At 35.2% G+C, this 144179-nt stretch overlaps 1 long non-coding RNA gene across 1 annotated transcript, besides 1 other annotated feature; it reads left to right on the top strand.

Annotated features, from left to right (window-relative positions):
- Positions 4888-5069: a silencer, noted in NCBI's record as "fragment chr6:69073362-69073543 (GRCh37/hg19 assembly coordinates)". NCBI's record gives its function as "represses an EF-1alpha promoter that drives an FKBP-Casp9 reporter gene in an ReSE screen in K562 erythroleukemia cells {active_cell/tissue: K562}" and the evidence as "EXISTENCE:reporter gene assay evidence [ECO:0000049][PMID:32094911]".
- LINC02549 (long intergenic non-protein coding RNA 2549) lies at positions 38640-141569 on the top strand. Its single transcript, NR_125854.1, has 4 exons — positions 38640-38748; positions 41467-41594; positions 101924-102039; positions 141247-141569. It is a non-coding gene; the product is annotated as a long intergenic non-protein coding RNA 2549 (long non-coding RNA).
- Positions 141570-144179: the final 2610 nt, after the last annotated feature.

Genomic DNA, 144179 nt, shown 5'->3' with positions numbered 1-144179 from the left:
ATAGCCAAGCAGACCTGGCCTCCTTAATATTTATACAAACCAGCTGTAAGCTGGCCCTGACCACTGTTCAGCATGCCTGATATTTCTCCCTCATTGACTCCTTGGCTTATTGCTCTCAAAAATATTCCAAATCTCTTCAGCCTATAAACTTCCAATTTTTCCTCCTTAATCTCAGTTACAGCAGATCACTTATTTTATTGTGTATACTGGAACAATCCAGGACTCCTTTTGTTATTTCAGCAGCCCTCATATTTTTCTTCTATCCTTTCATACAGTCTTAGGAGTAGATTCTATTCTCCTCTTGTCCAAAACCCAGAGCTGTATTTTTAAGATTTTCTGGCATCCCAAGGAAACCTGGATATATATTAATGCCTTTGAGTTTAAGCATCTTAAATGTCACTCTACTTTTTTTATCTGCATATTTATTCAAATAACAAATGCTTACTAGGGTCTACTACAATAGACACTGGTCTATAAAGAAGAAAAATTATGCCTCCTGGCATTAAAGAGTTCATAAACAGATATTTAGGTAATCATATTATAATGTGGTGAGTGAAATACAAATATCAACAAATATTTTATTGAACTCTGACTATACTAAGGCATTATATTAAACTCATTATTTAATACAAACATAACAAAATAAAAATTTGTACAGGAAGCTCTATGCTTACATTATTTTTACCAACTATGAAACCGAGGTTTTGAGAGGTTAAATAACTGTTGAAAGTATATTTAACTAAAGAGTGTCAGAGCTGATATTTAAACTCATGAGTTTCTCTGATTTCAGGGCTCATATACTTAAATCATAAAATTATGTATACAATGATAGGGCCCTGCATAAAGTTCCATGGGAGAACAGAAACTTATAATCCAGATGGGAATATTGCAGAAGTTTCCATGGAACAGTTACACCTATGTTGTCTTGTTAAATTTTTGTTGGATTTAGGTGTAAAGGTATATAGGTCTTCCCTTGAAAGATCTTCCCCAGCAGTGCATGTGGAAGACACTGTATAAAGCAAGGTGACAATCAGTAGCATTAATAGAGCAAAGGTGCTCTCCTATTAGAAGAACATAAAATAGAAAGATAGAAGTGGTGGAAAATTTATGTGGAGAAGGAGACGGGGCCCTTGTCCTTGAGGGCCTTATGTGGCACAATGAGGAGTTTATATTTTATGTAAAAAGCAGTTGGAAGCCAGTACAATTTTAGTAAAAGAACTTACAAGGTCGTATTTGTAGTATTTATTAATCATTCTATCTAGAATTGGAGGGATAAAGAAGAAAATCAGAGAAGCAGAAACAGAAGTTAGAAAATTGTTCCAGTAACCCAGGTGAGAGGTGATTAATGAGGGCTATACAGAGCAATGGCACTGGCATCAAGAAGACCTGGGCTGTCATTCTGGCTCTGCCACCTACAAACTGTGTGGCTTGGGGCTAGTTTTAAACATTTACAATTTCCAAGTTTCTGAAATGGTAAATGAGGTTAGTATCTCCCTCACATATTTATTGAAAGGAACATACGTGAAAATCCATGTAAACTGCTTAACATATTGTTTGGCACATTTTACACATTCAATAATTTAGTGATCTTATTTCTAGTGTTATATTTACTTATACAATCAATACAATAGCTCTTCTGAGGAGGAGGGCATGGAGTATGAGCTGAAGTTTTCATCTTAGAAGCCAAAGTAGTGGCTCATACCTGTAATCTCAGCACTTTGGGAGGCTGAGGTGGGTGGATCATGAGGTCAAGAGTTCAAGATCAGCTTGGCCAAGATGGTGAAACCCCATCTCTACTAAAAATACAAAAATTAGCCGGGTGTGGTGGCGCACACCTGTGATCCCATCTACTCAGGAGGGTGAGGGAGAGAATTGCTTGAAGCTGGGAGGCGGAGGTTGCAGTGAGCCAAGATCATGCCACGGCACTCCAGCCTGGGCGACAGAGTGAGACTATGTCTCAAAAAATAAAGAAAAATTAAAATAAATTAAAAAAAAGTTAAAGTGAACAAGTCAGTTGATGGAGCATGTCTAGTACACTGGGCTGCAGAGATTTCCAGACACAAAGTATATGTAACAGGTGGTATTCTTAGTGCACAAACCTAAAATATATTTTATACTGAAATTACATCAAAGCCTTTCCCAATGTAAGAATTTCAACTTCGGGTACCATTAGGGCTCCCTCTCTCTGCAGGGTTCCATATGTCACAAAAAATTCTAAAAGAAGAACCATACTCTTAATCTATAGGTAAGCCATCATTTCCTTGAATTCTTCTGCTACCAAATACACAACAAGAGATGATCTTCATAAAGTTTCCAAGAACATACACCGGGGAAAGGACACTCTCTTACATGGTGCTGGGAAAACTGGATACCCACATGGAAAAGAACGAAACTGGACCCCATCTCTCACCATATACAAAATCAACTCAGCATGAATTAAAGACTTAAATGTAAGACCTGTAAAACTGTAAAACTACTAGAAGAAAATATGGAGGAAACACTTCAGGACATTGGTCTAGGCAAAGATTTCACAGATTAGACCTCAAAAGCACAGGGAAGAAAAACAAAAATAGACAAATTGGACATATTAAACTGAAAAGCTGCTGCTCAGCAAAGGAAACAATCAACAGAATGAGGAGACAACCTGCTCAATGAGAGAAAATATTTGCAAACTATTCACTTGACAGGGGACTAATATCCAGAATATACGAGGAAATCAAACAGCAAAAAAACAAATAATCCCATTTAAAAATGAACAAATGATCTGTATAGTCACATCTCAAAAGACATACAAATGGCCAACAGGTATGGGAAAAATAATGCTCAAAATCACTAATCAGAGAAATACAAATTGAAACCATAATGAAATATTTTAGTAATAGTCCAGTTAGAATGGCTATTTTTGAAAATCAAAAAATTTAGCAAATACTGGCAAGGATTTAGAGAACTCATAAGGTATCAGTGGGTTTGTAAATTAATACAGCCGGTATGGAAAACAGTATGGCGATTTCTCAAAAAAAATAAAAATAGAACTACCACATGATCCAGCAACTCCACTACTGGTATTAATCCAAAGGAAAATAAATTAGTATATCAAAAAGATACCTGCACTCACATGTTTATTGCAACATTATTCACAATAGCTAAGCTATGGAATCAACCTAGTGTCCATTAATGGACAATTGGACTTAAAAATGTGGTCTATTAATTTATACAAAGGACTACTATTTGGCCATAAACAAGGATAAAATCATGTAATTTGTAGCAACATGGATGGAAGTGGAGGTCATTATGTTAAGTGAAAATAAGCCAGACACAGAAAGACAAATATCACATGTTCTCACTCAAAAGATAACGAAGTTCATCTCATGAAGACAGAAAGTAAAATAATAGATACCAAATTCTGAGAAGTGTATGCGGGTGGGGGTAGGGGGGGTGAAGAGAGGTTGGTTAATGGGTATAAACATACAGTTAGAATGAATAAGTTCTAATATTTGATAACAGAGTATGGCGACTATAGTTAACAACAATGTATTGTGTATTTCAAAATAGCTAGAAGTGAGGAATTAAAATGTTTCCGACACAAAGAAATAATAAATACTTGAGGTGATGGATATCCCAAATACCCTTACCTGACAATCACATATTCTATGCACATAACAGAATATCATATATCCCCCATAAGTATGTATAAAATTATGTATCAATTTTTAAAAAGAGCTCGTCTTCAAATGCTGTTGAGGGCACTACCCAAGGATTTTTATTAGTCAGATTATGCTGTGGTAGCAACAAACCCCAGAAACTCTTTTTTTTTTCCTCATTCTACATGTTCATTTCAGGCCAATTGGAGGGCTTTGATCTGCATGGTGAACACTGTAGGACCCAGGCTGCTGGAATGTTTCCAGGCACCACAGCAGAGGGAAACAAAAAGCATATTGAGTCTCTCACCAAATCTGAAAGCTTCCATGAGAAAGTGACATGCACTTCCTTTCATATTATACGTTGCCCAAACCAAGTCATGCGGGCACAAGAAAGGGAGCAAAATAAAATCCTACCCTGTACTCAGGAAGAAAACCAACTGCATTTGGCATATAGCACTAATGATTACCAAAGAAGCCAATCATACTCTACTACCCACAAACTTTCCCACAGTAACCTTTTAATCTGTTTTTTAGTTTGAAAAGTGTAGTGTACAGTCTGTACCACAGCATGCTTCAATATGCAGCATTATTTGCTGATGAGGGCTTTGTCTCCACCATGCACAGAGAACATCCCAAGACCAATACCCTGAGGAATCTCAACGTTCTTGGATTGATCTGCTTTTTCTTCTCTCAGCTAAAGATTTCTTCATACCACCACAGACTAGGTAAGGATAATTTCTAGTTGTTTGAAAATTCTACTTTCAGCCCATTAGAGTTTTTTTTTTTTTTTTTTTTTTTTTAGCTCAAGAAGTCTTTAACTATCATCTATTTCTACCCTACCCAATTCCCTAGATAAAGAGCTCTGACATGAGAACTAAGACAAATCCCATGAGATGGCAGAAGATCAAATGTATACACACACACACACACACACACACACACACACACACACAGCTTTTGATTTTCTCTTTCAATCTTGCTATCCAGAGATCTTATGGGTAAAGCAAATAAATTAATCATGCATATGAAATAATGAGTTGATTTTTTTCCCAGTTTTACTAAAGTAGTTAGTAGTCTCAGATCCTCACGTTTCCCTAGAGCGGTACATACTGATGTTTGAGAAGATGCACTAAGCATCGGTCCCACTAAATGCTGGACATTTATGAGGCCTTAAAAATGCTTTATCACATTTTTCAACTGACCGTGTGTATAAGCCCAGTTATTTTGAGGATAAACAAATTAGTAAAATAAAAAATTATTATTTTTGTACATGGCTAGTCTGAAAATGAAAAGTGAAACTTAGCTAATAATTTTATTTTATTTTGTTGTTGTTGTTGAGATGGAATCTTGTTCTGTCACCCAGGCTGGAGTGCAGTGGCATGATCTCGACTCACTGCAAGCTCCGCCTCCCGGGTTCACGCCATTCTCCTGCCTCAGCCTCCAGAGTAGCTGGGACTACAGGCGCCCGCCACCACGCCCGGCTAATTTTTTTGTATTTTTAGTAGAGACGGGGTTTCACCATGTTAGCCAGGATGGTCTCCATCTCCTGACCTCGTGATCCGCCCGTCTCGGCCTCCCAAAGTGCTGGGACGACAGGCGTTAGCCACAACACCCGGCCTTCTCTAATAATTTTTATTGAGAAAAGTTAATAGCAATAAGCAGCCCATGAGTGAATGGCTACTAATAGTTTAGCTCACTTTGTGTAAGCTTTCCATATTAAAACATAAGTAATTAATATAAAAGAGAATTTCCTGCCTTTTGACACTGACGGAATTTTTTTTAAGTTCCTTTACTTATGTGCTACTTGGCTCCATAGGCCCATTGTTTGAGCTGAAATAACCTGGCTGAATTATGGGGGAAATAATTTTGGTAAAAGACTAGTAGAAATATAAGACTACTGTGTCTTATATCAGACCCTCTTCCACACCAAAATGCATTAAGCTTTCAATATAGGTAAAACAGCAGGCACACCAAAACCGCTGGTTAAATAAGTAATCTATTCATGGAGAACTGGTCTTGGTTTATTTAGCTCTGGGCTTAAATCCTTAATTATGAACCTTAATTATGAACAGTGAGACCTATATGATCTCACTGACTGCAACAGAATTATCACTTCCTAAATGGCACAATAGGTAACTATAATGGGTATTTCCTTGACAAAAATATTTAAGTGTTAGCAGCCATAAAAAGGAATGAGATCGTGTCCTTTGCAGGGACATGGATGAAGCTGGAAACCATCATCCTCAGCAAACTAACACAGGAGCAGAAAACCAACCACTGCATCTTCTCACTCATAAGGGGGAGTTGAACACTGAGAACGCATGGACACAGAGAGGAACAACACACAACAGGACCTGTTGGGTGTTGGGGGGGTGAGAGGAGGGAACTTAGAGGATGGGTCAATAGGTGCAGCAAACCACCATGGCACACGTATACCTACGTAGCAAACCTGCACATTCTGCACATGCATCCCATGAATATTTATTTCAGTGCTAGCAAATAGCCTATCCGGTCATTGGCCCATCTAGATAAGCTATAGTCGGTCAACCCAAACTTTGTTATTGCCTCTTTCCGTGCAATACAGATAAGAAATAATACCTGCCCCCATCCCCTGACACACATACACGCACACTTATGCATATGCTTATGCAGTAAACCTTTTGGTATTGCATAAATATTTTTATTTATAATTACAAAGCTGTGATACACTACCATATTCAGTGGGATTTTAGAATTTCCCTGCAAACAACACAAGTTGTCAAGTACTTAACATACATTACTAACACATGCAAACTTAAGTGACTTAAACGGGCATTTAAGAAAGTTTCACCTCATCTGCGTATGGCAACGCTGATGAATTACTTCAGAACAGATGTTAACGTTTAGCACATTTACTTCCTTAATGTTCATTTGAAAAGAAATATCTTATGCTGTAAATTATAAGACTGACAGACTGGAGAGTGGAAAAATATCTATATTTTTCCTATCAATTAAACACCTTTGATTTTGGAGTCAATGTCTTTAGTAAAATGTTTGAGAGCCATTAAACATTGTTCATGTCTCTTTAATTACTCTAAACTAAGCATTTACAACTCCACAGGGAGAAATCATGTTTCCAGTGTCAGTGGTTACACAGTTCCCAATGTTAATTCACTAACTCTTTAAAAATATTTCTTTCAGTAAATATCTGTTCTAAAAGAAAGCATAGGTAGTGTATCAGTCTGTTCTCACATTGCCATAAAGATACTACCTGAGACTGGGTAATTTATAAAAGAAAGAGGTTTAATTGACTCACAGTTCCACATAGCTGGGAGGCCTCAGAACTTACAATCACGAGAGAAGGTGAAGGGCGAAGCAAGGCCTTTTCTTTGCATGGTGGCAGGAAAGAGAAGCGTAAACAAAGGAGGAACTTGCCAGACACTTATAAAACCATCAGATCTCGTGAGAACTCACTCACTATCACGAGAACAGCATGGGGGAAACCTCCCCCATGATCCAATAATCTCTCACCAGGTTCCTCCCTCAATGCCTGGGGATTACAATTCAAGATGAGATTCAGGTGGGGACAGAAAGCCTAACCATATTAAATAGGGACTACTCAAGTCACACATGAAATAGAGCAATGCCTCTCAAATTTCAGCATGCATTAGATTCACCTGATGGACAGGTTCAAACACAGACTCTGGGCCCACCCTCAGAGTTTCTGATTCAGTACTGTGGGGTGAGGCCCAAGAATCTGCATTTCTGACAAGTCCCCAGATGTTGATGTTGAAGTAGCTGCTCTGGGAGCTGAACTTTAGGAATTAATGGTATTGAGTATGTAAACACACCCAATTGTTTTTCTAGGTTAAAAAGTGTTCAATATTTGAAAAAGTTTGGGGAAATCCTGCAGAGTAAATTGTAATCTTGGAGATTTACAACAAAGGTTCTAAGAAGTACTAAAGTTAAAAAAATCGTTTGATTTTTCTTTAACTCAGTATTTCTCCAAATCATTTGATCAAAAATCCTATTTATCATAAATAATTAATTAACGTATACTTGGACATTTGTAGAAACAGAGTTAGGAAAATTTCTCTCTTAAGATTCTTATGTAAACCTTGTAACATGGGACTGCTGGTTTCTGGTTCCACATGTAAGAAGCTTGGAAGTTGCCACTGTGTCCTAACAACAGGTAAAAAGATAAACAGACTGAAAAATCAACAACTTTTCCTAGATCTGAAAGAGAATGGAGGACACGGACAAACTGCTACACCCAAAATTGGAAAGACAGACGGGAAATACTGGGAGTTATTGTTTACCAGAGCAAAGACTCGTGGCCTGAAACTACCACAGATAGGTAAACTTGAACTGTAATGATAAATTCCTGAAGGTTCAGTGTAGACAACTGTGAGAAGTAAAAACTCAAGAGTCCCAAGAATAGCAGGTGGCCCCCAATATTTTGAGATTTAGCTCCACAGCTCAACTATATTCTCACACTAAAGACTGGAGAAAAGTCTCCTCATCCTTCTAGCAGGAGACCAAGAAAAGAAAATATTTTGAAATATGCTACAGTAGTCTGTTCTTTTTAACAAGGTATGCCCCCAGTAGAAACGAGTTAACCAGATCCTAACCTTCTGCGGTGTTTCTTATCAGAGCCCAACTGACCTGGGAGATAGAAATATCCAACTCGGCTGGGCGCCGTGGCTCACGCCTATAATCCCATCACTTTGAGAGGCAGAGGCGCGCGGATCACGAGGTCAGGAGATGGAGACCATCCTGGCTAACACGGTGAAACCCTGTCCCTACTAAAAATACAAAAACAAAATTAGCCAGGCGTGGTGGCGGGTGCCTGTAGTCCTAGCTGCTCAGAAGGCTGAGGCAGGAGAATGGCATGAACCTGGGAGGCGGAGCTTGCAGTGAGTCGAAATCATGCCACTGCACTCCAGCCTGGGCGCGACAGAGTGAGACTCCGTCTCAAAAAAAAAAAAAAAAAAAAAAAAATTCCAACTCTAGTGAGCTCTAGCTTTCTAAGTAAGAGAAGGGAAATACCCAATTTCAGCTCATTATAGCTATCCCGTTCCACCTAAGGCAGGAAAAAACTGAGAAACACTTGTGAAATTCACAGTCCAGGACATGGGCTTACTAAAAGACTGAGATCAAATCATAGGACTATAGAACACTTATAGGACTATAGAAACCCTCACTCCACACATTACTAAAGGTCTATTTACAGCACTTTTATTTACCTGATATATTCTGTCCAGCTATAAAAACAACTTTTTTTTTTCAAGATGGCACAGACTTTTAGCATAGCTCAGCTACTTGGAAATGGCAAGATAGTGCATAAACTCTGAGTTTTTTTGAAGAAGAAAAATGGGAATCCACTGAAATCGTGAAGGATATCTCGGAGTATCTTAGGGAGTAGAGCATGGGCAAACAGCCCTCGTGATGTAGTCCAGCTGATAAAAGTGAGTGAAACCCCAGTATGTGAGAGAGGCAGAGAACTTCCCTCTGTGACTCATCTTTTCATTGGGCATCTGAACAACCCAGGCTGAGGGAGAGCACTTTGTTTCTCTCAAGCCCTAGAGCTAACTTGAGGAGAGACTTAGAGATGCTGTGAAGAAAGATAATGGAAAAAGCTGCAGTCATTTTCCCAGACCCAGAACCGAGAGTTGCACACGATTTTAAATCTGGAAGAACATAACGTAAGCCATTCCTTGGTGAGCTGGCAGTGTGCCTACACAGGCATTTTAGTTTTCAGGCCAGAAATTGGAGTGCCTGCTCTAGAGCTGGATATGGACCCCCACAGCCAGAACTCTGGAAAGTGCCCCAGCAGTAGGAAGTGGAATTGTGTTCTGTCTCATCACAGGCCTGGAGCAGGAGGAGAGCTGCTACAGCTGCAGTTTCTCCTGAATTATGAGACTTGCAGCCCAGGACAAACTTGGCAATGTGGAACTGGTCTGTATGTGTCATTGCTGGATGCCCCAGCCTGTTCCCCTGAGATTGTGGTGCAGTGGGGCCCTCTCCACTCCATCCACAGGCATAGATCCAGGCATTTAGGGTACTCACTTACCTGGACCAACAGCCTGGGCTGCCCTACCCTTGCTGGACATTGAGCATGGTGCAGGAGGGCCCTTTGCTTCATGCCTAGGCAGATCTCAAAGCACCTAGTAGCCCAGATTTGTAACCTTGGCTACCATTCCTGTGCATAGATATGGGTGAAGGGGGGCCCTCCCTGCTTCATGCCCAGGCAGATGTCCAGCCATTCAGAGCACCTGTTTGCCTAGATCAACAGCCAGAGTCCATGCCCAGGCATATCTCCAGGCATTAGGGGCACCCACTTGCTTGGAACAGCAGCCTGAACCTTCCCACCATTGCTGTGGAGAGACCCTGGCACGGGGAGCCCTCCTCAACTCCATGCTAAGCCAAGGCAGATATCCAGGCATCTGGAGCACCCACTCTCCTGGATTAGGAGCTTAGGCTGCCCTCCATCCCTGCGCAGAGAACTTGGCAGTGAGGAGCTTTCCCCACTCCATTCCTAGGCAAACCTCTGGGTACTTGGAAGCCATCCTCTGGATTTTCTCTTTGTGCTGGTACTTGTGCCTGCCATTAGAGACCTTGTAGCTAAACCTGCCTGGTCCAGCCCTGCCCATCTTGCCCCTGACCCCCCAGGACTAAGAACACAGCTCAGACTACTTACTGTGCACTCCATGAATCAGACTATTGCCTGAGGAAACAGAGAGGTTATCCCAGTAAATAAGAATTAAGTATATATTCAGCCACATTGGCCACAACTGCCTCTTAACCATAAGTCACATCTACTGGCTTGTAGGTTGAATTGCACAGCCCAGTATAAAACCTGGTGACAAAGGTGAATAAGGATATAGAAGCAAAACCAAAAGACCTTACTGAGCATTCTCTACAGTCAGACCCCTTAGAGGGGAGAAGGAAAAGGGAAAGAAGAAAAAAAAATAAAGATAAGAAAGAAAAAGAAAAAATCCCACCTGCCCAAAAATAATTTTACAAAATGAGAAATGCCAACATTTCTGGATGAGAAGGAACCAACATAAGTATTCAGGCACCATGAAAATAATATGAATGTCATGACACCACAAAGGATCCCATTATTTCTACAGCAGTGATCCCTATCCAAAATGGACTGAGACATGACAGATAAACAGTTCAAAGCATGAATTGCAGAGAAGCTCGATGAGATCCAAGACAAGGTTGAAAATAAAAAAAAGAGACATCTAAAGCAATCCAGGAAATAAAGAAAGATAAATATCTTAAAAGGATGTTAGAGCACAGCTTCTGGAATTTAAAATAACAAACTCACTTAAGGAATTTCAAAATATGATTGAAAGTTTTATCAATAGATTGGACCAAGCAGAAGAAAGAATCTCAAGCTTGAACATCAGTTTTCAAACTAACCGAGACAGACAAAATTAAGAAAAGAGAATATAGGGCTGGGCGCGGTGGGTCATGCCTGTAATCCCAGCACTTTGGGAGGCTGAGGCCAGTGGATCACAAGGTCAGGAGATCAAGACCATCCTGGCTAACATGGTAAAACCTCGTCTCTACTAAAAATACGAAAAATTATCCAGGCGTGGTGGCGGGTGCCTGTAGTCCCAGCTACTCTGGAGACTGAGGCAGGAGAATGGCGTGAACCCTGGAGGCGGAGCTTGCAGTGAGCCGAGATTGTGCCACTGCACTCCAGCCTGGGTGACAAAGCGAGACTCTGTCTCAGGAAAAAAAAAAGAGTATATAAAATGAACAAAGTCTTCAAGAAATATGGAATTATAAATTATTGCCATTCCTGAGAGAGACAGAGAAAAAGAAATGACCTGGAAAAAAAACTGAGGGAATAATTCAAGAAAATGTTCTTAATTTTGCTAAAGAGGTAGACATCAAGATACAAGTAATCCAGAGAACACCTGTGAGATACTATACAAAATGCACATCACTAAGGCATACAGTCACCAGACCACACAAGGTCAATGCTAAAGCAAAAATCTTAAAAGCAGCTAGAGAAAAATATAAGATCATATACAAAGGGAACTTCATCAGGCTAACAGCAGATTTCTGAGCAGAGACCTTAGAAGCCAGGAGAGATTTGGGGACTATTTTCAGCATTCTTAAACAAAAAATGAGATTCCAACCAAGAATTTTATATCCTGCCAAACTAAGCTTTATAAGTGAAAGAGAAATAAAAGCTTTTCCAGACACTAATGAAATTCCTTACTACTAAACCAGTCTTACAAAAGATTCTTAAGGGAGTTCTAAACATGGAAATGAAAGAATGATACCTACTATCACAAAAACACACTCTACTTAGAAGGCATAGGGTGGCAAGATAGATTGAAAAAAAGATCCATTCATCTGCATCTGCTGTCTTCAAGAGACCAATCTCACACATAATAACAGCCATAGTCTCAAAGTAAAGAGTTGAAAAAAGATTTATCATGTAAATGGGAAATAAAAAAGGAGCAGGGATCACTATGCTTATATCAGATAAAACAGAATTTAAACAAACAAAAGTAAAAAAAGGACATAGAAGGACATTAAATAATAATACACATTTCAATTCAAGAAGAAGACATAATTATCTTCAATATATATGCACCAAGCAATGGAGCATCTAGATTCACAAAACAAGTACTTCTAGACCTATAAAAAGACTTAGGCAGCCACACAATCATAGTAAGGGACTTCAATATCCATTGACAGCTTTAGACAGATCTTTGAGAGAGAAAACTAAAAAAAAATTTTGGACTTAAGTTAAACACGTGACCAATTGGACCCAATAGACATCTACAGAATACTCCACTCGTCAATCACAGAATATATGCTCATCTGCACCTGGGACATACTCCAAGACTGATCACATGCTCAGGCATAATGCAAATCTCAATAAATTCAAAAAAATCAAAATTATACCAACCATACTATTGGATCACAGTGGAATAAAAATATAAATAGATAGCAGAAGATCTCTCAAAACCACACAATTACATTTACATGGAAATTAAACAACTTTCTCCTAAATGACTTTTAGGTAAAAAGAGAAAATAAGGCTGAAATAAAAAAATTTCTTTGAAATAAATAAAAACAGATAAAAATTTCTAAATCTCTGGAATTCAGCAAAAGTAAAGAGGAAACTTTATAGCATGAAATTTCTAAGTAAAAAAAGATAGATCTCAAATTAACAATCTAATATCACACCTGGAGGAACTAGAAAAACAAAAACAAACCCAGGTATGTAAGGCTGGTTTGCTTGGTTAGCTGAAATATGGATAAAAAATGGCCCACTGTGAGCAAGCTGGAAACACCTGATCTCCCTTGGTTTAATTTGAGAAAGGTATTCAAAGGCTTAGGGAGATTGGATGGTGGAGTTGATAAGTCACTTTAGACCTATTCATCTAAGCTGGGAGGGTCCAGAAGATATACCCTTGAACAAAGCCTTGCAAAATAGATTTGTGAGGGCAGCGCCTGCATCTTTGAAGAGCCCTGTAATTGCTCTTCTCTGTGTGTCAAAGCTAACAGTGGGAACTGCAGTCACTCAACTACTAAATTTAAGTACAGTGAGAATAATCGGATCCTGAGGTGGCAGGGGCCAAGTGGCAGCACTCAACAGTCAAAGGCAAGGCTGGTGTAGCTACTGTAATGGACAGCAGAGAGAAAGTGGCAATCAGAATAGTCTGATTTGTGTAGAGCTCTGACATTAGCTAATTAATCACGGTGTTCCTAGAAGTGAAATTGATAGGATGCCTACTGCATTCCTACTTGATTTATATAAGCAGAAATCTTCTAGTTCGAATGAACAAAATAATAATTTGAATCACAGAAACAAAGAATCATGACCCCTCAATCAATTCCCAGACCGTTTACAGACCCAGAACCCCTTGAATGAAGGGAAGACTGGGTCCTTTTGAGGAAGGACCCCACTACATTACCAACAAGTTATGCTGTAAATCTTTCTGCCATCCTTCCCCAAGGAGACTTCTGGCCTTTTACCAAGGTAACTGTGCATTGAGGAAAGGGAAATGATTAGACCTTTTGGGGACTACTGGACACTAACTCTGACCTGATGTTGATTCCAGGGGACCCAAAACGTCACTGTGGTCCTCCAGTTAAAGTAGGGCTTATGGAGGTCAAGTATTCAATGGAGTTTTGCTTCAGGTCTCACTTACAATGGGCCCCCGGACTCATCCTGTGGTCATTTCCCCAGTGCCAGAATGCATACTTGGCATAGACATACTTAGCAGCTGGCAGAACCCCAACATTTGCTCCCTGACTGGTACAGTGAGGGCTATTATGGTGGGTAAGGCCAAATGGAAGCCATTAGAGCTGCCTCTACCTAGAAAAATTGTAAATTAAAAACAGTATTGCATCTCCCGTAGTGATGGTGAATGGTGCCACCATTACCATCACTAGCAAAATTTTTACATCCTGTTCTCATGACATTACATTCTGCTGGCCTAGAGGTCCTAGTTCCAGAGGGAGGAACTAAGCACACACAACAATGACTCCATTAAACTGGAAGTTAAGATTGTCATCTGGACACTTTGGCATCCTCCTGCCTTTAAGTCAACAGGCCAAGAATGGTGTTACAGTGTTGGCTGGGATGATTGACACAGACTATCAAGATGAAATCAGTCTACTACTCCAAAATGGTGGTAAGAAAGAGTATGCATAGAATACAGGAGATCCATTAGGGTGTCTTTTAGTATTACCATGGCCTGTGATTAAGGTCAATGCAAAACTACAACAGCCTAATTCAGGCAGGACCACAAATAACCCAGACCCTTCAGGAATGAAGGTTTGTGTCACTCAACAAGGAAAAGAACCATGACCTGCTGAGATGCTTGCTGAAGGCAAAGGGAATACAGAATGTGTAGTAGAAGAAGGTAGTCATCTATACCAGCTACAGCCACGTGACCAGCTGCAGAAACAAGGACTATAATTGTCATGAGTATTTCTTCCTTCTTTTGTTAAAAACATGTTTGTGCATGTATATGCTTGTACTAAAGAAATATCTTCATTTTATTTCCTTTCTCCTTTATCACGTTACATAAGATTTATTGATTTCACATCAGCATTTAAGTATTGTTAACTTTATGTAATAGTATTTGGGTTGGGGATTGGTGCATTTCTGGTTGTACGAAGCATAGTTGTATTATGTTAGGTGTAATTATGACCTCATTATTGTCTTTATTTGAAGATTATGTATGATCTCAGGAGATATGTGTGGGTTCAAGTTGACAAGGGGTGGACTTGTGATAGTTAATACTGAGTGTCAACTTGATTGGATTGAAGGATTTGACCCTAGGTGTGTCTGTGAAGGTGTTGCCAAAGGAGATTAACATTTGAGTCAGTAGTGGGGAAAGACAGACCCACCCTTAACCTGGGTGGACACAATCTAATCAGCTGCCAGCATGGCTAGAATATAAGCAGGCAGAAAAATGTGAAAAGAGAGACTGGCCTAGCTACCCAGCCTACATCTTTCTCCTGTGCCGGATCTTCCTGCCCTCAAATATCAGACTCCAGGTTCTTCAGTTTTGGAACTCAGACTGGCTCTCCTTGCTCCTCAGCCTGCAGATGGACTATTTTGGGATCTTGTGATCATGTGAGTTAATACTTAATAAACTCCCCTTTATATATATATACCTATTCCATTAGTTCTATCTCTCTAGAGAACCCTGACTAGTACATATGTCGTCAGGGAAATGCAGATCGAAACAACCATGAGATACCACTACACACCTACTAGAATGGCCAAAATCTAAAACACTGACAACACCAAGTACTGACAAGAATATGGAATAGCAAGAACTCTCATTAATTGCCGGTAGGAATGCAAAATTGTAGAGTGGATTTTGAAGACAATTTCATGGTTTATTATAATACTAAACATACCGTACCATAAAACCTAGCAATACAAATTATGTCCACAGAAAATCCTGTACATGGATATTTGTAGCAACTTTATTTATATTTTCTCAAACTTGAAAGCAACCAAGATGTCCTTCAATAGGTGATTGGGTTAATAAACTGTAGCATAGCTAGACAAGGGAATGTTATTCAGTTCTAAAAGGAAATGAGCTTTTAAGCCATGAAACATGGAGAAACATTAAATAAGTATTACCAAGTGAAAGAAGATAAACTGAAAAAAGCTACATGCTGTATGACTTCAACAACATTACATTCTTAAAGAGGCAAAACTATGGTGACAGCAAAAAGATGTCATGTTTAGGGGTCTTGGGTGGCCCCTGTTAACCAACTCTCCCAGGGATGATATGTTCCCTTTGGTCCAATTCACACTAAAGATGAATCTGATGTTTATTCTGGGAGTACTCTTACAAGATGGACAGTGAGAGCTGGATCATAGGCTGGGCCATATCCACTCAGGTGTTAGAAGAGTGCCTGACTGGGAGGGTCTCCATCTGGAGACGATTCTCAGAGGTTAGGGAATTGTTCCCCCTTTCTTATACTTACATACACTCCAGGTCTGTTAACAGGTGTTTGCTTCATAAAGGGAGTTTAAGCTATTCTTATAAGAGTAAGATTTGTTTTAAGGTTTACGAAAGTTGCATCTGTGCTGAGGTGTCCTTGTCTCTAGGACAACCAGTGTTTTTAAGTGCTGTCATTATAAATACTTAGTAATCCCTCGGCCAGGATTAAAAGTCTCCAGCCCATGTTATATCATATTGCTAAGTGTCACATAGCATAGGTTCTGCGAGATGTTTGAGTGGGCCTTATGGCCATCATTAGCCTTATAGTCACAAATATCACTTATAGCATACTGCAAAAGATTAGTGGTTTCCAAGCATTAAGAGAGAGAGGGGATGAATAGGTGAAGCACAGAAGATTTTTAGGGAATGAAAATTCTCTGTATGGTACTATATAAATACATGTCATTACACATGTTTCTAGACATATAGAATGTACAACACCAAGAGCAAACCCTAATGTAAATTACACTTTGGGTGATTATGATGTGTCAATGTAAGATCATCAATTATAATGAATGTACTACTATGGTGGAGAATGTTGATGATGGAGGAGGATTCACATGTATAGGGGTAAGGTGCATATGTGAAATCTCTTTAACTTCCTCTTAATTTTGCCATGAACCCAAAACTGCTGTAAAAAGATAAAGTATTCAATAATGAAAAATAATTTACAGTATCTGAACTAATTTACATTCTCACCCTTCACACAATATACTCATGTAACAAAGCTCCACAGGTACTGCCTGAATCTAATACAAAAGTTGAAATTATTTTAGAAAAGAAAATATTAAAAAATAAACAAAAATCTTATAGCAAGCTGCCTTGAGTAACTCATTGCCCACAGTTTCCTCCTTTCGTCCTTCCCTTTACCAGAAAGATAGTTTGCTATATTATATATTGAAAATTCAAAGGAGTATTAGCCTTTCTTATAGAGAAGGTAGAACATGAACTTTTTTTTAAATAGGATAGTAGTTAGAAATTACAGTGAAGTCATGTAGCCCAGTTTGAACTAGAAAACTAGGCTCAGAGGACATAAAACACATGGAAACAAATTTGGCTGAAGTGTGAAGTTATGCGGAATAAACAGAGTGACAAAATTTAAGACCAAATCAGACACTTGCACACAGTGATAGCACTTATCAAAAGCTGCTCTAGTACTTTCAGAGAGCTTCAAAGTTTGCTCAGAAGTTTTATTATCTCCAGCTCTAACCTACCATGTTTTATTTTTCCCTCCAGGCCAAATTTTACTTACGAGAAAGTCTTTTTTTTCATCCTAGGAATATTTGTATAAAAGCATTTTTATAAACATTGTAAGAGCCATATTACACTAGAGGAAAGAAAAAAAAGAACTTTCATAGTTTTTCTGATTGAAGAATATGTATATATTGATGGCTTGAGTAAGTATGAATGAGTGTGATGAAGTTGGGCTTAATTCAATTGATATTGTTTTCATTAAAGAAGATAACAATACTATAAAATTTAAAATGCTCTCAGTGCGTATATTTTACACTCACTGATTTATTTTTATAAAAGCTATTCGCCAATGTCCCAAGGCAGAACTTGACCCTATTTTAGTCAGCTTGGGATGTTATAACAAGATACCATAGACTGTCTTGCTTAAACAATAGAAATTTATTGCTAGCAATTCTGGACGTTGTAAGGTACAAGATCAAGAGGCTGGCCTGCCTGATTTCTCACGAGAGTCCTCTTCCTAGTTTACAGATGGACAACTTTGTGCTGTATCCTCACATGGCAGACAGAGGGAGGGAAGGGCGGGTGACAGATATCTATATGTATGTCTACATCTATAACTATCTATCTGTCTGTCTATCTATCTATCTAGTAATCTATCTAATTGAGAGAATCTCTCCTCTGTTCTCTCTTCATATAAAAACACTAATCCCATAATGAAGCCTTCACCCTCATGGCCTCATTACCTCCTAAAGTCCCTACTTTCTAATACCCTTTTATTAGGGTAAGGTTTTAACATATTATTTCTGTGGAGGGGGGACTGAAATATGCATTTTATAAGAGACCCATTAGAAAAAATACGTCAAACTACTGACTTTCAGCACAAAGGAAGAAGGCAGTGACATCAAATGTGCTCCTTGGAAGTGTAAATATTCTTTGGAAAGCTGAAATGTAACAGACAAGACATATTCATTATACCATAGATTATTTTTATCGGATATTTCCAGTCAATAAAAAATATTTCCTGATCATCTACCCTATGTCCAATTCTCTACTTTTTCATGTGTATAACCAAATAAGATAAATCCCCTTTAAAGAATGGGAATATTGCCCAGCAACCAAAATGATGTTGGCAATTGTATTAGTTTTCTATTGCTGCATAATACATCATCTCATTTATTTAGCAACTTTAAACAACACACATTTACTACTTCACAGTTTTTGTGGGTCAGGAGTCTGAATGCAACCTAATGGGGTCCTCTGCTTAGGGTGTAAGAGGCTTCAGTTTAGGTATTGGTCAGGCTGCATCTTCATCTGAAAGATTTGCTAGAGAAAGATCATCTTCTAAGATCTCCGGTTGTTGGCAGAATTCATTTCTCTGTAGTTGTAGGACTGAGGTACAGATTTCTTGTTGGTTGTCAATAAGAGGACACCCTTAGCTTCTAGTAGCTGCTTGCACTCTTTGCAGCTCCTTGCCACATTCCCCTCTCCATAGGGCTTCTCACAACAGAGGCGCTTACTTTTTTTAAGCCAGTGATGAAGAGAGAGTCTTTCTCATTAGGGAGTGCTCAGTCCCACTTTTAAGGGATTTTAACTAATTAAGTCATGTTTCTATGGTTTGAATGTACCCCCCCCCAAAAGTTTATGTGTTGGAAACTAATCCCAAATGCAGCAGTTTTTGGAGGTGGGGCCTAACAAGAGGTAATTGTGTCATGGAGGCAGAACCCTCATGAATGAATGAATGAACATTGTTCTCCAGCGAGAGGTTATCTTGACAGTAGGTTGTTACAAAGAAAGTCTGGCCTCTGGTGCCTTGGTCTGTCTTGCTCGTCAACCTTCTCTTATGTGGTGATGCAGTAAGAAGAACCTCAACAGATGCCAGTACCATGTTCTTGGACTTCTTAGCCTCCAGAACTGTAAGAAATAAACTTTTATTTTATGTAAATTACCTAGTGGGTAGCACTGTTATAGCATCAGAAAATAGACTAAGACACATGCTCACCCAAGATAATCTTATTTTGATTGAATCAAAATTAACTGATTTGGAACCTGTATTACATCTGTGAAATTACTTCACATTTGACACTTTTTATTGGCTAGAAGCAAATCCTACCCACATTACAGGAAATTAGATTATATAAGGGCAGAACCCCACAGGGTAGAGAGTATAAGGGCAAGTTTAGTATTTGCCTATTACAGTAAGTTTAGGCCATATGTTATTTTTATGTAAGTAAGTTTTAAAGAGTGGGAGAATATTTTACAGTGATTGTTAACTAAAGATAGAAACAAATGGAGATCGTGTCACTGCTCTCCAGCCTGGGCAACAGAGTAAGACCCCGTCTCAAAAAACAAACAAACAAACAAAAAGCAAAGAGACTGTTTTAGAAAATGCCCGTGATTGGGCCTTACACCAGAGATTATGATTTTATTGTTGTGGAGTAGGACTAATGCACCAGTATTTTTTTCTCTTTTGTTAAGATACATGTGACATAAAAATTTTATAGATTTAAGGTGTATGCTCCCAGGTGGTCTTTGTTAAATCAGGTGAACACAACTGCTTTCAATACTCAGAAAACAGAATGAAAAAGCTAAAGAGGGGAAGAGCTTGTCCAAATGAGCACCTGTTTGTAATCTCATTAGACGAATTTAATAAGATTGCCTAATTAAGCAGTTATGGAAGAAAGATTATTGCAATTTTGGAATCACTTTAACTCATATTTTGGTAGATACCTGGAACATCTTTAATTCCACAGTTAGAAAAAATGTTTAATTTAAAAAATAGTTTGTATGTTTCTTTGCTTTCTTCTTTTCTGAATAATTCACCTGGGGGTAAGAGCAAGTTAGTCTTGTGTTGGTGAAATAGAGTTGCTACCCTGACTAGAGGAAGAGGATGTTCAAACAGGGGGTTGTGGTAGTGGCCAAGCATGGAGTGGTAGAGTCTAAGAAAGGGGCAGAGGGTGTTCACACTAGATATTTTCAGCAACAGATTTTTACATACATAAGAGCTGAGTCTATTTACATTGACAAATATTGAGCAGACATATTTCTCACTGTTAGAAAGGAAAGCTATAAATATAAAAAGAAAAAACCTATGATATTGATTGGAATTAGAGTTATCAGTGTGAACTCATGGTTTTACATACACGCACGTACACATGCACACACAAACACACACATATTTTCTGTCCCCTAAACTGGAAGGGTCTGGGAGAAGTGACACCCCAATAGCAATGAGCTCATTTAGTACCTGGATCTTGGCTTCTAAATATTAATATAATTGTCATTAACAAGAAGCAAGTTTTCTTGAGGAAATCACTAACTTTAGGAGTAGGACAGTAAAAGATGAGCCTCGAACATCATGATGTAAAGGAAAACATCAAAGAATGTTGAAGACATGACAAAAGAACATGGATGCCAGCTTGAAGAGACTCCAATTTTTAAAATCTGGTATGATTTAAACGTTAACATAAATAAATATATAAATTATATAAATGAATGAATAAGTAAATGGAGATAAGATAAATCTTCCCTTATGGAAGAAAATTATGTATGTAGAAGGAATGAAGGAATTAAAAATGCACCATCTGGTAAACATCATAGAACTTGATTCAGGCAAGAATCATCTATGGATGCTAAAAATGGTGCTTAAAATTTTGACAAGAATCAGCGTATTAGTCTGTTTTGTGTTGCTATAAAGGATACCTAAGCCTGCGTAATTTATAAAGAAAAAAGGTTTATTTGGCCCACAATTCTGATGGCTAGAAAAGTTCAAGATTGGGCACCTGATCAGGGCCTCAGGCCATTTCCATTTGTGGCAGAAGGTAAATGAGACCTGACATGTGCAAATACCACACAGCAAGAGAGTAATCAAGCAAGAGAGGAGCGAGATGCTAGGCACTTTTAAACAACCAGGCCTCTTGCAAGAACTCTCTTACCCCTGAGAGAGGACATTAGTCTATTCATAAGGAATCCACTCCTATGTCCCAAACACCTTCCACTAAGCCTCATCTTTCAACACCTCTGCACTGGGAATTAAATTTCAACATAAAGATTGGAGGGTACAACATCCAAAGTATAGCAACCAGGATACATACATAGTCTCAAACTATTTCCCCATGAAAAATAACACACCAACAACAAACTTAAATAATTATAAAAGGAAAAGGACTACCTTTAAATTACATAATCACAGCAAACAAAAGCCTAATCAAATGATCAACTTCATATCACAAGCACTGGGTCAAAGTACAACACAGGATTCAGAGACTAAATTAGTATGTATTGCCTGAATCTAATCATGAGAAATTATAAGAGAAATTAAATGTATTTCTATAAAATAGCTCTGCAAGTCTATTCTTCAAGTGTTACAATCATGAAAGTCAATGGAAGAACGAGCCACTGTTCCAGATTTATTGAGAATAAAGAACCATGACTAAATACAGTTGACAATTGTTTGGATATTTCACTATACATTTTATTATTGGACAACTTAAAATACTTGAATGGGGTTTGTATATTCATTGGTATATTAGCTTGCTAGGACTTCCATAACAAAATAACAGACTGGATAGCTTAAACAATTAAAAAACTACTTTTTTTCATAGCACTAGAAGCTGGATTTCCAAGATCAAGGTGCTAGCAATGTTGGTATCTTCTGAGGCTTTTCTTTTTGGCTTGCAGATTTCTTCTTCTTGTTGCTTGTTTACGTAATCATTTCTCTGTGCATCTGCACCCCTAGTGTCTCTTTTCGTGTCTGAATTTTCTCTTCTCATAAGGACACTCATCAGATTGGATTAGACAGGCCTCATCTTAATTTCCTCTTTAGAAGCCTTATCTCCAAATAGAATCACATCCTGAGGTACTGAGGGTTGGTACTTCAATGTATGAATGTTGAGGAGAGGAATACAATTCATCTTATAACAGACGATATTTGTTTTCCAGTGTTAACTTCCTGATTTTGATGGTCATATTGTGGTTATGTTAGAAAATGTCCTTGTTTTCAGGAATTGCACACAAGAGTTTGGGATTGATGGAATATCAAATTTTTAAACTACTCACAACTGGTTCAGAAAAAAAAACCCAAAAATTTATTTGTATTCTTCATTCAAAAAAAGTAAAAGAAGAAAGGTAAGACCAATAAGAAACAGAAGCTTATGAGAGGCATTATCGAAGAGGCATTAATGTCACTCTAGGGAAAAGAAGTGTGACAGCGGTGATATTTGCTAAGTGACCACCACATGTTTTCCTAGGTTATAGCTCATGTTTTAAACCACAGTAAAAGTGAATATAGATGGAATTACATTTTTCACTGACCCTACAGAAAGAAGGGATAAAGTTCTAGCTCAGTATAGTCTGGAAAGATGAAAGACTTTTGACGCCTGAAGCATTAAACATTACATCAACTTCTGACATTGTAAGTGGAGAGCTCTGACAGATAGAAACCATTGTAGTTGGCTATGTACAAAAACTGGACTCATCAGAGTGGAGAGTAAGTTAAAATAATTTCTGGAAAGCACAGAAGCTAAATTCAATATTAATTAATAATTGATAGCATTTGACAGCATATAAAGTATATAAAGAGAAAATATCTAATTTTCCTATATAGTGATCCTTTCTCCTTTCAACAATGATATTGTATAATATTTAATCAAATTCAAGGCAATTAATTGATCAGTGTCCTAGGCTGTTTGTATATGACATTCTGAAGAATATAACAACTTCTTTCAAGTAAAAAACTTACCATCTCGTGGTGAAGATTTTTTTTTAAAGATGCTACAGTATTTTTACGCAAAGGCAAAAAAAGCCTGTTTTATTATGTGGTGGGTTAGGAGGGTGAGAAAGTATGCCCACTACCCTGTGTGCCATGCTCTTTCTCCTTCAGGCTTTTCTTATGCCACAAATATTCTTCCTTCCCATTCCTGGGCCCCTATTCATTTGACTAACTCCTGTGCAGCTATAAGTGCTTAGCAGCATAGGTTCTATTTTGTATAATATAAGGAGTCATTACAAGTTTTTGAGCAGCAAATTGGCATAATCAGAATTCTAACTTGGAGCTCATTAATTATTTCAACCAATGATTTGCTAAGTCCTAGGCACCTTGGCTTCATGTCTTCAAGGTAGTCTTTCCTGACACCCTGAACCTGGGATGTATGACTGTCTTTTAGTTGCCTAGAACCCTATGTTATAACTACAAATACATATGTATCATAGTGATTTGCTTGCTTGTCTGAAAACTCCACTAGGCTTTATGTCTAATTATGTTTCATTGACTGTTGTATCTTCACACATAGCCCAATGCTTCATACATTAGAGTTTGCAAAAACTATTTGATGAAGAATGAAAACCTGCTAAAAATACTTTAACCAAAGGGTTTTTAAACTCAAATAAATTTCTTTCACTTGGAGAATTACTCATGGATTACATAAAATTTGAGCTGGTTTTTAGGACTTGAAAGGTTGGAGGAATAGGAAGAGGGATTCCAGGCTGAGGTAACCACATTGTGCAAAGTCATCCAATGTAAGGTGTGCGGTGAGACAGTCCATTTTAATTGGATTGAGAATTTAGTCTAACTAGAATGAACACTTTTTCAGATATTATACCAAATACCTTTGGGGTAAAAATTTGGGGCCAGATTATAGAACATATTAATATTATGTTTACAAGTACAAACTCTTATAGGTTAGGAAGATTTGAAATTCACTTTGTATAGTGAATTTCAACTTTTCCTGACCTAACAATGGTCAACTAAATTAAGCACATTTTAACAACAGGTACCTAAACGGTAGAAGCTGTTTTTTGTCTGAAAATTCTACTACCTTATGTATCCAATCATGTTTCCTTGACTGACTCTTGGATCTTCACACCTAGCCCAATGCCTCATACATCAGACTTTGCAATAACTATATGATGAAGAAAGAAAACCTGCTGAAAATACTTACAATCAAAGGGTTTTAAAACTCAAAGAAATTTGAGTTTATTGGGTTCATGAGCCAAAAGAAAAGAATTTATGTGTCATGAAATGTACAGCTCTTTCCATTTCATTCTTCCGTCACTGGTTCTAGAGGAGGAGTTTGTTCTGGCTTCCTTTGTCTCAGGAAGACTGCACCCTCTGGTGGAAGTGGTGTTAATGGCTCCTTTTGAAGGATGCTTTACCTATGCAGGCCCCTATCTCTAAAGCCAGGGAGAGCTGGAGGCTTAGGTTTGGATTTTAGTTCAGCCTATGATAGGGATGGTCTAATCCTAGTAGTCCTGATTTGTGAACAGGGCTCAGGCATTTAAAAAGTCTCTCCAGATTCTACTAATTAGATTAGGATCAATTTTCACCATTTATTTTTCCTAAATACATTGGCATAAAAGCAGAGCTTATACCTCATTGGTCTATTTCCTCTTAAGCCTCTGCCAAAGAAATGTACATAAAGTGGGGGAGGGTTAATTAATATTGATTGAATTATTTTAATTGTAGCTACCTTAACTTACTTAGAGTATTGTACCTGATAGATTAGATTAGAACATTTCTCTGGCTTCTTAGTTTTGCTGACCAGTATAAAGAAAGCTTCGATTCATAATATATTTAGGGCTAAATATATTCACAGTCTAATCCTGAACTTCACTTCTATTTTCAAGGAAAGAAAATCATACCAATATTCTGACCATGAAAACGTCCCAGTGCTTTCCTTCTTTATTTCAGCTCCTAACAGTAGCCTATAAAACGCAGGACTTATGAAAATATTGGCCATATTTTTAAACTGGAAAATCTTGCTCGGGATTGGCAAGTACTGGAATTATAGGCATAAGGACTGGAGAAAGATAATGAGCTTCTGAAGTAATCACCTTTTCCATCCTCCCTTATTGAAATGATGATGAATATCCCAGTGAGTGTCAAAGGCAGTCTGGCTTCTTTTTTATTCCGTTGCAGGACCAGGAGTCAGGAACTTCCTTAGTATCACCAAAAATCAACTGAGCCACCTTGGCATGTCTCCTTGATAACTGATGCATGCTTAAAACCCATTTAAAAAAATTTCCTAAGCATTAGCACGACAGTTGCATTTTAATATTATTAATGCCAGTCATTGAAACAGGTTTATTTTTAAATATATATAGAAAAATACAAAGCACAGAATCATTATATTCTAATTGTAAAAGTGAAATATTGGGAATGAAGTTTCAATTGTGTGTGTTTGCAATCAAAATAACGCAAAATCGTAATAATCACTGAAATGCAGGGTTGGAAGGGCTACTACTTAAAAGAGAGGCATACTGAATAATAAGAACTTACACAATGTACAATTTTTTAATACTATATTGGTATGTTATCTTTATTCATAGCATATTAGCAATTTTAAAAAGGTTTTGTTTCTAGAATAAAAAAATTCAAAAGCAAACTGAAGTTTCTATGAAAATGTTAGCGTTAGCAAATTAACTGAAGCTTAATAATAAATCATTGTGTGGACTTGCTGAGCACTTGCTAAGCACCATAGACTGATGAACTTATTTAATCTTTACAACAATTATATGAGCTATGGACTATTATGATCCTAATTTTACAGATTAAAAAAATCTGAGATATGAAAATATGTATCTTACCCAAAGTCATACCCACATAGTAAGTGTCAGAGTAGGAATTTGAATCCCAGAAATCTGGCAATAGAATTTGTGCTCTTAACCACCATGCTATATGCATTTGCTCCTCCGAGCCTAGAAACAGTGGGGACCATATTTGCCAGTGCAAGCTGCCAGAAGCCAGTAGCCAAGTGGCAGAGAGTGTACAGGAGCATCAGCTGTTGAGAGGCTCAGAAGTATTCAAGCTGCTACTACCTTATAGTACAAGGGAGTAGAAATGAGAGACAGGAAGCTGAATGCCAATCTAAGAGGCCTCTACCTCACTAGAGTTACACTGCCAGAAAAATAAATGTGCAGAATTTAATGAAGTTGCCAAATAAATTCATTTCTACTGAGATCAAAATAGGTTTTCTAATACTGAGTGATCAAAACAAACCTTTCCCCTGAAATAGCTATACTGTTTGCTGTTAGAGGGCATTCTCAGTCCTCTATCTAAAGCATTTTTCAAAAAGAGTAGTAAGCAGAAATGTACAGTGAGAAGAAATGGCTGGTACAAATCTAAGAGAGGGACCCAGAAACTAGAATACCTGAAGTATCATCTATTTCTGCTGCTCACTACCTTTGAGAACATGCATGTGTTGCCTAACCTCTCAGTGCATCACTGTCCTTGTTTGTAATGTAGAAACAATAGCACATTCACAGTCATATTTTAAAAAGTTAGATGACCATCTTGGTGGCTCCAAGTGCAGAATATGTAATGTGCAATTTTGTGAGTCACAAAATATTTTTAAAGGACTAATAAGCTAGAGAATTTAATATATTTTCTTTCCAGATCTTATTAAAATTTAAACTTCTAACTATTCTCAGAGTGAGCTAATAGCAATTTCTCCTTATTTTTTCCTTCATCTAGTTTATCTTAATTGACCTTTGTTAATCCTGCAAAAATTCCCTACACTCAGAGGTGGCATTTAGCAGGAATATACCTACGTACCTGAAAGATATTCTCATTGTCAGTGCCCATGCCATTCCTACTGTTAATATTGTGCTAATACTGTGATATATTGAATATCACTCCTGCTTTTATTAATATTATTATTCTTGTCTTACTCATTATTGTCCTTTTATTTCTTTTCAAGGATTCTCACCATCCAGAAGTCATACCAGGTAACGAGGATGAACATCAGCTCCTTTCTCATTTCCTAACCAATGCTGAACTGCAAATCTCACCCTCCCTCTGAATATCCTTTAGAAACAATGTGAAAAATAAATATCATCCTGGAACAGTCATGTTCAAAGGCCAAGGACTGGTTTTGGTGTGAAACTTTGCCCTGATCCTGAAGACTCAAGAGAAGCACGAATCTTTAGTGATATTAGGGATCTGGGAAGTCATCTAGATCAGTCCCTTCCTTTTATTGGAAAGAAAACCAAGGCCCGGGCATTAAATGTGTCATTCAAAGTCACAGAGGCTCTTCAGAGAAGAAGCAAGAATGGCAATCTCAGATCAATGGATGTGAACACTTTGGGTCACATCTGAAGAGCAAATTCTCTTGCTAACCTTTCTCCCTAGTCTGTCACCCTTTTTTCTAGCTTACACTCCTACCGTGTGCCAAGATAAATTTAAATACATTAATATTTAATTTACACAACCATTTTACAAGGTAGAGACAGTGGGAGAACAGCCTTGAAGAACAAAAAAAAGAGGTAAATTTGTATTTTGCTTCTATATTACAAATAAGGAAAGTGATTAATGGAAAGGATAAGCAACTTATGCATGTTTTCACTGCTATTGAGCAGCAGAAATGAGATGATAATGGACATGGTATTTCAAGTCCTCAGAATACCAGGGGAATGAGTATTGATAGCGAACAAAAGAGGATCAAGACTCAACCCCAGACACACCAGTATGAAGGATTGGAGAGAAGAGAATAAATTAGCAGAAGTACCTAATAAGGAGGAATTGTTGAGTTATAAGTGACCTCAAATATATATAGGGTCCTGGAAAATAAAGAGCTAGAGAGTATTTTGATAAGGAGGGGGTGATAAACTGTTTGGAAATCTGATGTTAGATCAGGGAAGATGAAGAAAGAACACTGACCTTTGCATTTAGCAACATGAAGGGCACTCCTGATGTTTACATAGCAGTTTCATGGAGAGGTTAAAGTTGGATGAGGGTGGATTAAGTAGAGAAAGGAAAAATGATTGAAGACAACAAGTATAGCAGCTCCAGAGGAATTTAACTGAAAAGGAGAGTAAGGAGATGAAGTTGTAGTTCTTAGGGTTTTGTTTTTAATAACTGGAGGATGTTTTATGATGAAGGGCATCATCCAAGAACTGAACCTTGGATAAATGGTTACATTTTATAAGTGATGGAAGAACTAAAGCCAGATAATAAGAAAATGAACAATTAGAAGAGATTTATAGAAGTTAAGAATGAGAATGACAAAACAATCCTGTTCTCTCCATACATTATATTTTTATATGGGTTTTGGAATAAATAGGTTACAATTTGAATAAAACTGATTTATGAAGACTGTTGAGCAAAGTCATGTTTCTGTAGGGGTGGTCTGTTTGAGGATACTGAATGCCAGGGACTGAGAGAAATCACTTGAGAATTGCCAGCTGTCCAGTCAAAGATATCCCAACAGGGTGGCACTATTTTGGTGATTTCATTACAGCCTAACAGTCAGAATTGGACTTGTGCTAATGAAGCTCACAGAGAACACAAATTTAATTATTTAAATTAGGCACATTCTCCAGTGACTAATGCTCAGAACATTATCATATTTTAACTTTCAGTCCCATTCTTTCATTTATTTTTAGTCTATCTCCCTTCTCTTCATATATTCTTCAAGCTCTATGAACACAGTTAAATGTAATTATTTTAATATGTGTTTCCTTAGTTACAGTCAAGTCCAGTCATGCCTCCCTAAAAGCATTCTTAAGTCACCTTGATCAAATTACAGGTGCATGAAGAATGTCTCTTAAATCAAATGATTTAAGTAAATGTGCCAATGATTACACTTATTCTAAATGTTGAAGCTCCCTAATTAATTGATCACAGGGTATCTTTTACTCAGTACAGGAAGAATGTTGTACATGCTTCTGTAATGCTTATGAATAGTGATTAGGTTCTCCTTTATGGTCATGTTGGATGTCAGTCATCCAGAGGATAGACAGGACCTTCAGAAAAGCCAGAAAATAACAATATTTCTCTAGGTTCCCTTTTTACATGTCAAGGAAAGATATTTAGGCATGTATTCATGGGAAAAAAGTACTAAATAACACCAGTTAGATGACAGTCTTCTGAGAAAGAGCATTGTCTATCAATTTGGTATTGCATTTTGTTACTAGCAACAGACATGAAAAAAAAAAAACTCAGTGAAATAAACTAAAATGTGAAAAAGTAAATAATGTAGGGTAGGTGTGATGACTCCATAATGCCACAACACTCAGGCTATCTCTTCTCTGCTCAACATACTTTGCAAGTGACTTTCATCCTCAAGACCATCTCATTGCCATTGGTAATCACTGTAGCTCCAGCTGTCATGTCTTCATGAGAGGCAGAAGGACTATAAAATACTGTCAGGTAACTTCAGCCCATAATAAAAAGTTTTCCAAAAGCATTCTCTAAAACTTCCACCTACATCTTATTGGTCATGACTTGGTTTGCTAAAATCATTGGTAATATAAAGTTTTGTAGCTGGACACAATGCCACTCCCCAAAAATCAGGGTTTTGCTACAATTGAAAAAGAAAAGAATGGATTTGGGGTGGGCAATAAACTTTCACCAAGGTTAAACTGGGTTATGGGCTCTCTTGGGGATTATTTTTTTAGATATCTGATGATCTAACTCTTTACTGAGGCCTTAATTTCATTTCAGTTTGTTACATCTAAGGTTTTAATTTTATTTAAATGTTTCTGATTGATTTCTGATATTGCTATATTCCACCAGATTTTTAAGAGTGGTGCTCCAAGGATAGGTGATTTGCAAACTCACTGTTTACATTTACAGTCGATTTTCTCTTTATTGTTTTGAAAAATATTTTTCAGACCTATTTTGTTAATAGCTACCCCCTAAACTTATATAGTGCTTTTGGCAAAATAAATCATTTATTTCATACATAGTCTTCCATACAGTAATTTTTATCTCATTATGTTAAATACTATTGCCACAACAAGTTTGCTGAATTTTTGTGTAATTTATCTTTCCAAAGCTTAAATGATTTATAGTACTTCAACAACTATGATTATTAACTTGGCCGTCCAGGTTTGTTTACGATGCAGTCTTTTTCCAAATACAAGGACATAAAATTTTTACTCATACAATTCTCAAAATTTTAATAATGTTATCTTTTTAATGTACCCGTTTACAATAGTTGTTGGTTCATGATGATGGCACTTATATGTGGATGCGAGTTTTTTGCCTTTCTGTTATAATACAAAATAATAAATATTTGTAAAATGTCCATATCTACTAGGAAGTTAAGATCCAATTTTAGACTAAACTTTTTTGCTAATTAATAATATATACTTACTGAATACCTATCCTGTATCAGAATAGTAATACTTTTCAGAAATACAAACATCAGTAATAGTCCTGATTTAATGACAAAACATGTAAACTAACACAATGCAGCATGACGAGTGCTGCAATAGGAGCATCAGCTAGAATAGTGGCCCAATGTTGGCATGATTTCTTTTTATGAGAATCAGAGCAATGGCTCTCAGCACTTACACTTTCTCAGAACCAACGTTAGGAATTAAAACCAATACTGGGGCCTCACTTGTAAAGATCTAGAGATTTCTCAAATGATTTTAAGTAACAGGTTGGGGAGGGTAGATATTGGATTAAAGAAAGCAATACTTGTGCTGATTCTTGAGAGTGGGGCAAGAGTTTTCCCAGGAAAGGACATATTAGGCAAATATAAAAGCAAATTTAGGCCGGGCATGGTGGCTCACACCTGTAATTTCAGCACTGTGGGAAACTGAGGCAGAAGAATCACATGAGCCCAGGAGTTCAATACCAGCCTGGTCAACATAGGGAAACCTCGTCTCTACACACAAACACACATACACACACACAAAAAATAGGTGGGCATGGTGGTTTCACCTGAAGTCCCAGCTACTCAGGAGGCTGAGGTGGGAAGATTGCTTGAGTTCAGGAGGTTGAGACTGCAGTGAGCTGTGATCCTGCTATCGCATTTCAGCATGGGTAGGTGACAGAGCAAGAGCCTGTCCCAGGGGAAAAAAAAAAAAAAAGCAAGTATGATCACCAATGGAGGCACTGTGACTGTTCTAGTGTAGCAAGAATAACAGGGAAGAGCAGAGTTGATTTGAGCCCGGTTTTAGATGTGGACAGAATTAGAGGCACTCCTATTGCCACACCTGGAAGTTTGAAACTGTCCCTAAGCCCAACATTTTTCAAATTGTGTTCATTAAGTATGTGCAGCCTCCTTGTCTATGCCACAGAATTTATGAACATATAGGTTTGGGAAATGCTGCATACTATTCTCTCTTCCTGGATATTCAACAGGCCTACAACTTCAAAATACCCTGAGAGGCCTACAGCAATGAAAAGAATTATGTCTGCAATTTCCTAAGCTCATTTATCTATGGAACTTTGTTTCTCTTCCCCTAATCCCATTTTGAGTTTCCAATTGATCTTCTTTGGGACACAATATAAAATATAATGTTATGAGCAAGACAGAAAGCTTTGAACAGGGCATCAAATCAATGTACTTAGTGTGTCTCAGCAATCCATTTTAGTTGTCATATTAAATTGGGAGCTTGGTAATACTGGAGACTTGAAACCAGTTAACAGGCTATTGTGCCATTCTAAAAAGAGGATTGAAAGTTCTTAAGCGACGAAATATAAGTGGAGGGAAAAATAGAGAAAGGATTTGAGAGATTTTTAAAAGAGAGTATGAGAGGATTTATGGATAATGAAATAAGAAAGAGTCATTCAGGAACAGGTAATAAAGTCCAGATTCCTGCCGAAGAGAATAGAGGATATTTAAATGGGAATACTTACATATCCATATGCGACAATCATAGTCCTGCAAAAGATGCTTTAGTTTGAAGTGGAAAGAGACAGATGGCTATTAGTAGTGATCAAAGTTTCCTGTTATAAAATAGTGAAAAATGCAAAGCAAATGTTTTAGCTCAAAATGATGTTATTTCCCTCATAAGAACATTTGACTGTAATGTAATTCAGCAAAAAGAAGTACGATTTTTTGACATAAATGTGCATTTACAAATGTTTTTGGAACATATGTATTTTGTCAGTGAGGTAGTACTGGTAGTACCAGGATGAGACTGAGAAAATTGCATGAACTCTCAGTTTGAACAAAGAATACACGGCAAAAATGTGATCTGAGAAATAATATGCCAGTGATGGACTAGAAACCAGAAGATGATGGCTTGATATATTTCTGCAGCACATGTGAGCGTAATAGAGAATAGAGAAGCAAGTCTTTATTAGTAAGTTCTATTTTTAGCACCTTAGTGCTAAATTATATATTTGGTCCAATATTGCAGTATTTGAAGGACAGAGGATCCATAAATCCTAAAATTTTGTTATTGGATACCCTCCTATTTATTTTTAATTTTTTTTAGCATAAAATTCTCTCAGTCTGTGTGCCATTACCATAAGTTGTTCATCAGTCTCAATGACAATTAGGTGTTTCTACCACACTAATGAGCTTAGAATTTTGGAGATTAGTGATTGCTGATAAAAATAGTTTTTCATAATTTTTGTAACAGACATAATAAGGTAAAACTAACAATTTAATATGTGTCTAGTATGCCTTTGAGTGGGTCTTACATCTACTACAATATAGACTATAGGAATATTTGTGTGTCACAATTGAAATAATGTCAGGTTAAGTAAACATTTTCACTGTCTTCAAATATTATAAAAATATAAACCTTAGACTATAAACAAAATTTATATTAATATCTACCCTTAATAATTTGAGTGCAAAATACCTAATTTCAATCAAATATTTTTAAAACCAAGCACTCAAACATGATAGTATGAACATATTGAGTAAGAATGAGTGTTTCAATATGAATATATTTGGCTATCTAATGAATACATGGCAATGTGTAGCAATGTCTGTGAAATCTCGGGTGTTTTATTCCATTTTCCTTTCTTGCCTTTCTTTTGATCATAAGGAGAAACAGACAGTTCATGTCTAAAGAAGTATAGGCCCATCTGCTTCTCATTTTGACTTTCTTTGTTTTTTAAAGTTTTAAACTAATTTTTAGACTAATCATAAAGCTGATCTAAAATAATTTTTAAAGTTGGTGCTGAAAAAGACAGCTAAAAATTCTCATCTCAACTTACATATTTTTGTGAAAGTATCTGATATTTCATCATCAATTTATTTCTCTTCCAGAGAAAGTTAATATTGGCTTTATAGATTTCCACTGTTGTAAATAGAGTAAAAATTAACAGATAAGGAAAAATTAATATATTCTGATTAATGTATCAATATACTATTAATATATATCACATTAATAGTATCTATCCACATAGATTTCTTAATGATGTGAACCTAATTTTATCTTCAAATAAACATTACTATCTTCTATAAATAGATTCCATCTATCCCAATCATAAAATCAACTATTTATGTACACACATTTTTTTGCTGGTTTTTTTTCATTTGTTTACTTTTCCTTCATTGACTGATTATTCAGCAGAATGGTGTCTGCTGGTAAAAGAGGGCTAAATTAATTATCTTTATGTCGAGGGATTCAGCTGTCAAAAAAACTAAAATTGTCATTATTAATAAAATAAATATGCTTAAGTTATTTAGTTGTGTCATAATGAACAGTTGTAAATGGCATTAAATAAATAAAAATAGCATTTTGATTTCTGTCATGCACTGTCCTTGTTTATATGATTTAAGCATATTACTTCCATTGAGATTGAGGGATTCTGTGGGAGAGACTTCGGAGAGTAAAAAACTCTAAATAAATTTTTTTATTTTATTTTAAAAAAAGAAAAAGAAAAATGAAACAACCAGCAGAATCCGTTTTCTTACCTACTCCATCAGCTGAAATAAGGGCCAAGTGCTATATATGTAAAGCAAAAAACAAAAAAACACATTCAATGACTCATGGCATCTGGGATTGTGATGACTGAAAATGTTTCAAGGGACGCACTTGTGAGTGCTGGTCAGCATTATCAACAGTTCTCAGGGAAAGGATTCTGCTCAGCACCATGACTTGATTCGCAATGCATATTGGAGAATGGTGAGAGAAACATGTAGCACAGAAGATGCTTTCGTGTAGGTTTTAAAGAGGAAATAAATTAGTTCAGTAGAGCTGCAGGTGAGTGGTAGAAACTAAAACATAAATCACAAGTATAATATTCCTGCATATTTTCCATAATGTGAATGGAGAGGTTTTGTATTCTAAAATCATTCAGAGATTCTTAGAGCTCTGTCTCTGAATATGAAGGAAATGTGTTTCTTGGGTATTAAACTTCCTAGCATAACTAGGTAGTAAGTGTATTTGTCTTATTTTTCAGATATTCCCAGAAGAACAGGGAAGGGGAAAATGTGTGAGTGGGAACATTTAAATACAATGAATTAATTCATAAGTGATATTATGGATTATAATGTTACTTTCACAGTACCTTATTATATTACCCTATAGGGCTTTGTCAAGTATGCAGGTCATTAATGTCTACATGATTGGTCCTATGGTGGATAAAGCAAATTGGACTCTCAAGTTGGGCCTATATTACTTACAGGAACAAATACCAAGCAATTAGGCCATCAGTAATTATTTTATAGAATTATATGTTTTATAGAATATATTTATATTCTAAAAACCATGTATATAAAATAAAATCATAAACCATGACTTAATTATCTGCTTGACATCTTACTTTGGTGTATTTTACAGTGGTGAGAACTTGTCTGGAATTTGTTGAACAGTCTCTACTTACCAAGAAGCCAGAGAAAAGTTTGGCTGACCTCCAAGCAAGCTGCACAAGCTCATGCTCATTAAAGGCTCATAAAGATGCTATTAGGGATTACAAAGGATCTGGCCATGGTCCCCATGGTTCTAGCTGCCACTGGTTTCCCATAGAGCCCTAGGCTGGATACAATCTGTAGTGTCCCTGGAAAAGCACAGGTGGATTCTGTATACTTTGTGGTCTGAATATTCTTCACCTAATGACAACAGATGTGGTAGGTAGAATAACACTCCCTCCTACCAAAAACAACAACAACAACAGCAACAAAAACCCATAGATGTCTACCTTCTAACCTACGGAACCTGGTAATACATTAATTACAGGGTAAAATGGTATTAAGATTGCAGTGGAAATGAAAGTTGCTAGTCATTTTACCTTAACATAGCAAAGTAATCCCAGATTATCTCAGTGGACCCAATGTAATTACTAGGATCCTTAAAAGTGGAAGACAGAATTGAAAGAGAGAACTATGCAGTATCATTAAAACTTCTTGGTCTGATGTTACTGACTTTGAAGATGGAGGAAGGGGGCCATGAGTGAGCTAAGGAAAGAAGGTGGCCCTAAACAAGCTGGAAAAGGCAAGAAAACAGTTCTTGTCCAATGGAGTAAATCCCATGACATAAATCGATGTGTGAAGTTTCCTTGACAATCAGCAGATTGGCATAAACTTGTTACTTCATTCTTCTTAGCAAGCACGAGAATAGTGTTACAAACAGTGTTGGAAATTTCCTAATCCGTATGCTTCATTTTGAGGCTATTATTCACCGCTGATGTTGTTTCCAGTCCTTGACTGCTCTCTGAAGCTTCACATTTGAAAAATTATTATAGCTACAGTAGCACATGGTCAATCTCATGTTTGTTTGATTAAAATATTGTAGAGACCAACATGCAGGAGCTAGCAAAGTAGTAATCATCTATTCTGAGGTCAAGCAGGATAACTACTCTTCCTAAGAATATTTCGTCCCTTGAAAGAAGTTCTGGCAAGGTAGGTGGTTGGCAACAAATAGTGACCCTTACATGGTGATCCTGAAATCTGTCTCTAATTTCTGCTCTCCTTTATTTTATCAGTGAGACAATGATGAAATCTCATATTTCATAAGATTTTAAGGATGTTGCCACTTAAAGGTTTTGTGAAACTAAATGTATTCACAACACAGTTTTAGTTTATGAGTTTGAATTCACACTCTTGAACATAAAATCTAATCCTAATGTACAGTCTTTCTACTCCTAAAATTGGAAGGAGTATAACATGTTCCAAATTACAAATAACATACATTACAAATTACATATATTACAAACACAAATAATTTTTCAATTTAAATATGTCTCAAGAGCATTTTTTATGGTTTCCTTATCTTCTTTCAATATAATGTGCCTTGGTAATAAAATAGAGAAGTATCTACATAACTATAAAGGGAAATCAATCCATATGGCTATGACAAAATAGAGAAGTATCTACATAACTATAAAGGGAAATCAATCCATATGGCTATGATAATATAGATTATTATCATAATATTTTGACTATGACAGGTAATTTCTAAAAATTAAAAAAGGATTTTATTTAAACACAATAATTTTTATAATTCACATGTTAATTTTCAGTAAATTATTGTTTCTCAATGGATAATTTGATCAATATCAATATCTCATAGCAATGGCAGATTGTTGTTATTATAAAAGAGCAGCATTTTTGAAATATTTATCATCTGCTGATATTTAGGCTTAACTACTCCCATAAGGCTGCATACCTATTAAACACTTTATAAAGGAAAAATGAAATTGTAAATGCTTGCAATATGATTTTTTCTTAATTAATATCATTAAATTATACAAAGCCTAGAGAGTGAAGTACATCTTACCAATTCATGAGAGACAGGGTCCTCTGTTTGCTACTTCTAGTATGTATTTAGTTGTCATTTCTACTAGAATTGAAAATACTGAAGTTCTGTTACTAGAAGGGGGTGTTTTGATTAGTAAAGATCATGGTTTCCATGGAACACTCAAATGATGAGGCTGTTTTATGGAGGAGGCAGATTGGATGACCCAGACTTCTCAACAGTCTGAAGAGCCCTGCTGGGCAGTCATTCCCTACATCTGGAGATGACAGAAACTATTTTTTTCTGGTCTTAGATAGTGCCTTCTGGTATCTGTGCACACACATGGAACAGAGATCCTGTCACCCTGAAAAATCCCGTCTCCCTGCACTCCAATCTCTTCAATGCACATTTATTTTCTTGAGTTTTTTTCTTAAATCCTCATGGGCTTGAAAGCATTACTAGGATTGAGTTTCTTAAGGTTCAGGATACAAAAATGGAGTAAAGCAAAAGCAAATTTTATTCTATCCTAACTGTTCATACTCCTTAATTTGTTGACATGTTTTCATTTGTTTTCAACCTTTAAAATCAAACTGCAGCTAGAAGCATACAAATACATTGTAAATATTAAGATATTAGCTAGTTCTTGCTCCTTTACACACTGCAGATTATGAGAAATTTATTTCATAATGGTAAAGGTTAAAATTGAAATGTCTCACATTATTCCACAAGTGACACAATATGGCAAAATTATTATTCTATAATAAATGTTATTATATTAAAAAGAGTTCTTTTAAAAGGTAATCTTCAATTTTTATAAGTTATTTAGAGTTTTTAGGGACACTAGAGGGTGTTAAAATATATTTCCCTAATACCGGAAGAGTACATTGCACTATAACTTTCTTGAGGCGAGAGTACAGTATGGAATGCAAATCAATACAAATTTAGTTTAAAAGGCTTATTTTAAGAATTTCATCAATTTTCTGCTTTCATAGAAAACTGAATGGAACAGTAGAAAAGCCCTATTATATTCATTTTCATAATTATTAAACAATTAAGAGAAGTCATTGGTATTTTCTTTTACAGTTGAGGAAACCATGGTTCAGACAGGTAAAATCTCACAAAATCACATAGCTTGAACTTACTGAATTTTGTATTTCAAAGACTACCAGTTACCTCTCGCTTTAATGAAAACAATGATGAGATGACATGAAAGTCCAGGGACTTTCACTGTATCAGTAAGATGTCATGCTTCCATATTGATTTCCTGTGTAAAATATGCAATTTCAAAAGGCTTTCAATTCTTATTAGTGGAAACTCCTCTTTAAAAATCCTACTAATTAGTCATAAATTCTCTGTCTAGGTCAATATCCAGTAACAAACTTGCACATGTACCCCCTGAATTTATAAGTATATATAGATATTTTTTTTTAAAAAAATCTTACTAATTAATGTGTTGCTTATCTCACTCCTGTCCTGTGACATTTCTCCCAATCCCACATGCCAGGATACATCATTCTAGCATTTCTGTGATCTTCCCTTGCTCTGAAAATATCTTTATTAAAAAATAGAATATTTCCTTTTTAGCAAAAATGTTATTTTTTAGATTCTGCAGTTGTCTTTTTTACTATTTTCTGAGCTCTAAGTTGTCTCTTTTTGTTTCTAGGATGGCACATCTCAGTATCTTTTGAGTTAAGACAATGATGGGTTTAAGGAATAGCCTTCTGTTTTGTAGCCACTCCATGAAATCTTGGGGCCTGACAATCCCTGGATAACAGGAAATCTTTATACATGTAGCTGGTTTAAAGGGACTTCCAATGAATACTTCTTTTTAAGTAGAAGGTTCTGAATTATCAGTAGATAAGACCAGTATAACCGTTAGAATCTTTGGGAGCACACCCGATTACATACTTGGACTTTAGTTTTTGACAGAGCCCTGAGCAACTGCTCACAAGGGAAAGCATATGTAGATTGAAGCTATGCAGAATGAAGTCTCAACAGCTGAAGCTTACTGGGGAACCAATGGTGCCCTAAATTAAGATAATTTATGAAATGTTGTAAGTCTATAACATTCTTCATGGAAGTCAGTTAGGGAATGGAAAGTTTTGAGATAGAGAGATATAATTATATAGCAATATGCAAAATATACAATAAATATATTCCAGTTGATTTTAGGCAGAAAATATGAAAATAGGATTTTCCTATCTTATTTACTGTTTTTTTTTTCTCCTATTCTAAGGCTTATTTTTTTAAATAAACATTTATACAAATGTAGTACCAGTTATGAGAAGAATCAAAAAATATTTGTTCAGATGCACCTATACAACCAATAGGGTTTTATATTTGTTCAGATACATCTATAAAACCAATACAATTTTTTTCCATTAGTAATTTTAAGCTCATATTTATAAATTTATTCATGCATTTGAGACAGTTAGATGTATCCTCAGCATTCAGATTTGTTCACTGATGTCTTGAAATATACTAAAATTTAAAGGCCTTACAAGATTAAGAAATTGGCAAGAAAATATAAGAAAATACAACCTGAATTCTTGAAATGTTAATCACGTTGTAAATTTATCCTCATCTTAAGCTTTTATTTCCACATAATATTTATAAATAACATAAACAATATTTTAGATATAACAAAATTATTAACAAATTAAGAATTAAATATTTTATCATTTACAATTCAATTAGGAAAAATGTGTTTACAGTAATCTCAGATTAAGAAAAAATATCGGTATTCAGATTTTGGCTTCTACCTTTGTGGTAATATAATATACATTTACATTATTCTTTATGCTGATAAGTTAAAACTCTAATTGCTGATACTACACAATCATGAACTGAAAACATGTGTTTGCTTAATGTCAAAATTACATATTTTAAAACAATTACAGTTGTTATTTAATTATCCCATACCTGGTATATGACCATTTATTCACCCTAAACTTGTACACTTCAAATATCTCTTTTTAAATGCTATATTTGTAGAATAATGAATAAATAATATTTTAGATAGATTTGTTAAACATTAATTCTACTTTCCTATATTTGCTCAATATCAAAACATTCTGCAAATATATGATAAAGGATTGGTTTCCAAGACAGTAGGTTGCTTGAAGAAACCATTTTAGATGTTAGGACTGCTATAAACTGAATTGTATTTCCCCACATTCATATGTTGAAGCCCTAACCCCCATTGTGATGGTATTTGGTGATGAGGTCTTTGGGAGGTAATTAGGTTTAGCTAAGGTTATGAGGGTGAGGAATTAATAATGAGATTGACATCCTATAAGAAGAGATCAGAGAGCTTGCTCTCTCTAGTTCCCTCTTTCTCAGCACCCTCACAAAGAAGTCATGTGAACATAGTAAGATGGTGGCCATATGCATGCCAGGAAAAGAGCCTTTACCAGAAAGCAACCATAATGGCACAATAATCTCACGCTCCCAGCCTCTGAAACTCTTAGAAAATAAATTCCTGGTATAAGCCACAAAATCTATGGTATTTTGCAATGGCAGACTAAAACAAAAACTTTTTCATAATTAAGAAGCCTTCTTTTATTAAAGAATCATGTTGCAAATATTCTGTACTCCCAGTGATGAATATGTATTACATTTCCTGTGAATAATGATGTGGGAATTTTGGTAATCGAAAAATTATATAGTGCATATTTTTATATATGAAACTCTAGGAGACTAAATGCATAGAATCTTCGTGTATGTATTTTCTTCTAAATGTATAACAGCTGGAAAATGATTAAATAAATAATAGTTCATTGATACACTAAAAAATATTTCATTAATTGGCATAAAAATATTTGTATGTCTATTAATTACCTAGGAAATTCTTACCATGTAATATTCACTGAGAAAATAAACTACTTGTCATTTGCTATTATTCATGTCAAGAATATAGTATGGACTGCTATTTTGTGTGTATATGGAGATTGTAGATATAGAGATTCTGTTTTATTTAATGGGTGAGTCACATTTCATTTTATCCAGCTACTCCTGTTTTGATGGATATTCAGTCTATTTCCAAATGGCCCACTATAATAATGCTTATACAATAATCCTTGTGTAGGTGGCATTACATACTTATATAATTACTTATATATTTTATTTTATGTGTTCATTTTTGTATTTATTTATTTATTTTAGATACAATTCTTGAAGTGGAAGTGTAGGTAAAAATAGGTACATTTTAATTTCCTACAGTGATTTGTAATTCAGATATTCAAAAGTCATTTTTTCTTTGCAATCATAGTTGTTTTAATTTTATCATAGTCTAAAAAATTTTTCTTTTACATATGATGTAGGAAACATGGGGTTTTCAATAAAATTGTGAAAGATAATGTTACAGTATTTTTTTTATAAAATTTGAACATCATGCAATACATTTAAACGTACTGAAAACTTTTTTGAGACTAGATTTTCTTTTCAGTTGTAAAGTAATGGCAAATAATTTGTTTTAAATATGGAAAATGTAAAGAAATAAATTCAGGCATACTTTCATTACCTAGAGAAACCACTCACATTTTAATATATTTTCTCCCTGAAAAAAGCCTATATCTGCATACGTGTATGTATAGATATAGCTGTTTATCAATTCTATGCATTATTTACATGACTGTGTTGTTTCTTTAACTATAAATATTTGCATTTTCTATGTCATCATAAATTCTTCAACAACATGTTTAACAGTCTCTTGGGTATGCCAGTTTGCTTATCCACTCTTGTTTGTTTGTTTGTTTTGTCTTTTGAGAAAGGGTCTCCCTCTGTTGCTGCCCAGGCTCCAGGCTGAAGTGCAGAGGCATGATCTTGGCTCACTGCCGCCTCCTCTTCCCAGGCTCAAGCGATCCTCCCACATTTGCCTCCTGAGTAGCTGAGACTACAGGCAAGTGCCATCATGCCCCACTAATTTTTGTACTTTTTGTAGAGATGAGGTTTTCCCACCCTGCCCAGGCTGGTCTTAAACTCCTGGGCTCAAGCGAGCTGCTTGCCTCGGCCTCCTTAAGTGCTGGGATTACAGGTGTGAGCCACTGTGCCCAGCCCTCTTCACAAAATTTCTAAGCAGCTTTCCAACTCGGTTGTTCTAGGTTAACTTCCCAATTGTAATCTCCAGGAATGAAAATTGCACTAAATCCTGTTCAAATACTTTTAAATAGATACAAGCCTTCATGTACTGTTGGGATGTCTTGGCTGACTCTCACAGGTATCTGTTCTCATCACACTCAATCTTTTTCAGGATCAGCTGTCATATTTGTCAATATCTTTTTTTCTTAAAGAAATTTATTTTCCTTATTTTCATCTTTTCTACCTGGCTGTTCATTCTAGATTATTTGCTGGCCCTCTTTGTCTGATTGACCTCCAAATATTGGAAGAGTTAAAGGTTCAGTTTTTGGCCTTTTTTGTTAAACTTCCAATAATTTCTCTTTAGGTCCAGTCCCATCTCTAGTGCTATAGTATTTCCTAAACTTTGGATTCTCATACAGAGCTTCCAGTAGACCTTTCCTGAGGATTACAAACTGAGCAGGTTCATACCATAACAATTAAGATTCAATCTTTCCCATTTTACCTAATGTCAACACTTCTGCGAAGTTTCCAATCTAAGACCTGGGTGTCATCCCTGATTTTCCACACACCAAGTCCATTGGCACAACTTGTTGGTTTACTTTTAATTTATATTCAAAATCTCATTACACTAAATCATTTTCACTTCCAACATTCAAGTCCCAGTTAACTTCAATATCCTTCTATGAACTGAAATAATGTATTCCCCTACCCCAGCCTTTTTCTGAAAGAAATAATCTAAAGCAGTACTGAGAATATTTTGTTATATATTTTGCCATCTATGTAATAGAAAATACGCTGAATGTTAAGCAAAATGCATCTATCATTTTCTTGCTACCATGACATTGGTTGAGAATGTGATTATCTTATACTATCTTGGTGTGTCTCCAAATATTAAGCCACTGGGCTTACTATTAGGTGCTAGATAAATATGTATTTTGTGCTGGCACAGAGTAGGCACTAAATAACAATTGCTTTCAAATGGGTAATGAAAAGACATTTTTCCCCATTAATTGATTATTAGGAGCACAAGCATCATCTGAAATAATTATTTAAACACAAATAAATTTTCAAGTGATCTTGAAGAATATGGGGTTTTGTTTTCTTTTCCAGTAAAGTTGCACTTGTCAGCTCTGGGTTTCTGTTATTCTGAGATCTCTTATAATTTGCTGAGAGAACAAATGAACTGTAATAATTATAATGCATTTTTTATAATTGGTGTCACACTTTTGCCTGGTAAACAATTACAATATCAACAAAATACTGAATGAATGATTTTGCCCCTTTGCTTTTTAGAACTGTGAGGATAACCTCTATATTTTCAAATGCCAAATATATGTTTATGTCATATTTTGGTGTCATGTACCACTGTGTTGGATATTATTTTTAATGTGGCTCATTGAAATGTCACATGTTATTTGTTTTCCTTTTCATTATATACGGAAAAATAGTCACAAAGTGGAGTAAAGATTATCACTGATCACTGCCTTTACCAATTTTCTTAAAAATGGAAATATAAAGTAAACACAGAATTCTGGAAAATAAGATATATTTTGATTATTGATTTTAACTTTTTAAGCTTTCACTGAAGTATGATACATATATACATTCACATATGAGTTTAACATTCACAGTCAGTTTTTACAGAGTTTTATATAACTGTGCAAAAGGCATCAAGATCACAAAGTAGACTATTATCACCACATTATAAGATCTCACCTTCCCATGACTCTCCTAGTTATTAACCCCCTCCCACAGGTTAACCACTATTTTGACTTTAAGCAAAATAGATTCATCTTGTTTGTTTTAGAAATTTACATAAGTGAAATTATATATTATGTTCTCTTGTACATATATTTTTCCACTAAATATTATGTGAATGATATTCCTTATTGTTGCACAAACTTGAAGATTGTTGTCATTGCTATACAGTATTTCATTGTTTGTATATAGTGTAATTTATTTTTCCATTCTACTGTTGACATACACTGGAGAAATTTCTAGTTTTTGGCTATTATAAATAGTTCTACTGTGAACACATATGTACTTTAAGGTGTACATACTAGAATAAAATATTTTTGTCATAGCATATGCATATGTTTAACTTTAGTATACACATTCAAACACCTTGCATACAGGTTGCACCACATTGTTCACCTACAAGTAGGGTATGAGAGTTCTGGTTTCTCTCGATCTTTGCTAACATTTGCTATTACATTATTATTATTATTATTATTATTATTATTTACTCTTTAGCTATCCTGCAGAGTGTAGCAGAATGAAGATGCATTGTAATTCTAATTTGTATTTATCTGATGATTATTAAAGTAAATAAACCACTTTTTTACGTACTTACTGGCCATTTGGGTATTCTTTTTGTGAAGTGTCCATTCAAATTTCTATCCATGTTTTAGCTTTTACAAATCTATTTAACATACGAAAAGAACATTAGCTTTGATGTCCTTTTCATTTATTAAATAGATTTGTAAAAGCTCTTTAGCTTTTGTTGTTTTTTTATTGCAAATATTTTTCCCAACCTGTGAGTTTCATTTTTTTATCTCTATTGATGATATATTTTGATAGAATTTCTTAGTTGAAATAGAATAACTTCATAGATATTTTTTAGCATTATGGTTAGTGTGAACACTAATTTCCATAAGCTGCACCTTAAATATTTTGAAATCTTCTTTATGAAAGTAATAAGCATTTGGACATAAAGGTCTATTTTATACCCTGAATCTTCACGCCTGTAATCCCAGCTACTCAGGAGGCTGAGACAAGAGAATTGCTTGAACGCGGGAGGCGGAGGTTGCAGTGAGCTGAGATCGCAACACTGCACACCAGCCTAGGCGGAAGAGCAAGATTCTGTCAAAAAAAAAAAAAAAAAAAAAATAGATCGACCTTAGGCAAGATCAGTTCATTTCCCCTTGCCTCAATTTCCACACTGTCAGATAGGGAAAAAAGGAAATAATGACTTTATTGAATTAAATTATAGAATAAAATAAGATATCTTATAATGGTGAAATGTTATTATAAAAACCAAAGCACAATACAAATATAATGATAAAGAGAACTATGCGATTTTCCATCTTTGGCACAATAGCCTGTATACTCAAATTTATGCCATGGCCATTAATCAATGTTCAGGTTGCAATACCTCTAACATAAATAATTGGAATAAAATCCCATTAATTACCTTACCTTAGTTATTTTCTATATAATCCCAATAAATTTAAATTTTATAGTAGTCACACAGTTCTTGTTTGGAGCCCACCATTTAAAATCAAGTGTCCTATAGTACATCAGTTAATATATTACCTATACACTATAAAGCATGCAACCATGAAGTATTTTCATTTTAAGAAATTATTTTTCAAATATTTTAATATAACATACATAAGTCAATAAGATTTGCCTGTTTATCTGTGCATACAATTAACGTTTATTGAAAATCTAAGTTATTATCAGTCAGGATAAACTTGATTATACTTCATAAAAAATAATTCTAGCCTTTTTGTGGAACAAAACATCTAAGTTATTTTTGATCAATAAAACTAAGAGTTGTTTAATTAAAAAACAAAGAATAAACAAAACTCACCAATCATTAGCTAGAGTAAGAAAAAAAAAGAGAGAGGACTTAAAATCAGAAATGAAAGAGGAGACATTACAGTTATAGCACCGACATACAAAGGATCAGAAGAGACTACTATGTACAATTATATGCCAACAAATTAGACAACCTAGAAGAAATAGATAACTTCCTAGACACATACAACAAACAAGACCGAATCATGAAGAAATACCAAATCTGAACAGGCCAATGAAAAGTACGATTGAACCCGTTATGAAAAGTCTCTCATCAAAGAAAAGGCCAGGACCTCTTGGCTTCTCATGTTCTATCAAACATTTAAAAAAACAGAACCAATTATTTACAAACTCTTCTAAAAACATCAAAGAAAAACTGTTTTTTCCAAACTCTTTTTATGAGATCAGCACATGCTGATACTAAAGGAAAATAAGAATGCTATAAGAAAAAAAAATTACAGCCAATATTCTTGATGAACATAGATGCAAAATTCTCAACAGAATACCAGCAAACTAAATTAAAAAACAAAATAAAAGAATCACTGATTATGACCAAATGGAATTTACCCCTGGGCTGCAAGAAAGGTTCAATATACACATATCAATAAATGTGATACATCACATTAACAGAATAAAAGACAAAAATGATATGATCCCCTCATTACATGTAGAAAAAACATTTGACGATATTCTACATACTTTTAGGAAAAAAAATTCTCTACAAATTAGCTATAGAAGGAGTGTACCTCAACAAAATAAAGACTACAGATCATAAGCCCACAGCTAACATTATGCTCAATGATGTAAAATTGAGAGCCTTCCTCTGAAATCTGAAACAAAACAAGTATGCCCACTCTCAGTATTCCCATTCAACGCAGTATTACAAGCCCTTGACAGAGCAATTAGGCAAGAGAAGGAAATAAAATGCATCAAAATACCAAAGAAAAACATAAAATAGTTGTTGTTTTCTGACAACATGATCTTATACATAGAAAACTCTAAAGATCCCACCAAAAAACCATTAGAACTAACAAATAATATGGTAATGTTACAGCCTTGACTTTGAATTACCAAATATTGTCAACACACAAAACAAGTAGCATTTTTATACACTAACAACTAAATTTTTAAAAAAGAGAACAATCCCATTTATAATGATTATAAAAATGGAACACTTAGGGATAAATATAACCAGGGTGAGTGAAAGACTTGTACAATGAAAACTATAAAACATTAATGAAAGAAATTGAAGAAGATATAAATAAATGCAAAGACATCATATGTTCATGAATAGAAAGAATAAATATTGTTAAAATGCCCATATTACCCGAAGTGAACTACAGATTCAGTGCGACTCTTACCAAAAGTCCCATGACTTTTTTTTATATAAAAATAGAAAAGGCAATTCTAAAATTCCTATGGAATCACATAAACCTCCAGAAAGGACAGTTTCCTCAATAAATAGTGTTGGGAAAACTGGATATTCATATTCAGAAAAATGAAATTGGACTCTTATCTCACACCAAATACAAAAATCAAGTCAAATTGGATTAAGGACTTAAACGTAAGGCATGAAATTATAAAATGACTAGAAAAAAATATAAAGGAAACACTACAAAACATTTGTCTGGGGAATTAATTTTTAGATTTGACCCCTAAAGTGCATACAACAAAATCAAAGATAGACAAATGGTATTTCATCAAAATAAAAAGATTTTGAACAACAGAGATGACAATTAACGGAGTGAAGAGGCAACATTTAGGCTGGCAGAAGCTATCTGCAAGCCATATATCTGACAAGGGGTACATATCCAAACTATGGTAGTAACTCAAATGAGCCTATATAAAGAAAACAAATAATAAAACACCGCATGTTCTCACTCATAGGTGGGAATTGAACAATGAGAACACATGGACACAGGAAGGGGAACATCACACACCGGGGACTGTTGTGGGGTGGGGGGAGGGGGGAGGGATAGCATTAGGTGATATACCTAATGCTAAATGACGAGTTAATGGGTGCAGCACACCAACATGGCACATGTATACACATGTAACAAACTTTCACGTTGCGCTCATGTACCCTAAAACTTAAAGTATAATAATAATAATAATAATAAAAGAAAACAGGCAAGAGACCTGAATAAACATTTCTCAAAAGAAGACATACATATAGTCAACATACATATGAAATAATGCTCAACATCACTAATCATTAAGGAAATACAAACTAAAACTACAATGAGACGTCACTGGAAATCTCCCAGAAGGGCTATTATCAAAAAAAATGAAAGCTAACAAATGCTAGTAAGCCATTATGAAAACTGTATGGAAGTTCCTCAAAAAATTACAAATAAAATGACTATATTATCCTGCTATCCCACTTCTGGATACTTACCACCACAAAATTGAAATCAGTATGTCAAAAAGATGTCTGCATTCCTATGTTCATTGCAGCACTATTCATAAAAGGCAAATTATGGAATCAGAATCCACCTAACAGTTTATCAACAGATGAATGGATAAAGTGGTACATATACACAATGGAATACTATTTAGCCTTTATAAAAATAAATAAAAAATTAATTCTGTAATTTTTATGTCAATTTATTCTGTAAAAAGTATTTTATGTCAATATATTTTATAAAAATTAATTCTGTCAATTGCAACAACTTGAATGGAATTGGAGGATGTTAATCTTAGTGAATTAAGTTTGGCACAACAGGAAAAATTCTCACATATGTGGAATTAAAAATAATCAAATTTATAGAAGCAGAGAGTAGGGTGATGATTACGAGAGGCTAGGGAGTGAGGGGAATAGGAAGATGATGGCCAAGGGGTACAAAGTTTTTGTTAGAAGAGGTAACAGGTGTTTTTTTGTGATTTATTTCCACAATGTGGTGAATACAGTTAATAATAGCATTTTGTACATTTAAAAATCACGAAGAGTAAATTTCAAATGTTCTCACCATAAAAATAATAAGCATTTGAGATGATATATAATTAGCTTAATTATTCCACATTATATTCATAAATCATAATGTAAGTTTTTACTCAATAAATCTATACAACCATAATTTGTCAATTATCAAAAAAATTAAAAAGGAAATTTATTAACAAAAAAGTTATTTTTAATTCATGCTATGTATTCATCTCAACTGAGTTGTAGTCTCTAACTCATGTTTTCCTGAATCTAGGCTACAAGATAAACTGCCACCTAGAGCATTGCTAGTTGCTGTGGAAAGATAATAGTGTTCTGAAGAGTCTCTTTTCAGAAAAGGTCTGTCAAAGAAGTGATGTAGGATTTTTTTGTTCACAAGTCATTGATCATTACTAGTAACATGGCCCCACACAACCCAAAAAGCCCAAAGAGGGTAGGGAAGTGTAGTCTTATCACAGGACTGAAAGGTGAAGAGCTGGGATATCTGATTTAAAAAAGCAATTGTGATTATTGCTATTCTGTATAAACAATATAAGTTTCTAAGGCATACAAAAATAAAATAGACATGACTTGTGTCTATACAGTGACAAACATAAAAATACACTCCTCTGAGATGCATGCAATAAGAGTTGAGTGACTACACAAAGAAAGCGTAAAAACCTCTGCTTCGATGAGCCTGGAAAAGTTTCAGAAAGAGAGAACTATTAGATCTGGGTCTTGAAGCATAAATAAGAGTTCAACAAGAAAAATAAAATGGGGATGGATAATTGTTAAAAAACAAGGCTTCTGCACAGAAAACAGAACTAATCAACAGAGTAAATACACAACCTACAGAACGGAAGAAAATCCTCACTAACTACATATCTGACCAAGGAATAATATACGAAATCTACATGGAACTCAAGCATATCAGCAAGAATGAAAAACACATAACCCCATTAAAAAGTGAGCAAACGACATGAATAGACATTTCTCAAAGGGAGATAAATAAATGGCCCACAAACATAAAAAAATGCTCAACATTACTAATCAGGAAAACGCAAATCAAAGTCACAATGAAGGCTAGGTGTGGTGGCTCATGACTGTAATCTCAGTACTTTGGAAGGCCATAGTGGGAGAACCACTTGAAGTCAGAAGTTTGAGACCAGCCTGGGAAACACAGAAAGACCTTGTCTCTACAAAAAAATAAACAATAAAAAAATCAGTGGGTGTAGTGGCATGTGCCGGAAATCCCAGCTATTCAGGAGGCTAAAGCGGGAGTATCACTTGAACCCAGGAGTTTGAAGCCATGTTTTTGCCACTTAACTCCAGCCTGTGCAACAGAGAAGACTTTGTCTAAAAAAAAAAACTCCAAACAAACAAACAACAAAAACAAACAAATAAAAAACCACTAAACTGAAAACTAAAACTAAAGATAAAACCACAATGACATACCACCTGACCCCAGTCAGAATGGCCAGTTTTAAAAAGTCAGGAAACAGTAGATATTGGTTATTGGTGCGAATGTGGTGAAAATGAAACACTTATACATGCTGGTGGAAATGTAAATGAGCACAACATCTACGGAAAATAGTATGGAAATTTCTCAAGTAACAAAGAGTAGATCAACGTTCGATTGAGCTATTCGATTATTGGGTATCTACCCAAAGGAAAAGAAGTAATTATGTCAAACAGACACTTTTACTCATTTGTTTATCACAGCACAATTCACAATTGCAAAGACATGGAATCAAATTTTCTATCAACAGATAAGTGGATAAAGAAAATGTAGTATATACACACCCCAGAATACTACTACACCATAAAAAAATGAAATAATGTCTTTTGCAGCAACTTGGATGGAACTGGAAGCCGTTGTCCTAAGTGAAGTAACTCAGAAATGAAAAACCAAATACCACATGTTCTCACTTATAAGCGAGAGCTAAGCTTTGGGTACACATAGGCATGCAGAGTGGTATAATGAACACTGGAGACTCAGAAGTGTGCAGTGTGGGAGGAAGGCAAGGGATAAAAAAAATCACCTATCAGATGCAATGTAATGTAAAGTATTCTTATACACTAAATATTTTTAATGCTGTGCTTCTGTGACCAAATAGCACTGATCTATATATTCAATATATATATATATCGAGAATAGATCAGTGGCATTTGGACACAGGGACAAAGCATTAGGGTTGTGAGGAGCAGCAGGAGGGAGTTTATAAAAAGCCATGAGAAAACTTTTCAGTGATTATCTTGAATGTGGTAATGATTTCAGAAGTGTATACATATCAAATTTATCAAATTATATTCATTAAAGATGCAATATTTAGTGTATATCAACTATAATTAAATAAAGTTTAAAATACTGAAGCAGTATACACATTAGGAGAGAAGCTAATTTCAAGGATAAGATTTGATTTTACTTCTAAGATTCTCTTGAAATTGTGTAAATGATGTATAGGGGAAAATGGAGGAGCATAGTTTAGAGAGGAAAGAGAGTTTATTAAATATACTGAGCTAGAGTTAGAGGTTATATGGAACATGCAGGAAGAGATGACTTGTAGGAAGTTTTACAGTATATTTGTAATGCAGAAGAATATTGTAGTATAAAATGTATTTGGAGGCCAATACAGTAGCCAGCAGAGAACACCATAGTATTTATGAAGCCATAGTATTTGTGAGAGTTACGTGATTCAACATGAATCAGGGGAAGGATGGATCTCTGAGAAAATTCCTATGGAAAGGAGGATTACAAAAGAGGATTAGTCAGGAAGATATGAGACCATTAAAGAGGAAAAAGACGAACAGATTAAAGTTACACCAAGTCCAAAGGTAAAACATGCAACATACTCTCAGGAGATTAAACAAAGTTGAAGGTACATATGAAAGGATGACAAAAAGGAAAAACGACAACATTTCTCTGAGAATCCAGTAAGTTATGTATACACACAGACAATTTTTAGACTTAGGGATGTTAAATTCAAGAAATTCACACGTGATAATCTAAATTTACTCAGTGTAATTTTAGAAAGCAAGATGAAAAGCAAGAAGGAAGGATGTTTGTCCACACATGACTAGTATAATAAATATAACAAATAACAAATAGTACATAGTTGTACAAGAGACATTCAAGTCATTTAATCAAAAAATTATGAATGCCTCAGGGCCTTGCCTATCTTATTATAATACTAAAATAATGAAAATATTTCCCATCATTTCTCTTGAACTGTTGTGACACATTCCATTTGTCAATTAGAAAATATACAATAATGAAATTATTCGTGAAGTAGTTAACCCACAAAGAGTTTTTTTCTGGCCCCCTGGTTCATATTTCTTGACAAAATTTGGATAGAGATCAGGGTTGAAAAAATGTAGAATGTTAGGAAAAATTCATGCTGTAGAGAAATGTAAGGTGGTTGTATTAGAACGTGGCTCATTACTGTCATAGGGAAATATAATTATTTTTGCCAATCTGAGATATAGGTAAGTCACTTAAATTTCAGGGGTGAGGGACTTGCCATGTTGTTCATTAAAATAAATCAAGTCTCCCATTTTAATTGAAAACTGCAGTTTAGCTGATAAAATAATAGATGACTTGGTAAGTATAATCAATTTTAATTAAGAATATTTCATACAATTAATCTTTGATTCAGTTTTTCTTTGTTTTACATTGTTGTTGTTGTTGTTTTTTAATAGGGATGGCTGGTTACCTGCATTTACTAAATAATAGGAATAGCTAATAACTATTCTCAATCATTTTTTCAAGTCATGGAATGTTATAATTAAGAATTTATGGAATAGAAAACCCAACTGATCCAGGTATCAGTGTTTCTCTTACACAATTCTCTTCTTGCATATGCCATTGATAGCAGACAATTGCGTCTTTTTTACTGTTTGATATAAAGTAATATTGATTTGTTTCTTTACTTCATTATTCTAATGCTAGCCTCTGGCTATTGATTTGTGTCAGCAAAGTCTTGAGATGTAGAAAGAAAAAACAAATCAGCTAGCTGACTACAAATAAATGTCCAGCTAAGGTCTACGGATTGGAAAAATACAAAAAACAAATAACAAAATAACTCATATTTGAACACTTAAGCTTTGCCTAGTACTATGCTAAGCACTTTCTACTTAATAATTAAGACATTGTATAAACCAGGTTTTATGAACATCTGTAATTTTCAGATTATTGAGAATCAGAGTAGCTAACTGAGGCACAATGACACACTTAAAAAGTAGTAAAAGTAAGATATGTATATATGTATATATTCTTAAAAACAACATAGTATCTCTATTACTTTATGAAATTTGAATTGAAAAATATTATCCTTACATATAAGGTCCAGCCTGCACACATGCAATTAGGTTGTGGTTATTTCCATCCCCAAAAGATTTTTGTCATAAAAAAGAATTCTCTGATAATGATCATTTTCTCTTTCACAAGATATGATAACAGCTAGTGATAAAAAGCTTGTTTAAAATAGTCGTTATTTTAAACTTCTAGAGCTGAACAGACTTGGAATCCTGCTCTCAGTAGGATTTTATCTCATGAGCCGTATGTAACTTAACCCCTCTGAATTTTATTTTTCAACTGGAAAATGAAGTAATAATAATACCTATCTCATTTTCAATGAGAAAAGCATGGGAAATGGTTGATAAAGTGACTGGCATATACTACACCTGAAATAATGTAATTAAACTCTTTATTACCACCACCACCATCATTATTATTGTCATCATCATCATTTAGATCTGTGTAAACCAATCTTTTCAGAAAGATAGCTGTTATGTACATTCAGTACACCAATGCAAGCTAATAATAGAGTTATCATTTGCAAACTAGCTTAAATGCACAGGGTGGCACAGAGATTTTTTCTTGCTCTAAATAAATATAAAAATGCAAGGGGCATATTTACTATAGTTATTCAAATTTTAAGTATAACTTCAAGCTGAATGTGATGACATATGCCTGTAATCCCACCTATTTGGGAGACTGAGGCAGGAGGATCACTTGAGCCCAGGAGTTTGAGGCACTTGAGGCCAGGTATTTGAGTCCATCCTGGGTAATATAATGAGACTCCATCTCTACACACACACATTCAAACTACATTTTATGTGTGTGTGTGTGTATATATGTATATATGTCACACATATAGTATATAGATATATCTATATATACCATATGTATAAGTATGCACATATACATATACATAAATATATATGTGTGAGACAGACAATGAAGCTCACAAATTGCTAATAAACTTCTGAAGAGATTCTTATTTCATATATACTACATATATACATATATTTATATAGAACTATATTTTATACACATATATGTTGTATATATACAAAATGTACATATACATATATAAAACAATATTTTATATATTTAGTATATGTATGAAATATAGCTTTGTACATATGTATACACATACGCATTCAAGGCAACATTTTTAGTGGTTCAGAAAACATAAAGCATAATTAAAAGTTATAAATAATATTAAAAATATTAATAATTGAGAACTCCCAGCTTGATGGAGATAGGTTATTCCACCATTCATTTCTATTTCTATGGAGATATTATGTAATTAATATATCAACCACAGTGCAGATGGCTTATGGAAAACCTTTCTGAGAACACCTTGATTTTACTGATTCAATCTTTTTCAACATTATCTCAACCAATCAAGGAGATTGATAATAAGACACAAAAATCACTCTAAAGTCAGTCTAATTTGGTCAATAGGCTGTAAGTAAAAAACAAACAAAGAATATTTCTTTTATTCCCTCAAGAAATAGAAACTTCTTCAGAAGAGTTTATTATTGATTGGTAAATTTCATTATCCCTCTTACGTTTAAATTATGCTTAAAAAATGAATAACTATGGTGATTTTGTCCTTTCCATTTTTACATTTCCATATGTAGTTGTATACCTATATACACACATATATGTGTATGTTATACACACAGACACAGACACATACACACATACATATAGATATATCTCTGGATATATCTATATATCTACACACCATATCAGGAAATATAATTAGATTACAACTTTTAATGTTTTGTATTAGAATGTGACCTCATGCCATGCATTTGATTGGATGACTTCAAGCCATGCATTTCATAAACTAAGCACATGAGGGCACATGGCACTAAGCAATGGAATCCTTTCGTAGCAAGTTTTTTGACCAGAAAGAGATCATGAGCTCAAAGGTAAAAATGAAATAAAATATTGGAAATTGAGACTTTTCCTTCAAATATCAAATTGCAGTCCAAATAAATACAATCTGTTCTGTTGATTAAAACTTATTGCTATTTAGCATCACTTGTGTTGGATAGAAGGAAAACATTTTCAGAGCTTTCATCTATATTTATATTTATCTGCTTTTCAGACTGGTACAACTTAGACTAGACAGAAATCCTATGACTTTCTGACATTTTGCTTAATTGAGGTCAGAAGAAAACAACAGCATTCAATTGCTGGGTTTACAGAAAAGGTAGAAGAATTGAATAACATTTTAATGATTTAAATTAAATTCTACCATTTTAAGATGTCTAGTGTCAAATTTTGGATACAGTAAAAGTTCAATAAATATTTGTTAAATCAAAAACAATTAAATTACATTAACTTAAAGTATTATTTGGCAATTATTTTTTCAAAATTTCAAGATATGACATTCACCTTCTAAAAATAAAAATGAAGGGAGTTATTCAAGTTATGAGATGTAAATTTTTGTTAACGTTTGAAAATTGCCTGTAGTTTTCACATTAAAAATATTTTAGAGTGTGAAAAAAGTGAAAATATATACACATACAAAACTAAGTCCCTGTGCATTATGTTTAATAATACATAGGTATATAAAGTAGTTATAAATAGCTTAATTATGAACTGGACATTTGAAATGTTGCTTTCCCCAAGGGCACAAATATGGATTAATTTGCTTAGAGACAGTTTTATATACATTTTCAAAAGTGTTTAAGCTGTTTTGTTCTGAAACCATAGCTAAAAACAAATAAGACTGCCTTTCATCAGGTGATCTTCAATATCTAATTCTTTCACATTTGTGAAAGAAAATTAGAATAAGAGACTTGGAGAGAGCACTGGCCCCTCATCCCCAACTGAATTCCATTATTCCCACAGAGAAATTCTAGGATGTTTCCTTAAGTTTTATCAGTTCCTGTTTTCAATGGTTTTGTGCTGATGGAGAAAAAGTATGAATAGTTACAGTTTAGTTCAAGAATGACCAATGTATTCTCTTGCATTTTCTAACTTTGGTCTTGTGTAGTAATTGAATTTCCACTCTATTCAAAACAAATTTAAGACTCTATTGTGGCTCAGTTTGACTAATTTTGATGGATCAGTGATGAATGTTATGGGCAACTGTGGGAAGAGGTAGTACCAAAATATGCAACAGGCTATCTTTGATCTCTTTTGTGTAGACTGCTCAGAGCTTCTAGGTATACTTTTCTCAAATATAATGATCCCTAAATTAAGAGAAACGGTATGGAAACAACCATCTGTCTCTACTACTATTGATATATCTTGAATACTCAGTATGGTGCACAGATAATGCTTAAGAAACCCAGTAATTACGTTTTAACTCAACTTCTTACTAGATACACATCCTAGGCTGATTGATATTATTAAATCCTCATAATCAATATAGTAGCAAGTAACTATGATTATGAAATTATTTAAATAATCCATACATTAAACATTTATTATTTCAATATTTGTATATAATAAAATCTAAATAAATATTAGTTATCATCATTTTCATTATACTGATTGTACTACTGACCATTTGCTTATATGTGTAGAAAATAACTACCCTCATCAGTCTCTTGGAAAATAAATATGTCAATCATATACACATATATAAATTTTTTTGTTAATGAACAAATGAGTCCAAATATATATACATTTTCTCATGAGTTTAAAAAATATTATTTAGATATTATTTAAATATTATTTAAGTATTATAATGACAATATCTGTAAAGGATGCCATTAAGACTTCTAAATTTCAATTTTTTAAAGATTTTTTGATTCTATATTAAATTTATTGTTTAAAAATGGGAATAAAATAATATTTTCATACATATTTTATGATTCAACAATACAGTACATAATGATAGGTGACCTAACAAGTACCTGAATATTGCCAATATTATTAAAAGTAGAATTTCAATAAGTTGCTATCATTTAAAATCTATTGAATACCTTTAGTTAGCAAGATTCTGTGACTAGAATAGGAGTTTATAAATAGTTGAATCATAGGAGTTTAGAATCATAGAGGTTTATAAATAATTGACTTTTAAAATTCCAAATACATTTTTAAGAAAGCCTGGATTCAGATATACAGTTATGCACTCAAGATCGTCCAGGATTTCTCAAAAAAAATTTTTTCTCTATTTCTCCGCTTTGGGAAAGTACTACTATTAAATTGAAAATTTGTAGAAAGCTAATTGGTATTAAAGCTTGATTCCTTGGGAAAGGCATGGTTAAAGAGGGTAAAATATAACTCTATATTCAAATGTAGGCATAGCTTGTTACTAGCCTATGATACCAGGCAAAACAATACTATTTTCTGCCCCAATTATCTTACATTTAATAGGATGTCATAGTATTTAATTTCCAGGTCTATTGTAGGAACTAAATAGAAGAGTGCATGCATATAGCCTAACATATTAATCTTTCATAACTCCTGAGATTACTTCATAATTCTTTTTGTATTTCTATAATTAAATTAGAATTTTTTTTTCTCATCATAAGGGGGAGGAGGTAAAGTAAGCTGTCTAATGACCAGTTTGATATATCCAAAATCTACTTTTTAAAAGGCACATTGGGTCATGCCAATCTCCTGCCAAAAGCCTTGCAAAGTCTTCTTAAAATCAATAAAATATTTTATTGTTGTTAACCTGGGTCAATATTATCTATCCTTTAACCATTTGTTCATAAATATTGCATATTTTGCACCCCCGTTTGGGTGGCTCCAATATTTTTCACCTCCCACCCTTGTATAGTCCCTTTTCTTACAGTGTTGACAGGATTGGTGACTTCCTTCTCACCAATAGAATATGACAAAGATGATGGAATATGAACCTTTCGATTCTGTTATGCTAATTAAAGCTTCATCTTGTTTTCTCACTTAAAGTATTTTTATTCTAGATGACTTTAAAGAAGCAAGCTTCAGTGAATCTTACATTTCCAAGAAAATAAATCCTGCAAAAAACCTGAGTGAGCTTAAAAGTGGACCCTTCCCCAATTCAGTCGACAGGAGATAACTCAGTCCTGGTCAAAAACTTTACTGCAGTCTCACAGAGGACCCAGATAAGCTCTTCCAGGACTTCTGACTCACAGAAACTATTAAACAATAACTGTATTTTTTTTAAATTCACTAAGTTTGTGGTAATTTGTTACATCACCTAAAGAATCAACACAACTTGTTTACTAGCAAGACTGCTTTTCTTTCAGTTCCTTCAACATGACAAGCTTGTGTGCTTGTCAGCTTTTAACTCGACTCTACCAATTCCTACCAGTCCCAAACCTGCTGCTATTACCGATTCTCATTATTCTTCTTATGTTCTTCATCATCCTAACATATTTAAAGTTAATTTACTTTGAAACATTTATTATCTGACTTGTAGTTCCTATGTTTTCCGTGAATTTTGCTACATCCCAAGAATCCTATGTCCAGCTAGGAAGGGCAAAGGCTCAGTGTTACTCTGTAGAGTGCAGTTATATCTATGCAATTCCAATTGTCTTGTAATTCGTATAATTGAAGCTCATGCTTGAAGATTTATTCAGCAAAATAATGTGTTTCATATATCCATAAATAACAAATTACTGTGTATTAAGGCAAGATAAAATGGCATCAATTATCAGAGTATGTAATCATAAAATGTACAGCCCTATTAAAGAAAATGGTGATTAAATATAAAATAAAACGCCAAATGAACAGCTACATGGAGACTTTAGAATTCTTCTTTATGAAAAAAATGTGTAATAATTAAATTTTTAGACATAAATCTGGAAATAGATTTTCTCAAAGATCATGAGGCCTAAACTACATACTACCTACCAATATGTAATGTAGGTCATCTTCAAAAATTGTTATGAATTCAAATCTTGAATAACTTGTTTGATTCATTTTGGGTATATATTTGAATTATTTAAACTACGGAAATAGAAAGAGGCACAAACATTCACATACAGAGAACATACTCAATCAAAGCATAATCGTTTCACAAAGGTTAACCCAGAATTTTGTGATAAAATGAAAAGTGATATTCTCTTAAGATTTGGGAGAAAAAAAATACCCAAACCTTCCTAACAGATTAAATCAAACACATTCAGAAAAAAAAAAAACTGACCACTTAAATAACAAGTTAAAAGATGGAAGCTAATGTGATCACGATGGAGGTATCTCCCAGATAAAATCTGGAATTATTGTACGAACTTCATGCCTAGGAATGCATTATGAGAATTTAAAGCAAAATGAAAGAAAGCCAAATAATTCAATATTTTGAAGTTAGGTGACTGATATAAAAAACCTAAGTTGTTATTATTTAGTATTGCAAAAAATATTCATTAAATAAATTATCCTCTACTGAATTAATCTCATTAATTTGTTCAAGTTTTAAACTTTTCAAGCCACATAAAAATATTTGGTATTGATAAAATGATCAATAAATATTTAATTAAATTACTGCTAATTTTATATCTCCTTGTAACCTTTCAAGAGATACGAATCACTGGAAAGTTGGCAAAAGCATCCCATTCTTCAGTTAAATTTGCATGTCACCATAAAAAAATAATGTGCTTGATAGTGTATTGAATTCCTGTACTTTTAGTTAGTATGAGTTAGTCCTCTATAGTAACAATCTCTGATCCATTGTCACTAGTGGATTTATTGACCTAAAAATATGGGAACAGACTCTGTATTTTATTTTTGCAAGATACATCATCAGCACAGTACTCTGTAGCTCTAAGTGATCTCTCATTTGAAGCTTCCTTTGTGGGCTTTGTATTTTACAGGATATACATATGCATACATATATAGTATAAATACATACACATATATAATATACACATATACATATATACACTTGTGGAAAAAATAATAAAATCAGAACAATACAGGGTAAGAAATGACTGATTTTCTCATATATAAATTTCATAATCTAGCTAATCTACTAGTCTATTTGATGGTAAATAGAGATCAGCTTTTGTTTAGAAGAAACAAACATAGAGCTAAATTGAATTCCTTAAAAGTAAAATTATTTTTAGTTAATACAAGCTTACCTTTAGCCATTCTTCAAATTGACTGGAACAAATCCAAGCATTAAAAATGTACATACCAAGTATTTTTAATTCTGTTCTTTAAAATAGCTTTCATATCTACTTGGCCACAAATGCAAGATGTTCCTATTGATAGTATGTCTGCTTTATTTCGCCACTTGAAAGAGTGTAATTAAGGTGGAGGATATGAAATTTAGGGAATAAAAATCAATAGTATATCATACAATAATGTATATTTGTTTCAATGTATTTGCAATAAATATTGCATCTATATCTGCTATGTATATATACATATATACATATACACAATATATTTATGTTAAGAGTGTGAATTTGAATTCTTCCTTAGTCTCTGCTGATTTTTGATGTGGGAAAGTTAATTTGCCTTACTAATCCTGAATCTTTTCAAATTTAACACACAGAATCCTATTCACCTTATAAAGTTATTTTGAGGATCAAATGATCAAATAAACTAAATGGGTAGGATATTGCTATTATTAGTCCAATGTCAGCCTGCCAGCAATTTATAGTTTTTTATTTTGTATATATTTGCATTTGTTTTCAAGTCATGAATATTTAAATACAGCATATTAAATAAAATCAATATTAAAAAGTTTATTTTGCTTATTTCTAATGCCATGCGTTTCAATGCTTACCTTTAAAAAAACAAGTCCTTAGGGCAGAAAATGTATAGTACAAATTTAATTCTGTTTCAATGTTACACAATTGTAAATAAGGCAACATTTTTTTTTTTTCTCTAAAGAGAAGCAACATTTTCCCAGTGGCAGAAAAGCCTTTCTCTCACCTGCCAAAAACAACTTCCTTGCCCCCGTTATTCCTCTAACTTCTATTTATTTATTTATTTATTTTTTTATTTTTTTAAATTATACTTTAAGTTTTAGGGTACATGTGCACATGTATTCCTCTAACTTCTAAAGGCAAGTTTGGAGACTACATGAGTTATTATGTTCTTCTATTCTGTGAGTTACATACAACATATGCTTGCCTGAGGAGATTTCCAAACCTTGGTTATTATTAATGTAACAATTTAGGGCATAAGCAGCCCAGAGCATAAACCCTGTCTTCATGGGCTGCACTGCATCTTCTCATTAAACATGGAGAAACTTCATCTTCCATTCAATTACAGATGCCTAAATAATATGTTTTCCCCTGGCAAGCTAAGCTTCATAAGTATTAAAGAGGGAAAATAAAAGTTATCTTATCTTTCTAAATAGCATTAATTTCTTACATTTCAGTCACAAAATGCTGTCAACCAGCTAAAAGTGTGTAAGTGACTCACTGGTCAAGGAGATAGCACAATTGTCTTTTGAGAAATTGTGCATGATTTAAAACTCATGATCTGAAATAAAACATGAATCCCTAAGGATTATTGGAGGGCTTATCTGTAACAGCTCACACAAAGCAATATATTGTTGGTTATGTACTCTTTGAGCAGGCAGGCTTATTCCAGGGTCTTGGCCACTCCTGGTTTTTATACATTATTACCTCTTCAGGGAACGAGATACCTATCTAGAGTCATAAAGATGCCATTAAGAAGACAGTATCTGGGGTTGTGGTTAGTAAGCTACTGTCTCTCTGAATTCACACTTTTTCAAGCTCAGCTGAACTCTCACAAAATCTAGACAATTACTTTATTCATCTTTTTTTTTTTTTTTTGCCTCCTCTACCACATATCCCATGAAACCTATCTAGAACCCTTCCCACTTATCTAGTACACTTAAACATACCTTTCCTAGCAGACGAAGGCCATTTCTCAGCTTTCAAAACTACAGCTCTGGAAGATTAGGGAAGGAAGGGGAGAAATTAACATTTTTTGAAAGTCTATTATTATAAGGTTAAAATAACTATGGATATTAGTATAATTTTTCTAGCTTATGGATGAGAATATTTGACCTGGAGAAATCAAGTGGGTATTTGAGGATTGCACACACGTAGTGAATTAGAGTACAAATTCTAAGTCAACTTGGTCTAATGCCAATGTCTAAGCTGCCTTCCAAAAAGCACAGCTTTTTTGAGTTCAATTGTTTTGGTTTTTAGATCCCACAAATAAGAGAGAACATTCAATGTTTGTCTTTCTGTGCCTGACTTATTTCATTTAACATAATGATCTCCAGTTCCATCCATATTGTTGCAAAGGACAGAATCTCATTTTTTTATGGCTGAAAAGTACTCCATTGTGTATATGTACGACATTTTAAAAAATCCATTTATCTGTTGATATACACATAGGTTTCTTCCAAATCTTAGCTATTGTAAACAGTATTTCAACAAGCATAGGAGTGCACATATCTCTTTGATGCACTGATTTCCCTTTTTGGGGGGTTAATACTCAGCAGTGACACTGCCACATCTTATGGTAGCTAAATTTGTAGCTTTTTGAGGAACTTCCAAACTGTTCTCCATAATGGTTGTACTAATTTACGTTCCTTCCAATATTATATGAGGCTTCCTTTTTCTCCACATCCTCACTAGCACTTGTTGCTTTTCTTTTGGATCCAAACTATCTTAATTGGGGTGAGATTACATCTCATTGTAGTTTTGATTTGCATTTATCTGGTGATCAATGATTTTGAGCACTTTTTCATATGCTTGTTTGCCATTCATATGTCTTTTGAGAAATGTCTATTCAAATCTTTTGGCCATTATTTAAATTGAATTATTAGATTTTATCCTAAAGTTGTTTGAACTCCTTATACAATTATTAATCCCTTCTCAGAGGGATAGTTTGCAAATATTTTCTTCCACTCTCTGGATTGTCTCTTCACTTTGTTGATTGTATTCTTTGCTGTGCAGAAGCTTTCTAACTTGATGTAATCCCATTTGTCCATGTTTGCTTTGGTTGCCTGAGCTTATGGGTTATTGCTCAAGAAATCTTCGCCCTTACCAATGTCCTGGCAAATTTCCCCAATGTTTCCTGGTAGTTAATTTCATGGTTTCCGGTCTTAGATATAAGTCTTTAATCCATTTTGATTTGATTTTTGACTGTGGCGAGAGATAGGGGTTCAGTTTCATTCTTCTGAATGTGGATATCCAGTTTTCCCAGCACCATTTATTGAAGACAATGTCTTTTCTCCAGTGAATATTTTTGGCATCTTTGTCAAAAATGAGTTAGCTGTAAGTGTGCAGATATGTTTCTGGATTCTCTATTCTATTCCATTCATCTATGTGCCTGTTTTTCTGCCAGTACCATGCTATTTTGGTTACTACAGCTCTATACTATAATTTGAAGCCGGGTAATATGATTCCTCCACTTTTGTACTTTTTGCTTAGGATAGCTTTGGCTATTCTGAGTCTTTTGTGATTTTATATAATTTTTAGGATTGTTTGTTTCTATTTCTGTGAAGAACGTCATTAGTATTTTGATAGGAATTGCAATGAATCTGTAGATTGCTTTGGGTAATATGGACATTTCAACAATATTTATTCTTCTGATCCATGAACATGGAATATTTTTACATTTTTTGTGTCTTCTTCAATTCTTTCATTAGTCTTTTATTGTTTTCATTATAGAGATCTTTCACTTTCCTGGTTATTTTCTATGTATTTTATTTTATGTGTGGCTATTATAAATATAATTTTTTAAATTCTTCTTCACATTTTTCACTGTCAGCATATAGAAATGCTACTAACTTTTGTATGTTGATTTTGTATTCTATAACTTGACTAAATTTATCAGTTCTAATATTTTTCTTGTGGAGTCTTTAAGTTTTTCCAAATATAAGATCATATTTTCAGCAAACAAGGATAATTTCAATTCTTCCTTTACAATTTAGATGCCGTTTATTTTTTTTTCCCCCTTCTCTGATTAGTTTAGTTAGGAATTCCAGTACTATGTTAAACAAAAGTGGTGAAAGTGGACATCCTTGTCATGTTCCAGATCTTGCAGGAAAGGTTTCCGTTTTTCCAAGTTCAGTATGATACTAGCTGTAGGTCTGTCATTGTGGCTTATATTACATTGAGGTATGTTTCTAATATACCCAGTATTTTGAGGGTATTTATTATTAAGGGATGTTGAATTTTATCAGATGCTTTTTCAGCAATTTAAATAATTATAAGGTTTTTATCCTTCATTCTGTTGATATAATGGATTATGTTGATTGATTTGCATATATCAAACCATCTTTGCTTATCAGGGATAAAACCCACTTGGTCATGATGCGTGATCTTTCTAATGTATTGTTGAATTTGGTTTTCTTGTATTTTATTGGGGATATGTGTATCAATATTTATCAGAGATATTGGTCAGTAGTTTTTTTTTTAAGTGTTTTTGGTTTTGGTATCAGGTTCATAGAAATCTCATAGAATAAGTTTGAAAATAATCCCTCCTTTTTTTGCAGAATAGTTTGAGTAAGGTTGACATTAGTTCTTCTTTAAATGTTTGGTATAATTCAGAAGTAAAGCCATGGGTCCCGGGCTTTCCTTTACTAGGAAGCTTTTTATTATGGCTTTGATCTTATAACTTGTTATTGGTCTTTCCAGGTTTTGAATTTCTTCCTAATTCAATTTTGATAGGTTGCATGTATCTAGAAATTTGTTCATTTTTTCTGGATTTACCAGTATATTGGCATGTATTTGCTCATAGTAGCCATTAATTATCCTTGGAATTTCTGTGGTATCAGTTGTAATAGATCTTTTTTTATTTCTGATTTTATTTATTTGGATTTTCTTAATTATTTTCACAGACTGGTTAAAGGTTCATCAATTTTGTTTAAGTATTCAAGAAACCAACTTTTTGTTTTATTAATTTTTTTATGATTCATCATCTCAATTTTACTTATTTTTGCTCTCATCTTTATTATTTCTTTTTTTCTACTAATTTTGGTTTGCTCTTGTTTTTCTAGTTCTATGTAAGATGCATCATTAGACTGTTTATTTACAAAATTTTTCTCTTTTTTCATGTAGGCACTTATAGCTATCGCCTTCCCTCTGTTTACTGCTTTCACTGTATCCCTTAGGTGTAGTTATGATTTGTTTCTATTATCACTTGTTTAAAATTTTTTAAAAAATTTTCTTCTTAATTTTTTCATGAACCCAGTGGTCATTCAGGAACATATTGTTTAATTTACATGTATTTGTATAGTTTCCAAAACTCCTCTTGTTATTAATTTCCAGTTTTACTCCATTGTGGTAACAGAAGATGCTTGATATTATTTTAGTTTTTTAAATTGTTTTAAGACTTGGTTTATGTCTTAACATATTGTCTATTCTAGAGAATATCCATGTGCTGAGGAAAAGAATGTGTAATCTGCAGCTCTTGGATGAAATGTTCTGTAAATATCTGTTAGATCAATTTGGTCTATGGTGCAGACATTAAATGTAAATGGGCTAAATGCCCCAATTAAAAGACACAGACTGGCAAATTGGATAAAGAGTCAAGACCCATTGGTGTGCTGTATTCAAGAGACTCATCACATGTGCAAAGACACATATAGGTTCAAAATAAAGGGATGGAGGAAGTTTTACAAAACAAATGGAAAGCAAAAAAAAAAAAAAGAAAGCAGGGGTTGCAATCCTAGTCTCTAATAAAATAGACTTTAAACCAACAAAGATCAAAATAACAAAGAAGAGCATTACATAATGGTAAAAGGATCAATGCAACAAGAAGAGCTAACTATCCAAAATGTATATGCACCCAATACAGGAGCACCCAGATTCAGTTCTGAGAGACCTACAAAGAGACTTAGACTCCCACACAATAATAGTGGGAGAATTTAACACTTCACTGTCAGTATTTGACAGATCAATGAGACAAAAAATTAACAAGGATATTCAGGACTTGAACTCAGCTCTGGACCAAGCAGACCCAAGACATCTACAGAACTCTCCACCCCAAGTCAACAGAATATACATTTTTCTCAGCCCCAAATCACCAAATTAAACACATAGTTGGAAGTAAACCAATCCTCAGCAAATGCAAAAGAATGGAAATTATAACAGTCTCTCAGACCACAGTGCAATAAAATTAGAACTCAGGATTAAGAAACTCACTCAGAACTACACAACTACATGAAAACTGAATAACCTGCTCTTGGATGACTACAGGGTAAATAACGAAATTAAGGCAGAAATAAATAAGTTATTTGAAACCAATGAGAACAAAGATACAACATACCAGAATCTCTGGGACAAAGCTAAAGCAGAGTTTAGAGATAAATTTATAGCACTAAGTGTCCACAGGAGAAAGTGGGAAAGATGTAAAATTGACACCCTAACATCACAATTAAAAGAACTAGAGAAGCAAGAGTAAACAAATTAAAAAGCTAGCAGAAGACAAGAAATAACTAAGATCAGAGCAGAACTAAAGGAGATAGGAAAACAAAAAAACACTTCAAAAAATTCATGAATCCAGGAGCTGGTTTTTTGAAAAGATTAACAAAATAGGTACACTGCTAGCCAGACTAATAAAAAAGAAAAGAGAGAAGAATCAAATAGATAAAAAATGATAAAGGGGATATCACCACAGATCCCACAGAAATACAAATTACCATCAGAGAATACTATAAATACCTCTATGCAAATAAACTAGATAATCTAGAAAAAATGGATAAGTTCCTGGACACATACACACTCCCAAGACTAAACCAGAAGGAAGCCAAATCCCTGAATGGGCCAATAACAAGTTCTGAAATTGATGCAGTAATTAATAGCCTACTAATTAATACAAAGCCCAGGACCAGACGGATTCACAGTGGAATTCTGCTAGAAGTACAAAAAGGAACTGGTGTCATTCTTTCTGAAACTATTCCAAACAATATAAATGTTTACTCATTTTATGATGCCAGCATCATCCTTATAACAAAACCTGGCAGGCACAACAACAACAAAAAAGAGTTTCAAGCCAATATCCATGATGAACATCAATGAGAAAATTCTCAATAAAATACTTACAAACCAAATTCAGCAGCACATCAAAAAGCTTATCCACCATGATCAAGTCAGCTTCAACCCTAGGATGGAAGTCTGGTTCAACATATGCAAATCAATAAACATAATCCATCACATAAACAGAACCAATGGCAAAAACCACAAGATTATCTCAATAGATGCAGAAAAGGCCTTCAATAAAAATCAACACCCCTTCAAGCTAAAAACTCTCAATAAACTTGGTATTCACAGAATGCATCTCAAAATAATAAGAGTTAGTTATGACAAACTCACAGCCAATATCACACTGAATGGGAAAACGCTGGTAGTATTCCCTTTAAAAACCAGCACAAGACAAGGATGACCTCTCTCACCACTCCTATTCAACATAGTATTGGAAGTTCTGGCCAGAGCAATCAGGCAAGAGAAAGAAATAAAGGGTATTCAAATAGGAAGAGAGGAAGTCAAATTGTCCCTGTCTGCCGATGACGTGATTGTATATTTAGAAAACCCCATCATCTCAGCCCAAAATCTCCTTAGCTGATAAGCAATTTCAGTAAAGTCTCAGGATACAAAATCAATGTGCAAAAATCAGAAGCATTCATATACGCCAATAATAGGCAAACAGAGGATCAAATCATGAGTGAACTCCCATTCACAATTGCTACAAAGAGAATAAAATACCTAGAAATAAAACTTACAAGGGATGTGAAGGACCTGTTCAAGCAGAACTACAAACCACTGCTCAAGGAATTAAGAGAGGACACAAACAAATGGAAAAATATTCCATGCTCATGGATAGGAAGACTCAATATCGTGAAAATGGCCATACTGCCCAAAGTAATTTATAGATTCAATGCTATCCACATCAAGCTACCATTGACCTTCTTCACAGAAGTAGAAAGAACTACTTTAAATTTCATATGAAACCAAAAAAGAGCTCGTATAGCCAAGAAAATCCTAAGCAAAAAAGAACAAAGCTGGAGGTATCATGCTACCTGACTTCAAACTATAATCCAAGCTACAGTAGCCAAAACAGCATGGTACTGTTACCAAAACAGATATATAGACCAATGGAACAGAACAGAGGCCTCAGAAATAATGCCACACATCTACACCCATCTGATCTTTGACAAACCTGATAAAAACTAGTAATAAGGAAAGGATTCCAAATTTAGCAAATGGTGTTGGGAAAACTGGCTAGCCATATGCTGAAACCGAAACTGGACCCCTTCCTTACACTTCATACAAAAATTAACTCAAGATGAATTAAAGACTTAAATGTAAGACTTAAACCATAAATATCCTAGAAGAAAACCTAGGCAATACCATTCAGGACACAGGCATGGGCAAAGGCCTCCTGACTAAAACACCAAAAGCAATGACAACCAAAGCCAAAATTGATGAATGGGATATAATTGAACCAAAGAGCTTCTGCACAGCAAAAGAAACTAACTTCAGAATGAACAGGCTACCTACAGTATGGGAGAAAATGTTTTCAATCTATCCATCTGACAAAGGGCTAATATCCAGAATCTACAAGGAACTTAAGCAAATTTGCAAGAAAAAAACAAACAACCCCATCAAAAAGTTGGAGAAGGATATGTACAGATACTTCCCAAAAGAAGTCATTTATGCGACCAACAAACATATGAAAAAACACTCATCATCAGTGGTCATTAGAAAAATGCAAATCAAAACCACAATGAGATACCATCTCACGCCGGTTAGAATGGTGATCATTAAAAAGTTAGGAAACAACAGATGCTGGAGAGGATGTGGAGAAATATGAATGCTTTTACATGGTTGGAGGGAGTGTAAATTAGTTCAACCATTGTGGAAGACAGTGTGGCAATTCCTCAAGGATCTAGAATCAGAAATAACATTTGACCCAGCAATCTCATTACTGGATATATATCCAAAGGATTTTAAATCATTCTACTATTAAGACATATGTACATGTATGTTTATTGCAGCACTGTTCACAATACCAAAGACTTGGAACCAACCCAAACACCCATCAATGATAGGCTGGATAAAAATAGCGTGGCACATATACATGATGGAATACTATGCAGCCATTAAAAAAGGATGGGTTCGTGTCCTTTGCAGAGACATGGATGAAGCTGGCAAACATCATTCTCAGCCAACTAACACAGGAACAGGCAATCAAACACCACATGTTCTCACTCATAAGTGGGAATTGAACAATGAGAAGACATGGACACTGGGAGGGGAACATCATACACTGGAGCCTGCCCAGGAGAGGGGAGATAGGGGAGGCACAGCATTAGGAGAAATATCTAATGTAGATGATGGGTTGATGGGTGCAGCAAACTACCATGTCACGTGTATACCTATGTAACAAACCTGCATTTTCTGCACATGTATTCCCAAACTTAAAGTATAATAAAAAAAGGAAGCATACATTTTAAGTTGTTATATATGCTTGCTGACTTGACCCCTTTATCATTACTATATCATTATATAGTTACCTTTTTTTGTCTCATCTTATAGTTTTGTCTTGAAATCTATTATGTCTGACATAAGGATAGCATCTCCTGACTTTTTTGGCTCCATTGGCATGGAATATCATTTTTTATCTCTTTATTTTCAGTCTGTGTGTGTCTTTACAGGTGAAGTGTGTTTCCTGTAGGCATGAGATCAATATGTCTTATTTATTCACCTATTCTGTCAATGTATCTCTTTTGATTGGAGATTTTTGTCCATTTACATTCAATGCTATTACTGATAAGTAAGAACTTACTCTTGTCATTTTGTTATCTGTTTTCTGTTTGCTTTGTGGTGTTATCTGCCTTCTTTTTTTTCTGTCTTCTTCTAGTGAACCTGATTGTCTTTGGTGAAATTATTTTTCTTCCTATCTTTAATTTTTTTGCATATGCATTGCGTGTTTAATAGTGTGAGGTTACCATGAGGCTTTCAAATACTATCATAATCCATTATCTTAACCTGATAACAACATTATTTTCACAAATAAATAAGCAAAAAGAAAACTGTTAAAAACTCTACACCTGAACTTCGTCCCCCTGCTTTTTAACTTTTTATTGTTTCTATTTATATCTTATTGTATGGGTTGTGTCTTGAAAAGTTGTCATGCTTATTTTTTGATTGGTTCATTGTTAATTCTTTCCACTTAGGATAAGAGTAGTTTATACACCACACTTACAGTGTTATAGTATTCTGTGTTTTTCTGTGTACTTCCTATTACCACTGAGCTTTATAACTTCAGGTGATTGCTTATTGCTCATTAACGTCCTTTTCTTTCTGATTAAAGTGCTCCTTTTAGCATTTCCTGTAGGGCAGGTGTGGTATTAATAAAATGCTTCAGCTTTTTGTTTGTCTGGGAAAGTCTTTATACCTCCTTCATGTTTGAAGGATATTTTCACCAGATATTCTATTCCAGGGTAAAATATTTTTTCCTTCAAGCATGACTTGAAATATGTCATGCTAGTCTCTCCTGGCCTGTAAAGTTTCCACTGAAAAGCCTGCTGTCAGACATATTGATGCTCCATTGTATGTTACTTGCTTCTCTTCTCCTGCTGCATTTAGAATCTTTTCTTCATCCTTGACCTTGGGGAGTCTGATTATTAAATGCCTTGAGGTAGTTTTTTTGGGTTAAACCTACTTGGTATTCTGTAACTTTTTTGTACTTGGATATTGATATTTTTCTTTAGGTTTGGGAAGTTCTCTATTATTACCCCTTTGAATAAACCATCTACTCCTATCTCTTTCTCTACCTCCTATTTAAGGACAATAACTCTTAGATTTGGCTTCTTGAGGCTATTTTCTAGATCCTACATGTATGCTTCATTGTTTTTATTCTTTTTTCTTTTGTCTCCTCTGGCTGTGTATTTTCAAATCACCTGTTTTTAAGCTCACAATTCTTTCTTCTGCTTGATCAATTCTGCTTTTGAGAGATTCTGATGCATTCTTTTGTTTGCCAACTGTATTTTCTAGCTCCAAAATTTTTGCTCCATTCTTTTGAATTATTTCAATTTCATTGTTAAATTTATCTGGTAACATTCTGATTTCCTTCTCTGTGTTATCCTGAATTTCTCTGAGTTTTCTCAACATGGCTATTTTTAATTCTCTGTCTGAAAGGTCACATATCTGTTTCTCCAGTATTGGTACCTGGTGCCTTATTTCATTTGCTGAGGTAATGTTTTCGGGGATGGTGTTGATGCTAGGAGAGATGTTCTTCAGAGTCTGAGCATTGAAGAGTTAGGTATTTATTGTAGTCTTCATTGTCTGGATTTACTTGTAGCCATCCTTCTTGGAAACACTTTTCAGATATTTGAAAGATCTAAGCTCTATCTGCTTTATGGGGCATACCAAGCCCAGTAATTCTGTGGTACTGCAGACTTGTAGAGGTACATCCTTGGTGGTCTTGGACAAAATCTAGGAGAGTTTTCTGGTTTACCAGGCAGACACTCGTGTTCCCTTCCTTTGTCCCAAACATGCAGAATCTTTCTCTCTCTCTGTTCTGAGCCACCTAAAGCTGGAGGTGGAGTGACACAAGCACTCCTGTGGCCCCCACCACTATGACGGCTCTGAGTCAGACCTGAAGCCAGAGCAGTGCTAGGTCTTTTCCAAGGCCTGCTGTAACCACTCTCTGGCTACTATCTATGTTTGCTTAAAGCCCTGGATCTCCACAATCAGCAGGTGGCAAACAAGGCCTCTGTCTTGCCCTTCACAGCAGTGAGGTTCCCTATGCTCTGGGTGGGTACAGAAGTTTCATCCAGGAGTTAGGGACTAAAGTAAAAAACCTTAGAACTCCACCTGTTATATAATATTGTGTTATGTCATATTGTGGTTGAGCTGACACTCAGACAGCAAGATGCAGCCCTTCCCACTCTTCTCTCCTTTTACTAAAGGGAGAGGAGCCTCACACCATAGCCACTGCCATCTCAGGCCACAAGGAGCACTGACAGATTATCACCAATGTTCCATTAAGCCCCAAGGTCTCTTCTTTTATTATTATTTTTAAATTTTCGACTTTTATTTTATGTTCAGGGGGACATGTACAAGATATGCAAGTTTGTTTCACAGGTAAAAGTGTGCCATGCTCGTTTGCTCTAAAGATAATCCCATCACTCAGGTATTAAGCCCAGCATCCATTAGCTATTCTTCCTTATGCCCTCACTCCTCCCCACAAGCCCCCATTCTCTGACAAGACACAGTGTGTGATGTTTCCCACCTCCTTGTGTCCATGTGTTCTCATGATTTAGCTCCTACTTATAAGAGAGAACATGTGGTATTTGATTTTCTGTTCCTGCATTAGTTTGCTAAGGATAATGGCCTTCAGCTCCATCCATGTCCCTGCAAAGGACATGACCTCATTCCTCTCTATGGCTGCATAGTATTCCATGGTGTATATGTACACATATTCTTTATCCAGAGTATTATTGATGAGCATTTAGGTTGAGTCCATGTTTTTGTTACTGTGAATAGTGCTGCAATGAACATATGCATGCATGTGTCTTTATAATAGAATGATTTATATTCCTTTTGGTATATACTCAGTAATGGGATTGCTGGGTTGAATGGTATTTCTGCCTCTAGGTCTTTGAGGAATTACCACAGTTTTCCACAATGGTTAAACTAATTCACACTCTAACCAACAGTAAAAAACTGTTCCTTTTTCTCCAAAACCTTGCCAGCATCTGCTGTTTTTTGGCTTTTTAGTAATAGCAATTCTGACTGGTATGACATGGTATCTCATTGTGGTTTTGACTTGCATTTCTCTAATGGTCAGTGATGTTGAGTTTCTTTTCATGTTTTTTGGCTGCATGTATGTTTTCTTTGGAGGAGTGTCTGTTCATATCCTTTGCATACTTTTTAATGGGGTTGTTTGTTTTTCCTGTAAATGTATTTAAGTTCCTTATAGATGCTGAATATTAGACCATTGTCAGATGGATAGATTGCAAAATTTGTTTCCATTCTGTAACTTGTTTGTTTACTCTGCTAATAAATTCTTTTGCTGTGCAGAAGCCCTTTAGTTTAATTAGATACTATTTGACAATTTTTGCTTTTGCTGCAATTGATTTTGGCATCTTCCTCATGATACTTTTGCCTGTACCTATGTCCTGAATGGCATTGCCTAGGTTTTCTTCGAAGGATTTTATAGTTTTGGGTTTTACATTTAGGTTTTTAATTTGTCTTGAGTTGATTTTCGTATATGGTGTAAGGAAGGGGTCCAGTTTCAGTTTTCTGCATATGGTTAGCCAGTTCTCCCAGCACCATTTATTAAATAGGGAATTCTTTCCCCATTGCCTGTTTTCATCAGGTTTGTTGAAGATCAATGGTTGTAGATGTGCAGTCTTATTTCTGGGTTCTATATTTTGTTCCATTGGTATATGTGTCTGTTATCATACCAGTACCATGCTGTTTTTGTTTCTGTAGCCCTGTAGTATAGTTTGAAGTCAAGTAGCATGATGCCTGCAGCTTTGTTCTTTTTGCTTAGAGTTACTTTAGCTATTCAGAGTTTGTTTTGGTTGCATATGAATTGTAAAATAGTTTTTTTCTGGTTCTGTGAAAAAATGTCAATTGTAGTTTAATGGGAATAGCACTGAATCTATAAATTGTTTTGACAGGATAATTATTCCTCTCCATGAGCATGGACTGTTTTCCAATTTGTTTTGTGTCTCCTATAATTTCTGTGAACAGTGGTTTGTAGTTATCCTTGAGGAAGTCCTTCACTTCTCTTGTTAGCTGTATTCCTAGGTATTTTCTCCTTTTTGTCAGTATTGTGAATGGAAGTTCATTTTTGATTTGACTTTTGGCTTGTCTGTTGTTGCAGTACAGAAATGCTAGTGATTTTTGCATATTGACTTTGTATCCTGAGACTTTGCTAAAATTGCTTATCAGCTTAAGAAAATTTTGGGCTGTGATGATGGGGTTTTTTAGGTATAGGATCATGTCATCTGCAAACAAAGTTTTACTTCCAGTCTTCCGATTTAAATACCCTTTATTTCTTTCTCTTACCTGATTGCCCTGGCCATAACTTCCAATACTACATTGAATAGGAGTGGTGAGAGAGGGTAACCTTGTCTTGTGCTGGTTTTCAAGTGGAATGATTCCAGCTTTTGCCCATTCAGTATGATATTTCCTGTGGGTTTGTCATATATGGTGCTTATTATTTTGAGGTATGTTCCTTTGATATCTGTAGTCTCTCAGACAAAAACACAATCAATTTAGAACTCAAGATTAAGAATTTCAGTCAAAACCATGTAACTACATGGAAACTGAACAACCTGCTCCTGAATGACTTTTTGGGTAAATAATGAAATTAAGGTAGAAATCAAGAAGTTATTTGAAAGAATGAGAACAAAGACACAATGTACGAGAATCCCTGGGACACAGCTAAAGCAGGATTAAAAGGAAAATTTATAGCACAAAATGGCCACGTACAAAAGCTAGAAAGATCTTATGTTAACAACCCAACATCACAACTAAAAGAACTGAAGAACCAATAGGAAACAAACTCCAAAAGTAGCAGAAGACTAGAAATAACCAAGATCAGAGCTAAACTGAAGGAGCTGGAGACACACACACACACACACACACACACACACACAAAACCTTCAAAAATTAGTAAATCCAGAAGCTGGTTTTTTGAAAAAATTAATAAAATAGATAGATTACTAGCTAGACTAATAAAAAATAAAAGAGAGAAGAGTCAAATAAACACAATCAGAAGTGTTAAGGAAGATAACACTACTGACCCCACAGAAATACAACCATCAGAGAATATTATAAACAACCTCTCTGTACATATACTAGAAAATCTGGAAGAAATGGATACATTCCTGGACACAAACACCTTCCCAAGACTGAACTAGGAAGAAATTAAATCGCTGAACAGATCAGTAATTAGTTCTGAATTTGAGGCAGTAATAAATAACCTACCAATTAAAAAGAGCCCAGGACCAGAAAGAGTCACAACTGAATTCTATCACAGGTACAAAGAAGAGCTAGTACCATTCCTACTGAAACTATTCCAAAAAACTGAAAAGGAAGGACCCCTCCATAACTCATTCTATGATGCCAACATCAACATCATCCTGGTACCAAAACCTGGCAGAAATACCAAAAAAAAAAAAAAAAAAAAAAAAAAAAAAAGAGAGAGAGAGAAAGAAAAGAAAACTTCAGGCCAATATCCTTGGTGAATATTGATGCAAAAATCCTCAACAAAATACTGGCAAACTGAATCCAGCAGCACATCAAAAAGCTTATCCATCACGGTCAAGTAGGCGTCATCCTCAGGATGTAAGGCTGGTTCAGCGTATGCAAATCAGTAAGTGTGATTCATCACATAAACAGAACTAAAGACAAAAAGCACATAATTATCTCAATAGAGGCAGAAAAGGCTTTTGATAAAATTCAACATCCCTTCATGTTAAAAACTCCCAAGGTCTCTTAAGTCAGCTTGTGGTGAATGCTGCCTGTTCTGCAACTCATCTTTCAGGGCAACTCTGGCCCAGGACAGGTCCAGAAATGCAGTCCAAGAGTCAAGCCCTGGAACTGGAGACCCCCAAGAGCTGCCTTAGTGCTCTATGCCCCTATGGCCTTGCTGGTACCTGAGGTGCGAGACAAAGTCTCCTTTACTTTTCTCTTTGCTTTTCTCAAGCAGGAGTTTTGCTCAGTGCTCACTGTGGCTGGTTATGTGCTGAGTCCCACCTGAAGTCCACAAGTCTGAGGTTCAGTCAAGGCCCTCAATGTAGTACCTGGGTATGGCTCCTATTCATTCAGGGCCCAAGGGCTCTTCAGTTAGCAAGTGATGAATACTGGCAAGTCTGGTTCCTTTCCTTCAAGTCAGTGGGTTCCATTCTGGCCCAGGGTGTGTCTAGAAATGTTGTCCAGGAGCTAGGGCCTGGAACAGGGGCCTCACATCTCTGATTGGTGCCCTAGCCTACTGTGGCTGGGCTGATATTCTAGATGCAAGACAAAGCCCTCCCCATTCTTCCTCTTCCTCTCCTCAAGTAGAAGGAAGGGTTCTCTTTTGGAGCTGTGACCTGTGCAGCTGGGTTAGGGGAGGCACAGTGCAGAACTCCCTTGGCTGCCCCAGCTGACTTCTCAGTATGTTGTGTCTCCTCCCCACCCACAGTCTACTGTCTCTGGGCCTAATTCAACACTGGGACTCAACTGACAAATCTCTGTCCTTATGGCCTAGACTGCCTTTCAAGTTTACTTGGAGACACAGAGTGCTGTAGCCTGCAGTGATGAGGATTGTGGGAACTCAAGTTCCCAGGTGATCCCGCTGGTTAAAATGTTCCCTCCGTGGGCAGGCATCAGCTGAGTTTGGTCTGGTTTTCCTTTCCGTTCTAACAGGACAGGATGGAGTTTAATGCCTCACAATTGCTGTATTCTTTCCCGCCCCCCAGTGCCCAGAGATGTTCTCCATACCATGCCACACTGCCAGGGATGGGGAAAGGGCAGCATCGATGATTCAAGACTATATTTTCTGCTTCTTCAGTGCCTCTTTTATGAAGTTAAAACCAGGTACCATGAATACTCACCTGATTTTTGGTTCCTATGAAGGTGTTTTTTCTGTGTAGGTAGTTGTTAACTTGGTGTCCTTGTGGATGAATGATGGAGTTTTCTGTTTCACCATCTTGCTATTCCCTGTATTATATCTAATTCTAATAACAATCCTGTAGATTAAACTTATTCACTATTCCAAATTGAGAAAATGAGTCTCAGAGAGCATAGTAGGTTTCCCAAGATAACACAGTAATTGAAAACATCTGAATGTAATCCTATCGCTGCTTTGCTCTAAAGTGTCTTCTTTACTGTCTTACTTTTTATATTCCCTGTATTATGACATATTGTGTTTTCCCATGGCAGTTTCTTCTCTCTTCACTAGGTTCTATTTCTTGAAAATATCATCTTCTATTACATCAGCTACCTTCACTGGACAGACTGACTTAAATCTGAACTCCATTGCCTTATCTCCCCTATACCCTTCCTACCTTATGTTCACATATCCCACCCTGTAAGCTTCACTTTCTTACTGCTGCCAGTTGTGCCCAATACTATTAGTTAATTAGTCTTGAATAACACATTCTGATTTCCCCACACTTCAGCTTTCTATTGTTGTTTCTACTTTATGACGATTTCTCCTAAATGATGTCCCTTTTACACTGGCAATGGTATAAAGTGAATCAGGGCCTCATTGTTTTTGCCCAGGCCATATCAAGGGTCCATTTCAAGATCATTTTGAATCTTAAACAGAGTTGTAAACGAATATTCCTAACACAGTAGCTTCCTTCACAATATTTATTTTTGCTCATGAATCTTCATGAAATTTATGCTTAAGTACTGAATCTGGTAAATAATTCCTCCCAAGATGAAACCCAGACTTCTCTAATGCAAGCTGTACTGCCTTCCTGCCACCATTAAGGAATCTGGTTCTTCAAGTCAAAGGGAATTTTAAAAACTAGACTTATTCACTTATCTATTTTGTTTGTGCTTTTAGGAGCGCAGACAAATAATACAGCTTTTAGGAGCCAAACTCAATTTCCTTTCACATATCTTATTATAAATCTTGCTTACTGATTATTTAGAATATAGGTAATTTGAAATAAAGCACTATATTGTATATGTGTGTATGTGTATTTTATCATGATGCATCATATTTGTTTTGAAAACTTTAGCAATGTTATATTTTTCAAATTTATTACTTTCTGAGATTACATATTTTCAAAAAAATTTGGAAAATTAGGAGTAGGCCAACTCTTTCTCTCTCTATATATAATATACACATACACACATATGCTCATATAGATACACACCAAATATGTAGTACATATATGTATACATGTGTATATATGCAAATATATTTTATACATAATGTGTATGCATATCTTTATAATATAATAAGCAAATCATGTGTTTATATTTGACAGTATTTTTAAAACTAATGTTAATTTTTTTTACCTCTACTTGATTTATTCATTTGATGTGTTTCCTCTCTGTTTTATGAATCTTGATCATTTTTCAACAGGCATTTATGTTCTCCATTTAAAAAAATCATGCTTTTTCCATGTATCTAAGTTTTGATATGTACTACATAGAATAGAACAGTGTGAAAATGAGGTGGTGGGAAGAACCATCAAGAAAAAGTTTTCTGTTTTAAATGTTTTTTGATATTTTCTGTTTGCATTCTGAATTTATCATGTGTCTTTTCTCATTGTTTTTTTCTATATGACTCTATATATAGTTATATACAATTATATACATTAAGATTAAAAGAAATTATTATGAGAATACTGTATTTAGTGCCACTTTAAAAGTAAAACTTTTAATTTGTATAGCTGTTATTATCTGAAAACAATAATATTTCTTCTTTTGTGTGGATTTTTTTATCTTGTACATGATTCTTCAAATTATACTAGAAGTTTGTAAAGAACACTTATCCAGCTATAGGACAATATAATAATTGGAGAGCTAAAATCCTTGCTGCTAAATGCTTCCTTCTAATGGCATTAAACATATGCTTTAAATGTAGTTAGTTAAGGAAAAATCAAATTTAGAAGTCTTTAAAAGTCAAGACGGAAACTTGACATGATAAAGAAAATATAAAATTGTCTGTAGTGGAGACAATAATACTCACCAAATAGTCTATTTACACCCCCGCATTTCCCATTCTTCCTTGCAAAGTCATGTGATTGTGTTTACCAATGAAATTGAAGAATAAGCATATAATTTCCAGGCTGACGCAGTCAAAAGCCCATAAAGAATGCTTCAGTCTTAATTCCCTCTTTTGTGGCAAGCAAAACGGTTGCATATTCCAGAAAATGCGTATGGTGGTATTTCTGTCAATCTAAGCCCTTGAGAAACTATAGGAAGCACAGATGTACGACTCCACTTGATCGCCACATTAGCATGTGTTATGTGCCTAAACAAATGTTTGTTTTGGTAAGTCACTGGAATTCTAAGGGTTAATTTCTTATTTATTTATTTATTTATTTATTTATTTATTTATTTATTTGTATTATACTTTAAGTTTTAGGGTACATGTGCACATTGTGCAGGTTAGTTACATACGTATACATGTGCCATGCTGGTGTGCTGCCCCCACTAACTCGTCATCTAGCATTAGGTATATCTCCCACTGCAATCCCTCCCTCCTCCCCCACGCCACAACAGTCCCCAGAGTGTGATGTTCCCCTTCCTTTGTCTATGTGATCTCATTGTTCAATTCCCACCTATGAGTGAGAATATGCGGTGTTTGGTTTTTTGTTCTTGTGATAGTTTACTGAGAATGATGATTTCCAATTTCATCCATGTCCCTACAAAGGACATGAACTCATCATTTTTTATGGCTGCATAGTATTCCATGGTGTATATGTGCCACATTTTCTTAACTCAGTCTATCATTGTTGGACATTTGGGTTGGTTCCAAGTCTTTGCTATTGTGAATAATGATGCAATAAACATAAGTGTGCATGTTTCTTTATAGAAGCATGATTTATAGTCCTTTGGGTATGTACCCAGTAATGGGATGCCTGGGTCAAATGGTATTTCTAGCTCTAGATCCCTGAGGAATCGCCACACTGACTTCCACAAGGGTTGAACTAGTTTACAGTACCCTCAACAGTGTAAAAGTTCCTATTTCTCCACATCCTCTCCAGCACCTGTTGTTTCCTGACTTTTTAATGATTGCCATTCTAACTGGTGTGAGCTGGTATCTCATTGTGGTTTTGATTTGCATTTCTCTGATGGCCAGTGATGGTGAGCATTTTTTCATGTGTTTTTTGGCTGCATAAATGTCTTCTTTTGAGAAGTGTCTGTTCATGTCCTTTGCCCACTTTTTGATGGGGTTGTTTGTTTTTTTCTTGTAAATTTCTTTGAGTTCATTGTAGATTCTGGATATTAGCCCTTTGTCAGATGAGTAGGTTGTGAAAATTTTCTCCCATTTTGTAGGTTGCCTGTTCACTCTGATGGTAGTTTATTTTGCTGTGCAGAAGCTCTTTAGTTTAATTAGATCCCATTTGTCAATTTTGGCTTTTGTTGCCATTGCTTTTGGTGTTTTAGACATGAAGTCCTTGCCCATGCCTATGTCCTGAATGGTAATGCCTAGGTTTTCTTCTAGGGTTTTTATGGTTTTAGGTCTAACGTTTAAGTCTTTAATCCATCTTGAATTAATTTTTGTATAAGGTGTAAGGAAGGGATCCAGTTTCAGCTTTCTACATATGGCTAGCCAGTTTTCCCAGCACCATTTATTAAATAGGGAATCCTTTCCCCATTGCTTGTTTTTCTCAGGTTTGTCAAAGATCAGATAGTTGTAGATATGCGGCATTATTTCTGAGGGCTCTGTTCTCCTCCATCGATCTATATCTCTGTTTTGGTACCAGTACCATGCTGTTTTGGTTACTGTAGCCCTGTAGTATAGTTTGAAGTCAGGTAGGGTGACACCTCCAGCTTTGTTCTTTTGGCTTAGGATTGACTTGGCGATGCAGGCTCTTTTTTGGTTCCATATGAACTTTAAATAGTTTTTTCCAATTCTGTGAAGAAAGTCATTGGTAGCTTGATGGGGATGGCATTGAATCTATAAATTACCTTGGGCAGTATGGCCATTTTCACGATATTGATCCTTCCTACCCATGAGCATGGAATGTTCTTCCATTTGTTTGTATCCTCTTTTATTTCCTTGAGCAGCGGTTTGTAGTTCTCCTTGAAGAGGTCCTTCACATCCCTTGTAAGTTGGATTCCTAGGTATTTTATTCTCTTTGAAACAATTGTGAATGGGAGTTCACACATGATTTGGCTCTCTGTTTGTCTGTTATTGGTGTATAAGAAAGCTTGTGATTTTTGCACATTGATTTTGTATCCTGAGACTTTGCTGAAGTTGCTTATCAGCTTAAGGAGACTTGGGGCTGAGACGATGGGGTTTTGTAGATATACAATCATGTCATCTGCAAACAGGGACAATTTGACTTCCTCTTTTCCTAATTGAATACTCTTTATTTCCTTCTCCTGCCTGATTGCCCTGGCCAGCACTTCCAACACTATGTTGAATAGGAGTGGTGAGAGAGGGCATCCCTGTCTTGTGCCAGTTTTCAAAGGGAATGTTTCCAGTTTTTGCCCATTCAGTATGATATTGGCTGTGGGTTTGTCATAGATAGCTCTTATTATTTTGAGATACTTCCCATCAATACCTAATTTATTGAGAGTTTTTAGCATGAAGGGTTGTTGAATTTTGTCAAAGGCCTTTTCTGCATCTATTGAGATAATCATGTGTTTTTTGTCTTTGGTTCTGTTTATATGCTGGATTACATTTATTGATTTGCGTATGTTGAACCACGCTTGCATCCCAGGGATGAAGCCCACTTGATCATGGTGGATAAGCTTTTTGAAGTGTTGCTGGATTCGGTTTGCCAGTATTTTATTGAGGATTTTTGCATCAATGTTCATCAGAGATATTGGTCTAAAATTTTCATTTTTTGTTGTGTCTCTGCCTGGCTTTGGTATCAGGATGATGCTGGCCTCATAAAATGACTTAGGGAGGATTCCCTCTTTTCTATTGATTGGAATATTTTCAGAAGGAATGGTACCAGCTCCTCCTTGTACCTCTGGTAGAATCTGGCTGTGAATCCTTCTGGTCCTGGACTTTTTTTGGTTGGTAAGCTATTAATTATTGCCTTAATTTCAGAGCCTGTTATTGGTCTATTCAGAGATTCAACTTCTTCCTGGTTTAGTCTTTGGAGGGTATATGTGTTGAGGAATTTATCCATTTCTTCTAGATTTTATAGTTTATTTGCTTAGAGTTGTTTATAGTATTCTCTGATGGTAGTTTGTATTTCTGTGGGATTGGTGGTGATATCCCCTTTATCATTTTTTATTGCATCTATTTGATTCTTCTCTCTTTTCTTCTATGTTAGTCTGGCTAGAGGTCTATCAATTTTGTGGATCTTTTCAAAAAACCAGCTCCTGGATTCATTGATTTTTTGAAGGGTTTTTTGTGTCTCTATTTCCTTCAGTTCTGTTCTGATTTTAGTTATTTCTTGCCTTCTGCTAGCTTTTGAATGTGTTTGCTCTTGCTTCTCTAGTTCTTTTAATTGTGATGTTAGGGCATCAATTTTAGATCTTTCCTGCTTTCTCTTGTGGGCATTTAGTGCTATAAGTTTCCCTCTACACACTGCTTTGAATGTGTCCCAGAGATTCTTGTATGTTGTGTCTTTGTTCTCGTTGGTTTCAAAGAACATCTTTATTTCTGCCTTCATTTCATTATGTACCCAGTAGTCATTCAGGAGCAGGTTGTTCAGTTTCCATGTAGTTGAGTGATTTTGAGTGAGTTTCTTAATCCTGAGTCCTAGTTTGATTGCACTGTGGTCTGAGAGACAGTTTGTTATAATTTCTGTTCTTTTACATTTCCTGAGGAGTGCTTTACTTCCAACTATGTGGTCAATTTTGGAATAGGCGTGGTGTGGTGCTGAAAAGAATGTATATTCTGTTGATTTGGGGTGGAGAGTTCTGGAGATGTCTATTAGGTCCGCTTGGTGCAGAGCTGAGTTCAATTCCTGGATATCCTTGTTAACTTTCTGTCTCGTTGATCTGTCTAATGTTGACAGTGGGGTGTTAAAATCTCCCATTATTATTGAGTGGGAGTCTAAGTCTCTTTGTAGGTCTCTGAGGACTAGTTTTATGAATCTGGGTGCTCCCGTATTGGGTGCATATATATTTAGGATAGTTAGCTCTTCTTGCTGAATTGATCCCTTTACCATTATGTAATGGCCTTCTTTGTCTCTTTGATCTTTGTCGGTTTAAAGTCTGTTTTATCAGAGACTGTCGGTTTAAAGTCTGTTTTATCAGAGACTAGGATTGCAACCCCTGCCTTTTTTTGTTTTCCATTTGCTTGGTAGGTCTTCCTCCATCCCTTTATTTTGAGCCTATGTATGTCTCTGCACGTGAGATGGGTCTCCTGAATACAGCACACTGATGGGTCTTGACTCTTTATCCAATTTGGCAGTCTGTGTCTTTTAATTGGAGCATTTAGACCATTTACATTTAAGATTAATATTGTTATGTGTGAATTTGATCCTGTCATTATGATGTTAGCTGGTTATTTTGCTCCTTAGTTGATGCAGTTTCTCCCTAGCCTCAGTGGTCTTTACAATTTGGCATGTTTTTGCAGTGGCTGGTACTGGTTTTTCCTTTCCATGTTTAGTGCTTCCTTCAGGAGCTCTTTTAGGGCAGGCCTGGTGGTGACAAAATCTCTCAGCATTTGCTTGTCTGTAAAGGATTTTATTTCTCCTTCACTTATGAAGCTTAGTTTGGCTGGATATGAAATTCTGGGTTGAAAATTCTTTTCTTTAAGAATGTTGAATATTGGCCCCCACTCTCTTCTGGCTTGTAGAGTTTCTGCCGAGAGATCAACTGTTAGTCTGATGAGCTTCCCTTTGAGGGTAACCCGACCTTTCTCTCTGGCTGCCCTTAACATTTTTTCCTTCATTTCAACTTTGGTGAATCTGACAATTATGTGTCTTGGAGTTGCTCTTCTTGAGGAGTATCTTTGTGGCCTTCTCTGTATTTCCTGAATTTGAATGTTGGCTTGCCTTGCTAGATTGGGGAAGTTCTCCTGGATAATATCCTGCAGAGTGTTTTCCAACTTGGTTCCATTCTCCCCGTCACTTTCAAGTACACCAATCAGACATAGATTTGGTCTTTTCACATAGTCCCCTATTTCTTGGAGGCTTTGTTCATTTCTTTTTATTCTTTTCTCTCTAAGCTTCTCTTCGTGCTTCATTTCATTCATTTGCTCTTCCATCACTGATACCCTTTCTTCCAGTTGATTGAATTGGCTACCAAGGCTTGTGCATTTGTCATGTAGTTCTTGTGCCTTGGTTTTCAGCTCCATCAGGTCATTTAAGGACTTCTCTGCATTGGTTATTCTAGTTAGCCATTCGTCTAATTTTTTTTCAAGGTTTTTAACTTCTTTGCCATGGGTTCGAACTTCCTCCTTTAGCTCGGAGTAGTTTGATCGTCTGAAGCCTTCTTCTCTCAACTCGTCAAAGTCATTCCCCGTCCAGCTTTGTTCCATTGCTGGTGAGGAGCTGCATTCCTTTGGAGAAGGAGAGGCGCTCTGATTTTTTGAGTTTCCAGTTTTTCTGCTCTGTTTTTTCCCATTCTTTGTGGTTTTATCTACCTTTGGTCTTTGACAATGGTGACGTACAGATGGGATTTTGGTGTGGATGTCCTTTCTGTTTGTTAGTTTTCCTTCTAACAGTCAGGAGTCTCAGCCGCAGGTCTGTTGGAGTTTGCTGGAGGTCCACTCCAGACCCTGTTTGGCTGGGTATCAGCAGCAGAGGCTGCAGAACAGCAAATTTTGGTGAACAGCAAATGTTGCTGCCTCATCGTTCCTCTGGAAGTTTTGTCTCAGAAGAGTACCCAGCAGTGTGAGGTGTCAGTCTGCCCCTACTGGGGGGTGCCTCCCAGTTAGGCTACTCAGGGGTCAGGGACCCACTTGAGAAGGGAGTCTGTCTGTTCTCAGCTCTCCAGCTGCGTGCTGGGAGAACCACTACTCTCTTCAAAGCTGTCAGACAGGGACACTTAAGTTTGCAGAGGACTCTGCTGCCTTTTGTTTGGCTTTGCCCTGCCCCCAGAGGTGGAGTCTACACAGGCAGGCAGGCCTCCTTGAGCTGCAGTGGGCTCCACCCAGTTTGAGCTTCCAGGAGGCTTTGTTTACCTCCTCAAGACTCAGCAATGGTGGGCGCCCCTCCCCCAGCCTTGCTGCTGCCTTGCAGTTTGATCTCAGACTGCTGTGCTAGCAATGAGCGAGGCTCGGTGGGCATAGGACCCTCCAAGCCAGAAGCGGGATATAATCTCCTGGTGTGCCATTTACTAAGACTGTTGGAAAAGCACAGTATTAGGGTGGGAGTGACCCGATTTTCCAGGTGCCATCTGTCACCCCTTTCTTTGACTAGGAAAGGGAATTCCCTGACCCCTTGCACTTCTCAGGTGAGGCGATGCCTCAACCTGCTTTTGCTCATGCTGGGTGCGCTATACCCACTGTCCTGCACCCACTTTCTGACTTTCCCCAGTGAGATGAACCCGGTACCTCAGTTGGAAATGCAGAAATCACCCGTCTTCTGTCTTCTGCGTTGCTCACGCTGGGAGCTGTAGACTGGAGCTGTTCCTATTTGGCCATCTTGGCTCCACACCAATGTTTTATAGTTTTCATTGTAAATATCTTCACTTCTTTGGTTAAATTTATTCCTAGCTCTTTTATTTTATTTGTAGCTATTGTAAATGGGATTACTTTCTTGATTTCTTTTTCAGAGTGTTCACTGTTGTCATATAAATATGCTCCTGATTTCTATGTTGATTTTATATCCTTGCAACTTTACTAATTTTATTTATGAGTTTGCATAGATTTTTGGTGGAGTGTTTAGGTTTTTCCAAACATAAGATAATATCAGGCTGGGCACAGTGACTCATGCCTGTAATCCCAGCACTTTGGGAGGCCAAGGCAGGTGGATCACTTGAGGTCAGGAGTTCAAGACCAGGCTGGCCAACATGGCAAGACTCTGTCTCTACTAAAAATACAGAAATTAGCTGGACATGGTGGCAGGCACCTGTAATCCCAGTTACTCAGAAGCCTGAGGTGAGAGAATCACTTGAACCCATGAAGCAGGTATTGTAGTGAGCCAAGGTGGAACCATTGCCCTCCAATCTGGGTGACAGAGTGAGACTCTGTCTCAAAAACACAAACAAAACAACAACATAAAAGATAATATCATCAAGAGTAATTTGATTTCTTCCTTTCCAATTTGGATGCCTTTTATTTGTTTCTATTTTCTGTTTGCTATAGTTAGGACTTCTAGTACTATGTTGAATAACAGTGGTGAAAATGAGCATCCTTGTCTTGCTCTAGATCTTATAGGAAAGGCTTTCAGTTTTTCCCTGTTCAGTATAATAGCAGCTGTGGGTCTGTCTTATATGGGTTTTATTGTGTCAAGGTATGTTCCTTCTATTTCCAGTTTTTTGAGGGTTTTCATCATGAAGGAATGTTGAATTTTATCAGATGCTTTTCAGCATCAATTGAAATAATCATAAAGTTTTTCCTTCATTCTGTTGATATGATGTATTACATTGGTTGATTTGCATACGTTAAGCCATCCTTGCATCCCTAGGATACATCCTACTTGGTTATGATGAATGATCTTTTTTGTGGTGTTGAATTTGGTTTGTCAGCATTTTATTGAGGATTTTTGCATTAGTGTTTATGAAGGATATTGTAGTTTTCATTTTTGAAGTGTCTTTGGTTTTGGTATCAGGCTAATGCTGGCCTTGTAGAATAAGTTTGGATGTATTCTCTTCTGCTCCATTTTTCATAATATTCTGAGTAGGACTGATATTATTTCTTATTTAAATATTTGGTAAAATTGACATCAAGTCCTGAGCATTTCTTTGCAGGACACTTTTTATTATGGCTTTGATCTCATTACTTATTATTGGTCTACTAAAGTTTTAGACTTCATGTTTCAATCTTGCAGGTTGTATATGTCTAGAAATTTATCCATTTCTTCTAGGTTTTCCAGTTTATTGGCATATAGTTGCTCATATTAGTTTCTAATAATTCTTTGAATTTCTGCTGTGTTAGTTGTAATTTCTCCATTTTCATATTGGATTTTATTTATTTGGGTCTTCTTTCTTTTTTTCTTAGTCTAGTTAAAGGTTTGTTGATTTTGTTTATCTGTTCACAAACAAACTTTTTGTTTCATTTATCTTTTGTGTTTTGTTTCAATTTCATTGATTTCTGCTGTTTTCTTTATAATTTTTCTTCTACTAATTTTGGGTTTTGTTTGCTCTAACTTTTCTAGTTCTTTAAGATGCATTATTAATTTTTTTATTTAAAGTTTTTCTACTTTTTCGATGTAGCTGCTCATTTGAATAAACATTCCTCTCAGTACTGCTTTCCTTGCATCCCATAGGTTTGTTGTGTTTCCATTTTCCTTTGTTTCAAGATATCTTTAAATTCCCTTCTTGATTTCTTCATTAACCTTCTGGTCATTCAGCAGCATGTTGTTTAATTTCCATGTGTTTGTATAGTTTCCAAACTTCCTCTTGCTATTAATTTCTCATTTTGTTCTACTGTGTCAGAGAAGATACTTGATATGGTTTCAATTATTTTGAAATCTTTAAGGTTTGTTTTGTGGCTTAATATATGGTCTGTCTTTGAGAATGATTCATGTGCTGAGGTGATGAATATGTATTCTTCAACTGTTGGATAAAATGTTCTTTAAATATCTATTAGGACCATTTGGCCTATATTGCACATTAAGTCTAATGTTTCTTTGTTGATTTTTTGTCTGGATGATCTGTCCAATGCTGTAAGTGGAGTGTTGAAGTCTCCAGCTATTATTGCATTGGAGTCTCTCTCTCACTTTAGCTCTAATACTATTTGCTTTATATATCTGGGTGCTCCAGGATTGGGTGCACATATTTACAATTTTTATACTCTTTGTGAATTAACCCCTTTATCAATATATAATGACCATCTTTGGCTCTTTCTAGTATTTGTCTTGAAATAATTTTGTCTGATGTAAGCTTAGCTACTCCTGCTCATTGTTGGTTTCTATTTGAATGAAATATCGAAGTTGTCTTATTGAAGTTAAACCAGTTTGATATTCTATAACTTTCTTGTACTTGAATATTTGTATATTTATCTGGTTAGGAAAGTTATCTGTTATTATCCCCTTGAATATAATTTCTACCCCAATGTCTTTCTCTGCTTCCTCTTCAATAACTCTTAGATTTGCCCTTTTGAGGCTATTTTCTAAATCTTGCAGTCATGCTTCATTCTATTTTATTTATTATTCTTTTGTCTCCTCTGACTATGTATTATAAAATAGCCTGTATTCAATCTCACAATTCTTTCTTCTGGTTTATCAATTCTGGTGTTGAGGGACTCCAATGCATTCTTCAGTATGTCTATTAAATTTTCAGCTCCAGAATTTCTTCTTGATTTTAAATAAATATTCAATCTCTTTGTTAAATTTATCAGATAGGATTCTAAATTCCTTTTCTGTTTTATCTTGAATTTTGTTGAGCTTCCTCAAAAAAATTTGAAGTCTCTGTCTGAGGGTAACATATCTCTGTCTCTCCAGGATTAGTCACTGGTGTCTTATTTGGTTCATTCAGTGATATCATGTTTTTCTGGATGGTCTAGATGTTTGTAGATTTTAGTCAATGATTGGTCATTGAAGAGTTAGGTATATATTGTAGTCTTCACAGTCTGGGGTTGTTTCTTCCTGCCCTTCTTGGGAAAGTCTTCCAAATATTCAAAGGGAATTAAGTGTTGTGATCTAAGACTTTGGTCACTGCAGCCATACCTGCATTAGGAGACATATCAAGCCCAGCAATGCTGTGACATTTGCAGATTTGAAGAGGTACTGCCTTGGTGCTCTTGGGTGAGATCTGTGAGAATTCCTTAGATTACCTTGGCAGGTCTAACAGTGACATCTAGGAGCAAAGGCCTGGAATCGGGGACTTCAGGGGTCTGCTCAGTGCTTTATTTTACTGCTGCTGAGCTGTTACCCAAGTTACAGGACAAAGTCCTTTTTACTCTTCCTTTTCCTTTCCTCAAGTAGGAGTTTCTCCTTGTGGCCACCACAGCTGGGAATGTGCTGAGTCACACTTGAAGCCAGTATGGTACTGGGTCTTGTCCAATGACCATGGTGAGTACTGTCAGGCTACCACTGATATTTATTCAAAGCCGCAGGGCTCTTTTGTCAGCTGATGATGAATCCTGCTAAGACTAAGTTCTTCCCTTCAGGAAAGTTGGTTTCCTTCTGTTCCAGGGATTTTCTGGAAATGTTGCCTGGGAACTAAGGCCTGGAACTGGGACTTCAAGACTTCTTTTGGTGCTTTATTTTACTGTGGCTAAGCTGGTATCCAAGTTGTAAGACTAAGTCCTCTTTACCCTCCCCTCTCCATTTCTCAAGTGGAAGGAAAGAGTCTCTCCAGGAGCAGTAAGCTGCCCTGCCTGTGGTTGAGAAGGGGTGACACAAGCACTCTCTTGGTCGCCCCAGCTGTTGTCTCAGTGGATCACATACACTCCAAGTCCACTGGCTCTGAGCCCAGCCCAGAAGCAGTACTTGTCCAGGAATTACAGTCCTTGTAGCCTAGATTGTCTTTCAACTTTTCTTAAGACCCTAGAACACTTTAGTGTGGTGTGTGGCTAGTCATAACTCATGTTCTGCCCACTGGGGTAGATGATTCCCCTCTGGCTAGGGCTGACCTAAATGTTCATTCCTTGGGTGCTGGCTGAATTCTTCCCTGTGTTGCTTTCCACTGTTACAGAACCACACTGAGTTCTACTGCAGAGGCCCACAATCACTGCACTCTCCCTCCCCCTATCACACAGATTTTCTCTCCCTACCATGCAACCACATGACCATTGCCAGGGGATCAGGGACAGCTGGGGCCGACAATTCAAGACTGTCTTTCCTAGCCTCTTTAGTGCCTCTTTTCCTTGATAGGGTGTTAAAATCAGATACTGTAATCACTCACCTGATTTTCAGTTCTTATGCAGATGATTTCTTGTGTGGATAGTTGCTCAATTTAAAGTTCTTGCAGAGGGAAAATCACCGGAGGCTTCTGTTTGGCTACCTTGCTCTGCCTCCTATGAGCTATTCTTAATGTTTCCACATGGAAGGATTTTCTTTAGCATAAATCTTGAGGCCCCTTCATGTCTTCTGTATTTTCATATGCTCTGTTCCTATACTGGAGAAACCATGATCTGATTGGTATGTTTTGAAGAAAAAAAAAATTAACAAGCCTTGGTCAACCTCTTCCTCTCTTTCTCTCTTCTCTCTTTCTCTTAGAAATGATGATCCCAGACAATGAAAATGCTTATCTTATTTTCCATGCTGTAAATCTTACAGAAGTAAGCCTCCTATGTGGGAAGAGCTTTCTAGATCTGGTGCTGCTGTTACTGGCTGCAAAATTCTGCCTGTATCTAGGACTCAGTATTTTTAAGAATACCTGTCTATAGATATAAACCATGATTCAGACTCAGTTCAGCTTTATCTACATTAAGACAATTTTTCTAATCTGCTTTACTATGCGTTATATTCAATTTAGTTCAGAATTTATTCAAATAAGATATGCATTTTTAATTGGGACCTGCTATATTTTCCAGTAGTCACTACCATTCATAGGATAAAGCGCTTTTCACACAGTAGCATAGCTATTCTAATTATAGTCATTTTATAGATGTGAACACTAAATGCTTGAGAAATTAAGAAATCTTGTTAATGGTCACACTGCGTGTACTAGCTATCTATAGCTGTGTAACAAATTACTACAAAACGTAGGGGCTTAACACAATGCCAGTTTATTACTGCAGTTTGTGTGGGTTAAGAATTTGGCTAAACAGCAAAAGAAACTATCATCAGAGTGAACAGACAACCTACAGAATGGGAGAAAAATTGTGCAGTTTATCCATCTGACAAAGACCTAATATCCAGAAACTATAAGGAATTGAAACAAATCTATAAGAAAAAAACAAAGAAACAATTCCATGAAAAAGTGGGCAAAGGACATGAACAGACATTTATCAAAAGAAGACATTTATGCACCAACAAACATATGAAAAAATCTCAATATCCCTGATTATTAGAGAAATGCAAATCAAAACTACAATGAGATACCATCTTATGCCAGTCAGAATGGTAATTATTAAAAAGTTAAGAAACAACAGATGCTGGCAAGGTGGCAGAGAAATAGGAATGTTTCTACATTGCTGGTGAGAATGTAAATCAGTTTAACCATTGTGGAAGACAGTGTGTGATTCCTCAAAGACCTAGAGGCAGAAACACCATTTGACCCAGCAATCCCTTTACTGGGTATATACTCAAAGGAATATAAATCATTCTATTATAAAGACACAATAGCAAAAACATGGAATCAACCTAAATGCCCATCAATGATAGAGTGGAAAAAGAAAATGTGGTATATATACACCATGGAATACTATGCAGCCATAAAAAAACGAATGAGATCATGTTCTTTTCAGGGACATGAATGGAGCTGGAACCCATTATCCTTAGCAAACTAGTGCAAGAACAGAAAATGAAAAACCACATGTTCTCACTCATAAGTTGAGGCTGAACAATGAGAGCATATAGTCACAGAGAGGGGAACAACACACACTGGGGCCTGTTGAATGGGTGAAAGGAAAAATAGCTAATGCATGCTGGGCTTAATACCTAAGTGATGGGTTGATAGGTGCAGCAAACCACCTCGGCACAGTTTTAACTAAGTAACAAACTTGAACATCCTGCACATGTACCCAGGAACTTAAAATAAAATAAAATAAAATAAAATAAAATAAAAAGAATTTGGCTACACTTTACTTAAGTCCCCTCTTCTTGTTTTCTCAAGAGACTGTAATAAAAGTGTTGGCCAAATGAGTACAGTCTCATTTGAAGATTCAACTGGAGAAGTATCTGCTTCTAAGCTAATTCAATAGTTATTGGCTATATTCAGTTCCTTGCAAGTTATTGACTGGAGGTCAAGTTCAGTTCATTGCCACATGGACCTCTCCATGGCAGCTTGCTTTCTCATATAAGGGAAGTTGAGAAGGCAATAGATGGTCTGCTAGCAAGATAGAAATTACAATCTTTTGTAACCTCATCATGGAAGAGGTATCCCATCACCTTTGCTGTATTACATTGGTTATATTCAAATCATTAGGTCCAGCCTGCAATCCAGAGAAGAGGATTACACAGGGGCATAACTACTATAAGACGGAGATCTTTAGAGACCATCTTAGAAGTCTTCCTACCACACTGTGATTAAGTATAAGAGTCAGTATTTCAGTATTTGAATCCATTTCTTCTGACGTCAGAATTCATATTCCCAGCCACATCATTAGTTGAGAGTAGCCTCTGCCCTCCACAGGGCTGGAGTATGTAGTGAGTATATAACTCTATAATTCTCTACTTCTACCCTTCCATTTCTGGCAAGCCAATATCTAATAAATATAATCTTTTCAAGAAAATTTAGAACAGAATCTTCAGGTCATGGTTAAGCTTTCACTTGGGCATCACTTTTAGGTGAGTTTACTTATCTCTGTTAGAGGTACAATATATATGTATATATATAAAATTTTTTTCTTGAGACGGAGTCTTGCTCTGTCGCCAGGCTGGAGTGCAGTGATCTCGGCTCACTGCAACCTTCGCCTCCCGGGTTCAAGTGATTCTCCTGCCTCAGATTCCCGAGTAGCTGGGACTACAGGCGCGTGCCACCACACCTGAGTAATTTTTTGTATTTTAGTAGAGACAGGGTTCACCATGTTGGCCAGGATGATCTCGATCTCCTGACCTCGTGATCCACCCCTCGCAGCCTCCCAAAATGCTGGGATTACAGTGGTGAGCCGCCGCTCCCGGCCATGTTTTTGTATTTTTAACTCTCAGATCAGTATTTCTTTCCAGGTTTATTTAGCCTCCACAAATCAATCATTCAGAGCACAAATTACCTCTAAAGTCTATTTTTAAAGTTAAACATTAATTTTTAATACTAAGGAAGTAATTCTAAATTAAATATGTTAATCAACCTAAATTAATCTTTTACTTATATGAAGCAGTTTTATTTCTCTGTATGCATTTTAAAGTCAAATATAAGCCTCTATTTATATTACTCTCCAAATTTTATCAATTTATTTGAGTATCTCTACAGATATACAAGGTGAATTGTACATAGCTTTAGAGACAAGAGAAAATTATTTTTGTATAACAGTAATGTTTTAAGTGCTTTATTCCCCTTGCTTATTTTTATAATGAACAATATCAACATCATCAGGAAGATTCATAAGATAATCAAAGTTCACATCCAAAGATATCACATTTTTTCCAGTGGGTAGGACTTATATGTTTCCCAATTAATTACATTATAATACTTTAAATGGTGTCTCCACTTTCAAATCATTTAAGTAGGGATTTCAAATACTTCAGGTTTAGGCTCTTCTGCTTCACAGACTCAGACTCTGATTCAAGTAGATATTTATGTATTCATAAACACTTAACCAGACTGGTGGAGTGTCTCTTTATAAAATCTTGCAGTAGTTTATTATAACATAAATTATTCCCACTTAATCTGTCTATAAATGTAAATTTTTCTTTTATATTTCTGAAAGCTATATGAACTTATTATCAAGAACAAGCTCTGAAACACAAAATGCTCCATTTGTCCAGCAAATATTAAGTCAATCAAAATTATTACTTGCTTTTAAACGTAAATCCTTATAGTGCCCCATATTTCTGAATAATCTCTTTGGATTTTGCAGTATTCCATAATTAACACCCTAACTGTTCGTACATCTCCTCTTTTATTTGCTATTCCATCCCTTGAGGTCTCTCAATTTTTTAAATTTTCTTTGTGATAGTCATTGGAAAAAACATAACATTTGACCTTTCATAAAAAAATAGTAGTGGCTTCTTTCTTATTCTCTGTAGGCATTGTCAAATGCAACTATGCCTTCAGAAAGGTCTTGTAACTTATTAAATTTTTTTGTTAGCACAGTAAAAATTCATAAACTTTTCTTTGACAAACTAAAGAATAAAATGTAGGCACTCTGTTAAAAGTTACTTAATATATGAATGTGTGGGAAATATAATCAATATTGCTGCTTTGTTCCCATTGTGTCATACAACATTAACAATTACGATTATTGAAATTATTTTAGGAAAATAGTTGTTAGTAACTCGAAATTATTTCTGAATTAAAATATTATTATTTGAGTGAACTTTTTAAAATAAACTGTGCTCTAAAGCCATTTATTTTATAATTGTAAATGAAGGCACATTTGAAATAACCCAGCGTTGAAGCTCACTGTGTGTAAAATATAGGTTTGATATCATACAACCACACATATTTTAGAAACTCAGCCTAAAGAAAAGTGTTCCTCAGCTTTGTCCAACAGAAGGTTTAATTTGGATCACGAGAACATTAAGTTCTTTTTACATTGACCATTTATGATATTTATCCCAAATGCTAATTCAGAACCTGCCATATGGTAATGGAAAGCCATTCAGCAAACACATAATGAAAACAATTCTGATCCTGTATTTTACTGTCAATCTATGCCAATCTTAAACTATAGCAAATTGTAGGGCTTTTGTGGAATTTTAAGACTTATTTTTTCTGTTGGATTTGATTCATTATATTTTTAAATATTTTTTGACATTTGAGATAGGAGTACTGGAGCTATTCACCAAAACATTTATCACTGAATATAAATATCAGACAACATATCTGGGAATGTGTAGAACCAACATAGTATGAGAAAGAGAAATCTCTAAACTCAGTAACCTTTAGCAAAATATCAATCAAGTATGTGGAAGATAGAGAATCTAATTTAACAATATATTTACATAAAATAATGCAGGATTCTTAGACCTAGCTACATATTAAAATTGCATTTTGATCACTTTACAAATTATCGGAGGTTCATCTTCAGACATCCTGATTTAGTAACTCTGGGACAGGGTCAGAACATCTGCATTTCTAAATAAATCTTGACAATTTTTATTTACAGCTAGCCTTAAAAATCATTTAAATTCTATAATAGTAGGAATTAATATTATGCAGCATGGTTTATTTGTGTATTATAAAGATATATTTGCCTATGTGCTCAGAAATTATTTCACATTAGGGATTGATTCTTATAATTATTGTTACAATATTAAATATTTAGTGAATTATTCCTATGGATTCTTACAGTTGAAAAGAAACAGCTATATGAAGAATTGACTATGTCACATAATTTAAGAAATAAAATTTCTCTTAAACCAATAGAAAGAGCTTCTAGGCTGAAACTTGATGAGCCATATTAAGAAAATAGAACATAGCATAGAAGGTAAGTGGGGTCAGCAATAACTGACCCCATCCTGAAAGATGTCAATGTACTAATCCCTGGAACCTACGAATATGTTACATCACACCAAAAAGGGGAATTAAGATTCCAGATGGGATTAAGATTGCTAATCAATATACCTTAAAATAAGGAGATTATTCTGGATCATCCTGGTGGGCCCCATATAATCACAAGGGTCCTCAAAAGTGGAAGAGAGAGGGAAAAAAGGAGCTAAATATGAGAAGGATTTGATATGCTATTGCTGATTTTGAAGATGGAGGAATGGGGCCATGAGCCAAGAAATGTGTGCAGCCTCTAGAAATTAGAAAAGGGAAAGAGAAGCATTCTCCTCTAGAGCCTACAGAAAGAAATGCAGCCCTGCAAACACTTTGATTTTAGCCCACCAAAACACATCTTGGACTTCCACCCTTCAGAATCATAAAATAATTAATTTGTATTATTTTACACCACAACATTTATGATTATTTCTTACAATGGTAATAGGAAACTAAAACAGCAGGTAGTTAGAATACCAAAGTGGGAATGAGTGAAAGAAAAGTTGACAAAGTGCAGAATGTAAGAGTGAAATTAATCTGGACTGTGGGTAATCCAGACTCTAAAGGATTGTTCTTTAGTTTAAGGTACAGATAATCCAAGTAGTTTTCAAGGTTGTAGAGAATGCCATTTGAGTAATTTTTTGGTTTTATTTCTACCTTTTCTGTCCCTTGCTTCCTTCCTTCCCTCCCTCCTTCCTTCTTTCCTTCCTTTCTTTTTTTCCTTCCTTCCTCCCTCCCTCCCTCCTTCCTTCCTTTATTCCTTTCTTTTTTTTCCATTCTTTATTCACCAAGGAAACCTTTTTATTGGATAATTTAATGTTCCATGTAATTATCTCAAAAACAGTATCCTGGATGGAGAATATATATAATTCTGCTCATTAGAAGAAATACTCCCTATTAAAAAATCGGTAAATAAACATTTAACTGTAAATTACTCTGTATGACTTTAGTCAGTGAAAGTCACTTACTTTCTTATAAATGTTCATCCATGACTGAAAAACCTTAGCCCTTTAAGAGTGAGATTTTATCAGTGAAGCAGATGTGCTACAATTATGGTTTCATTTGACACATGAAATTCTGTCTGAAATATCAATCCACATTTTAGATATTTTGATGTTTCACTACTCACCATGAAATTGACCATCAATTTCTAAAATACTTTTACAATGCATTAGTTCCTCCTTATATGCACCCAGACAAGTATCTCTTTTACATATTTCAGTACTTACACATATGTTTAGCCTGTTCTATTTTTTATTACACTTTCATAGTTCTTTCTACTTTCATCTAGGTGAGTCTTAGCTTTACAATAGTATAATAATATCTGCAGAGGCAGGAAGCACTTATATTTTCAGTGTTCCCCGACATGCAGTTACAAGGATTCAGTTTTTCCTTTATAAAAAAACTCTTTATAGAATGTTATTATTAATTATATATTATTTATTGTTTCCTACATAATGCTCATCATGAACAATTCTCATTAATTTACATGTTGTACCATGCGTTCTCATTTGCCCCTAATAGAAGCAAATAATATTATACTATATACACACAAAAAATAGATTTTTTTAATACAAAATAGTTTGATCATTAGTTACTAGGTATAAATTTGGGTGGCTTTTTGTTCAGCAAGTGCTTTTTTGATTTGACTCTGTTATTTTTCTTCTTTCATGATCAAATTAACACAAATCTTACCATTGTATGATGGTGAGAAACAGAAATTGCATGCATTGTATAAATTAAAGTGTTTGCTATTATAAATTTTAATATTTAGTTGATCCTCAGTTCCTTTATTAATTTACATGTTAGATAAGTGCTTATCATTTGTCACATTGCATGGTTTAAGACTCACAGGATTTTCTTTTTCTATCTTCCCTCCTAGTACATTTACCATTGAATTGCAAAATGGTCAAAGAATGTCAAAGTTCAAGTAAAGAATCAGTCAGGACATGGCCGGGTGCAGTGGCTCATGCCTGTAATCCCAGCACTTTGGGAAGCCGAGGTGGGCGGATCATCTGAGGTCAGAAGTTCAAGACCAGCCTGGCCAACATGGTGAAACCCCATCTCTACTAAAAATACCAAAAATTGGCCGGGCATAATGGTGGGCACCTGTAATCCCAGCTACTCAGGAGGCTGAGACAGGAGAATTGCTTGAACCCGAGAGGCGGAGGTTCCAGTGAGCTGAGATGGTGCCATTGGACTACAGCCTGGGCAACAAGAGTGAAACTCCATCTCAAAAAAAAAAAAACAAAAAATCAGTCAGGACCCCTGAGAGACAGGTCAATAATGATTAATCATGAGGATCATTGTCTTAATCCTGATTTCCCCTTTATACACATTATTAAGTGCCTACATTATTCAGGCCATATTAGGTTCTGGGGATATGAGGAGGCATAGGAATCATTAACTGTGTCTTGGCTGTTGTTAATAGTACAGAAATGAACATGGGAATGCAGATATTTCTTTGAGATGTTGATTTTCTTTTCTTTGCACTCTCAGAAGTGAGATTTTTAGGCTGTATGGTAGTTCTATTTTTAATATTTTGAAGAACCTCCATACTGTTTTCCATAATGGCTGTACCACTTTACATTCCCACCAACAGTGCAAAAGGATCTCCTTTTTTCCATACAAAAGGAAGAAAATCCTACTACTTGTGACAACATGGTTGAAATTTGAAAGGTATTATGCTAGGTGAAATAAGTCAAGCAAAGAAAGAAAAATACTACATGATTTCATTTACATGTGGAATCTAAAAAAGTCACTTATAGAAACAGAGTTGAATATGGAATGTGAAAGACTGAAATGCAAGAAGGGGATCTGTGTATAGCATGGTGACTATGGTTAATAATACTGTACTGTATACTTGAAATTTTCTGAATTCTATATTTCCACAGTTCATACATGTATTGAATCATCATGTATATGTTTGAAGTATACAATTTTATTAGTCAATTATACCTCAATCAGTCTGTTAAAATAATGAAAAGAGTTATAACTGACAGTACTTTTTACTCATAAGAGTTTCCTGGTCAATCACATCATACTCTGTATGTGTCTCTCTACTTCTTCATTATGGTCTTATAGAAAGTATACTTTCTTAGAGTTTCACCTTTCTTTGGCAGAGTTTGTTTATAAATTCTGCCAAAGTACTTCTCTCTTCCTTTATCCATAATTGTTTTTCCCTTACATTCTAGCAACCTCTTCTTTCCAAAACTTCTTGGGAAATTTCTTTAAAGTCCATATTGCTTCATCTCCGTAAATGGTTTCTTTCTGTCAAATATAATTAACATCAGAGAATGTTAATTCCTCTTCTTGTTTCTTTTACAGTTTGAGAGAAAATAGTCATCAGGCCAAATCAAAATTTAGTCAGATTATTTTCTATTAGTGTGGAGCTTTGCTATGTTTATAACAAGCAACTTTCTGTATTAGGTATGTATTGCCACCTATTTATATTTTTTGCTCATTCATTTCTTCATTCATTCACTTTATGTTCATTAAATGCCAAATAATTTCCTGGCAAACTCCAGAGTTAAACTTTTTCACTCTGTCCTTTAGTATGAAAGGAGATACTTTCTCTTCTTTTGACAGTTTAAGATGACTTATTTTTAGTCAAATATGCAAATAAACTAAAATTTGCTAATATTTCTGTACTAAAAATAAACATTTTTTTTGTTTGCTGCTTTGTAGATACACCCAGAGGCATTGAGTACATTTTTTAAATAAAAAGTAAGTCTGTGGAATGTTGATATCAGCCTAGAAAATTGCCAACTATAACATGCACATCTGGTAGAAGGGGCGATTTCTCTTTAACTGTAGGCATCTCTTATTTAGTTTAAAATGAAAGTAAATTGATTAATATTTCTACATGAGAACTTGTGTTTTAGAATATTAGACTAAATTTCATGATGTTAAATTTCCTTCACTAATGCATTTGTCTTTTTCGAAGCATTCTATATACATTAATGAAATAAAAGATTGTACTCAATGAACAATGCACAAAAATATTATTTAATATTTCAAAATATGTATAAAATATTTATTTTACAAACCTTGGAATTATTGCACACAAAAATACTAAATAAAATATGGGTTTTCATATGATCACCTCAATTGATGCCACAAAAGCATTTGAAAAAATTCAGCATCGCATTATGATAAAAACCCTGAACAACATAGGCATAGAATAGACTTAACTCAAAGTAATAAAAGCCATACATGACAAACTCCCAGCCAACATCATTTGGAATAGGAAAAAGTTGAAAGAATTCCCCCTGAGAACTGGAATAAGAGAAGGATGCTCACTTTCATCACTTCTGTTCAAACAGACCTGGAAGTCTTAGCCAGAGCAATCAGAAAAGACAAATAAATAAAGGGCATCCAAATAGGGGAAAAAGGAAGTCAAACTGTTACTGTTCACTGGTGATATGATCATATATCTAGAAAACTCTAAAGTCTCATCCAAAAAGCTCTTAGATCTGATAAATGAATTCAGTGAAGTTTCAGGATATAAAATCAATGTACAGAAATCAGTAGCACTACTATATAACAAATACCAAACTGAGAATCAAATCAAGAACTCATTTCCTTTTACAACAGCTGAAAAAGCCAACAAACAAATAAACAACAATAACAACAAAACCTTAGGAATATACTTAGCCAAGGAGGGTAAATATCTCTACAAGGAAAACTACAAAACACTGCTGAAAGAAATCACAGATGACACAAACAAGTGGAAACACATTCCATGCTCATGGATGAGAAGAATCAGTATTGTGAAAATGACCATACTGCCCAGAGAAATCTACAGATTCAACGCAATTCCCATCAAAATACCACCATCATTTTTCACAGCACTCAAAAAAAATCCTAAAATTCAAATGAAAAGAAAAAGAGCCCACATAGCCAAAGCAAGACTAAGCAAAAAGAACAAATCTGGAACATCACATTACCTGACTTCAAACTATACTATAGACCATTAGTTTCATCCATTTCTCTATTATTTTTAAATATTCAATGATGCTGTCATATTATTGGAAAATAGCAAAATCTTAAACTAAAAGTTTATTTAGTTTAAAACATTTACTAATATGTGTTATATATTCACCTATATAACACACATATACAAAATTTTATGCCAGTTTTTAGAGTTATACATAATAACCATTGTATATTATGCATATGTAACAGTTATACACACATAACAATTATAGTTTATGCCAGTTATAAATGTATAACACACATATAAAATGCTTTTTTAAAGAGAAGAAAACACTGCATTTTACTTTGGATAATATTTCATCTTAAGGGAAGTACAAATATATATTTTTTACTATCATTTCGTCAAGATCCCAATTGTCTCACTATCCATATATTATCTAGTTCTTTGTTGCTAGATCATATAGTAGATCAAATAAGCATTGAAAACAGAATTAATAAATATGTTACAGAATAAAACAAGGGCATGAGCCTATGCTAGATAACCAATTAGTTATCATCCAATAATTTACAAACTTAAAAAACCATCTATGTACAAAGTTTATATTTTAGGCAATAATTTGTCTTATATATTCTACATTATGTCAATAATGATCCAAGGGAAATTATTTCATGAGACTCAGAATTTTAGTATATTCTAAAATGTTATTTAAGAAAAAAATAATGACTGCTATTTTCCACATAATGAAAAAAACAAGACAAAATATGTTCAACCTTATTTGTCCACCTGCTTAACATATGGGACAAATGGAAATCTAAATCAAATTATAATAGGTAATCCTTATTATTCATGTATTTTTTCTCCAAAAGGGCATTGTTAGGAGGCGGAATTTATAGTAAATAAGTCAATTGCAAATATTAGTTTCACAGACTTGTTTAAACTGCTAATAAACTCTATCATCTCATGAGCTCAAAAACTTTCTGATTTTAATCCAAGATTGAGCTGTGTGATGGTTGATATTACGTGTCAACTTGATTGGATTGAAGAATAAAAAGTAGTGTTCCTGGGTGTGCCTATGTGAGTGTTGCCAAAGGAGGTTAACATTTGAGTCAGTTTTTATATATATCTCAGTTTTTTTATCCATTTATCCAACAATATATGCTTAGGTTGTTTATCTTGACTACCATGAAAAATGCTGCAACAGACATGGGAATACAGCTAACTCTATGAAGTGCTGACTTTATTTCCATTGGGTATACACCTGGAAAAAGATTGCTGGTTTATATAATTATAATTATATTTATAATTATTAAAAACAATTTTATTTTTTTTGAGGATTCTCCATACTATTTTCTATAATGGCTTTAGCAACTTATATTTTTACCAACAGTGTAGAAGGGTTTCCTTTCCTCCACACTTGTAGTTTTTATAATAGCAGTCCTAATAGGTTTGATGTGATATTTCATTGTCCTTTTTATTTGTGTTTCCCTAACGATTAGTAAGGTTGAACACATTTTTGTATACCTGTTGGCCATTTGTATGTCTTTTTTGAAAAGCTGTCCATTAAGAACTTTGCTAATTTTTAATTTTTTTATTGCATGTTGTATTAGTCTGTTCTCCAACTGCTAATAAATACCTGAGACTGAGTAATTTATAAGGGAAAGAGGTTTAATTGACTCACAGTTCCACATGACTGGGGAGGCCTCAGGAAACTCATAATCATGGTGGAAGGAAAGCAAACACATCCTTCTTCAGAGGGTACCAGGAAGGAGAATGAATGAGTGCCCAGCAAAGGGGGGAGCCCCTTATAAAACCATCAGATCTCATGAGAACTAACTCACTATCACAAGAACAGGATGGGGAAAACCACCCCTATGATTCAATTACCTCCACTTCTTCCCTCCCTTGACACATGTGGATTATGGGAACTAAAATTCAAGGTGAGATTTGGGTGGGGACACAGCCAAACCATATCAAGCATGTACTCTCTTCTTATATATTTTGAGTATTAACTTTTTATGAGATATATAGTTTACAAATATTTTCTCCTGATCTTCCAGCTTTTCATTTTGTTGATGGCTTCCTTTGCTGCTGATTCCTTAGTTATATATAGACCCATTTGTTTATTTTTGCTTTTGTTTCCTGAACTTCTGATGTAATGTCCAAAATATCATTGGCAAGATCAATATCAGGGAGCTTTTTCCCTGTATCTTCTTCTATGAGTTTTATGATTTTAGTTATTGTGTTTAAGTCTTTAATCTATTTTGAGTAGATTTTTGTGTATAGTGTAAGGTAATAACTAAATTTTTTCTTTTACATGTGAATATCCAGTTTTCCCAATACCATCTACTGAAAAGACTATTATTTCTTTATTGCGTCTTGGTGACCTTGTGAAAAATTAGCTGACCATATATCCTTGGGTTTATTAACAGGCTTTCTATTCTATTCCACTGTTCTATGTCTGTTTTTATGCCAGTACCCTACTCTTTTTGTAATGTGTTGTTTGAACCTACTCACTGGACAGACTACTAAAGTTATTTTATTTTTTATATATTTATTTATTTAGTCTTGCCTTGTCACCCAGGCTGGAGTGCAATGGCACAATCTCGGCTCACTGCAATCTCTGCCTCCCAGGTTCAAGTGATTCTTCTGCCTCAGCCTCCCAAGCAACTGGGACTACAGGTACGCACCACCACATGCCGCTATTTTTTGTATGTTTAGTAGAGACAGGGTTTCACCATATTGGCCAGGCTGGTCTTGAACTCCTGACCTCGTGATCTGCCCACCTCAGCCTCCCAATGTGCTGGGATTACAGGCAAGTTAATTTTTATGAAAATATTTATATATGTACGTGATATCCAGATGGCACAAAGAGTCCTTTTTATAGGTACAATTATTACTCTCAGTGATTAGGTGCAGTTATATACCTACTTTTCTGAGGATGCTCATTAGAAAGAGATATGAGTATAACCAGTGGACAGTGCTCTCAGAGCTGCCTTCAGAATGAAACAGGTTAAAGTCAGAGACTCTCAGTCTATTTGCTGATGTATGGAAACATTGCGCTGGCTTCACTCATGCTGCTGCTATAGCATGCTCTCTTTTCTTCCCTAAATCTTTGGAAATGCTTTGCCTGTTTTTCTACACTCATCTTGGGTGATCACAGCTGTTTTCTCTTGATACAATTAGCCAAAAGCCCAAAAGAAAAAGCCAGGCACACAGCATCCAGATAAGTAAAAATGGCATAGTCTTAAAATGTATAACTTAGTGAAAAATACTTTTTTTACAGAATTAATAGCAAAACAGTTGAGCTCTCCAATAACTTTCTCTAACTTATAGTTGCTCAACAGGTGTTATCTATTTGTGGTAGATTTTGCTATGAAAGTTATATTTGTTTCATTTATATAGGGCTCCTCCATCTCTAGATACAACTAATCTAGTTCATTTTGGTGTGCTTTACATATTATAAGCTAATTTATTTGAAGTTTCTTTGAAGCACACATGAAATATTATTCAAAATGTTTTGTTTTCTGTCACTGTTTAGAACCATAAGTATTTTATGCTGTAGAGGAATGTTCTAAATTCAGCTTCAAATCAGACTTTGTGAAAGTGACTCCAGTTCAATGGCATTTACTCATTTTATTTATATTAAATATTTGGTGCATAACGTGAATATGTTCTGATGTCAATAGATATTGGAGATGCAAGAGTGACTTTGCTTTTCTGAGTGCCAAGTACTCTTGAACACACTGCCAGAGTTATCATAGCAGAGGTTTGAGAAAATGTTCTTCAATATCTGCACATTGCTGATCAAATTTTTCTAAGCCTTTTGGCTTTCTTGCTTCTAGATTTGCTTGACATACAAAGGAGGACATCTATCTTGCTAGTATACTACCTTCATGGTCTAATAACTTACATACCCCCAATGAAATAAAATCCTAGGCTGCTAATCTCCTTGTGGGCTAGCCCCGGAAAATGAACCCGGTATATATTCAACTCTATAGCAGGGTCTAATTTTTATGCCTTAAATCATGTGATGAGACTAGCAAGTCAGGCAGTTAACCAAGGACTCAACAGGCTAACCATGCTCTTCATTCATCTCCATGGGCATATGTCTCTCAGAGGGAACAATTTTTTCTGAGGTCTAAAATGCTCTGTTAGTTTCCGAATAGCTGCATTAAAACCTCTATTATCTCTTGTTCCTTTGAGCATGCAAAACATATCCTGGAGGTCAATGCCCCTGAAGGGTGACTTTTTGTCAGATAACTGCAGGATCACATGCAGTTACAAATAGTTTTAAACATCTCTGTTTAGATCATATTTGAACAACCCTTAATCTCATTCTAGACCAACAGTAGTTGAATCCATAAAAAGGTTAAATGGTCATTTAAAATTACATGTAGTAACTGATGTAGGAATATCCACATGATTCTCCTTAAATTAATAGCAAGTGCCTGCTTCAGATAACTTTGTGTAATACCATTCTTTATGACACTATATTTAAATCATTTTTATTAACATGCTTCTAAATGGAACATCATAATATTACTTACTCCCCATTTCAAAAAATTTATGAATACTCTATTATGCACATAAATTTTCCTGTACCCCAATAAGATGCAATAAATATAGTAGCACATTATTTTTCTATTGAAGAAAATGTGTTAAGGCCATAGCTGAATTAATATTTTTTCAGAATTAATATGTGAAGATATTACTCATACTTACCTAACAATGGAATAAACATGAGAAGGTGAATCAAATCAGACCAGATCTAAGACTTATCTTTCAGGAATTTTACCAGTTACTTCATTAAAAGGAATTAAAAATCAATAACAGGACCACAAGGAAGCTTGTGTGTAATATATATTATATAATTATGCTTACATTCTCTGATAGAAGGGATTGCATAGACTCTGTGTTGATCAGTTCTCAGCTTTAGGACTGAAGCACATATATCCCTAGCTTCTAGAGTTTGGCTGGCTACCTTCCTCAAAGTCATGCCTTCTTTTTAGGGGCTGCTGCATCCAATGACTGGCCAGTGCATAATAAGTTCAAGCCCCTTTGCCTCTCAGAAGGCTAACTCCATTTCAGACTGTGCTTTCCATTGAAGTTGATCTTCAACACCATTTTATATCCAGAACTGAGCATAGGATAAGGTACAAGGCACATGGTGGATGCCCAGTAAATATTTGCTGAAAGAGGTATAGTGAATGTAAATTGTACATAGAGTGGTCTTCAGGCTCTGAGTTATTTTCATTTTGACTTTCTCTAAAAGTTCATCAAAGATTTCAGATAGCTAATACAATTTGATGTGACAAGATTAATTTTGATCAATGTATTTCAGCTTTCCTCTCTTTTTGAAGGTTTAGTGAAAGTAAGATTTATTCCCTGATTATAATGATGTGGGAAAGTTTGAGCACCTGTCACACTCAGGAACATAACAACCAAATATAAAAATATGGTTAACCATCAGTTTAACTACTATTAGAATTCAAGATCAAGTTACACTTAATTAAAAGAAAAAAAGCTACATGCAAATAATTCCAGATTTGAAGTAAGTAATGAGTATTTGAAGAAAATGCTCATTCATTTTCAGGTAGTGAAATTTTAAAGTTTTGAAATTATGGCCAACTTATAATAATAATCACATTAGATTTGTGGAATAAAAGCATGTTTATGTTTTTTTTAAGAAAAGAGTTTATGGGATGAACATTTATTTTGTAAAATTATTGATGTTTCATAAAACTGCCTGTTTTGGGGTAAAAGTTTCCTAAATGTAAAAGATGAACCATCAGGTGCAACATCTGTTACTATGAATATAATGACCTTCTCATTCAGCAGGAACAAATGCAGCAACTGCAAGGTCTTCTCTCTGGAGGAAACTACCTTGGGAAAAGAAAAGGCCCTGTAGAATTACAATGAACAGACATTGCATAGATATGTTAACACATTCTTTAATACTGTGTATTGTGCATAAATGGCAAAGGTTAGAGTTTTGTTTATTTTCCTAACATTTACAGATGTCTTAAAGTAAATGGTTTTTATCATTAGATATTAAAATAATATACAGAAAATTTTATGTCAATGATATGTGTATGTTTTGTTGTTGCTTTTTTGTGGTTTTCCTTATATTGCCCACCATCACTCCAAAAATTGTTGCATATCATACCTTTCAGATACAGAGAATACTATATTCATCAGTGCAAAGTTATAGTTGCAATAATACAAAACACAAAGAATTTAGTAACTCAAACTTTGTAATTTAGGCAATGTGAAATAATTCCTGGGCTCTGTGTATATTGTGAATTCTGCGTGGAGCTTTAATTTAAAGTCTTATAGCTTGAGATAGAGACTTCTAATATTTTTGCTCATCCAGTTCTTCTTTTATTCTAAGTAAAGGTTGAGATTACATTTCCAAACTCTTTAAAAAATATACGTAGAAATGTAACTTCTCCAGCAAATGTATTTTGAGCAGAAGTAATACACATCATTTCCTTAACAAAGCACGTAGTTGATGGCTTGAGACCCTGCAATATTTTTTTTCCTGTTGCCTTGCTGCAGACATCACATATTGTAGATAGTGCAGCAGCAGGCTATGGATCCTCCATCAGCCTAGAATTCTGAGGAGCCATGTGGAGGATGGTGTTCCTAGAAAGAATCTCAGGCCCACAAAAGACAAGTGAAGAATTAATTCTTGTTAAGTCACTGGGATTTTCTGACTGTGGGTTGCCACATTATAATCTATTGTGTTCTGACTTTTGCATTTGTGAAAACAACAAACTGGGACTCATGGTCTGAAGGCATAATATAGGCATAAATAGCCAAATAATCATTAAATGTAGGTAACCCATATGATAATGAATTAACCCAACTGATACTCGTTTTCCTATTTGTAATATACCTGAAATACAGGTTGGTGCAAAACTAATTGTGGTTTTCACCATTAAAAGTAATGGCAAAAACCACAATTACTTTTGCACTAATTTAATATAAACTCTGTTTATGCTCAAAGGAGTTAATTGGAGTAAATGTGTTCTAGAAAGCTGAGACAGAAATACTGGTTGATTTGTTGCTATTGCTGAAGTGGTAGAATTAAAGAGAGTGTCATATATAAAAGACAAACTTTCTCAAACTATTCTAAGAATCATGAGTCAACTACGAGTAAAAATGTGTTTTGGTAATATTATATGGTATTTGACTTGATGTCTGATAGGATTTGGCTGTGTCCCCACTCAAATCTCATTTTGAATTGTAACTGCCACAATTCCCACGTGTTGTGGGAGAAACTCAGTGGGAGGTAATTGAATCACAGGGGTGGATCTTTCCCGTGCTGTCCTCGTGATAGTGAATAAGTCTCATGAAATCTGATAGTTTTAAAAATGGGAGTTTCCATGCACAAGCTCTCTCTCTTTGTCTGCTCCCATCCATGTAGTATGTGACTTGCTCCTTCTACCTTCCGCCATGATTGTGAGACCTCCCCAGCCACAAGGTGTAAAAGTAACTGCACCAACCTAGTAACATGTATTTCAGGTATATTACAAATAGGAACATTGGATATCATATGGGTTAATTCATTATCATATGGGTTACCTACATTTAATGATTGTTTGGCTATTTACGCCTATATTATGCCTTCAGACCATGAGTCTCAGTGAGTCTCAGTGTGTTGGTTTCACAAATGTAAAGGTCAGAACACAATAGATTATGATGTGGCAACCTACAGTCTGAAAATCCCAGTGACTTAAGTTCACTAAAACTCTTTTCCTTCCCAGTCTTGGGTACATCTTTATTAGCAGCATGAAAATAGACTAATACAGTAAATTGGTACTAGTAGAGTGGGGTGCTGCTGAAAAGATACCCAAAAAAGTGGAAGTGACTTTGGAACTGGGTAACAGGAAGTGGTTGGGAAAGTTGGAGGGCTCAGAAGACAGGAAAATGTGACAAAATTTGGATCTTCCTAGAGACTTGAATGATTTTGCCCAAAATGTTGATAGTGATAGGGACATTAAAATTCAGGCTGAGGAGGCCTCAGATGGAAATGAGGAAATTGTTTGAAACTGGAGCAAAGGCAACTCTTATTATATTTTAGCTAAGAGACTGGTGGTGTTTTGTCCCTGCCATAGAGATCTGTGGAACTCTGAACTTGAGAGAGATGATTTAGGTATCTGGTGGAAGAAATTTCTAAGCAGCAAAGCATTCAAGAGGTGACTTGTGTGCTATTAAACACATTCAGTTTTATAAGGGAAGTAGAGCATAAAAGTTTGGAAAATTTGCAGCCTGACAGTGTGATAGAAAAGAAAATCCCATTTTCTGAGGAGAAATCCAAGCCAGCTGCAGAAATTTGCATAAATAATGAGTAGACAAATGTTAATCCCCAAGAAAATGGGAAAAATGTCTCCAGAGCATGTCGGAGGTCTTCATGGCAGCCCCTCTCATCACAGACCCAGAGACCTAGGAGGAAAATGTGGTTTTGTGGGCCAGGACAAAGGTCCCTGTGCTGTGTGCAGCCTAGGTAGTTGGTGCCCTGAGTCCCAGCCACTCTAGCCATGGCTGAAAGAGGCCAATGTAGAGCTTGGGCTGTGGCTTCAGAGGGTGCAATTCCCAAACCTTGGCAGCTTTCATGTGGTGTTGAGCCTGCGAATGCAGAGAAGGCAAGAATTGGGGTTTGGGGACCTCCACCTAGATTTCAGAAGATGTATGGAAACGCCTGAATATCCAGGCAGAAGTTTGCTGCAGGGTTGGGGCCCTTATGGAGAATCTCTGCTAGGGCAGCACAGAAGGGTAATGTGGGGTTGGAGCCCTCACACAGAGTCCCTACTGGGGCACCAGCTAGTGAAGCTGTGAGAAGAGGGCCACCATTCTCCAGATCCTAGAATGGTAGATCCACTGAGATCTCTCACTGTGCACTGAAAAAGCTTCAGATACTCAGTGCCAGCTCACGAAATGAGGCAGGAGGGGGGATTATATCCTGCAAAGCCACAGGAGCAGAGCTGCCACAACCATGGGAACCCACTGCTTGCATCAGCGTGACCTGGATGTGAGACATGGAGTCAAAGGAGATCATTTGGGAGCTTTAAGATTTGACTGCCCTGCTGAATTTTGGACTTGTGTGAAACCCTGTAGCCCCTTTGTTTGGCCAGTTTCTCCCATTTGGAATAGCTGTATTTACCCAATACCTGTACCCCCACTGTATCTAGGAAGTAATTCACTTGCTTTTGATTTTACAGGCTCATAAGTGGAATGGACTTATTTGTCTGAGATGAGTCTTTGGACTGTCAACTCTAGGGTTAATGCTGAAATGAGTTAAGACTTTGGGGGAATGTGGGAAGGCATGACTGGTTTTGAAATAGGATGAAATGAGATTTGGGAGGGGCCAGGAGTGGAATGATATGGTTTGGCTGTGTCCCCACCCAAATCTCATCTTGAATTGTAACTCGCACAATTCCCACGTGTCATGGGAGGAACCTGGTGGGAGGTAATTGAATCATGGGGCAGGTTTTTCCATGTTGTTCTCATGATAGTGAATAAGTCCCTTGAGATCTGATGGCTTTAAAAATGGGAATTTCCCTGCACAAGCTCTCTCTCTTTGCCTGCCACCATTCACATAAGATGTGACTTGCTCCTCCTTGCCTTCCACTATGATGGTGAGGCCTCCCCAGCCATGTGGAACTGTAAGTCCATTAAACCTCTTTTTCTTCCCAGTCTTGGGTATGTTTTTATCAGCAGTGTGAAAATGGACTAATACAATATCCAAAGACTACCTGAATCTCATCAGACATTTGCTTCTTTTTCTGTAAAATTTCTGAGTGAGATACACAAAAAAGGTCCAATAACATAATGGGAGAAAATGCTGTCTCATTTTTAGATGGGCCCGTAACCTGATACTCAACTTCAAGGCTCTGGTAATACTGGATCTGAACAAATTCCTTCCTCCGAAAGATCAGTTAGGGTCTATTATCTCCTTATATATGTCACGATTCTGCCAAAAAACAAAACCAACAGGAGAAAAAACTGTGCACAAACACACACACACACATATATATATACACACACACATATATATATATGTGTATGTATATATATGCACACACACACAGCCATGTGCTATATGTGACATTTTGGTCAATGAAAGACCACCTATATTGCAGTGGTCCCATAAGATTATAATGGAGCTGAAAAATTCATTTCGTCTAGTGACATCATAGCCATTTAAAGTTATAGCAAAACTCATTACTTACATGTTTGTGGTGATACTTGTGTAAAAAAACCTACTGCACTACCGGTCATTGAAAAAGTGTAATGTCCTAGGTCTTCACATTTACTCACTTCTCTCTCAGTGACACCCAGAAAGTTCCATGCCTGAAAAGGGCCCTTTACAGATGTACAATTTTTTATCTTTTATATTGTATTTTTACTACATCTTGTTTAAGTTTAGACAGATTTGGATACACAAATACCATTGTATTATAACTGCATAGAATATTTAGTAAAGAACAGCAACATGTTGTACAGGTTTGTAGCTCAGAAGCAATAGTCTCTACCACATAGCCTAGGTGTGTAGCAGGCAATAACATTTAAGTTTGTGTAAGTACACTGTAAGATGTATGCACAATGATGAAAACACCTAAAGACATATTTCTTAGAACAAATACTTAGAGTTAAGCAAAAAATGACTCTGTGTGTTTGTGTGGGTATACATGGCAGGAAGACAGGAGTTAACGCTTCAATCTTGAGGCAGAATTTCTTCTTCTCCAAGAAGCCTCAGTTTTTGTCCTTATGGCCTTTAACTGACTGAATGAGCCTTACACACATTATTGAGTGTAATGTCCTTTTCTTAAAGTTAACTAGTTGTAGCTGTTACCTACATCTACAGAACACCTTCACAGTGACATATAGATTATTGTTAAATTAAATAGCTTGGTATTATGCCCTGTCCAAATCAGCACATAATATGAAGCATCTCAGCTTTCTCGAAGCCAATATCTAAATCTTAGAACTTATCGCCTATAATCAGATGCTTGGTGTAAGAACCTGAAGCAATCATTAATTTAAGAATGCTTAAAAAGAGAGAGAGGTCAGCATGGTTAAGCTGTTCCTGGGGTTGGACCTGCAGGAAAGATGAAAGAGAATCCCAAAGACAACTATAAACAAAAACACAATTTTTGCAAGCACAATATGCTGTCTACTCACAAATGTAGCACTTTTTATATTTTGCAAATTAGCCAAGACGATAGCAATCCATCCTTAGAGGGAAGAAAGTAGACAGAGAGTTGGACATGTGTGGAGGCTTTTCTTCTCTCTCCACAAGCTCTTGGGTAAATTTACTTAAAAAATGGCAGCTCTATTAGAGGCTGTTGGTGCTCTCTCCAAATCCTCCTAGCATTCATCATTCCTAATCATGCCAGCAGTTTTCTATGGAAGTGCCAGGCAGTTAACATCACTGGGAACAGCTTTCTATTAATGATGGATAGACGCTGATGAATAAATCCCTCAGGTTTCTCATCGCTATGTGGTACAACTTTTTGGTATTCTGCCCAATCTACAGAGATCCACAGTGGGATTGAGCCTAAATTGCCCAGTGATAACTCTCTCACTACTATATTCTGTAATTTTTTTTAATTTTTGTGTCACTTACCCACTTGTTTTTTTTTTTTCTTTTTCTTTTTCTTTTTTTTTTTTCCTTCCTGGGATCACTTAGCAAATAAATCACTTTCAGTTGGAACCCTTGACTTGGACTGCTTTGAGAGAGAGAGGGTGGGTGGAACCTAAAACTAAGACAAATACATATAAGTTGCTTACATAATCTTATTTAAAACTTTAAAAGCGATACAATAAAAAACTGAATCTCTGTATAATTCAGCGTAATCTAAATTTATGTAACCACAGGGGACTTTTTAATAGTGTGTTTATTTATATACTGGCCAACTGGAGTTCTATTAAACTTTGAGAAATGCTGACCTAGAAAAATAATTGAGTATATTTATCCGTTGTATTGGTCTGTTTTCATGCTGCTGATAAAGACATACCCAAGACTGGGCATTTTACAAAAGAAGCAAGTTTAATGGACTTACAGTTCCAACTGGCTGGGGAGGCCTCATAATCATGGCAGAAGGTTAAAGGCATATCTCATATGGTGGCAGATAAGAAAAGAAAGCTTGTGCTGAAAAACTCCCATTTTTAAGACCATCAGATCTCATGAGACCTATTCACTATCACAGCATGGAAAAGACCCACCCCCATGATTCAATTACCTCCCACTGAGTCCCTCCCACAACACCTGGGAATTCAAGATGAAATTTGGGTAGGGACACAACCAAACCGTATCATTCATGATTCTTAACTGTTGTGATGATTATTTCATCAAAAAGATACATATTTAACACTCCATTTACTGATATAATTTTCAAAATTGTAGAGTTTCTGAATTGATGGATTTATTTATATCTAATGTTTCTCTCGTGAAAGTGTTTGTAGGCAAACAGGGAAGAGAGACATGATGGTGGATAGGAGACATGGCTAACATACAGCTTCCACTTGGACAGACAGAACAGTATGTGGAGACTCACAGCACGATATTCTCCAACAGCTACCACAGGAATGTACCATGAAAACTAACAAAAAATTCACAGATCCTTTGAAAGAAGTGACATGCCACAGAAAAATCCACAAAACAGGCAAAAACTGTGAGTTCCCATGGTGTGAGAGGGGGAAAATCTGCTTCTGAACCCACATTACCACTGGGATATCTGAAAATCCAGATCACAGGAGAAGGATTTAACTTTACCTAAAACTGAAAAAAATTTAGGGAGTCACATGAAACATAAAAGTAGAAGAAGCAGCAGGAAGAGTCTTGCAGGCACTCCCAGTCTTCAGCTTGAACCCAGGGAGGCTATTCCTGACTATATCTCACAGGGGCCCTCAGGGAAGGCAACAAGTGGAATTGGGGAGAGGTTGTGGGATAAAGAAAGCTTCCAACTGAAATTGGTAGTAGTTTCCACTGGACACAAATTTTCCTGAGCAGAGTCCAGGACATGAGCAGAAGCTGCTGCAGAGATGAGCACAGGAGCCACCACTAATGGAGTGACCAGATGGGGAGGGGTGAGGTCCATAAGCCATGTTTGGTTTCTCAGCAGGGAAGCTCACAGCCTGGGGCAAGGTCTGAGCAGGACACTCCCCAGCTGTGTGAGAACTTGGTGAGGCCTCTTGCTACCAGCTATCTTCCCATTCCCTGGTGAACTATATGACACAGCAGAGGCAGCCAAGATCCTCTCTTGAACATAACCCCATTGGCTTGAGAACCACCTCCCACATCCCTCACAGTGGCTTTGCAAACCAGCAAACCCCGCCACAAAAAGTCTGAGTCCAGACCAGCCTAACCCTGCCCCTACCTGATGGTATTTCTCTACCTGCCCTGGTAGCTGAATACAAACATATAAGCTCTTGGGGGCTTTAAGGCCCCACCTATCACCTGAGAAACCAAAATACTTACCCTGGCCAACTTAGGGCAAGCTTGGCGTTATCCCCCCAACCCCCGCCACTACTACCACAGCTAGTGCTCTCTTGAAAGTGTCACCTCCTGGCTGGAAGCCCACCAATGCAGGCCTTTGCAGCAACTCATGACAGAATATCCATGATCTCAGGAAGGAGAAGACAATACCCAATTCCACTGGCTGCAACATCTTGGCTAACCAGAGGTTCTGAGTGTGTCCATGTGACAACTTCACTGCTAGCACAACCAGCATTCAAGAAAACCAGCACGCTAAACATACCTACAACCAAGGACTGTCACAGAGTCTACCCCGCTCCCCTGTCACCTCCACCAGAGCAAGTGCTGATATCCATGGCTGGAAGACTTGAACAAAGGTCACATCACAAGACTCTTTGCAGACACTCTCTCACAGCAGGCTGTAGCCTAGTAGCCCCACTGGGTGGCTAGACCCAGAAGAGATCTAACAATCACTACCGTTCAGCTCTCAGAATGCCCCATCCCTAAAGAAAGGGGAAGAGCACCACATCAAGGAATCAGCCCATGGGATGAGAGCATCTGAACAGCAGGCCTTGAGTTTCAGATCTCTCCACTGAAATAGTCTACCCAGATGAGAATGAACCAGAAAAGTAATTCTAATATTATGACAAAAAAGGATTCTATAACACCTCCAAAAGAGGTGTATTCTATAACACCTCACACCAGCTCCCGGCAATAGATCCAAACCAAAAAGAAGTCTCTGAATTGCCAGAAAAAGAATTCAGAAGGCTGATTATTAAACTTCTTAAGGAGATACCAGAGAAAGGTGAAACACAACTTAAAGAAATTTAAAAAAAATATATAGGATATGGATGAAAAGTTCTCCAGAGAAATAGATATCATAAGGAGAAAACAATCATACTTTCATTTCATACATAGAAATGAAAGACACACTTACAGAAATACAAAATGCAGTGAAAAGTGTCAAGAATTGACTAGAACAAATAGAAGAAAGAAGTTCAGAGCTTGAAGACAAGGCTTCAAATAACCCAATCAGACAGAAGAAGAAAAAAAAAAAAAAATGAAGCCTCCTAGAAATCCGGGATTATGTTAAACAGCCAAACATAAAAATAACTGGTGTTACTGAGAAAGAAGAGAAATCTAATAAAAGTCTGGGAACCCTATTTGATGGAATAATTGTGGGAAACTTTCTTGACCTTGCTAGATATCTAGACATCCAAATACGAAAAGTTCAAAGAACACTTGGGAAATTCATCACAAAAAAAGATCATCACCTAGGCACATAGTCATCAGGTTATCTAAAGTCAAGACAAAGGAAAGAATCTTAAGAGCTGTGAGGCAAAAACATCAGATAGCCTACAAAGGAAAATGTATCAGATTAACAGTAGATTTCTCAGCAGAAATCTTACAAGCTAGAAGGTATTGAGGTCTCATATTTAGCCTTGTGGAACAAAATAATTATCAGCTAAGAATTTTGTATCCAGCAAAACTAAGCTACATAGATAAAGGGAAGATACAGTTTTTTTTTTCAGACAAACAAATGCTGACAGAATTTGCCACTGTCAAACCAGCACTATGAGAAATGCTAAAAGGAGCTCTAATTCTTGAAACAAAATCTCAAAATACACCAAAATAGAACCTGTGCAAAAATAAATCTCACAGGGCCTATAAAACAATAATACAATTATTTTTAAAAGGGTATTAAGGCAAGAACTAGCATGACGAGTAGAACAGTACCTCACATGTCAATAGTAATATTGACAGTAAATGCCCTAAATGCTCAACTTAATTGATACAGAATGGCAGAATGGATTAAAACTCACCGACCAAGTATCTGGTATCTTCAAGAGACTCACCTAATACATAAGGACTTCCATAAACATAAGGCAAAGGGGTCAAAAATGATATTCCATGCAAATGGAAACCAAGAGTTAGCAGGAGTAGCTACAGTTATATCAGACAAAACAAACTTTAAACCAACAATAGAAAAAAAAAGAGACAAAGTGGAACATTATATAACAATAAAAGGATTAGTCCAACAGGAAAATATCACAATCCTAAATATGTATGTATCTAACACTGGAGCTCCTAAATTTATAAAACAATTATTACCAGACAAGAATGAGATAGACGCAGCACAATAATTGTGTGGGACTTCAATACTCCACTGATGGCACTAGACAGGTCATCAAGACATAAAGTCAACAAAGAAACAATACATTTAAACTATACCCTAGAACAAATGGACTTAACAGATACTTACAGAATATTCTACCCAACAAATGCAGAATATACCTTCTTTGGTCAGCACATAGAATATTCTTCAAGATAGACCATATGATCTGTCACAAAAAAACTCAATGAATGTAAGAAAATAGAAATTATATCAAGTGCCCTCTCAGACCAAAGTGGAATAAAACCAGAAATTAACTCCAAAAACAATCCTTGAAACTTTAGAAATATGTGAAAATTGAATAATCTGCTCTCGAATGATCTTTGGGTCAACAATGAAATCAAGAGAGAAATTTAAAGTCTTTGAGCTGAACAATAACAGTGAACCAACTTATCAAAACCCCTGGGATACAGCAAAAGTGCTACCAAGAGGAAAGTTCACAGCATTAAATACCTACATCACAAAGTCTGAAAGAGCACAAATAGACAATCTAACTTCACACCTCAAGGAATTATAGAAACAAGAAATAAAAAAACAAACCCAAACCCAGCAGAAGAAAAGAAATAACAAAGATCAGGGCAGAACTAAATGAAATTGAAACAAAAAATACCAAAGATATCTGAAACAAAAAGCTGGTTCTTTAAAAAAGAGGAAGTCATACTGCCGCTGTTTTCTGATGATATAATCTTATACCTAAAAAACCCTAACATCTCATCCGAAAAGGTGCCTGATCTGATAAATGAATTCAGTAAAGTTTCAGGATACAAAATCAATGTACACAAATTAGTAGCACTGCTATACACCCACAATAACCAAGTTAAGAAACAAATCAAGAACTCAATCCCTTTTAAGACAGCTATAAGAGTAAAATAAAATACCTAGGAATATATCTAACCAAGGAGGTGAAAGATCTCTACAAGGAAAACTACAAAACACTGCTGAAAGAAATCATTGATGACACAAAGAAATGGAAACATCTCCCATGCTCATGGATGGGTAGAATCAATATTGTGAAAATGATTATACTGCCAAAAGCAATCTACAGATCCAATGCAATTCCCATCAAAGTACCATCATCATTCTTCATAGAACTAGAAAAAGTATTTCTAAAATTTATATGGAACAAAAAACAAAAGCCCACATAGTCAAAGCAATGCTAAGTAAAAAGAACAAATCTGGAGGCATCACATTATCTGACTTCAAACTATACTACGAGGCTATAGTTACCAAAACAGCATGACACTGGTATAAAAATAGGCATGTAGATAAATGGTATAAAAAATAGGCACATAGACCAACTCTATTATGTGGTAGAGAACCCAGAAATAAAGCCAAATACTTACAGCCAACTGATCTTTGACAAAGCATACTAAAACATAAAGTCAGGAAAGGACACCCTATTCAACAAATGGTGCTGGGATAATTATTTGTTCTTCTACAGGTGCAAGTCACATGTAGAAGGACAAAATTGTATCCTCTTCTCTCATGTTATACAAAAATCAACTCAAGATGGACCAAAGGCTTCAATCTAAGATCTGAAACCATAAAAATTCTAAAAGATAGCATTGCAAAAACTCTTCTAGATATTGGCTTAGGCAAAGATTTCATGACCAAGAACCCAAAAGCAAATGCAGCAAAAAAAAAACAGAAATAAATAGATGGAATCTAATTAAACTAAAAAGCTTCTGCATAGCAAAATAAATAATCAGCAGAGTAAGCAGACAACCCACAGAATGGGAGTAGATATCTGCAAACTGTGCATCCAACAAAGGACTAATATTAAGAATCTACAAGGAGCTCAAACAAATCAGCAAGAAAAAAATAATAATTTCATCAAAAAGTGGACAAAGGACATGAATAGACAATTCTCAAAAGAAGATATACAAATGGCCAAAAATCGTACAAAAAAATCCTCAACATCACTAATTAGCAGGGAAATGTAAGTTAAAATCGCAATAATATACTACTTTACTCCTGCAAGAATGACCATAATGAGAAAATAAAAAATAATAGCTGTTGGCACGGATGTGGTGAAAAGGGAACACTTTTACACTGTTGGTGGGAATGTCAACTAATACAACCACTATTTAAAACAGTATGGAGGTTCCTTAAAGAATTAAAATCAGAACTACCATTTGATCTCCTACTACTGGGTATTTACCTAAAGGAAAAGAAGTCATATGAAAAAGGCACTTGCACATGCATGTTTATAGCAGCACAATTTGTGATTGCAAAAATATGGAACCAGCCTAAATGCCCATTAACCAATGAATAGATAAAGAAAATGTGGTATATCTACAGCATGGAATACTACTCAGTCATAAAAAAAATGATATAATGGCATTTGCAGCAACCATGATGGAGGTGAAGATTATTATTCTAAGTGAAATGACTCAGAATTGGAAAATCAAATATCATATACTCCCACTTATAAGTTGGAGCTAAGCCATGAGAACACAAAGGCGTAAGAATGTTTTTTCCTTCAGGTAGATACCCAGTAGTAATATTGCTGGGTTAAATGGTGGTTCAACTTTTAGTTTTTTCAGGAATCTCCATACTGTTTTTGAGAGTGGTTATACTAGTTTACACTTCCATCACAAGTGTAAAGTGTTGCCTTTTCACCACATCCATGCCAACATTTATTACTTTTTACTCTCCCATTATGGCCATTCTTGCAGGAGTAAGGTAGTACCTCATTGTGGTTTTAATTTGCATTTCCTTGATGATATAAGGACTTTGGGGACTCAGGCAGAGGGGTGGAAGCGGGGTGAGGGATAAAAGACTATACAATGGGAACAATGTACACTCCTTGGGTTACGAGTGCACCAAAATCTTACACCTTAACTACTAAAGAACTTATTCATGTAACCCAAAACCCCCTGTTTCCCAAAATATTTTGAAATTAAAAAAAGAAAGAATCTGTAGGCAAGATACAACATGGTGAAGCTCTAAAATTAAAACATATCAGATATTTTAATGCATAAACAAAATAATTATGTGGCAAAAATACTGTAAAGAAGTCAAAAGACAAATTGGAAAAAATATTTACAAGTCACTATTCAAAGATATAATTTTCTTTAGATAAAACTATTATATTTGTGGATGAAAAGGTTAATATTAAAAAAATAAGATGAGCAAAGAATAAGACAATTTATTAAAAAAACTTCTAAAATATGAAAAGGTGTTCAACTTTATCACAACTACATACACACAAACTATAACCACATTTGGATGCTATTTTCTCCTATGTGAATGATTAAAACAATAATTTAATACATCACAGTATGGCCATACATTCCTTATGAAAACGTAAACTGGAAGAACCCCATTGGAAGATAATTTGGCAATATCTATAAAATTACATTTCCAGGAATGCATGTTACAAAGAAACTCACGTTTGAAAAAAATCAATGTATAGGAATATTTATTGTACTATCCATAGAGGACTTGGTAAGTTAATAATTATACAATTAGCATTTTCTTGACCCCATTATATAGCAAATATAGAAGGGTGAGGGAGGAAGACAGAATGAGAAATGTGAATATTACATGACTATATTTCTACAATGAGAATTATTCATGGAACTTAAATTCACTGAGAACCAGCTACAACTGGACACCAGGCCCTGTGCTAGGTGGGAGAAGATTCAGATAATTGACAGGAAAATCTGCTCTGAAGATCTCAAGGTCAATGTCAACTCCCACATGGGAAGACGATCCCGGAGATTAAACAATTTTTCACACCCTTTAATTCAAGTGAGCACAATTGATTGAGGTTTTTCTATATGAAACAGATTGTATTATGCACTGAAAGGATAATAGTTCATAAAAGGTACAGACTAAAATTTATTTCATTGACAGAAATCTTTGCAAAACAAATGGCCTGGGGTTAGCCAATTTCGAAATATCACTGTATCTCTTTCAGTTGGAGACATTTTCCTCAGTGAGCTGCAAATTTACAAACTATTTTTGATGCAGATAGTATTAGCAAAAGGAAGTCTCAGAACTGATTCCTAAAATGGTGTGACTTCTTACCAGAACAAAGTATTCTGTAACAACCACATAACACATTTTAAAGAGAAATTTCAAGCTTTGTAATACCACAGAGCCACCCCTTTGTCTTATTTTCTTCTTCAACCATCACCACAACCTCAGCCATGTGTCCTTTCTTAGTTTCTACAACACTTTCTCGTTTTTCTTTGTTGTTGTTTTCTTCCATCCTTATACTATCACCAAGAAATTCTTAAAAGGAGAATCCAGCACATTATGTTTAGCACCCTAAGTCTGAATTTTTTTTCATCAGTCATTGAACATGATTGCTACCTATCTAGATTCCAGTGGCCTCAGGTCTAGTTACTGTGCTTGTACTCTTTTCTTCTCCCTGCTTCCACAGTTTGACCTGTGCAGTCCTTCTGATGCCTTGTTACATGCAAATCAGATTCTCCGCACAGTGATTCCTTTCTCTTCTAAGACCTTCAGGCTGACATCTGTAAACACCATTCCAAGAATTATCTTCTGGATGGGGGTCTCCTACCGTAAATGATATTCCTCCTACTAGGCATTCTTTTCTTGAAAACCAGCAACTAAACATGGGGATCTTCTAATCCAGTTTATATATTCAGTTTTTTACTAGGTATTTTAAGAATGCATGTAAGAATATTTATGTATTTGCTTTATTTTTCCCATCAAAAACCTTGTTTGCATGTCAGCTGTAAAATATATATGCTATTTTGGAATTTTAAATTTGTGCAAAGAACATTTGTTTGATCACCAGTAAAGTTATAATAACTTTATAAAAAACACACCCTCTTGTTCATTTTTTGTAATGTGACTTTTTTTATAAACTAGCAATTTTAAGGTATAGTTTCCTTTGCAGTTTCATTGTAGTTTCCTAAACTAAATATAATAGTTTAATCAAGTATGAAGATACCAAAACTTGAGATGATTAACAGCATTATTATTGAATATTTTCTACTGGACATATTTCCAATTTTTATAATTATACAAATTTTGATTGGCCAAAAGAGGAAATTTCTAATTGCCAAGCTATATTGTCTGTGTTGGTATTAAATTCAATACAAGCCACAGAAATTTTAAAAGCACACTGGAATACTGAAACTATTATTCAAAGTCATTATGGGTGCAACTAACAAAAAAGCTGTGCAAAGCATTGAAGTTAATGAAACGATTCAATGAGCAAAATAAATACTAGGCAGAAAGCTTCCCTAGACTGTGGAAAGTTAAGAAACTGATTTGGAAGAGTAAACAAATGCAAGTTAAGATAGAAAATAATAGAACAAATTCACTGTGTCAAACTGAATAGAATATTTCAGCTAACAACATTGTATTCCTCAAATCTATTCATAGCGGATAGAAGACAAGAGAAAATTGGCTCTCTAAAGTGACAGGGAAGAATTGTATCTTGTGGCTAAGAAAAAAGAGGTTTGCTAAGCAGTTTATTTTTTTGCTGCCATCAGTACAGAGATAGGTCCAGATTTCTCATTCTTTGTTATGCCAACTGTCTAGAATCATTAGTACCACTTCCAATCAGAGCTGACTACAGTGACTCACTCCGACCCTTAACTGACTTCTCAGGAAATATACAGACAACTAAGGTACTGCCCACTTATAATCAGTAGGTGTCTTTACTGTGTTCTTGATGAAATGTGAAAACAGAACAATATGTTTTATTCTAGTTAATAAACCTAGCACAAGTTTTTAATAGGCGGTTTTGATTCTCGCAAATGCCAAACTATCTATCTGAACATTATCATCCCAGAATGGTACAGTGTCAGGTAAAAGCGAGGATACAATGAAGTTTATTTGACCAAACTCTAGTCTGATAATTTGATGTAAATGCTAAAACGCAAATGCCTGGGACAACCCTTAGATATTCTGCACTTCTATGTTTAGGTGCGCCATATAAATTTACCTTTTCAAAAGCTTTCGGGTTGTGTTGATGCTAGCAGTCTGAGCATCACACAGATTAGTGCTAGAGAGCTTTCAATGTGTACACTACCTGTGTAAGTGATGACTGCCTACTTATTCCCAGATCCATTTCCTTTCCTCTGCTCTAGTCTGTAACATAGGAAACCACATTTATCAGGCCCTTTGGGTTCTAGGTAAGATTCTTTAGTGAGAGGTCTTCTGGTTGTATAATCACTTCTTTTTTTGCTTTTCTAGCCCTGGGGTGGGTAGTGGCTGTTGCTAACCTCTGAATTGCCTCACCATCCTCTGTTGGACTTTACAGCTATTCCATCACAAATGTAGCCAATTCCCTGTGTCAAGATCTCTTTATGAAAGACCAAAAATTGCTTCTCTTTCCTGGATGGACCCTGAATGAAAATGTGTATTACTTTGCCTCATGAAATCAGCATATTCATAGATGCTTCCGGATGAGCAAACCAGAAAGTTGACAAGAGTGAGACATAGGCATTGGACTAAACAAAACTGTGGGAACTTGCTTGTATACCATTTCCAATAGATAAATTGTAAAATTGTTCCCATGTTAGAATACCTCTTAAGTATAAGGGATTAGATTCCCTTTTCTGGAAATAAATTTAAATAGTGATAAATAAGTCATTCTATAAATTCACGAAATCAGCTAATTTCATTGAAGAATAGGAAGGATGCTGGACACGGCTTTCAGCTTCTTATCTAGGCCAAGAAGAGGTTGAAACATGTAACTTCAATAAATCACTATTTGTGGACGTTAAAAAGGTATGATATTGTCTTTGGTCTAGCTAAATGTGGTCAGATAATAAGTCCCTTCAGTTTAAACAAGTTATACTACTAGAGAATAGAAACCAGTTGAAGGTCTAAAATCTCTAATACTCCCCCACAGTACCTTCCTATGTTGCTCTTAGCATATTGTTTAGGTCAGGATCATACAAAACATTCTTAATATTTGGTGATAAGGCTAATTACTTTTAAAAATTTTTGTCATTTTTAGGTATCAGATACAGAGATACATAAGATATCAAAACCCAAGACAGCTGGTTTGCAAACCACTGATTTAAATTATTGCTAAGTGGTTTCCCATAAGGAAGTAATTTTTGAGCCTATGAAAATTTTTATGTTTGGTTGGGAGTGGGAGGTGAAGGAAGAATATATGAGAAATTCTTTGCTTACCAGGCTCTGAAACTATTTCAGTTATATACTGGAATAAAGATTTGTTACTAAATATGTTAAGTTTATGCTTCAAAAGGAAAATCAAATGGAATAAAACAAAGTAACAATTACAGTCAACTTTGAAGTATTGCTGTGTGGAATATATAAATTGTACAGAAAACTATTTTGATATTGTTTTGATACCTGTAAGATTTGATAACTGAAAATAATACATTTATTTTCTTTAAATGCTTAAAATGTGTAAGGTATTTCCTAAGTGCTTTACATATTTTAGTTTATTTAAGAGTCAAAAAAACCCTATATGTTAAGTACTGTTATTATCTCCATTTTATAGCTGAGGCATCTGAGACTAGAGAAATTCAATAATTGCCCAAGACACAAAGCTCATAAGTGACAGAGCCAAGATTTGTACCAGGACAGACTGCCTCCAGAGTCTATAATCTTAACCACTAGCATATGTTCTCTCTTCTTATACTGTAATACCATGATACCCTTTGCACATTCTATGCAGAGAATCTAGGCTCAAAAAAGTTAACAGAGTCGTGCTGAGCAGGAATAGAGTTCTGAAGAAGCTTTAAAAAGGAAGAAGTTTCTTATATGTCTAGAAAATAAGAGTTGGAAGCTTTGAATCCCAGCATTTTTTAGACTTTTCCCTCTGTTTGATTCAAGTATAATATGTGTGTGTGTGTGTGTGTGTGTGTGTGTGTGTGTGTGTAATATTTGCTGTGTATTTAGGGATCAAAGTGTTTACTTCATATTTCTAAGCATATGGTTGCTAAGTGGAAACAAAATGGGCATTTGAAAACTGTAGAGAAGTGATTCAAATTGAGCTTTAGAAATCTGTTTTCATCCCTCTCTGGTGGTAAAAGTTTGATGTGGGAAGCATAGGATCTGGTAGCTTTATGGATGCTATGTAGAGATGGCTGCTCCACGGTAAAAAGAATCACAGACAACATGTTAGAAAGCAGAGAAATAAGGGGATCTGCCTGTGTAGGGAAAGGAGGAGAAGGTAGAGCGAGAATCTTAGCAGTGTTCTAATTCCTAGGTCCAATTGTTCCATAGATTTTTGCTTTTCCCACAGTTACGTAAGCTTTAGTATACTCTTTTTTTTAATCAAACCTAGTTTGAAATTTTTGTTTCTGCTACTTGTGACCAAAAATACTTACTGAAAGTGTAAATATGCCTTTAATATTATGCATAAATGGTCTTCATTGAGGATCGGGCAAAATCTTCTCAGAATTTGATTCAGAGATAAACTAATCTTGGGCATCCTTTAAAAGCAGGGAGTGTGAGTCAATCCCTGAACATAGGAGAAAGAGGGAAAACAAGAGAGAGGGAGCACACAGATTTTTATCTCTTCAGGGAGGATTCTCTAATCATATTGTGTCAACCATGAGCTCCGAAGGGAGACAGCTCTCATAGTATTTCCTAGAGAAATAACACAAACCAATAAACAATGGGGTAAATGATATCAAATAATAAATATCCCTGTACTATTTCACCAATGTTTCTTTAAATAAGCAGCCTTTTAAAATACTATTTGGCAAGTGAAGGCAAGGACTATTATCCATATTTTGGGATGAATTAATACAGGATATAATAGCAGTAAATGTAGAAATAAATAATAATTTACCAGTGTTCAATGAGAATAGGACAAGCAACAAATAGAATGTGTATATTTTTTCAAGACTTTAATGAAGGCTTGAAAAGGGGATTTGTATAACACTATAAATTAAAAACTTGAATTTTTTTGGATATGAAGGGATGGGATTCTGTTCAAAATATGGAAAATCTTTGTTCCCTGGGTACATAAGGTTAATACTTTTATAATATTCGATATCAACATCAGTTCCATCAAAATAATTGTAATTCAGGTAACTAAAACTGGCTTTACAGGTAAGATATTAATAAGGCTAAGTGAAGGATGAATATGTTTGACTACTTAGAATTAAATTAAACAACTATGTATGTCAAAAGCAACCAAAATCAAATAACAAATGAAACACTGAAAAAAAATGAAGCATCTATGATATAAAGCTACATTTTTTAGAACTTTAAAAATTATCTAGACAAATAAAGACACTCCTACGGAAATAATGACCAAGGACATGGAGAAAACTCTAAATTAAAATGGCCAATAATCATATTAAGAGGTGTCAAACATTAGTAATTTAAAATACTGCAGAAATTGTTGTGAAGATGTAGGAAAATGGTTGTTTCATATAATACTATAAGAAATGTAGGATTATTTACCAGTATAGAACAAGACATCACAAATATGGACCTTTGAAAGTAACTAAATGTCTAAGAATATAAATTGGCTGAATCAACAATTCTACAGCAAGAAAATGATATTACGGAAGAGGTAAAAAAATGGGATAATAAAACTTCGTGACATATTTCAAGATGGATAAAGCAGGCTACAAAACACTATAGTATAACACCTTGTAAAAAAGTATTGCATATATGTAAGTAAAGGAACATATACCAAGTTTTTTTTTTTTTTTTTTTTTTTTTTTTGAGACGCAGTCTTGCTCTGTCGCCCAGGCTGGAGTGCAGTGGTGCCATCTTGGCTCACTGCAAGCTCCACCTCCTGGGTTCACGGCATTCTCCTGCCTCAGCCTCCCGAGTAGCTGGGACTACAGGCGCCCGCCACCACGCCTGGCTAATTTTTTTTTTTTTTTTTTTTTTTTGTATTTTTAGTAGAGATGGGGTTTCACAGTGTTAGCTAGGATGGTCTTGATCTCCTGACCTTGTGGTCTGCCCGCCTCAGCCTCCCAAAGTGCTGGGCTTACAGGCGTGAGCCACCGTGCCTGGCCAATTTTTAATACTTGTATCTTGATAAGATAGTATTTATGGTAAGGTTAATTATTTTTCCTTTTTCTGCACTGGCGTGAGTTAATATTTGAATGATCAAAACGCTAATGAAAATTATATATATATATATATATATATATAATTGGCATGAGATAGGACATATAAAACCCTTCTGTCTCCTAGAGAGAACAAAATCTTCTCATGATTGGAAGAAATAATCTGTTTATTTAATGTCTCGATACCAAATGGAAACTATTTTTATTAGAACATAAGAGAGGTGATTCTCTAAGAAGTAAGTGTCATGAGTGGGAGTTAACAAATAGCTATTTTATAGCCACAACAGAAACGTTAGTCTAAGATTTGTTTTCCTATGTAAAACAAATATGTACCGATGTTTTAGGAAAGAATTAGCAGGATGACTTATAATTATTTAAGATCTTTCATGCTTTTTTGGGTTAACTAGATTCAGCTGGGAAGTTCTCGCTTGGGGACTTTTTGTGACTGCAAGTTGAAGTCCCAGTTGGGCTGTTTTTCTAAGATGGCTTATTCACAGGGCTGGCTGTTGATGTTGGCTAGGATCTCACATGGCACTATTGACCAGAGTGCTCACATATGGCTTCTCCATGTGACTTTGATTTATCTCGGGATAAGATCTAGGTTGATCTTAAGTGATAAGTGGAGTGTCCTAAGAGAGCATCCTATGTACCCAAATAGAAACTCCAGGCCCATATTAGACAGGTAATAAACCCTTGTTGAAGAATCATTCTTATAACCCCTTAACTTTCCTCCTCAGACCATTATATGCTATTTTAATAACATATCTACCTGTATGTCTAGGCTATCTACCCCAGGATTAGTCTTGTTGTCTCCTTGGCTTGCTATTGTATTTACAGTGACTGACATTGACTTAGGACCTAGTAGGCACTTATTATTTGCCAAATAGTGAATAAACAAATGAATAAATGCAATAGATACAAAAAAGAGGGATTTTATGTTCTACAGTGACCAGAATCAATGCTAATTTTCCTAATTATGGAAATGTAAAAACCGTGCCTACTGGATCTTTAAAACATGAATACATTGGTGCCCATCTAAACAATGCCAAAAATGCTCGTGAACATTCAACATGGCTATTTTATTTGAAATTAGCAATGCCATTTTTTTACACCAATTAAGTATCACTTACCAGTTAATTTCAGTCACATACATACTTGCATGAGAATTAGATTTTGAATCTGGTGAAGTTAGAGTATTTTGTCTTAAATCCAGAAATTTAAAAAATAATAAAAAATAATGTATAAATCTTCTAAGAAGTTTCTTTACGTTGTTGTGGTTTTGAGATTTTCAATAGTACCAGGTATTTTAAATTCTTTGTAGACAATAAATGTTTTTTTAATCTAGAAATAAATTTCAATGTACGTTGACATACTGCTTTTCTCTATAAGAACTGAGGAGGGAGGAAACTTTGTTTTCTTTTCCCAGTTTTAAATTATTGACCTTATCAAATATTTAGATTCTTGTGAGTATTCTAGAGTAAGTGAATTATAAAGATAGGATAGTAGTTGAAGTTTGAATGTTAATACAATATATATGGGTCCATGGAATTATGGTAAAATTCATATTATATTGTCTACCTTCTTTTCCTTAGTTATTTTAAATACTCAGCAAATATATACTAAGAATCTTCTAAGTGAAGAGTAGTATATATGATAGGGGCTAGAAATGTGTTAGACATAGCCCCTGATACCAAGAAACTTAAGATCCATTGGGAGAGTCATTCACATAAATGGAGTATTTTGGGAGCACAGAAGAAACACAGTTACCTCATACTGGAGGAGTTAGGTCAAGCTTCTTGGAAGAGATAAGGTTTCAATAAAGGCTTAAATATTAAGGAAAATTTATTAGTTAAAAATAAAATTGAGAATGAGAAGGAAGATACTTTTAGTAGAGAGAACAGAATAAATAGACACTCAGAACCTAAAAACAGCATAGTATGTTCAGTGAATGAGAAGTATTTTTATGTGTCTGGCACATAAAGTGTGAGGTCTACAATGGTCAGAGATAAGGCTATAGGGATTGGCATGAACCATTGCGGCTTTCCTGATAAATTTGAATTTTATCCTGTAGATATGGGGGTGGTGCAGGATTTTAAGCAATATCATAATGTAACTCACTATATTGCATTTTCAATAGATCATTCTGTGTAGAAGAATAGTATGGCACTGGATACAAGTACATACTATAGAGAAACTTCACACATTGTTTAAAAATTATAAATAATGTATATTATCATCTTCAAAATATGAAAATTAAGTTTGCAAAACACTTCTTATTAACTACAATATATTCAGAAAATGATGCTGAGGCACAGAAGCTGGCAACCTATAATTCTATGCCCAGCCTAAATAACATCAAAGAACAAGGGGAATTAAGGCAATTCTAGACAAAGAATAAAAGTGTTCATGTTTCACAGATCATCACAAAAATAATATTTAAGGGATGAATTTTAGCAATAATAATGTAGAGAAATGAGTAGATTTTTAAAGAAATAATAAAACAAAACAGAACAAAACTTGTGGTGAGCAAATAATACTGTCAAATGTAATTAAATACTGGGGTCATCAGAAAACCATGTCTTACATAAACAACATAGTATTAAATTTCCTAACCAAAAAAATGAAGACAGTTAGATAAGGCAGGGAGTGAGGTATTCAGTGAGGAGTTCAAATATGTTAAAGTTTTTTATTATCCTTAAGAAAGGGATATAGATTCAAAATAGCTAAGGTTATTTCTTTAAAAAATACATAGTACATTTAATTATGAAAGAACAATAAATTTTTTTCTAAACTTTCCTATTATTTCTGTTTACCACTTTTTTCCTCTGTGTGGCTCAGATAAGCTCAAAGTGGAAGTTCCTTCATTGTTTTCTCTATATTCTGGTGGTAAAAAAATGATCAACAGACGGAGCCTAAAATTTATGGAGCAACTATAACATATAAAGTATTTTACTGCACTTGTATTGTTAGTAGAATGAAACTTCCTTTACATTTTTAATAATGTAATATTAACTGGTCGTCTTTGGGAGAGTTTAAAGAGACAGTTCATACACCCATTCTCCATTCACAAATAATTGAGGTCACCTGGTCCTGTTTGTGTCTCTGTCCTGAGGAAGACTTTAGGAACAAGGGTCCATTCTTCAGCATGCTTAGCAGCCTCTGCTGCTTCATGCACTCATATTTATCTGAAACACAGTAAATTGGCAGGGTCAGTGTACATTCAAACAGGGAGTCCTAATTGAACACTTCTACATGTAATCCTGAGTACCTTTGTACCTGTCTACAAATGGAGGTGTGTGGGAAGTAGGAAATGAGGAGAGTTAGAGGAAAATTAAAAAAAAATTGGGAGCACTGTCTACAGAAAGAATTATCCTCTCAGTTGGCTCTGAAAATATTATTTTTCATTATACATATCTGAGGGAAAATTACTGTTCCTTCTGATAACAGTTTGTTTGTAAACTTTAATATTTTATTAAATACAAAATTCAGAAATTTAATTGTATTTCAAACAAAAATATATCACTACTATCAAGAATACATAATCTATAAGAAAATAAGAAAGTGTTAGAAGCCTATGACCTCAAGCTCTGTAGATGATACATATGTTAATTTGTACCACTAGATACAAAACATGGTTTCTCTGTAACCATGACTGGCTATTCAAACACTTTCACATAAAATAAGAAATTATATTTTTGACATAACTTTATTTAAAATGCGTTCCTCTACAAACTTCCCAAGGAAATAGTCTCAGTTCTATTTTATATGGCTCTTCCCTCCTGGATATTATAAATGCTTTTCTATTATTCTAATCTTCTGGAGGTATTTTTGTAGTTAATATAAATTATTAGAGTCTTTTTTTCTGTAATATAAACACTTCAAAGGTAGCTTTTCATTTGCCTGGGCATGCCCGTGCAGACTTTCTTTGTCATTTATACTGGAGAGATAATGCTTCTTGTCCCACCAAAAGTCTATGCCACGAAAGGAGGCTAGTCTAATTGTATATTGCTACTTGCTCTGGCTCATAGAATGTCACGAAACTTTAACTACAGAGAAAAAAAGACTAGGTATGACATGCCTCGATTTCAACATAATAAAAATAAAATACTTCTAGCTGATATTTTCTTAAAACGTCTCACTGGAATATTTTTTTCTTCGTTTACCATTAAATTATCTTGATAGAGTTTTGAAGGTCTTTAATCAACCCCTACACTTTTTGTCTTTAGATTAATATGCTGTGTCAGAAATAAGTGAGCCTTGGGTCTATGGAAATTACATGAGCATTGAAGTGGATCCTAGTGGCAGCTGGGTGCAATTATAAGTTAGTTCAAGTTGCCTTCTATGTCCCCTTGGGTATGTCCTCTTTCCCTTCTTCTAACAATTCTTCCATTTTTCTCTAATTACATCTTCCTGATCACAGCCAAAGATATTAGTTATATTGTATTGGTATTAGCATGTTTTGTCCCTTTATTTTTTGGAATATAATTATCATTCTCTGTTTAATGATTTTTAAATGTCAGCACACAGTTAGGTTATTTGACACCAGAAAGCCATTGCCATTTGGTGTGGGGAAAACCCAAGCTTTACAGAGAAATTGGAATCAGAATCTTTCCTCTACACTATTTATCAGATGTGTGACCTTTGTCAAGTCAAGTAACATTTCTGAGGCTCATTGTCCTCATAGATAAAGTGGGGTTCATGAAAATATCACAGAGAGTTGTGACGGCTGGAGAGAGTAAAACCCCTAATATATAAAAGAAACTAAATACATGTTGGCTTCTTTGTTTTTCCCTTGCTTTTACAACTTTTCTGTTTAAACTAATTCAAAACAATACTACTTATCTTTAAATTTATGAATATCAAGACTAGCTCTGAGATAATATTTTATGAGACATATTTTGACTTTAGAACACTCCTATCTTAGGAACTTGAGTTTAAGGACTTAATCCTGGTCCTTGGCAGCCTTATGCTTCCTCCTTCCTTCTCTCTACTCAAACCTGTTCTTAGGAAATCATCTGCTAATTTCGTTTACTCATAGTTGAAAATGACTCATGAGATTGAATGCTCCCAGGGAAATTTGCATTTTAACAGAGCTCAAAATTTTTACAGTGAATGTATATTCCCTAATAGGAGAATTCAGAGAAACTAGTAATAGACAGAGGATGAAAATTTATTTTCTTTTTTTATCTGGACTCTCCATAGGCATCACTCATATTAAACCACATAAACCTCTGTCCTTTGAACCTTCCCCATGATGATTGAGGCTGTGAATATTTTACTCTGAAAAGAAAGAAAGATAGCAGTGGTAATATGCATGACCTCATGAGGCAAGAAAGCCACATAAGGCATTTGACTAATTTGGGAGTTAAGCATTATGAAGGCACACTTGTCATGAGAGGACACTTTCAGCTCCTGTCCTGAATCATTCATATATCTTCACTGAAGCTAAATGCTTTAAAATTCTCTGTGACTTTAACCTCTGATTCATCTCACTTCAATATATGCGATCCTATATTCTAATGTATCCTAAAATTTCTTCATACATTTTTTTCCAATCTTTAACATTTAAGTCTGCCATCTGCTTAATTTGTTTTACTGTGCGGGATTTAGCTGGAAGCACAGTGAAAATAAAGCACTTATGGTGAGTAGCTTTCCTGCTGAAAGTAACAAAAAATAAAACAAGGCCTATAAAATAAGCACTTTGTTGAATATTCTTAAATAGCAAATGTCAGAAGAGGTAGGTCAGAGGCAACATTTGCCTAAATGTGCTGAGGGCAGTAATTGTGTGCATATTTGGGGTAGGGAATGGGAAGAAAGAACAACGGGTAGCACAGGGGATAAAGGTAATTCTACCCCTTTGATACGGATGTAGAGATTGTATAAACATGGTCAGTGCTCACTCACCCTTGTGGGGATAGGGCTGTTCTCGGCGCAAACAACATTTCTCTCTGTGTAGCATGACTTACACAATGGCATGAGTTCCTTTTATTAAGAACTTCATTCATTTTAAGTCCAGGCATATTGTTTGCCTTTAGTCTGGCATAAAATAGGTTTGAATCCGTTCACTCATCCGTTCCACGGTGATTTTCTCACCTGTACTATGAATAAGTGGCACTTATGAAAGGAGTAGGTGCTTGGATTCTGTGTGTAGGCCATCTGGTTTTGAATTCCAACTCTGCCATTTAATGGTTATGCAATGATGAACAAATAGCATAAATACTTCATGCTTCGTTATTACCATCTATAAAATAATGATTACAACACCTCCTATTAAATGATGAAATATATTTAAAAGATAGCTTCTGAAACAGAATAAGTACTCAAAATTGTTCAATAGAGCAATTTGTGCTACGCACAAGAAATCATTGAGGCTGTTTTCCTCTATTTCTTTGTATGGTTCTTCTGTAGCCTGCTAAATTAACTTCTTATTTTTTTTAATTTTATTATTATTATTCTTTGAGTTTTAGGGTACATGTGCACAATGTGCAAGTTAGTTACATATGTATACATGTGCCATGCTGGTGTGCTGCACCCATTAACTCGTCATTTAGCATTAGGTATGTCTCCTAAAGCTATCCCTCCCCCCTCCCCACACCCCACAACAGTCCCCAGAGTGTGATGTTCCCCTTCCTGTGTCCATGTGTTCTCATTGTTCAATCCCCACCTATGAGTGAGTATATGCAGTGTTTGGTTTTTTGTTCTTGCGATAGTTTACTGAGAATGGTGATTTCCAATTTCATCCATGTCCCTACAAAGGACATGAACTCATCATTTTTATGGCTGCATAGTATTCCATGGTGTATATGTGCCACATTTTCTTAATCCTGTCTATCATTGTTGGACATTTGGGTTGGTTCCAAGTCTTTGTTATTGTGAATAGTTATTTTTTTTAAGTAGAAAATTGTCTTTCTATTGACTGTGAGCATGGAGACTTATTTTCTTGAAATAAAATAAGCACAGAGGACCCATCTCCTTACCTTTGGGGGGATTTTTTTTGTTTATTTTTGTTTTTGTGTTTAAGATTTGAATGTATCAAATCAGTAAGTTATCTCATGAGGAGACCAAAGAACATCAAAGATAATGTAATATGGGTTGGTAATTGGAACTGAAACTGAGCTCATACTAAAGATTTGGGAAAAATGAGTATATAGCAATGAAAGGGAATATTTTGAGTGTCCAGATTTGAGTCCAAAGATCAGTCCTAGTGAGGAGCAGTAGAATGGGGAGACACAAAGAGTAAAAAGGTTGGTCTCACAAAAACACCTGGACTAGGGTCAGATTGCTATGCAATGAAGGACAATTACTATGCAATGAAGGACACTTCATTCTCAGTGAAAGGGAAAAAAATAAATGTTCACTAGGTTCATCGCATAGTAGTCCACAAACATTTTCTATTCATACATGTATGTTAAAAAATGCCAGTTCTAACCTAATGCAACTACTTTAACATAATACTGAAAATGCATTTGCCCTCTCCCCAAAGATTGATAATCCAAAGTCTTAAATTCAATTTCTACATGCAGTTCCAAAATTAGAATCTTTGGATGAGATAACTCACTCTTACTCAGATTAGATGTTGCACTAAATAAATTTGTAATCTGCAGCTACATGATGAATCAAAAAAGCCCCAACATATCAAGTCCAAAATTAAGCACTAAGACTAGAATAAACACATAGAATAAACATTTTCACATGAAAAACAAGAGAATAGTAAGTAGCATACAGTGGCCTTTGAGCTAGAGCACATATTAGTTCTGCTGGACAGAAACCAGTGGCTGTGGTTCAGTGGCAGATGAGTCAATGTCTTGACCAAACTGCCTCTCTCTGCCCTCTTGCAGGACATGCCCTGGACGTTTTCCTCCATGGCTGCATCTGAGATTATTGGAGGATTTCCATTTCTGGAACAGCACTGTTTTGGTAGGCAACTTCCTTTTTGTGTAAACTCATTGATGTGCTAATTGTCTGAGGCATTGAAAATTTGCCAATGTTGAGGTTTTTCTGGGAAGATAATGCCCTTAAAACTTCAGCTGACTTTTGTTTGACTGCTACCTGCTTCCTCCCTTGACTGGTAACTAGGCTCAAAGAGTCTCATTTTAATCTAAATTTCATTCTGGTGGTTTCTGTTTCTTAGCAACCCATTTCACTGTTTCTGCCCAGGGCAGTGAGACTAGTAATCTGTTCTTTATTTTTGGCTGCATTAGAGTACATAGTTGTTAATACTAGGGCCACTATTTTTTTTTTAATTTTTTGGACAGGAAGTGAACAATGATTGTTTGAGTTTAGTCATGTCTTGATTTACTATTTGGATGTTTTGTTCTGTGTAAATTTTTATATTTTTTATTTTTAAAAATATTTCATTAAATATTATATTTCTTGATTACCAAGATTTTTTAGTGCCTCCTTAAATTTTGTGCTTGAAATATGTGCCTCAATTATCTCACACTAATCCTGGCCTTGCAGGATAAAGTTTCTTCTTGGTGTCTGGCTTCTGGGCTCTAATACAAAATTTGCTGATTTCCCTTCCCCCTTGCACCTTTGCTTTCACTGACTGTCTTGGAATCATATTTATATGATTTGGCTTTTTCAACCTGTAAGACATGCTCATATAAATTTTGGCAACTTTGATATCTTGGATGTCACCTTTGTTAGGGAGAAATGGTTGCTACTCTCTGCTTTGAGGGAAGTTAGTTTAAGCCAAAATTGGTCTTAGGACCTTACTAAAGTCTCCAGGAAGCATTCAATAAACTCTAGCATCAAAACAGATGTTTTTGTTTTGTTTGTTTGTTTGCCTGCTTGCTTGTTTGCTTGGCTCTAATGTGCCCTAAAGCTCCCAGACACTTTATTTACATTGTCTGATTTTCAAGATACAACAGGTAAAAACTTAACCATATTCTCTACCATCACATAAGGAGGTTGATAAACTTCCCAGTAAGAGATGGGAAATCATTTCTGTCCTACTGCTTACCTTGACCTAGCTAAATTCATATTTGAATTCCTCTCTCATGCAATATTCCACTTTCCAGTACCAATTTCTGCATTTAGTCAGAATTCTGTTAGTTAAAGGTATCAAAGAGTGAGTGCAAACTCATTTATTCAATAAAATTGACTAATGTAGCAAGGGAGGGGGAGAGGTTCTGCTTTAGGAACAGCTAGATCCAGATTTCCAAACAATGCCATAAGGTCTCTTTCTCAGCATATCTTAATCTGCTTTCTTTGCTTGGCCACATTCCCAGCAAGTTATTATTGTATGGTGATAAATTGATCAGGCTCGAAATTTATATCATATATATTTATATTATATATATACATATATATAATATATATACATATATAATATATATACATATATAATATATAATATATATACATATATAATATATAATATATATACATATATAATATATAATATATATACATATATAATATAATATATATATATAAAAATCGAGATCCCATTGAACAAAAACTTTCCCCACAATAGTGACAAAATTATGGGAGAAATTCTGGTTAACATGGCTTAAATCATGTACATTTCACTGAAATAACTGCTATAACTAAGTGTCCTCTGGTCATAGTTTACTCGGATTGGCCAGGTTTTGGTCACATGCTTACTCATGAGCAGGGAATGTGAGTTTGTCCTAGTACAAACACAAGACTGCACAAGATTACTAATAAGTGATAATAAAGTGGTTCCTCAAAAGATGGAATGTAGAGAAGACAAAGAATAATCCATGATAATATGACTCATCTGCTCTGAGTGCGGAGAGGCAGTAGGGTTACATCTTAAAGCTCTGGAGGAGAAGGACAGAGAGTGAGGTGATCAAATGAAGTAATAGTTGTGAACATTCACAATTCAGGATGGACTGTCCAGAGTGACTGCTCTGGTCTTCCTTGGAGTAAAAAAGACATTAGCTCGGAACATTCTTTCCCCCACCTTGGTTGGCTCAGCCCAGGGATATGCCAGCGTTTCTTTTTAGGATGGCAATTTTCTCCCTGCAGTTAAGCAATCCCAATGGAGTGTGTGAAATGTATGTTTTTTGTGTTGAGGAGGCTGGGGAAGACAATGCATTAAAGAAGCTTTTCTCCCATCCTGTGTAGTAACTAGGAGACAGGGCACACAGTGAAATGCATTGCATAAATATATTTTTACAGACTAGATTCTTCTTTACAATTTTTCATTGGTCAAATAAACTCTGGTATGTTTTTAGTATTACCGTAAAATTCTTAGTAATCTTCTTGCTGTTCAAAATACTGTGCCTACAAATAACATAAATCAGTAATTTTAAATCACGTGCTAGATAAAATTCTGGGCACTGAATAAAACTGTTTTAAATGAATATTCTTTAGCAGATTTTAGTTGAGTACTTTAAATTCCTTCAACATGTATGAGTACATTCAGTTCGGAAATGAAGCAAATGCTTAAGAAATGGTTACATAAGCTGGCCCCTTCTCCTCCTGTATGTGTGGGGAACAAGCTGTCTCAAGGGCACGTAAGGCATCTTACTCCCCATAAAGCTCAAGTGAGGGCTCTTTCTTCCCTGGGTTTCAGAAACACACCCCCGGAATGTCCTGTCTCAAACTGGGGAGGGGGAGAATAACTTACTTGAGAGTTAAAGTCTCTTAGGAGCTTTTTTACACATAACTCCTGTATGGGTGATTATAGATTTAATATCTCCTTGATGCCAACACCTTCCTTTTCCCTTTTGGTGGTTGTTAATCCCAAATATATGGACACATAGAAAAGATTTGGTTGTTCCTTGAATCCCTTGAAATGGAAGTAATATTACTAATATGTTAGTATGAATGTTTGTTTCATGAAAGGGCTTATGCAGTGTTATCGAGTATTCTAGAAAGAATTAAAAATTATAACTCATTTAGAGGAAACCAGTTCTGAAAAGATGCTTATGTAACAGATTACAAAAGATGTTTGAATCCCTACGCTTTGATGCATCATATGAAAATGTGAGGTATCAATGCCTAAATTTCTTCACAAAGTTATACTCCTCAGTCTGCTAATAACATTTCTATATTTACCTTTAGGTTGCTGTGATTGAGAAATGGATATCCTCTTATCTGTAATCCCATTATTCTAAGCAGTAAATCCTACTTTCAATAAAGAAATACAGAATTGTAATAGTTCTCCAGTCTCTTCACCATACTTTACACAACACTATGAAAAGATGTGGTGGTTGAAGAGATTCCAGCTCTCATCTGCCACAAAAACTACATTGTGGTATTTCCTCTCCATTACAAGAGTAGGAACTGAATAGGCTCACAGCTGCATTTTCCCTAATCTCAGGAGAGCAAGAAGCTCAGGTTAACTCCTGCTCAAAGGGTTGTCCAAAGCTGACTACACTGGAATTTTAGAGTGTTATGCAGTTTCTTCACTGGATATCCAACATATGGTATGTGACACTAGGTGTGAAATGATTGAAATTTTAATGAACAGTTTACATTTGAGTTTCCAAGGACCCCAGGCATTTAGAGATGGCTGGTCTCTGAAATACTCATGAATGAAAATGACCCCAGGTAACTGAATATTACTTACTCTACAGATGTGTGTATTATACACTCAAATAATGAAATGAAAGCCTCACAGAATGCTGATTGTATTTGACATGCAGTTCCTTGTAATTGTTGCTGAAATAAAGAAAGTGACATAAGAATTTTTTCCACAGCTTCATTATAGATGTGACTAAATACGTTATTTGGGAAGTAAATTATATAATATTAATATACATGAAAGTGGCTTCTGTAGACATATCCTGAATGTCACCACCTCAAGTCTTCTGAATAAAATGCAGCTTTGGTCAATAGACACAATAGCAACTGATTCATTTCATGGGTAAGAAATTGTTTATCATGGCACCTTAGTAAAAACAAAAATCTTAAAAAGTACACATTCTCAGAAATGCAATCAAGTATAAGCATCATCTTTTCTATTCCATAAACAATTTCTGAATAGTAGATGCTTGATTATACAGCATCAAGAAATCTTTTCATGAATATATTAAAAATGAATGCAAAAACTGGTAAGCCCCAGAATAGATTTAATGCACACAGTACACTTTTATAACCATCTGTTAATCCTCCCTGGCCATACAACTCCTCAGCTAACTAGAACTGCAATTAACCAAGCTATCCCAATTCTTAACCATACTGTATAAATAGGCATTTGTTGTATTTTCTACACAAAGAAATGATTCTGTGGGAATTCTTCTAGTGTTTCCATACCTGTCAGTCACCTATAACTACTTTCAAAGAAGATGCAAGCTCCAGAGCAGTGAGAAGACAAAAAATAAAAATTCACTTAAAAGTTTGGCTCCATAAAAATAATTGAAAATTAGTAGAGTCAATGAATTTAGTTAAGGCTCAAAATAAAGATTTGAGATATGTAAGCACGACTGGGGTAAATTATTTGTATTTTCTCATGAGGAGGCTTAGAGCATGGCAAACAACACGCTCCCTAATTTCAAGAAATATCTGGTAATATTATACGCCAACTTACTACTCAAATTTACTCTCTCGTGGTCTGGTTTTGATGCACATTGCTTATGATCATGATTATAATTATTATGATTATGGATACTTTTTGAAGCATTCACGGACAATCTACAAATTATTGGACAACCTACAAATTATTTGAGGTTAGGTATGCAACTCAATAATTGGTTACTTATTTTTATTTGTCTTTAAAAAGTCTTTTTTTCTCCTTGTTTATTCTTTCTCCCTTTTCCTTTCATTCTCCTTCCTCCCACTTTCTTTCTTTCTCTTTTTTCTGTCTCTTATTAATAATTAGAATTATTCTTATACACCTTAATGTACATATGTAGATTTTCCCAGGGAAGTTTGTCATCACCACCTCTACTTTTGCCTCTGTTACTCGCTGTCTTAATTTCCCTGCATCTCAGTGTCTTAATCTAGACCATGGAGATAATAGTCTTTGACACATGGAGTAGCTGAAAGCAATAGATGGATAATGTGCAGGGCCCCTAGCCAAGTTCACACTGGGTGCTCATCGTCCTTTCTGCCGTTGAAGTGTCATAACAAGGTGTTATGCTTCCCCTCTCATTTCAGCGCGGTCCACTGCAGAATGTCTCCTGTAGCAGTCAGTCCCTTGGGGCAATCTCCCATATCTCAGCCTTTGCCTAATATTAACCTTTATCTGCCTTATCTTGTTCTTTAAAGGCTTTGGCCACATCTAAGAGATAGGGCTGTTTGGACAAAACTAATATAATTTACCAGTTGTTTGGATGCATAACTTTCCTAGAAAAGAATTTTTTTTTTTACACTCAACTTCAGTGGGCAATGTCTGTCTTACTCTAACGAAATAAATTTGATGTGAAATATTACAGATGACCTGGCAGGTGTGAGAAAGATAATTTTGGTTTATAGGGTCTTCCCAAGCCCGTTAAATGCTGTCAGGTATAAACTATATACGTGCATTGTAAATTCTGGTCAACTATATGGTACATGCACAGCAATCAAATAGAATTTTCTTCATTACTTTATTAATAAACTGAACATTTCACATATGTTGTTATTGGCTTCATGTTAATTTTTTAATATCTTAGGACAAGACATTTATTGATGTGATGTTTACTATTTAATGTAATTTATCAATTGGAAACTCATTAGTTCTAACAGCAAAACAAGCTTTTTGCTTCTCTGATTAAAATGTTCTGTGTCACATCTAAGAGGATGGGGCAGAGGCAGTGACTCAGAAAGACAGCTGGGTTAGGAAAATATTGCAATCCACAAATGGATGGCCATGAAAATACTTAGAGAAATATGAAGTCCATGACTATTTCCTTCATTAGCATCACAATTGGTTTCTCTGGAATTTGATTGTGGGTAAGAAAGGGTGGTCCAATTTTAATTCCGTAAAAGAGAGAAAAAAAAAACAAAAGTTATTTAAATCTCTGCTGAGGATACAACTAAAGAAACACTGATTTTCTTAGTATTGATTGCCCCTTGTTTATACCACATACCTATTCCTTCACTATTACATCTCAAATATGTGATTGTGAGATTTTTACCTCCCCAAATATTAACTATTCAATGATCTTTAAGCTTTATAACTTGAATCTTTTCCTACACAAATTTAGCATTGGGAAATATCCCCTCAACTAGTGTCCCAACATAAGATATCCAACATAATGATGGTGTTAATATCCAGAATGTGTAGTGGGTAAGTCATGTGGGGTGAACATAAATTTGGGAAATAATTATAAGACCATTGAAAATACTTAAAATCAAATTTGTTTCATACTCTGCACCAATTTCAAAATATACAATTTTTGTCTTAAGACAGCAAATACAATATAAAGAGAACTATAAGTGTTATGTTATAAAGAAACCTACCACTGCCACATGTCAGTTATCTGCCTGTGCCTGTAGCATTTTTTTCTAATCTTTTTTATTTTTCTGAATGTTCAGAATTGCAACCCAGCATCCTCTATTTTACTGAACTCTCGGCGTTAAGGCCTAGTGAATGTGACCTCGCCTTATTTACTTAGGGGAATTGCCCATTAGTTATCTTGAACTTTAACATTCTTTACTCCCAAGTTGGTAGAAAGGGAAATTGTTCAATAATTGATCTTTGAAGTTATTCCAATAGATTAGGTACGCTGATTTTATTTTATTGGTTAGCAGTTATGTAAATTTTTTTAAAAAATATATGTAGAAAAACAATTTGATCCAGTGTATTTCACATTTAACCCATGCCTACCAGTTTACTAATATCAATTGTTTACATCTGGTATCAATTTTTATTATTCAGCATCCATGCTTGTTCAATTAAATGTTCTACTATCAACCACATTTGCAGATACTAGAAAATATACAAGTGATTTTATTATTTTTAATTCAAATAAATATTATCTACCAAAGTCTCTGAAATTGATTAATTTCAGATGAATATTCTCAGATAAGTAAAAGTAAAAATTGTATCCTAATCTACAGCAGCCTGGACACATTTGGACTTTAGAGTTATTCATGGAATTATAAATAACACAAGTGTAAGCAGCACAGTGCAGCTAGTTAAATATGATAATATGTAATTATACTTTCCGTGACATTTTCTCAATGGTACACAATACCTCTAAACAACGGGTCTATGTTTTGTTTTTTTTTTTCTGTATCTGTATCTGTGTCTATCATTGTTAAGGAAGTACATTCAATTTTTCTCCAGTCTAGGAAAATAGTATTATTTTTCTAAATTACTTGTGATAATCTATATAGAGACTAAGAATATTTTCTTCATAATATGAAATGCCATTTTGGCTTTTTAGTCTTCACAGGGATATTTTCAGTTCACAGAATAGATATTTTTGAACAAAATCAAGCACATGATTTTAAATATTATTTGTATAGTGGTCTGTGTGTATTTCTATCATATCTGTGTTCATAATACTTATTAGCTATTAGAGTATGTGTGTTTATTCATTACTGCATCTTCAGCATTCAACCCTTTGTCAAGGCCACAGCAGACTTGAGATAAATGTTGACTCATTGGATGAATGAATGAATTACTTCAATTGCTGAACCTTTACTTTCAATTTGTATGGTTGGGTCTATGACCTCTCTCTACAAATATATTCAGAATTTCTTAGTGTTGAACTAGAATTTGAACTATAATCTTGTGGTACATCTAAAAATGTATCATTTTTCAACATTCATGAAAATAAACGGCTACTACGCCCTAAAGAAGATGAAAAATTGTTTACAAAATTAGAAACTCAAAAATGTTTTGGGGGGCACAAAATATTGCATTAACTTTGCTCAAAGTTATCATTAACATGGTTACTCAACCAACAAGTCCAAAGACATTAGAGCATCTTTTGAGTCCTTGTGTGGGGCCTGGACTTGCTTCATCTGTCATACGAGTGGATGCAATAAGATTGAAGACGATTCCAAAATAAAACAAAAACAAAAAACAAAAAACAAACACAGATGAAGGATTGGCAGGTAATTGCAAAGTTGCAATACTAAAATGAAAGCAAACAACAAAGAAGCCACTAGCAATAATTAAACTCAGAGTGGTGGTGGGGCAAAGAGTACAGCCCTTGTTAGATGGAAAATATTTTTGCATCATACATATTTATGGTCTCTAGCAAATTTCACTGATCTGTTGAGAATTAATATCCCTGTTTCCTCTCTTTTATTGTTCTTATGTATAACTATCTCTCCTTTAAAATAAACACTACAATCTTCCATTCCTCTAGCCCCTGAAAAGTAGCAGCAATGTGCCCTGCAACAGAATCTGCACACTACAGAGATACTACAAAAGCTACCATGAAGAAGCTACATAGATGATCACTGGGTTGTACCTCTCAAGTACTTTCTCAGAAGCCACATCCATGTTATTGCTGAGAGTACATGCTTTGCTATAAACCCTAACTGGGTTGAATCCTGGCTGTGCCACTTAGTAGCTAAGAGATTTTGACCAAATCACTGGCAGAGACCTTTGTCCCCTTGTCTATGAAATAAAATAAAAATAGCTACCGCTCTGAGATTTTTCAATAAAACCTGTTAAATTTTACAAGGTTAACTGGCTAGTATTTAAGTTTTGCATTATCATGTGCTATCCTGGCCATCTTGAGAGCTGTGCTGATAACTGGCACATGAATATGTCTACATATTTCAAGTTAAATCTGCTGTCATATCAGAATATAATTTTATAAAACTAAGCTTATTATCTTTTCTTTTGAACTTTTCCTGTTCATTGTTTTTGCCAATATTTTACTTAAAAGGATCAACTTGCTTTCGTACGTAAGAGATTTCTGGAAAATACATTAGAAAGTCAAGCATGTTTTTACAAAAAATCCTGAAACAACTAGGGGGCAGTGCTGCCAAACGATAGCTCAAAATCATCATTAGTCAGCTGAGGTGTGAAAAACCATTTAGATCCAAAAAGCAGATGAGGGATTGTGATGGAATGTATTAATTAAATTGAACATCATATGAAAGCCAAATTCATGGTAGATGCAGACCACCATATTTTTCTATGTATGGGAACTTATAAGCCCTGAGTCACCTTTGACTATTCCTTATTCCCATATTCATGAGGCTCAGCCTCATCTTTGTTGGGGTCTTATTTTGTTGGTAATGTATTTTTCATCAGCCCTTTCCTTCTTCTCATAATTCCAGTCTTAAGTCAACTTCTTATCACTGAGACTAATCAATACCTCTTACTTGATACCACTACATTTAAAAGATATTGGCTTTCCAAAATTCAGCTTTCCTCCCCAAGAGGCGTTATAAAATGCACTATAACATGCATGAGGTTCTGGCCCTTGCTGTCAGAAATATCTGCATTTGCAACTTGGTTTCACTATGTACTGTGAGAGTTTGGGTAAATTGATTAAACTGGCTTAATCTCAGATTCTCAACCTTAATTAAATAATTATTTAGAAAATGCTCTCCCTTCATTGCACATTCCCCTTCCAATTCCTGCCTTGTTTCTCAGCTTTTTAAATAGACTCCTTGTAAATAGTATTTGTACTGCTATCTCCATTTCTTCACCTCCTGTCTCTCTCTATAGCATACCAACTAGGCTTTTGGGACTACCTGTCTGTGAAAACAGCCTTTGTCCTCCTAATTTTCTGCCTTTTGTTTTAGGCATTGTCAGCCCTTCTCCTCTCCTCCCCTCACCTAATCCTTTATCTTCTCCTCTCTCCCTTTCTGCTCCTTTTCTTTCCTTTTCTAGGTAATGTCATTGTCTCTTAACTTTAAATAATAACTATACACTGACACTCTCAAAATCTGAATTCCACTCTAATAAAACAACTTGTTTACTCATAATTTTGAACTGTGTCTGTCATTTCAAATTTTACATAACCCATGGGAATTTCCATTTCTGTCCTCTGAAACTTCAAGTCTTTCTTATTTCAGTTTATGCTACCACCATCCACTTGCCGCTGCAAAAATAAAGAATAACAACAACAATAAAACAAACAAACAAACAAACAAAAAGAGTCATTCTTAATTCTTCTCTTTATGCTTGCCCTATATCTGATCTCTCTGGTTGAATTCAGTCCGGTGGGCTTTTACCTCCAAAACACATATCCATATCTTTCCCATATATGTCCACTGCTTATGCTGCCAATGTAGCTCAAAGAAGACTGTAACTGTTTTTTCTGCATCTACTCTTGTACCCTTTACAGGCTATTTTCTACACAGCATGCACAGTCTATTAATAGCGGTTATTATATCAGGTCAGTTTTTTTCTTAAAACCCTCTAATGACTTCCCGTTGTAATTTGAATATGATATAAATGCAATGCCACTGCCTAGAAGGCCCTGCTTGCTTTATATACTATTTTTAGCTCCAAATTCCTCTCAATACACTTTCTTAGACGCCATCGAGAAACAGTAGCCTTCTTTCAGTCTCTATAATCACACCATCCTATATGGTAGCTATGAGTCACAAATGACTATGATTACTTAAAATACAATCACCATATCTAAATATTCTAATTTGAATTCACTTTGTAAGTCTAAAATATGTAGCATATTTTTAAACCTTAGTATAAAAAATTAAAGTAAAATATTTTCATTAATATTTAATTTGATTATATGTAGAAATGCTGTTTAGGGTATATTACATAAAATAAGACAAAATTTAGTATTATTGTAATTGAACCACTTTAATTTTACTCTTTAAATGTCTCCTAACAAATTTAAGATTACATATGTGTCTTGTATTGTATTTCTAGTGTACCACATATTTCTAGAACCAGCTAAACTTACTTCTCTCTCAGAAACTTTGTAATTTTTCTTTCTGGTTATCTTTTCTTTTTAATATTCTCCCCCAAAAAGTTCAATTTATTGTTTGTTCACCTCTCAGATCTCAAGTCAAATTACATTTCTTCAAAATGTTCTTGATTGATCATCCTACATAAAATTTTCCTGCTCTTGGCTTCCCAGTTCTACTATATTTACTCTTTATAACATTTCCTCTTTCATTTCATTCTTAGCTCTTCTAATTCTTCAGAATTATTAGTTTGGTCATGTATAAGTTCAGCGAATGGAAGGATATCTTCTACGTTGTCAATTTCTGTGTCCTAGGATTCTATCATAGTTAATGGCACGTTGTAGATACTCAATTTATAATAATTCATTGAGATACTGAATCACTTGCTGGCCAACTGTCTACA

Source organism: Homo sapiens, chromosome 6, assembly GCF_000001405.40.
Source record: "Homo sapiens chromosome 6, GRCh38.p14 Primary Assembly".
Lineage (NCBI taxonomy): Eukaryota > Metazoa > Chordata > Mammalia > Primates > Hominidae > Homo > Homo sapiens.
Note: the sequence above shows the minus strand (reverse complement) of the source record. Positions and strands in the feature narration are given on the sequence as shown.